At 40.2% G+C, this 132,509-nt stretch overlaps 2 protein-coding genes and 1 long non-coding RNA gene across 5 annotated transcripts; 1 reads left to right on the plus strand and 2 right to left on the minus strand.

The window, feature by feature from the left end:
* Positions 1–62,697: 62,697 nt before the first annotated feature.
* barx2 (BARX homeobox 2) lies at positions 62,698–74,594 on the minus strand. Its single transcript, XM_079679361.1, has 4 exons — positions 74,216–74,594; positions 68,788–69,097; positions 64,656–64,740; positions 62,698–64,296 (listed from the first exon to the last, which is right to left on the minus strand). Exons 1-4 carry the CDS (start codon positions 74,400–74,402, stop codon positions 64,015–64,017), a joined length of 864 nt encoding a protein of 287 aa, XP_079535487.1. The 5' UTR covers positions 74,403–74,594; the 3' UTR covers positions 62,698–64,014.
* A 3,229-nt stretch (positions 74,595–77,823) lies between these two features.
* rbm7 (RNA binding motif protein 7) lies at positions 77,824–87,352 on the minus strand. Of its 3 annotated transcripts, none has more exons than XM_079675751.1 (6): positions 87,125–87,352; positions 86,518–86,680; positions 85,667–85,742; positions 85,333–85,491; positions 79,325–79,418; positions 77,824–78,765 (listed from the first exon to the last, which is right to left on the minus strand). In XM_079675751.1, the coding sequence occupies exons 1-6, from the start codon at positions 87,215–87,217 to the stop codon at positions 78,409–78,411; spliced, it is 942 nt and encodes a 313-aa protein (XP_079531877.1). In that variant the 5' UTR covers positions 87,218–87,352; the 3' UTR covers positions 77,824–78,408. The 3 variants fall into 3 exon arrangements, with proteins under 3 accessions (XP_079531877.1, XP_079531876.1, XP_079531878.1); XM_079675750.1 differs by having other exon boundaries at positions 85,333–85,545; XM_079675752.1 differs by lacking the exon at positions 85,333–85,491.
* Positions 87,282–121,298, plus strand: LOC307035904. The gene is made up of 4 exons (XR_013807234.1): positions 87,282–87,397; positions 88,510–88,588; positions 116,428–116,588; positions 120,595–121,298. It is a non-coding gene; the product is annotated as an uncharacterized lncRNA (long non-coding RNA).
* The last annotated feature ends 11,211 nt before the right edge of the window (positions 121,299–132,509 follow it).

Here is a 132,509-nt window from a genome sequence, read left to right on the forward strand (position 1 = left end):
ATCAGAAAACAGTGTCAGTTGGACTGGGAGGGTACTTCAATGTGTTCCACAGTGATGGAGGGTTTCATTCAGGATGAACCGAAAAAACCGTTTGAGTTCTGACTAATGTTCAAATGTGTGTTGTACAAGGATGTCCAATGTTACAGAGAGCAGAGTGCAATATACAACTATTTCTAAATGAATCAAAGAACGAGTTGTTGGCAGTATTCACATTGAGTCTTTGTAGCAGTATCCTTTGAAGAGCTCTTCAAAACCCTTCAATATTTAAAAACATTTTATCTTTTCATTTGACATAAATCCCATTGAGATTAAAACATGTATTTTATGACAAAAACTGTTATTTTAAACCCAATAAAACTGAAGATAGCTTTTGTATGCCTGGCCCTGAGCAGAAAAAAGGCTATTTTTGCAAATGTACTAACTTTCTAAATATCAAATTCACAAACTACAGCAAGTAGATGTTTGGCATGAAAGTATTGAAGCTTATAATAAAGTTGATTTTTCTCTCATTACAGATTTCAAGCCTAATTTGTCTTGCTTTTACACCAACCTCAAGTTTACCTCCAAGGATGAGCTGACTTTGATTAATGAGCCATTCTTCATGGTGCTGCCTTGAGGATATTGAGTATTATAAAACTGAAAATAAACATGTTCTCTCATTCCTCAAGTTTTACCCTCTGTCTGAAACCATAGCTCAGTCGGCTCTGATTGGTTAACTGGCCGGCTCTGTTGTGATTGGTCAACTGCTTAGAGACGTAGATCATGTACATTGAGTTTGAGCGCTAAGCTACAGAAGTGCGGGTGCAACAAAGTGATGTCATTTTGTCACGGACGTAAACAAAGGAGTCCAATGGAGGCTTTTCATGCAGGGATGTTAACCTTTGCAGACCATTTACTTGCACAAAACCTCACACTACAGGAAAGAGGAAAATAAAAAAGCATAATAGGCCCCTCTAAGCACAATGATTAGATGTGCTTCCGTACATTACCACCGCCGACTATATACATCCATCTACTTGGAGAATGTAGGGGAGCAGCAGTTTTTAATTGTGTTGGTGTCCAGAAGTTGGTGTGAAATTGTTTTGAAACAGTTTGTCATCCAACACATTAGACAATAGTTCAAGGGCAGTGAATGGCACGATGTGTCCAGCTAATACTCGCCTAATAAGGGCTACAGAGACTTGTTAGTCAGACACGAGGCCTTAGGGGTGGTTCATCTGAGGGTCCAATGCTTATGGACCATGCCAACGCTTCTCAGTTAGAGGCACAATCGAGTCTGACTCATGGTACTAGAATGAATTGGTTGTCAGAGCTAATGCCATAGTGGGATTTCTGTTGCGTTATTACATTATTATTATTATTATGTTGCCAATAAGTATACAAAAACTATACTACGATGATTTTTCTCTTTTCACTGGAAATCATTAAATACACGGAAGACTTTAGAGGAGTAAACTAAGGATAGCCACCTCCTACTTGATTGAAGAAGTCTCCATGGAGACCAATTTGAGCATGCTCCCTCTCCTCTTCTTGTCACTGGCAGGCATCAAATTAATTAAAGCAGGCTTCTCCGTGGTGCATATTCTCTAATAAGTAGCTCATTGCCCCTCTGACATTTGAGAATGTGGGTGTGCATTGCTCCCCGTGTGAGGGGGTGTGTATGTTACGTATCTTTTCATAAATAGCCACCGAGTGGGTTTTCATTTTTCTCAGTTGCCAGGATCAAAAGGAGCAGAAACAAGGTTCATTATAAACTTTAAGGGTAATGGAGCAGAGTCGACATCCATTCATCATTACAGTGCAAAAAGACCACACCAGAAAATAACAAACTGTGCCTCTGCATGTGTGGAGCTACAAAATGAATAGCAGCATGAAAATATTAAAAAGAATGACATGTAAATCTGAATATAAGAGTGTACTTAGAATAATGAGATGTTCTTTTAGAGGTATTTTCACTTAAATGTACTGGATTTCCTGATTTATTTGGATCATTCACAGAAACTGAACTACAAGCATTAAGTCAGTCTCACCGCAGCTCTTAACAGCTTTGGTGTTCAACAGCAGAGGAACAAAATATATATTTTTCAGACACTTTAACCTTAATGGATCAAACGCAGCACGCCAATTCACAGCCCTTTGTCTCACCTACACAATAAAGCACAGATACACATGAATGGGTTCAGCAAGGCCTTTGGTTCCTGTACAGTAGTCACACACACGCATCATTAGCAGTAAGTCAGATACTGGTGGGAGCTGACAGTGAAGTGGAGCTTGTTGTCTTCACTTAGCTCCATCAGCAGAAAGACAAGAAAACATCCCGACACCGTCTGCAGGGTCCAGTTCTCAGATCACCATAGCTCCCCTAGAGAAATAGACAGCCAATGTCAAACAGGACTAAATTGTTCTTTCCTTGACAAGAACTCGGAATTCCCACTGTTTTCTTTTCATAAACAACAAGTGAGACCCAGAACAAAGAGTATACTGTTTTTGTGGTTGTTTTCCAAAGATGAAAGACATTTTAATGACTTGAACTAATTCATTATTTACACAGTGAATGTGGCAGAACAGAATATCAAGAAAGAAAATAGGAACATGATGGATTTTCTTTTAAAAAGAGCAGCAAACCTACCCAAAAAACATAAATCAAAGAAAAGTAAATGCAAGGGTAGAACAGAACTGTAATAGCTCACTAATCTTAATCTCTAAATCTTAAAATATGAAGCTTTTAAAATCAGAATCAGAATCAGAGAGAAATGTATTGCCAAGTAGGTTTACAAATGTGATTTGCTTTGATGTATAATGGTGCATAAATTAACACAGTCAGAGGAATTAAGAAGCAAATATAGAATTATTATAATTTGACTATTTTAAAATAAGAATAATTGTTGTTTGCGATGTTTAATTACTCTCAAAAAAAGATGTCTAGTTTATCAGAGTTTAAAGATTAGAGCCGTACAGGTGGCAGAAATGTTTAATATACAGAGCAATGTGCACGTTTCACAGTATTAAAGTAAACAAGCTTTGCTAACGCGATATGAGCAGTGTTGTGAAAACCTTATTTTCTTGCACATCTTCACAATTACACAGGTGATCCATTAAGGAGGCTGTTGTTGAATTACAAGCTGTTTTTAACATTATTCAGACTCAGCTCTCTGAACTAAAGCTTCTTTTAAATGTTGATAAAACCAAGGTAATGCTCTTTTCAAAAGCTAAAAAGACACCAGAGCCTGTTGTAGATATTGTAACTATGCAAGGAATAAAAATTGAAGTGGTTACCTGTTACAAATACCTTGGTACCTGGCTTGATGATTGTCTCACTTTTAAACGTCATGTCAATAACCTGCTAAAAAAAACTGAGGGTTAGGCTAGGTTTCTTCTACAGGAACAAGTCCTGGTTCTCGCTTGAGGCCAGGAAAAGGTTAGTCACTGTGACCTTTTTACCTGTGCTGGACTATGGTGATCTGATGTATATGAATGCACCTGCCAATTGCCTGGTCAAGTTAGATGCTGCGTATCACAGTGCACTGAGATTTGTGACAAACTGTAAAGCATTAACCCATCACTGTACCCTGTATGCAAGGGCTGGTTTACCTTCGCTAACTGTATGGAGGCTCAGTCACTCGTACATTTTTGTACACAAAGCCATGTTAGGGAAACTTCCATCCTACATCGGCTCCCTGATCTCACGGCGAATTGTAAGTGGCTACTGCCTGAGATCGCATGCTGTGGTTTTATTAAATGTGCCAACTGCTAGGACTGTCTTAGTGGAGATAGCATTTAAATGCGCAGCTTCTCTGTCTTGGAATAGTCTGCAATTGAAATGGAAACTGAGCAATCTGGTGCCACTAAATGTTTTTAAAGCTCTGTTGGATGCTACTCAATCGGAAGCTGTTGGTACCTGCTCATGTGGATAGTTATGTAAATTGTAATCCCTGTAATGATGCTGTAAGATGTCCTTTTTGTTGTTCTGTTTATGTTTTTATGTTTCATGTGGAATCTACTTGAGCAGGCCTCCCTTGAAAAAGAGATCAATGATATCAATGGGATACACCTGGATAAATAAAGGTTTGAAATGAAATGAATAGTGAAATCAGGATTTGTGTTAAAAACAAATAGTTGTCCATGAGCAGAACATACTAACTTTCTAAATATCAATTCACAAATCATTCAGCCAGCAAGTGGGATTCATGATATAAAAAGATATAACGTTCATTTGGAGTTTAGAATATCTTCCCACTTACACATTTTATACCACAAAGGCAAGGCAAGTTTATTTATATAGCACCTTTCAACACAAGGCAATTCAAGGTGCTTTACAAAAATGAAAGACATTAAGACAAAAGCATTTAAAAACAGTCATTAAAAAGAAAAGATAATAAAATAAACAGTAAAAGAAAAACTACATGAATAAAAAGTACATGAATAAAAAGTACATGAATAAGGATTAAGAACCTTACAGTGCAGTTTAAGATATGAATAGTTCACACAGAAGTTCCATTTTACTGATGCCTCCGAACATGAGCTGTGTACGCTTGTATGGCACATACGTCCCAATCAGCATGAGAAAACCAGCCAGGACAAAGTCCCCAGACACTGATTCCCTGGGGTTACTAGCCCCAAATGTTCATCAATCAAAAACGAAACAAAACCGCTCAGTTTGAATTAAAAGCAGCGGCAAAAAGAAAAGTCTTGAGCCTGGATTTAAAAGTAGTCAGAGTTGCAGCGGACCTGCAGGTTTCTGTGAGTTTGTTCCAGATTTGAAATCTATTCTTTGACACAAAGGAAGCCAGTGTAAAGACTTCAGAGCAGGAGTGATGTGATCCACTTTCTTAGTGTTAGTGAGGACTCGAGCAACGGCTTTCTGAATCAGCTGAAGCTTTCTAATAGATTTTTTAGTGAGACCCGTGAAGACACCATTACAGTAGTCCAGTCTACTGAAGATAAAAGCATGGACAAGTTTTTCCAAATCCTTCTGTGACGTTAGTCTTTTAATCCTAGATATGTTCTTTAGGTGATAGTAAGCTGATTTAGTAATTGTTTTAATGTGACTGTTGAAACTCAGGGTCAGAGTCCATGACTACACCTAGATTTCTGGCTCTATCACTTGTTTTGAACATTGCAGACTGAAGCTCAGCTCTAACTTTTATACGTTTTGCCTTGGCTCCAAAAACCATTACCTCAGTTTTGTCTTTGTTTAATTGGAGAAAGTTCTGACACATCCAGTCATTGATTTGTTCAATGCACTTACTCAGTGTTTGAATTGGAGAATAGTCTCCTGGTGAAATGGTTATGTACATTTGGGTGTCATCCGCATAGCTATGGTAACTTAGCACAAAGTGCTTTTGTTTTTGTGTCTTTGCAGATTTGAAGTCTAATGTGCCTAACCTGTCAACATATGTGCTATGTTTGAAAGACTTAATAAACAACAACATTTAAAATATATTCATAAATCAGGATTTGTTTTTGGATGTGTATCAAATACTTGCACACCCAGGTTTTGGCCTATAATATAATTGAGTCCCTTAAAAAAAAAAGATCTAATCATCTTTGCATGCTCTTGTCGACACCCTCTCCCTTCTGTGTCTCAGTTACACAAAGGTGACGCCGATCACCTTAAGCTGTCAAAATATCAGGTACAGCCATCTGATGTGGTTGATGGCTCATCCCTGTGCTCTTGCTCTTGCTCACCCCCCCCCCCCCCCCCCAGTGTTGGCCCCCCAGGACTCCCAGAGACTTTACAGTTCACTGGTCAGGCCTTGTGCACTGACTCGTGTCCTCTGCCATGCTGACACAAACTAGAGGCACAGATGTCACAAGATGTCACATGGTGCTGCATTTCAGAGACGGTGAGTCAAGGCAGCAGGAAACGTCTGTACTGCACCGGACAGAAACAAAAAAGAGTTTTAGGAGAAATGGCTGAGAAAAGGTACAAATATATTAGATAGGATGCACTTGTACAGAGACTATAGGGAGGGACGAATCACCCCTTTGCTTAGAGAGGATTTCCTGACTTACTCTGTGTGCCAGACATGACAAATGGATCACTGACCACTGCCGTAACCCTTGGCAACTGCCATGAAGCGAGACCAACAGATAGAAGAAAAGGTGCAAATAATACCAAAGATTCACCTTGTTGCCGGAGGAACCAGAAAAGCCCAACAATGAGGGTAAAAAAAACCTCAGGATGGATGAAAGGTGCCGGAGAATCAGGTTTTATATATATGTTTCTCCCAGGGAATATACGGATCCCGCCATGGGTTTATTTATGTGACATTTACCAAATCCTGTGGGGGCTGATGTGACGCTAAGTGAGGAGCCAACACTAAAACAGGGCAGTGTCCTGGGAATTTTACAATGGAGCTCGAGGAGACATCTTTGAATTATTAATAATGTGTCTAATTATATAATTATTATTTATCATTTATGTTTGAGTTACATATACTGCACATGTAGTCCATCATAAGACAGAGTCAAAACATGTATTTGATCCCACCCACGTCCTCCACTGAAATGCTGGACAGGGTCAAACACTTTCTTTACGGGGTCAACAAAGTATTTTGTATCGCATTGTATGCCCAGCTCCACGTCCATGAAGACCTGAATACAATACATAATACAATTCCTTTTCTGCATGGAAGGATAAGTATGGTGAAACGAATCACAAGTAAGAATATGTTTTAAATAGTTTTTTGGACAACAAAGAATCTCTAAGGGACAAAATAATAGGTTACAACAAAATTTGACTATACATATAGAAAAGTAAAAGTTTAGGATGAAATAAATCATAAAGTTTATCTTACTGACTTGCTCCTGATTAAAAGTAGATATAAATGAATCGTTCTAAATACTATATGCATAATGGCATAAATGGCATATGAGCTTCAATATGGATGTAGGTTCAAAACGGAGTACATAAAAACACACAAAACTTGGCAAAATCATTTTGATAATAAGTTTCATTTTGTGATGTGTGGACATTCGTGAGGGGTATTTTTGAATAGCTTCATTTATTCCTGTTTTGAGAGTTTTATAGAGTAGAATCAATGAAATTAAATTGTATTAGCAATTCAGGAAAACATTGTTTGAAAACAGTAGGAGCAGGAGGGTAGCAAGTAACGGTTATGTCAATTTGAACATGGACAGTGAGCCTTGTTTATTCTCCAAAATCAAATTCTGCCTGGGATATAAACTCATTTTATTTGAGCTAATGAGCAAATAACTTTACTTGGTAAAACAAAAATCCTCATGAATAAGGCGGGGGGTGAAACAGCACCGCACTCTCATCAACAGAAAATGGAAGATAGCCAGAAAGAAATCCTACAAGGTCTGAAAGAACTCATTAGGAAAACCCAGAATCGATCGCGGGATTGTGAGATGTAAGAAAGAATGAGCGCTGGACCAGGTCAGTTCATCGTCTTCCTTTAGATCTCCGCTATAAGATAGTTTTGCCTTCTGGACCCTTCACCGTCTCCCCACCTTTTAAAGCCCATCCTCTGCCTTCCTCCACCTCTGCCCATCCATCCGCGGGACAAACCCGCTCCGTGGTTCAAATCCACGTCTCTTGTTACAGTATCTGAGCACAGGATGGAGAAGCATCCATGTGCAGAGGACGTTTTTATCCTCATTTACTCCTGCCAATTCCAACTGCCTTGAGACATTTTTAATAATAAAACAACTGCGCCTTCAAATTGAAAACACAAAGTACATTGTATGGTGTACTGTATAGCTTAAAATGAATTGATTCAGTAAGAAAGAAAATAACTGTGTGCAGACAAACACTACTTTTTCATTTTTTATGTACCTGGAAATCGCTTACCTCCACAGCTGCTGAGGTTTTATATTTACCAGTTACCTCAGCCTCAGGCTACACGCCATCTCAACTTAGACAGCTCATCAGGCTGACTGGCAAGTGTTGGGAGGTGAACTTTAACAACCGAAGCAGAGTGGGGCAGGACTGTTCTTCCTGCCTCAAGGTGAGAAGTTGTGTACAGCTGCTTTTTAAAAGTATCCTTCAATAAACCTGAAGTTTAAAGGCATGAGCAACTCACAAAGTGTTCGCCCCCCCCCCCCCCCCCCCCCCCCCCTCACACCAACAAACAACGGTCTTGTTTAGCATTACACGACAAAAAGTGTGCTATTAAATCGATGAGATGGATTAGCTTTCTCATTTTTCCCTGCTGGGGGTCAGATTGCTTCAAGTTTCATCATGTCTTTGCGTTCACCTTGACTGAGTCCCTTATGGGATTCAGGAAGAAAAAAAATGCCTGTGTTCTGCAGTTAATCATCTGCATAAGTGCACGACTTGTCCATCATTCATGCACCTGTTTGTCAGCCTTTTCTTTGTTTCTTTCTGTTTGTATCAGTTGTGTTTACTGCTCCGGTGCCTGCTCAGAAAATGCTGTCCTCTTGACAAAAATAGACTGCATCTGTTTGGCATGAAGGAGAGCAGGTAAGAAAAGGGAGAAGAGATAAAAGGATATGAGATAGACGAAAGAGAAGGGAAAGGGCAGGAGATGAGAGGGCAATCTGAGTGAAAGGAAGATGAAGACGGTACGTGCACGTTGCTGCTTCTGTCACTGCTAATTACCTTGCATGCCTCATTAAGCACAAGCTTCTCCAGTATCGAGAGGCTGTTGGTGTTGGGACTCAGGAGTGGAAACCACTCCAGCTCTGGCTCTCAGTTGAGTCATGAGCAAGACGTAAGAGCCTCCTTGACACCGTGTTATTCCTAGGGTCATGGCCAATCAGCCGGGGGCCCATCCTAGCTCCTCTGTCTGTGCACTTTGCTTAAGAAGTAACTCCAGTCCATTAAGCTCGTCCTGCGCTTCAGGTGCGGTGCTAAAAGCTTGCCTTGGTGACCCACGCCGGCCATTAAGCTGTAGACTATGCTAACTCCTATGGATATTTACTGCCGAGGCACAGCATTAAACTTATATGGTGTCATATACAAATGCTGTATTATCAGCTCCTGTTCAGATAATACATATAAAGGAAGCCGTACTGCCTGAGCATGAGAGGTGGGAGTATAGAGATGCTGATCTCAGAGCATAGAATATGATGCAATGTATCTTTCTCAACACACAGAACAGGAATAATAATGCAGATGTCAAAAAAGTCTACCTACCCATAAACACTTTGCTGTACTGAAACCCTGACTTGTGTTTCAACAGTTTGCTCATTACAGTTTCAAGCTGCCTGCAAGACATTTTCTGAAATCACATGTTTCTTAATGACGTTATTAATACCAGAGCATTTACAACAGGCTCAACCAGCTTACTGTGTGTTGCAGCATTAGCTTTGTATTGAAGACTGCAAGAGAACTGATGCTGACAGTAACTTATTAGTAGATGTTAAGTGTCATTTGCCCATCATATGCTTTGTCATTCTGGAACAGATTAAAACATATCAATACAAAAATCAGCATTGCACATCTATATGTTATGTTCTTTTTTGAACATTTAGAGTTATAACTTATCCACTGCTGCTACCTATAATGTCAGAGTATGCAAAGACTGCTGTAGTTGTCGTAAAGACTAATGTGAAATAATAATGTGTCTGTTCGGTGTGTAGTTAGTACAGTATTTCTGGAATGTTATTCAACCTTGTATTTGGTTTAACCCTTCTATTGTCTTCATTTCCCCCCCTTACTTTGGTGTCCGCGGTAAAAATGTTACGGGTCCTGTTTTAACTGCTATTATTACATTAACACAAAGACCGTTAATCATCACCAAATTGTATTTAACACCCTTTCAAACCGTACACATTGTATCAGACTACTGGTGAAAAATTGCAGTAAATATACAAAGAATAGACACTGAACATGTATTGCCTGTGCCAGGTGTGATCCATGTGGGGGGATGGGCACATAAGAGCGGGAAAAGTGTCAAATTGTTGTGTGTGTGTGTGTTTGTTTGTGTGTGCCAGGTGTGATTCGCATGCGGGGATTGGGCACATAAGAGGGGGACACACATTTAGAGTGTGTGTGTGTGTGTGTGTGTGTGTGTGTGTGTGTGTGTGTGTGTGTGTGTATGTGTGTGTGTGTGTGTGTGTGTGTGTGTGTGTGTGTGTGTGTGTGTGTGTGTGTGTGTGTGTGTGTGTGTGTGTGTGTGTGTGTGTGTGTGTGTGTGTGTGTGTGTGTGTGTGTGTGTTTTTTATCTGATCCGGATGGTTACTAATTCCTTTTCTTTATGGCGGTCATTTTTGACCGGGAACACCATGGATGTTACAAAGTTGACTAAATCATCCAAAATGCAATGAAAGTGGTGATCAGTAATTGTATTGTTCCAATATCTACTGTGAAGGATATCATAAAGCCTTAATGCAATCGAATGTAAAACAAAAAAGTTACGATTGATGATATTAGTAAATCGGTCAGATTTGACCAGAAGACAACAGGAGGTTAAGCCAATTCAAGTTGAAGGCATCACAAAGACAAACAGCAAAGAGTCTCATGCAGAGCCGGCCCGACCCATTAAGCGACATAAGCGGCCGCTTAGGGCCCCGCAGCCACTAGGGGCCCCCTAGCAAAAAAAAAAAAAGAAAAAATAATAATAATAATAATCTCAGTACACCGTCGCCGTGATAAGTATGTTTAATTAATTGTGTTAATATGCCTAGATTGCCTACTCTCAAAGTCATGTATTATATTATTGAGTCAATCATAAAATACATCCACCATGCTTTACCTGAACCTCATCATGAAACTAGAGAGGACGGCAGAATTGTAATTTCCCGTGTTCAGTGAATGCAACAGAGGCAAGACACTAGACCAACCAGAGAGTTGAATGGAAATAAATATCTGTCTTATTGGCTGACAGGTACCTATCCTGTGAGGTATGACAATGTTTAAACTGCCAGTCGGACTCAAAGATGGACATAAGAACACATTTTCTTTAAAAAGACGACAATTCTCAAGTGGTGCCTCACACAACAACCCCTTGAGCCAGGTAAATGGTATGTAAATGTCAGTAAACTTCCAAGATATGCGAACATGTAAGCAAAGCATAAATTACAGCTACGTTGAAGTTACTTTGAATCACGGGGGTAAGCTAAACCGTTAGCAAGTAGCTATAGCTAGCCAGATATATTAAATAAACACTTAGTCATACAATCTAAATGTAATGTTTTTTAGCGTTACCTGGTGATTTCAAAGAAAGCTCTCTGGAAAATGTTGACTTACTGTTCGATGAAGCTCGAAGCTACCTTACAGTACACAGTTGATACTGAGTTCTGCCAGTTAAAGTGTTTCATAGTTAGCTTAGCTAAGCATCAACCTAGCACTGAAATGATGTTATGTGACAGTATCTCTGAGAAAAGGTCAGCTGAAATGGTGGCATGCCACTGCTTTACGTGTCGACAGCATGTTTGAACGTATTTGCAGTAGTAAATGTGGCTGTTTGGCCACTGACGTTGCCATAACAACACCTGAATTTAAATGTGCAACCTCTTTTTCTGACAGATTTTTACATGAAATTATAATTCTTCTGAATGATATTCCTATTGACATCTAGTTTCTATGTGAACATTATGAGATGGAAAGCCAGAGAGAATAAATGAAAAACAGTTGTGAAATACTATATGACAAAACAAGAATACAGTTTAAAAGGGGAGTGATTTGTAAAATATAAGAAAAATAAAATCTGTTTACAGTTCTGTTTCATATGGATGTTGAGAGATGAATCCATAGATCTCTTAATTTTGCTCTCAAAGTGCACCAGATTGATGCTTTTAACTTCATTATTTAAAAAAAAATCTTCCCGGTGGAGCATGCCCCCAGACCCCCCTAGCGGAGATGAGGACCCCCCCTAGAGGATGTTAAAGTCCACGGTGTTTACATGCTTATTTATACAATATGTGTGCTCATGCTAACATGATAAGACAAAATGTGGTTCCGTGTTGTGTGTAGTGAGAACGCGCTAGAGTGAGGGGGGCCCCCAAGCCAAAGCTCGCTTAGGGCCCCCAAAAGTCTAGGGCCGGCCCTGGTCTCATGTTGTGGCTGAAGTAATGGGGTTTTATTAAAAAAATCCTTAAAGAAACCTGATTTATTCACCGGCCTCCAAAACAAAAAAGGGAAGAATAATCAGATAAGGTGAAAAGATGCAGAGCAAAAAATGAATAAAGAACACATTATCAAGAAAACAAAATGTCCAAAGACATGTGATCTTAAAAAAAAACAATAACAAAAACATTACAAGTTAAAGTTACCTACTCTGCAACAAACCCATAAATGCTCATCTTTTACATAAGCATGTTCAATGTATAACGTTTCTAAGAAAAGAAAATACACTTTTTAAGCTGATAACCCTCTTTGCGTACACATCAAGCAGATCCGATCATTTTCAATCCCACGTGATTTTGAAAGCACGTGAGAACGCACGATTTAACTGAGGAAAATGGAAAAATTAGGCGCCACTTCCATGCTAACCTGACTTTCAGACCGGTGTGAATCTGACGCACACTTCTGAACATGTAAGTGAATATAACGCTGGGGTAAATGTGCCTAAATTGTAATAACATGGACAAGTGTGAAACGGGGAAGGAAAGGAGTGATAATAGCGAGGTTTGTTAGGAGCAGAACATGTTTGGTGTGTGTGTGTGTGTGTGTGTGTGTGTGTGTGTGTGTGTGTGTGTGTGTGTGTGTGTGTGCGCGCGTGCGTGTGTGCTCGCGTGTAAAACATCCGCTAACTTTGCCTTTTTGTTCCCCATGCTTTTGTCATTATTGTTCCGCCTGCAGTGTCACTTTGCAAGCAAACACTTAGTGAACACACATATTATAGTCCTGACTCCTGCCTAACTATCTGATGTCTGCAGTATGTTTTGTTTATCTGCTTGCTGGCACATTTAGAAACACTGTTGCGTTGGAGCTCTTCTATCAGCAGTATCTTATTTTCCAGCTTGGAAGCTCTGCTACTGTAGGTCAGCTGCACTAAATGAGCAAAATCTCTTGAAATTGGATATCAGCCATTTTTTTACTCAAGTTAGGGCAGGTTCAAATCTTGACTTTGATGATTCAATTCAGTGCTCAAGTAGCCAGCTAAATCTTCAAGTGCGTTTAGTTCATTGAAAAGTGGCTTCTCTCATACTTGGGTGAGGGTTAGTTTTTGTTTGTATTTGTTATTTTTAACAACTTGTTGAAATCCTTATCTCTGTGGTAAAATCAAATATGTGTGAACATTATAAGCTGTTTGAACATTATAAGTATTTCAGTTTCCATTGTGTTCCGGTTATTTTAGTTTGGTGTATTTGGCAATTGGGATTACTTCACCACATGCTGTCAAAACTGACATTAAAAGTGACCAATGACATGTGATGATGTGAAACAACATAATATTCCTTTTTGGCCAATAATACCCTGCTGTTGATATGCCCACACGCTGTGCTCTTACCTCTTCCTTCTCTTAAGTGGTACTCTAACTTTTGTGCTTGAAAAGTTTCATTACTGTAGCAATTTCCTCCCAAGTGGAAAGAGTATTTTAAAAAGTGAAGGATGAATTGTCAAATGATGGGAAAGTTGCATATTGGTAGGAGAGGAAGAAAGACATTTGGGTTTCTGTACACTTTCCTCACAGAGCAGTCATTTGAGGTTAGAGACTTCTCTTGACTGATCCAACAATTATTATGCAGCGAATCACTAATGGACTCTAGTTGATCCTGTTTGAAACTCGGCGTCAGAGCCCCCTAAACCTGAGGCCGAGCTCAGTCTTAGGCTATAGTCGAGTTATCTAGAAATCGTGTCCTTTGTCTTTTCCTATACACTAAAACCAAGAAAAGATGTGAAGGAGATTTCATCAAGACTCAGGATAAGACAAATGGGGTACAAAGAAAAACCGACTGCACTTGCACAGGTGGATATATTTAGGATGCCCGAGTGGAAGTTATTTGATGTGTGACTGATGTGGGGAAACTAAAAATGTTCATAAATGTTTCTTTTTGTGGGTTTTATATACTCAGTTAAACCTTGAGATGTTGACTTTATTTGATGATTTTACGACAGTACTCCAATTACCATGCCTTTTGGTTTAACATATTGTTGAAAGTAAGAAACATAAAAGCACTTTGGCAAGATTTGGCATGAGATGTTAAATGTTTTATAACAATGTACCTTTGGGATGTGAGTTTGTCAGTCACGTTTTGTTGTTTCAGTGAGTGGCCGAATGGTGCGTCACTTTAAATGTTACGGACGCAAGGAAGTGTTGGACGGCATTATATCCTTTCTTTTGGTAAAGAACGGTCGATTGTATCCTATAACAATGGAAGCATTGAAGCTCCCTTCCTATCATTTCATTGTAAACGGCTCTTATCATGGCTGCCACTTAAGTTCTTCTGGGTAATTTCACTCTGTAAGAAATCTTCCTAAGCAAAAAAGACTATTTGACTGCAACCCAAGTCTTCTCTGGGTCCATAGGAATGCAAGAAAATGACAGGGAAAGAGTTCAAGGAATTACAAAGCAAAGTTTGGACCCATTTTTGAATTGCTATCAAAGTTCTAAGTTGTTTTAACAAATCAAAACAATTCTTGGCAAGAGATTAAATTCTTTGGACATTTTTTACTTATACTTTGGCATTTGAATTGATTGCATCATATCAAAATTGCAAAATGCCACACATTTCGACATACAGTAATACAAAACAACCTCCAACTATAGGGTCTCAAAAACTTCCAACACATCTCAACAAAAACAAAATATAAAAAAAAGCCACAATTAGTTTGTGAAGGCCGGTGGCTGTGAAAGGCATTACATGAAACAGATTTTTATATTTTAGTGCTACAGCCTTGGCATTTTTATTACATGGCCCAGAGCTTTTGTGTCTCCACACAAACCTCCTTGATAACACGTTGGGAAATTAAACATCACGGCACACTTTCCAATCTGCAGCCACTCATAAAACTTTCCCCAAATTCTGCCGCCATAATATCAAAGGTCTTGTCGTACATGTCCATTATATCCGTCCATCATTTATTTTTAATCATTGTGTAAAATAAATGTACAGTCAATCGAAGTTGATATCCACTTAGGTAAGGTGATTATATTACTTATTATTTTTAGGTGAAACACATATTTGGTGTAAGGGTAAGTTTAAAAAAAAAAACTTGGTTGGTTTGAGCTTCAAGGCAAGTGTATTTATACAGCACCTTTCAACACAAGGCAATTCAAAGTGCTTTCAGTTGAAGAGTTGCAATTTCCTGCACTTTCTCAATCTTTCTCAACTCCTATTGACACGTGGGGTTCAGAAACTCAACATTCAATAGCTGTGGTTTCTCTTTCTGAAAAGTGTGTCTCTGAAAACTCATACAGTATGTTGGCCTATTTTAGGGTATTAGTTCATCCAGAGTGCAACCAACTTCATGTTCAGTTTAATATAGACATTTCCAGAATCTGGAGACGCCACATGATGACTGACTATCTTGAAATATCTCTCTTATCTTTATTTTACAAACATATTTACCTTGGGCAAACCTTTGGTACAGCCCAAACAAAACGATCAGCTTTTTAAGTCCAACTGCCGTTTGGGTCAACTTGCACTCAGCCCTTTGTGTGTCTGTCTGCAAACAAAAGTACTGTCGTTCTTGCTGACATGTCAAAATTGAAAATATAGACTTTCAGAGAACAGCAAATTCCACCCAGTCTTCATGAACCTCTGCTGTCCATGTTTCCTACTTTCCACCTTTGATAATAAAGGAATAGGCTGTCAGTTGTCACAGCAGCCTAAAATAATACCAGCATCTTTTATCAACACTTAATATATAAAGAACTATCCCAGAGAAGAAGTGGAAACATGTCTCAGTGAGATTAAAACTAAACACATGAAGACAGTCCTTCTTTAAATATAATTAAGAGAAAAATGTAGCATTTTAACATTTAACCCAAACTTTCACCCTAAAATCTATCTTCCCTTAGGCTAGGAAAATTAAAACTTTTTATCAGTTAAACGCTTCATCTGCAGGCTTGTCAGCGCTCGCTCATGAATGTCATTCTCCTGTATAGCACTCTCATCGTCAAATGATACAAAGAGAACCCTCCTAAAGGGTAAGCGTTAGCGACAGAGAATAGAGAGGGGGAGGAAGCACTTTGAAGCGTGATTGCTAACTGACTCCCTGCAAATAAACTATAATGTAACAATTTCTACAAGTGCAACTGAGAAAGAGTCTCATACTCAGAGGAGCCTGGCCTGAGAGGAGTTTGTTGCAAACTAAACAAAGCTGTGCATTATTTCCACCGTGACATTTGAAGAGAATCTGGTACCAGAGCACAGCTTAGTTTGACAAATATGTCGGGAGCATCATCAGTGTGTGAAGTCAGCGTCTTTTCTCTCTTGTGATGTGATCATTGATAGTGGACTGTCTTCACGGTTGCTGCTTTAAAAGCCCTTTAGGCTGAATATCATTTGAATCCGCCGTCTGATTAGTATGACCTTGGGAACTGTCTCCATTCCACACAGGGTAACTGACTGCGGCAGAAGATTGGTAATAAGTTTCGTCAACACTCCTCGGAGCGAGTCTAGAATATGTTAATTAACTCATTGATTGAGGTGGGCGGTTCATTTTAAAAGCAGAAGTTGAGGTCTCTGGTGTGGGAAGACAAATGGAGAAAAAAAAACACTGTTGTGCATATCAATGGCTACATCAGTGGATTCGGCAATCCATATTCCTCCACACCAAGGACACATTTTGGTTTCTCATCGGGGCCGTTCATGCAAAATAGACCAAGCAAGAGTGTTTTTGCCTCCAATACTTTTGCATTAATTACTGAATATTATGGTGCTTCCAAGTGGGGGGATTACAACAGGGATTTTTGCTTTTGAACTCATTTAAAAAAAAACTGGGTTAAACTTTTAGCATTAGCGCCATTGCCTGCTTAAGCAAACACAAGGACTACTTTGGAAGCCTTCATCGTGAAGTTTTAAACATATCTGCCACATTTTGGTCAAAAAGCCTTGGCATTCACTCTGATTGTCACAGGAATGTCACGAGTGTACGAGGCATGCCGTTGTCTTTTGTGTCAACAGGATGCGTCTTCTTTTTTTTTTTCATCCATCACCACAGACGCTCCATCCTTGGATTGGCACACCATGTGGGAGATGGGCTTCTACGTGAAGCAGGTAATTGAAAAGTGAAGAAAACAAATCTTTTCAATCAGATTCTGAAGGCTCTGTCCTCTCGCTGTGCAAGCAAATGTAGCAATTGCAAAACAAAGCACGTCACATTTTGCATCAGATAACAGCGCTAATGTTTAGGGAAAATCACCAAAGACAGTCTTTGTGTGATTGTCACAAGGAGTCTTCGGCTTGTTTGTTCCTTCATATAAAAAAAAAAGGAAATATGCATACCCGAGCAAATCAACTCCAGCCTTCATACAATAGATTCCTTTTTCATGTTCACTCAGGTCTTCTTATTGTCATTTATTATTATATAAAAGAGCACGCGATGTGTCTCAAATTGCTCAAGGTCACCTTAACTCTTTTTGCATACAATCACACGCTGTGATTTCATCAGCTTTTCATCCACACTCCTTTAATGTTATCTCGATGATACCTCTATTTATTTATTTATTAGATTCTGTTCAGCCGGGACGCATTTGCTCTGAGGGAGAATCTTTCTCTTTTTTTGAAAATTAATTAAGCTTAAAAGATTCCATTTTGAGTGGTTTCTTAAATGCTAAATATGTCTTTGGGGACTACTACTATATTATTCTGGCCTGATCAATATCCAGCTGTCAGCACTGTCAGAATATGAGACACAATCAGAATGGCAATAAGATTGCATCAAAGTGTGCACTAGCCGAACATGAGTTTAATTGCACATGTATGTTCAGTAAACTGTAGAGGGAGAACAAACGGTGATTCAAAATCCAAATAATGAAACTACGGTGAGATATTGCCAATCAGGCAAATCATTCAGAACTGAAGACAAATTGTCAAATAAAGAGACAAGGCAATCTAAATGCAGCAAATGTGCCATCATTTCATTTCAATTAGCATTAGCGCTACACTCTGAGACAAATCATGTTCTACTTTTTGCCGTAATGTTCCGTTATAAATGTGACATTACTGCTAATTACTTTTGTAGCTTCAAACTAAATATTTACACATTTGTTCGTAATATTTGCTTTCACACTAATGAGCTTAAAGCTGGCGACATGGCGCTGCTCTGCTTTGATGCACACAGTTAACAGGATGGTCATGTAGATGAAAGGAACGGGAAGACAGTACATGGTAAAAATACACACAGGCTTTTGTGTTCTCTTTGACCATCTGGGGAGAAGCTGGCTGACAGCGGAGCTCTGCAGTGCAGCACTAGCTCCATCTGTTGGAGAGGAAGAGGAAAGCCTCTTCCTCAGAGTCATTGTGATGAATGATGGAGGAGCGGTGTTCTGTTATATGGTTAGGAGTAAAACTCAGCAGGATCTAAAGCTGTTGCATCTTACCATCATCCCGGCTGCTTTCAATGTAGCCTATCCAAACAAGGGAGCTAAATGACAAGTATGAAAATAGGTATAATTTAACAATATACATTTGATTTGTTGACCCTTAGATGCATAAGTGGGTCTTTTTTGACCCGGTGAGGTGGTTTTCTTGAAGTATCTTTGTAATTAAAAATTTGTATCATTTCATATTCCAGCTATTCCTCAAAAAACATGTTTTGGATATCATGCCATTCAATTTTTTAATTTAAATGTTATACATTTTAAGAAATTGTAGTTCTTGTATTACTACCCCAAGCTTCCATAAGTGGGTCAAAAATGAGCCGCATGCATTTCTATGGAATTTACACTGAACAAAAATATAAATGCAACACTTTTGTTTTTGCTCCCATTTTTCATGAGATGAACTCAAAGATCTAAAACATTTTCTATTTACACGAAATAACCATTTCTCTCAAATATTGTTCACAAATCTGAAAAGATCTGTGATAGTGAGAACTTCTCCTTTGCCGAGATAATCCATCCCACCTCACAGGTGTGGCATATCAAGATGCTGATTAGACAGCATGATTATTGCACAGGTGTGCCTTAGGCTGGCCGCAATAAAAGGCCACTCTGAAACGTGCATTTTTGCTTTATTGGGGGGGTCCGAAAACCAGTCAGTATCTGGTGTGAGGGTTAGGGTTAGGGTTAGGGTTAGGGTTAGGGTAATGTTGTGAATCGAGTGGCCCATGGTGGTGGTGGGGTTATGGTATGGGCAGGCGTATGGTATGGACGACGAACACAGGCCACTCGATTCACAACATTACCCTAACCCTAACCCTACCCTAACCAGCGTTTGCAACCCCAACCCCCCTGCCCTCACCCTTCCCATTCCCACACTGGGAGCGTGGACCTCCCGGAACCCCACATCCCCCCTCACACACACCCTTCTGACCCGGACCCCCACTCAACAGACCCCCCCAGACTCATCCCCCTGGTTTCTACCTTTTCACACACTACCTCCAGGCTACATCACACCCTCAAACGCAACTTCCGGACATTACAATCACAACACCCACACTTCACCCACCACAGGATCATTCTAGCACATAGAAAAAACAATAGCCTTCACAACATACTGATACGCTCTACATTTTCCACACACATAGTCGCACCCCACAGCCAACACTACGCCCCCAGAAAATTCATACACAACCAGTATAGCCATACTGGCTTCCCCACCCTCGGCTCCTTTTCCCTGGATACCACCAACGTTGTCTACATCATTACCTGCACCACCTGCCATAAACACTATGTTGGAGAAACCGGCCATTCCATCCTCACCCGATTCAAACAACACCTGTATAACATCAGAGAGGATCGTCTCACAACACCACTGGTCCATCACTTTCAGTCCCATCCCGCTATCAGCATCATCATCTCAGGTCTGGAGTCCAATGACCACTGGAGTATTGGGCAGAGGAAGAGGGCGGAGAAACTGTGGATACAGAAACTGGGCACCACCACCCCAAGGGGATTAAATGACAACTAACAACACCTAAGCATTCATATACCACACAAACCACACATTACAACACCCATCCACAGATCAATAGGCCAGTGCACACAAATTATAACCATGAAGCACAAACCCCAACCATAACTCAAAACCTAACCCTAACCCTAACCCTCACACCAGATACTGACTGGTTTTCGGACCCCCCCAGACCCCCCCAATAAAGCAAAGATGCACGTTTCAGAGTGGCCTTTTATTGTGGCCAGGCTAAGGCACACCTGTGCAATAATCATGCTGTCTAATCAGCATCTTGATATGCCACACCTGTGAGGTGGGATGGATTATCTCGGCAAAGGAGAAGTGCTCACTATCACAGATTTTTTTCAGATTTGTGAACAATATTTGAGAGAAATTGTTATTTTGTGTATATAGAACATGTTTTAGATCTTTGAGTTCATCTCATGAAAAATGGGAGCAAAAAAAAAAGTGTTGCATTTATGTTTTTGTTCAGTGTAGTTTTTTTTCAAAATGTAAGAACATTTTCTAAAATTATAAATAGTGAAAAGTTAAATATAAAATATTTCTAGTTTGAACCAAAATATAAGTGATTTTTCTTAACCAAAATGAAAGAAATGGCATAAAAACCCATATTATTCTAATACGGGTCCTTTTTGACCCACTTATGGAAGTGTGTAGGGTCCAGTCACTCGGGCATCTAAGGGTTAATATTTTAATTTATATCAGTGTCCCATGCTTTCCCTTAATTTTGTAATACATTTTAAGATAGTTCCAACGTGAGTAGGGCCATGAATACACTCATTTCCAAGCAGCAGAGATGAATGCAAGGCCTTAAATGGACCCCGTTTCATATCTCCTAAGTGTTTCACTATGTCATGATTCAGTACCTGTCAGCTTTAGTGCGGAGAGGCAATGAGGGGAAATCCATGCTGCGTGCATTTGATCTTCTCTTTATCTCAGCTTCCAGGGAGATGATCAAGGTCAGTCTTTTTATTATGCTACAGCTGCAGAGAAGCCTTCTCTACTGCACAGAGATATAATAGGTAGGGCAAGTGTTCCCATGCGCTTTCTAAAGCTGATTTCATTTTGCAGTTCCCATGACCCCCAATGTGTGCCGGAGCTCATTTGAACATGCACTGCGTGGAAAGGCTAATTATCACAACAAGATGCTGAATAATGTCTGTCTTTGGGGATCAGAAGTCAAGCTGCTGACTGTCACATGTATGATGGCGGTGTGTAGACTGCATGCATAGCAACAATGAAGAATACACACTTAATCTACTGGTTGCATGTATGGGAGAGAAACTCCCTTTGGAGGGAACACAGGGATCGTAGCCTTTACAGACCATTTACAAACACCTACAGAATATAACACAACATGGGCAAGGGAAAACCCCCAAAAGCACAATCCATTATATTGGTTATTTTGGATGAGTTGGGATGAAGGGGAATTCATGAGAATGGTAGAGTTTAATAATATGCCCAGTTAATTGCATAATTTTGCAATTATATTCTATGTTATTCATTACATAAGCAGTGTATTGGAACAAGTATATAGACTCTATGCATTACATTAATGCGCACAGTGTACAACATTATTTTGTATTACAGCTGATTTTTATTCCATATTTTATTCCTCTACTTCATTTCATTGCAATGTAAATACTGTTATATTTTACTCTATATTTTTTATTATTTGTAATATTAAATATAATTCTTGTTTTTATGCACCACGACACCAAGTCAAATTCCTCGTATGTGTAAACCTACGTGGTAATAAACCTGTGTCTGATTCTGATTCTTTTGTAACTGAGATAGGAACATTGGAGTTTCGACTCTTTCCCATAAATAACGCATGTGCAACCCTTAAAATGCTAATAACGGTTCAGGTCACGATTAACACATTTAGAGTTCAATTATTTTCTGTCCATGGAGTAGTTTCTTCAGAGCATCATGTTGCTGTTACTGTAAATAATTAGCTGGCTGTTAAGGATTCCCAATAGTTCCACCCACTGCTACTGGCCTAAAAAAACGAAATGACTAAGCGTAGATAACCGGCTCGGATCCAGTTCTGCTTGTCTTGATCTGACTGCACATTGTTTAGCTTCTCCTCCATGGTGCTGATTCTGTTGAGCAGAAAACCACAGAAAGCAGATGTGCTGTATCTGTTGCCAGAGAGATGGGAGGATTCCTAAGAGAAGGGCTGCTTTTGGACGATTAGCTTTTTACGGAGTACAGCTCAAAAAGGATATAATAATAATATGTTTTGATGTGCGTAGGGACCATGCTGGTTCATATTTACTCAACTCAAAATGGACAGTGAAAAATGAAATCCTGTGTGTGGTTTATATGTTTCCAGTAATAGTTTCATTATGCCTTTATTGGGAATACAAAATGCGCCCCATGGCTTAACTGGAACAGTCTTTATTAAACTATATTAAATACTATAAATAAAGATGATTGAAGGAGCTGTCTTCAGATAATTAACTAACATTTTAGTAACACCTATTTCCTTGCTTATCTGACTGGAATAAACGAGGGAACTAGAGCATTATAGAGCTGTAATACTGCATTAGTGGTCTCTGTGATACCTGTCTTTTGATGATTACAGCCTAGTTCCAGGGGATTACAAACACACTTGTTTATTTTACTAGCACACAATGTGCAAATGAACATCCCTCCTCGAAAATAGATAAATAACAGAATTAGCCCGTAGGGAGGTGTGCATTTCTAATTAAACGGCACAGGTGTAAAAACACGGCTGCACATCTGTTTACACAAATTACCAATGTTCACTCAAATGAAACCAGATAATGTTGTGTACCCGGCACTGTCTCTTTTACTCGTGATTATTCCAGGGAGACGAGCTAAATTTATTTCCAGGCAACACTGCAATTCACAGCGATAATGCGTAAACAGATGTGTAAACACAGATTTACATGTTTTCTCCAGGCAGGAGAACATGCAGCCATTGTTTGAAGATGTGATGATCAAATAAGTAATTAGTGTTGTGTTGCATTTGTTTAAATGGAAAGGTAAGGTAGGTTCATTTTTATAAAAAAGCAGTTTTTCATGCTGTATATCTGAGTGTCTGGTAATTTTGGTACAAAACAAAAAATCCGTGGCATGACTTATTTTCTTGCCCCGGCTGTTTTCATCATTAATTACAGAGAGGAATTTAAAATAGGAATCTGTGCAAACATTTCCTTCTTGCATATGTAAATGAAGCCAGGGAACACATTTGCATGTTGTCTGCAAATGAAGCTACCCTGCAAAGTGCTAACAGTGCTTTAATGTTAGCTGAGGCCATAACAATCCACCTACTTTACATTTTCATTGCTTCTTAAGCCTTTGTGCTTTGGATTAGAATAAATTGTTTTTTCAACAGGTCATTAACAGGCTATTTGGTTGCATATAAAAGAGGCCACTGTCTTCCTCAGAGCTTTTTATTTGACCGTACACAACAATAGGCTCTGGTTAGATTATCGTCTGACTTTAGGCGGACAAATATGCTGCCATGCTGCAGGGCTTGTGGTTTTAGAGGATTGTGCACTGAAAACCACAAGACAGCTGGTGTTTCAAAATGTTTTTTTTTCTAATATCTGTGAACAGCTGAGAGTAGCAAGGGACTATTTGTTCTCTTCAATGGCCGCTAGATGACAGAGCCACTTTGTGGGCCGTGCGCAGCCTAATTAGTCCTTGTCGTCCTCTCCAGAAGGGACTGGGCTCCATTGGAGTGAAGATACATGACTGAAAAGAGAGACACTAAAAGTCTCTAATGTGTAAGATGATGGCTGTTCTGTGGACAGGTGAATCTTAATTAGGCACAGAAATAAACAGAAAGTCTGATTTCAGTTTCCCAGTGCTCTACAGACTCAGCTCTTCAACAGGAGTGAAACAATATGCAGCCAGTAGATGGCATTACTGAATCACTCCTAGCTTACAATCACAGAAACGTGTCCAAGTGTTTGTTTCATGTCACGTTGACATCTCTGTTCAAGATGGTTCAACCTTGTAGGCTGGCTGTATAAAAGGAAAGGAAAGGATGATTCACAAATTCATAAAACACAAACTTACCTCTAAAGACAAATGACTAATGAAAATCAAAGCCTGTCTGGTGTGTAAATTAAAGCTGTGCACATTTAAAGCAGCAACCTTTTTGCAGCAAAATTCCTTCAACACTATGTTGCTATTGTGATACGTGTTGATACTCACTCTATGATAACATTGCGCTGACAAAGGGAATTCTTCATACTGATCACTGTTTAAGAAGGTCCATTCAAAACCTCCTTTATATATTCTATTCAGTAAGTTAATAAGTCATGTTAATTCCTAAAAGTGTCTGTGTTTCTTTCATAAAGCCACCACAAATAGTTAGTTATCTCTAGATTAAGCTTTAAGTGTGTCACTGCTGTACCATATTGCCACATTAAAACATAATGTAGTAACCACAAGATCATATAACTGTATTTCTATTTCTCTGTATAACTAAAACAAAATTTATTCTATATATGACAAAATCATTAAACTTGGTCTGGCTTGTTTAACATTTGAAAAAGACTCCCAATTTGAACAGTTCCTATCCAAGCGTTGTTGAAGTTTAACCACGGTCCTTTTTGATTTTTTTAAAAGTTTTACAGACAAAAAGAAAAAAGGGATTATGGTTTGTTGATTTCATAATTTTGGTTTGGCAGTTTGAAGAACGTTCTGTGCTTTAGCTGATTCCAGACTAGGAAACAGCACGGCCTGACCGAGAGTTGGCACAGCGGGCATGAGGAGCCACAGTCCCCGTAGCATTTGGCAACGCTATCACGCCCAGCCCCCCCACCCCCCCCCCCCCCCTATTCATCAGAGACAAAGTTGCCGACGCCACTGTGTCGCATTCTGGGGATAGCTGCACATAGGGACGCTGTGATGTGCCACCTGGCCCCTGGCCCCGCTGGTCAGGAACTCTCCCTGACCTCTCCATTAAAACTTGTTTGCCATTGAGATCCACGTCAGGGACAGTCTCTGAGGACCACTTGCGTGCATTCTCCCCGTGATGAAGACAGACTAGAGGGAGATTGCCGACACCTATTGGTGAAGCTACGCCTGCCTCTTCCTCTCTATAGGCCCGCGGAGCCGCCTGGCCCCGAGAACGGCACAGTTGCACATCAAAGTTTGTCCATTTGGTCGGCAGCCAACAGACCACTCTGTGCCTCCTCGCCCCGTTACTAATGGCTGTAAGCTCTGAAACAGCAGGGTGTCTGATAGATGAAAGACCAGAAATATTTAAAAGGAATAATTGTTTAACCTCATAAAGAATTACTTGATTTGTACTTAACAGAATGCTGTTTCTTCTCAATATCATTTTTAAATTGGACGCTTATAGCTAAAAGTTTAATTTTAAAAGCGACATTTAGCTCAAGTAGAAAGACCAACAAATCATATGTAATAAAATGAAATGGATGGGAATTTTTCTCATCCATAAAACATTACAATGGTATTGTCATGCCCGCCGCGTGACTTCACGGGAGTAAAAAGATTCGCATTACGCCATAGCTACATGCTTCGGATGACGCACTATTCTTGGGTGACTGTCCCTGAGAAGTTATAATAAATTCTCCTTTATCTCTGCCCCCCCCCACTTCTCATCGGATTCCTATTGTTGCATAGAGTTGTAAGTGTTAAACAGGTGTCTAGTTTGTTTTCCACATTCGGTCACCTAACCTAGACCCCTTCTAGTCCCAGACACAGCATTTACACTCACAATAACATGTGCTATTAGACCTCACATGTAGTCTACACCATGTTTGTCTGAGTGGTCCTCAGCAAAATGATAATATTTGTCCAGAGAGCTGAGAGTGGATGCTAGAAGGCCCCTGACACTTGGTCCAACTGGCTGGAAAGACACTGTCTCCACCTGTTGCAGGTCAGAGGCTAATGCCTTAAGGTCAGAGGTTGTTTCCACAAGGCTGGTTTGGAAGTCTTGCTTTCTCTGGCTGTAACAGTTCCCACCCTGGGTGCTGAATGTTTAAATCAACAGTTAGGAGCAATCACTGAGATGTACTGAGCTGGATAGTTGATGGGCAGCTGCATAGTGTCTTCAGACTCATTATGCATGCAGCACATATTGTCAGATTTCTGCATTTAGTGGTTTTTCGAAGGAATATTTTCGTATAGTAACTTTAGGTTAATGTTTCTCAAGAGTCGTAAATGTAATCTGAGACTTAAATGTCACCATTAAAAAACAAAGCCTATAGTAAGGGCTGGTTTCAGGCTTCCCCAAAACATCCTCTTGGGTCCTATAAGCGAATTTTCTTTTATAGTTTTTGATTTATTTTACTCTATTTGTATTTGAGTTTCTATCTTGTAATTTTATTATGTATTTCTTACATTGTCAATCATATTTTTTGATTTGTAAAGCCCACTGATACAAATGTGTTTTGTGATATATGTGGCTATACAGTATAAATAAAATTAGATTACATTTGAATACTACATGCTAAATTGGGGGCGGCAGTGGCTCAGAGGGACTTGGGAATCAAAGGGTCACCGGTTTAAGTCCCAATCGGACCAAAATACAGAGTGCGGACTCGCAGTTGTAGAAATGCCATAACGCCTCCACTAATGCATGTGTATAAATCCTGTTTGTGCATGTTAGTATTTTCGTCCGTGTGTAGTGTAGTGCAAATAGCACTGGATTAAAAAATTAAATTTCCCCTCAGGGATTAATAAAGTCTTAATGTTCAAATAGTTATTTCAAGATACAACAGTTATTTCAAGATATATTGTTATAAAAGTTAAATGTTGACACCACCCGGTCCACCGTATAATCTCCTGGCTTTAGTAGCTGTGTCATTTGTGGGCAAGACAATGGAAGTTGGCAGCAACACATGAATGGACAACATTAGAGCAAAAACAACTGTTGTGTTGATACCGGGCACCCGGAGTACTGGGCTATGTCGAACAGGGCAATGTAATGAGCAGATAACTAGGCCATCATATAACACGTCCCCAAATACCATTGACTTGTAAGGCTCGTTTTTAATGGTACGAGGGATCTATGCCACTTTTAGCCACGTTTAACCCCGACAGGGATTGTACACCCAAGAGGATTCGGAGGAATGGTCAGCGGCTAATTAGCTTGAAAAACAATAGCTCCCTGATCACCATTCCTTTGTGCTCCCCTGCATTGTGCGGCGGATCTGATTACAAACTTGTGATAAACAAGGAGCTAAATTAGATGTGCAGTTGCTGCCATTGTCCCAGATTTCTGATACCCCCTTCGTCCTTTGAACGCGGTATGTAAGAGCCAAAGCGGACAAGCCTGAAAGACTCACTGGTCCCTGATGGAGTATAAACGTATGGTAACTGACAGAGAGCGAGAGCTGATACAGTTGCTTTGGTCGCTGCGGTCACCTTCCTCTGGCAGGGCCAAAGGTAATTAAGACCCTGAATGCAGTCCAAGTAGTGGGCTGCTTAAGACAGAATATTAATGTAGCTTTGATGGATGGAGTCAAAAGTGATTTCTTGCAGCAGAGCGTGGGTTGAGAGCCAGCTGGTGTTGGGTCAGAGATCTGGACGGTGGGCAGATGCTTACAGGCCCTCTTAGCCTCTGCTGATGGAGCACAATTGATTAATGCCCCCCAATTAGGAAAACATTAAAAGCCACGTTTCCATAGCACAATTCAGTGTCACATAATGCATGTGGGGCATTTTGTGTATTCCCAGGCCAATTCAAGAAGGGGCAGCTCAGTTTGCATGGAATCCATGCTTGGCAAATTTCCACCACATTAACTGCCTGGCATGTGGAGTGTTGATTCTTAATGGTTCAGCTTTTAGAAACAGCAATGCACTGGGTATTTAGATATAAAGACATACATGTCAACAACATAGATTAATGGTATTCTTTTTTTAATCGCTATGGAAAATGTTTGTTTAAGGCGTGTAGCAGATAATCTGATCCTAAACAAGCAGCTGTTGGTGTGTCGTGTGTCTGTGTGACTTTAATCCAGTTTTCTCTCTAGCATTTTTTACAAGTCAATTAAAAACTCCTAATTTCAATGACAGCAAACCTTGAAGCACATTATTATGATGTTTTTGGCAACTCGTAAAAAACTAAAGTAATAACAACATTAGCATAGCATGTCTCTTCCTCTTTTCACATTTAATGTTGAAATATTCATAAGACCGCAGGCTTGTCAGGCCCGGGCTTGAGTCTGCTTAAAGTTTTATAGCTTCTAAAACATTTTAAAACAAAAGCAGCCGGATTAGTCATCGCTCTTTTTTACGATACATTCCTCATGACTGTATCAGTGCTGGTGAACAGCTAGCTTTGTTTCAAATGCAGCTTAAAGGATCCTTTTACTTAACAAGCACTTATTTTCTAGCTCCTGATTTTCTACCCGGCCTGCAGCCTACATTACTGATTCCCGTACGTGACCCGCAGCCTCCCAATGGACGCGCAGGGAGCCAGGGAATGTGTCCTTGTTACTCACCAAGCAAAGTCTGTTATGGTCTTGTAACAGGAAGCCCTGAGCTGAGACATCTACTAGCCTGCCGGTTAGAAATCGCCAGACTTTCTCAAGGGAAACGGCAGCAAGAGAAAAAGGGTTGAATCGACAGGAAGTTAATATACCATGTTAACAGTTCCATCACAGTGCTCTCACCGTCTGACCACACACGGAGATGATTTCTTAATCTTTTGTTTTATATATATTGTATTGCAACAATAATTCATGTTTTTTCAATATGTTTTTATTGCGGAACAGATACAATCATACAGTGTTGCAACTGAAACAGCTTATTTCCTTCCAATTAAATGTGTTGTCTCATGAGAACTGAACTTACCCTCACCTAACCCATCGCCTCCCACTCTTCCCTTGAAACACCATAAAGATACAAGTTTAGACCAAATGACTTTCATTGCCTTTAGGAAAAGAGTAAAAAATGTATATTAAAAGATATTAAAAAAATAATAATATTAAGAAACAGTGAATAATAGTGAATACAAATACTGTATAAATAAATAATATTAAACTACTACTCAAGTGGTAGTGTTTGAAGACATTTTAAATTTAGATTAATTTCATCTTCAGGTTCATATTAGTATTTTGTGTCTCTACTGGGACACGTCTCAATGCTTTAATGTTCAGAAAGCTCTTTATTTTTTATCATACTGCCTGTGCTGCAGCGCCTCTTTTCACCCTCTGTCTGAAACCAGAGCCCAGTCTGCTCTGATTGGTTAGCTGGCCGGCTCTTTTGTGATTGGTCAACCACTTAGAGATGTCCCGCCCCTTAGCCTATCACGTACAATGCGATGGGGCGCTATGCAATAGAAGCGAAAGTGTTGCTTAGTGATGTCATTAGAGATGTCCCGATCTGATCACGTGATCGGGGATCGGAGCCGATCAAGTGATTTTAAAAAGATCGGAATCGGGAGAAAAATATCGGGGATCGGGATTTTTTTTTTTAAATACTTTTTTTTTATTTTTTATTCAATGTTACAAAACAAAAATGACCATGTTCAAGTCTTAAAGTCATCCTGAGGCTTTAATTTTGGTTTCAAATTACACAACATCATGTATTAGTTGCTTCTTTGGGGCTTGTCTTCATAGACCTGGTTGCTTATTTCTCTCAAATCTGGCAACAGAGTGGGTGCAGTGTCTAATTGTAGCACTAAGCTAACGAGTACTGAAAAGCTTTATTTTTGTTTTTGATCCAATGCTGCACAACTGAACTGATCCAATGCTGCTGTGAAAAAAAGAAGCTATGTCCATGTTGGATAGAATATCCAATTTAAATAAAAAAATAACCTTGAGGGACAACTTGAATGCTTTTTTTCCTCTTAATGCATTGCATAAAGATCGGATTGGGAAAAATCGGTATCGGCAAATTGTCAAAATCAAATGATCGGAATCGGATCGGGAGCAAAAAAAGGTGATCGGGACGTCCCTAGATGTCATTATGCTACAGAAGAAAATAAAGGAGCCCAATGGAGGCGTTTCAGACGGGGAAGGTGAGTGTGTGGGAGAGAAACCCCCTCTGGAGGGAACTTGTATGGTAGCCTTTGTAGACCATTTACATATAAACCGACAAGATGACTACAGACTACATGAAAGGGAAGATCCCGAAAAAACAAATCGGGCCCATTTTTAAAGAAATAATGTAGGTCCTTAAGCCAGTTGATTAAAGGAGAGTGGGGGATCAGGGGGTTTCCATTCTACTAAGATTAAGCAGTGATAAAAAAATATATGCATACGCCCCTGTATAAGTAAATAGATCCTCTGCAACCCCAACTGTGTAATACGGGCGCAGGGCTTCAAATCCCTTCCTAGGACTTTGATAAGGCTCCAAAAACAAAAGTGACCTGCCGACTCATTGATAGCAGCAGTGTGAAAGTACTTGTGTTTACTTTCACTGACGCTTATATAACACTTTGTAATGGAGGAGCAGTTATACATTAATTCTTACTGGGGATATTCCTATAATATGGGAGAGTGCTCACCCCTGTTTGAGCCCCATATGTGTCTCAAGACGAGACAGGGTCAAGGCCAGGGACAACTGCAAGGCGCTTGTTAAGTGTCGAGGCTCGTGCCGCTGGGACCCCTGAGCCATTCCTGGCATCCCGTTCCAGAAGGCCCCCTGCAGCACGCCTGGGGGGTCCTGTCCCATGCTGTCCCTCTCATCACCGTCGTATTATGTCTAGCCCTTCTCCACACTCCCAGCTCGGGAGGCTCTTGATTGTATAGAAACCAAAAATAAACAAATCAACATAACAAAAGTGGAAAGGTGGACAAAGAGAGCGGGCTGCGCTGGGACTGACGGCTCCTCCATCTGTTTGGAGCCGTCAGCCTTTAAGCTGGGGAAGGATTCCACTCGCCAACGTACAGCCACACACCCTGTCAGATCAACTCTGACTGAGCATGTTGTGTTTTTACTAAATAACTCACATAGTGGGGGTGCATGTTATCACAGTGTTACCATCTTTAGCAATCTTTTTAGGTATGCCAACAGTTAAAATAAAAACAAACATTAAATGAAGGACATGGGGTTTTTCCTGTCTGTTTTCATTTGACATTATATATCAGGATGTTCCAGAGTTGTATTACTTGGCTCAAATAGTATGCCCTGGTTGTGTAGGCATGGTGAAAACAGGATACAACATATTAGTCATATAAATCTACTATGGGTTTCTTCACACAAATAAAAACAAATACTGAATATCCGATAGCATCTAGTGATAAATAGGCTTATGGATATGAAAGGCTTGGTTGTAAATGTGTCATCTCTCTATTTGTTTCATTGAAGTCTACTTCCTTCATCTTTGCAAACAAACAAATTCTAGCCCACAAAATGATTCTTAATGTTTTCATGTCATCATGGGAAGTGTTAACGTGAAGCAATATTATGGCTGTAGCTATGGAAATGGATCAACATTTTGACGTGATCTTGATGAATTAGTTTTAGCGCAGGGTGCAATAAATAATTCAACATTGGATCCAGTTTTAATCCCCCACATTTTGCATATTCTTAAACAAGGAGACATATTGGCATTTTAAGGTTCTTCTTTGGTCCAAGTATCTTTTGAAATATACCAGGAGGTCAAAGGTGGTCAGGATTAAGAGTTAAGCTGTAAGGGTCGTGCTTTATTGTGGTTTAAGCACCAGCATTCACAGAATACAATTTGCCTTTATAATCTCCTGATGATGGATGACTTGACATTCAATATTCCATTAAAAAAAGCTTTGTCGAACACCACTCAGCTCTACGGGTCCACGGAGCATAAAGTCTTTCTGTCAATCATGAAATAGTAATGGCATGATATTAAAGTTTGTGAATGAAGCGATGTTAAAATATGTTTTTATATTCTATCATCAAACTTGACTCAATACGCAACTGTGTAATTAGCAATGTGTTTTCCTACTGCCTGTTTATCTGATGGGAAGCTGTCACGGAAGATTTACTGCCTTTATAATGGAGCCATAAACTCATCGTTGGCTTCAGAGAATGTCAGTTTGCAAAACAACCAGCCATCTGTACGGCGATCTAAAGCCTCTATAAAACCAATGAGTTATTGTGAGGATTGATTACTATGTAGAGGAAGATTTCAGGTCAAACTCCTGCTTCAGCTGGATGCCGTATGGAGTGTGGAATCTTTAATGAAGGGTTATCATTCTCCATGTTGGTTACCGAAGCAGCACACCTGGTAAAGACCCCTCCTACTTATTTTTTGCAGGCCTGCCATTATTCAACACCTGTGTTGTTCTTGTTTTGGAGTGACTCAAGAGCATTACATCATTAATAGGGCTTGAGGGATTAATGAGAAAAGGAAAGGAGGGCACCCTGGCTGTTGGCACATTAACGTCCGTAGATTTTTAGAAATACCGGAGAATGAGAGCATTGTCCTTCTGATTATTGTTATCAGTGCAGATCAACTTTTGTAATAACGGATTCGGACAAGTGTTTTTGTACAATGTTGTTTACAATCTATATATATCAAATAGATCCAGCTGTTGAACCCTGGAGTTGTTGAGCGATGAGGATATGGGCCGTATAATGTTGTCCTTTAGTTATCGTGACTTTCTTCATTGAAAAAAGCTTTTTATTGGTGGTTACCAACCTAACCAATAATCAACGAGCTTTAGAGGTGAGAAGATGTCTGATGGAAGGCATCAACCAAGGCAATTTGTCTCATTGAGTGAGGGAGCAGGTCTGTCTTTTTAAGCACCGTTTGAGGCTACAAAGTTCATCCATAAATTCCTCTTTTGTCACACCAGGACTAACAAGAAAATAACACCTGCTCGACATTCAGCAAAGGCAGGAGGGTCAATTGTCAAGTGTCCTCTACGGGTGAACAGTAAAAAATACGAACTCTTAGCATCAAATATATATATATATATATATGTATACTGAAAATATTAAATGTTGCCTGAATTGTTTTTCTAAATTGGTTTTGACCTGGTAAAACATGCAGAAACATAAAGAACTGCAAAAACTTCCTTAAAAAAGTTCTAGACCTGGATGTTTTTTTTCTTTTAAAAATTGCCGGGATTTTGAGGATTTTTCTTTTTAAATATATCAATATTTTATTCCAAAAAATAAATGCCCGATGAACAAGTGGAATGAGCTCACTCTGACATTCCTGTCTAATATTAATTAATAGCAGGGTTGAAGTTTGAATAGAAGACTACCTCAGATGACAGTGTTTTGCCTGGGCACGCATTGACATATAAATCATATTCAGCGGATTTAGCTGTGACTTTAATTCCCATTAAATCCATATTTCACTGATTTATTAGCAGTAAGCTTGTTAAGACTCCAGCATTGTCACTAGCCCCTGCAGCTGCATGGATGCCTTACAGGTGACTTACGATACCAAGCGGTCCGAGAAAAAAGGGGTCCTTAATGAAACCACTAATGCCTCAGCTCGAGCGTCACCGCAGCAGAAACAATGGCTCCCGCACATCCCTCTCAGCCCACTGACTGATGGGTAACTGGAGTCGCCTTGAGAGGAGGCCCGTGCAGCGTTATCAGGGGTGGGAAGGGGGTGTGAACAGCGGCAGAGATGCCTCCGAGGTCAAGCCTTTAATAATGATTACAAACTGGAGCTGGCTGCTGGAGCGACAGGCTGCAGCTGTGGGCCGCCGGCCTTTGAAGTGCCCCCCGCCTGTTGCAGGGTCCCAGGCCCCCTCGCATGAGGAGACGCTGGAACTATGTGGCTGCCTGTGGGAAAGAATGTCGTGCGACGCCAGAGTGACGGAGCGCAGGATGGCTGAAGGGTGGACGCCTCGGCTGGTGCTGCTGACGGGACTGTGGGTCCAACGCCGGGGACGCTGGGGATGGCACAGTGGGACGAGGGAGAGGGAACAGTGGGACGAGGGAGAGGGAACAGTGGGACGAGGGACAGGGAACAGTGGGACCAGGTAGAGGGAACAGTGGGACCAGGGAGAGGGAACAGTGGGACGAGGGACAGGGAACAGTGGGACCAGGTAGAGGGAACAGTGGGACGAGGGAGAGGGAACAGTGGGACCAGGTGGAGGGAACAGTGGGACGAGGGAGAGGGAACAGTGGGACCAGGGAGAGGGAACAAGACTGTGTGCATGTGCTGCCGGGGCCAAATCTGTGTTCTTTGGTTACACACACTCACAGGGTGGGGGGCTCCATGAAGTCAGTGCCAACACACAGACGTCGGACTGTGACAGACACTCTGGCTGCACCATAGTCATATACGTTTTACTGAATGTTTAAGTCAAATGTTGAGTATAGAAAATGTATTCTTACATCAGCTGTTATTTCTCATGAAAATCAAAGCGTTCCCTTGTCTCAAACCTTTATTAACAATAAATCAGTTGATCATTTGTAAATGATACTGTTTGTAATTGATATTGAGCAATATTCTTGGATAATGGGCAAGGCTAAACTGCGTAATTATAACTATCGCCCACTCAACAACTTGACTGTTGAAGCAATTATTGTCAAGATGAGACTACTGACTCAGAATAGCATGATACAAATCATAACGACATAAGTATTGCTTACGTGAACTTCTAACCAATACTGTGTTATTTCTATAGGCACCTGTATACAACACACAACATGTGCTTCTCTGGTGTCATTTATAGTATTCTACACCTTTTTTAACCTCTTCTGCGAGATGTTTCTTACATGAAGTTCGTACAAAAGATTTATGGCCGATCCACTTAATCACTACCTGCCAATTGATGAATTATAATGCGCACATAGTTTCTATCCATCTCAGGGCAACATATCAAGTTCTTACTTAGCTTGCAAAATGAGCACTGACAAGAAGACTACTATGATTTGCTGTACTGATGATGCTGGTGGGGAAATATGCAATTATTTAATTGTTCTCAGCGTGCACACTGTTACACCTTCAGGATATGTTGGCATAAAGCAGAACTACACACTGTATAGACACGAGTTTACAAGGAGCGTAATAGTTTATACTTCACTTTGAATGCAACAGTTTGGCACAAAAAACAACCTAGAGGGCAACTTTACTGTTGTAATTATAATTAAGCTAGCATTTTATTAGATTAAAATAGACTTTTAATGTTTTTATGAAATTCTAATTCAAGGGTGCAAGCATATAAACATTGGTTATAAATACATAATTTACTATTTGTTTTTTTTCTTAACAGTTTATACAAAACAACAACGGTAACAAAATGGTCAAATGTTGGCTTTGCATTGAGGCAAATATGATCTAAAAAGAATAGTATATAAACACAGACCAAATAATATATTTTAATCTGTTTTTTTTGTTGTTCTTATTATAGTTGTTCCATTGTCTTTAACAGCCACATTTCCGTGTAAGGGCTTTAATGATTAAGAGACATGACATCGTTAAAGATACATACAGATATAATAATAATTGTTCTCCTAAAACAAAATGTATGAACTGAAGAGGAGCAGCGCGGAGCGAGGCACAGCCATGACATCATCATCCATTCTTTAACCATGATGCATTGTGTTGTATAGACTCTCTGGCAATGACTGTCCATAAGTTTTATTTGGCATTTTATAGCCGTTAGATCACAGCAGCTCAGTGCCATTCTCAAAGGTGGCCGCTCGCTGATAGTCCACAGAGACCACGGCTGCGAGAGGGAGCCAAGAGATGGAGGGTCGGGGGAACATTGGCAACATTGTTGGGGAAAAGGGAGAGTGTGAAAGGGAGGGATGAGAGAGTGAGAAGAAAAAGAGACCACCACCACGGTTTCAGCTCGGTCCCTCTGATGCCGAGCCGGCCTTTCATCTTCTTCACGAGGATTTCCATCCTATTTCCGCTCAGCAGATGCGTAATTGGTAAATGACAGTGAAGCAAAATGGCTTAAAACCCTCTCTTCTCTGTAATGGAAAAAAAGACTTTAAAATGAAAGCGGAGGTCTGATGCCTCCTCTCATGTTATGCTGGTTTTATTTTGAGGATGTTTTGAGGTCATTGAGGATTTTAAAATAAAGTATGTAAAAGATGTATCTATAATTATCCACTTGTGACGGCTGGTAAAAAGGCTCCTTAACTACTTTAGTCTGATAAGCTGAAATTCAATAACTGTTTTATTGAGAAAGGAAACAGTAATTAGAACAAAAAAAAAGTCTAACCCAAACTGAAATCTTTCTCCTTAACAACCCGTCCAGTTTTTATTTTTTCAACATGATTGCCACGGCTTAGTCTCTGAGATCATACTTTAACTTTAGCTCTGTCCAACTAAAATATGAGTGCAAGCAAGGGACATTTTTGACTGTCTCTGTTGTTGTTGGAGAGAACAGAAATGTGTCTGAGATTTGCATGTAAAACTGACCAATTGGCCCAACGGAGGGAAGTTGTAAAGCCTCACCATCGCCAGGAAAAAAATTGAAATTCATTGACTGAATACTGAGGCCAAGCAAACAGTTCAAATGTAAAAACAAAAATGTGTAAGTCCTTTTTAAATGTTCTTCCTGCTCCATATATTATTCTCAAATAATCTAAGACTCAGTACTGTATCGTTTAAATATCCAACTGTGATCTATTGAAGCCCATAACTTTCATCATAAATGGAAAGTAAACATACTTCAATGCAGATTAAAGGTCTAACTTAATGCTATTACGGCAAAAGACATGTCCCCCTATTCAGATATTTTTTAACTACCGGCACACCGCCTCCAAACCCAACTTTTTACGACCTGCTTCATAAATGAAACCATTCTCCTCAAATGTGCCCGTGTCCTCTCCTGTGACCAATAATAGCCCTCAGTCTGATTGAGTGTGCCATACTGTAATTTGGATATTAGAGTGGGTTAGCTTCATATGTATTGGCAGACCCTCTGGTCTCTGTGCTCAACTCAACCGCAGGACTTAAGGATAATGTTTCCCACTACCACCATTAATATCAATGGCTTTAAATACTGCCGAGACTCAGACCAACAAGTAATATCGGGCCTACCTGGCACCTCGGTCTGTTGACATTAAATCTCATTTCTTATTCAATCTTGGATGCCGTCATTTTTAAATGTTTCCTTGGTAACATTGACTGTTTGGTAACACACTGACTGGGACGGTCATTGAGTCAGAAGCAGAGTGACTTTATGGAGAAGGTATTTGCTGTTTTGAAAGGTGCGTGATCAAAACAATCACTTATTGTCAAATGCATCAATACTCTCTGCATTATACACACAACTCGGATTTAATAAAAAAATCTAGATCTGCAGTCCAGTATTCACACAATTAAACATGTCAAAGCAAGATATGCATGCAGAAAATACAACTACAGATGTATAGTTGTTATATTTGTCCTGTAAAGGTTCATTGTCTTTTTCCAGGTATACATTGTCAAACACAAATGACTTTTCTTAAATTCTAATAAGATTGCTTATTGACTTTGTCGTCAAAACTCAACCCCGACAAAAGAAAATGCAGAAGCCAATACGAATTTATCGTGACTAACCTGCAGCATTAGTCGTACCATTTCCGGATTCTATTAACACATTTTCCGAAAATCATTATTTATTTCCGTGTGTTGAATTCAGATAAACATTTGTTTTGTAGGGATATGAAACGTGCGTCACGCAGTAAAGTAACAGAGAAAGAAAGGTAAAGTTCCTTCTGAGATTCCTGGCACCCTGCAATCAGACAGCGTGTTCTCGGTTGTTGTATAAACAGTTCCTTTTCAGCTGTGTGACTCATTTAATGTGTACTGTTGTAATTCAGGCTCGCTGTAAGTACACCTTGTTTTAAACCGACACTGACCGTCTTTCATGACAGAGCCGGATGCATTATCTAATCATTGTCAACTCCAGAAATTAAATTACAAGGACGGTGGATGTGTTTTCCAAGTGTAATTCCCAAATTAAATCAAATGTAAAAGCATCTCAATAGACTACCTTTGCATGCACCTGCAAGAAATGCTGAAGGTCATAGATAATAAACACTTGCATGTCTCACACATACCTTAAACCTGTGGATTGATGTATTGCATAGATGATGGATTGATGGGATAAATTGATGGCTGGCTAGTTGAATGATTTATTGGAAAAACAAGTAACCTCATTTTTGAAATGTTTCTGTTTTGTTATGGTTTAATAAGGATTCACTGGCACACCCAAAGCAATGGACCTTTGTGGTAATAGAGGGTTAGGGTATGGACTTTTGACCTACGGTACTTGTGTGTTGATTTCTGACATTGATTTGTATTTTGTCATCAGGCTAACGTATGCATGACTGACAAAGCCAATGGATGTTGAACACAACCGCTGTGTGCACAGATTCAATCTCCAACTGTTGGGACACTCAACAACAGTCAAAACAAGGATAAAGGGCTTGTGGAGGCCCACCACCTCCTCAGATTTGTCTCGAGGCCCCGTCCCCGTCCCCCCACTTTGAGGGCTAAATGAATCCAGCGATTGTTAAGTTTCACCTGCTGCAATGTCACCCCAAAAAATACAAAGCTTCTTTCCAACTCCTGAAGCTCGCTGAACTACTTAACCCACTATTACATCATTCCAACTGGATGTGCGCCAGACAAAAATGGGCGGACTGCCAACTTACTTTCTGTCGCTCCGTCCTTCTTGCTTTTACTTTTTTTTAACTGCACACAGAGGCAAACGTTTCTTACACTTTCTCTTACCACTTTTATGTTGGACACTGGGTTTGCCCCCCTGTTGTTGACAGTTTGTCAGTCCTCCTTGCAAGGTTGACAGGTTATCTTTTATTTATTCCAGCGCTCACCTCATGTGTGCCACTAGAGAGACAGATGGACGTGTGTAACACCAGATTCTCTGCTGAATGGTGAATTGTATGTCTCTCTAAGTAGGCCTCGCAGGAGAATGCACGCTGAAAGATGTCCTCCTCCTTATCAGTCAATGGACGTAAGTCTATCAGCGGCTTAGGCCTAGAGGAAGGGCTCTGTTTTTTAACTGTTATGAATAGGTGCTTTTCTTGCTTCCTTTTCCTCACACTCTTTGCCCCGAGGCAGATACTGTAGATGTCTTAGCTTTAACTCCACAGAACTCTTAAAAGAGAACTGATACAAATAAACCTGTGGTGCTTGAAGCTCGTAAACTTTCCTGTTTCCTTGAAATGTGTATGTTCCATACTAAAGTTTTATTGTTTGTCAAACACAGTTTCTTTGGAAAATCTTAGTAAACACAACAATGTGCCACAGAATATTGTTGTGTTGTCAAGGTTGAGTGTGTTTTTGTTTTTGCATTATTTAAATACACGTTTTGTTTCCAAATCCCATTTTCGCTTGTAACTCTCCTTCAAAAACATTGAAAAAGTAAATGTTATTAAATATAAGTAAAATGAATGGTTGATTGTGTATTCTAAGTCTATTCATTAGCAAAAGTATCTTTCAAAACTACATTTACTTTGCATTTTCAAATGACCCTATTTATATTGTGTCTACATAATTAGCTTTATGCTGATGTGCTTTGTCCAGAATATATAATAGTAATCTGCAAAGTAACTGTTAAGATAAAAAAAAGTACTATTTATTCCTCTTTGGTATGGTTTGAGTTCAATTACCAATTCAGTAAACCTTGAAATTGTACTTTAGTGTAGTATTTGACTTAAGGTAAAATTCAGAGAGGCCAGCAAGCATGGAACAAACTACTGACGTGAGGTTTAGACCCCGGGCGTTTACACAAGGACGATCAGGGTTGTATCCGCATAGTTTCTCTTGCGTATAGCCCTTTCGTTTACACGAGGCTGTAACAAAACGATACAAACTGACCCCGCAAACGATAACAGGTCCCAAGGTGGATAGATCTGCAAAAGGAACGCTCTGGGGGGTCAAACGGCTCCGTGTGAATGCCTCTATAAGATCATTTTCTGATAACGATGAAATAGCCCCGCCTCCCTCTCCCCACGTCTCCTGCTCAGAGATCAGCTGCTGGGCTGTCAGAAGAGGGGGAGGAAAAGAGAGGCTCCGTTTATTATTCTTATATTATTATATAGATTCTTTATCAATTTGTTTTAAAGCTCAATAAATAACAAAGAAGACCTCTGACCGGCACTTTCCACATTTTGCCCGGAAGATTTAAACTTTAACGGACATGTTGACCGACGACATTTTTTTTTAACGGAAAATCTGCCGCATACCTTTTGGAAATAGCATTCGGTGCGTAAACGCAAACATTCCCGTGTAAATGGGGTCTTAACAAGGACTTTCTATTATAATGAAACTTAATTATAAAGAAATATGTCATTATGTTCTGAGCAAAGAAGAAAGTCCTCAATTCAACTTGTTACCTTTTAACTTATCCATGATGATTTTCACCTAATACCCATTAAGACTTAATGACAGAGACAAACAACTGTTTTTCCTCCGTCTGCATCATTATTTGCCATTATCATGATCCCATGATGAATCTACATGGTGATGAATGTACCTGTTGATGGAGGTTAAGTCTTTTCTCTGCTCTGTTTGCTCAGTGTTATGTCCAGGCATCAATCTGTCTACCATGGATTTATTAAGCATAAGCATTATCCCTTAATACTGTCTACTCTGCTGTCAGAAACTTCTAGTTAATCTCAACTATGCACATAAGGGCAAGGCAAATATTTTTCATTGTTGGGCAGGACTCTGAATTCTTTTCTTCATATTTGTAAATCCTCTTAACTTGTCAGGAGGGACCTCGGATGATGCTTCCAGGTGAAAAAGAGTTGAAATCTAATCCATGGTTCTTTTTTGTTATGATAATTGCTCCTTAGCAACAACTCCTAAACAACTCCGTCAGTTTTTACAGCATATAATACATGAGTGACAAGTATTGATCGGTTGGGATCTAATCCTGTGAAATGTAATGGAAGAAATGGCAGCAAAGTGACAGGGGAAAATAAAATTGAGCAGTGGAAAAAAACAGCATACCCATCTTGTAAAATAGAAACAACCTTTAATTCACCTGGCGGGGAAAAGAGCAGAGCATGTCCAGTCCTGAGGATCAATGCCAGCGCAGTGATCTCACCTGTTTGATTGAAAACCGTTTATGCTTCATGATAGCCTTGAGGCATCTCATCTAAAATCAAGACAGTTTGCTTGTAACTCATTGATAATCTTCATAGGCATCTGATGAATATATATCAGTGAGTGGCGACTGTTAAATAAGGACATGCAATGAGAGAAAAAAAAAGCTGTTGAAGTTCTCTTAATCTGAGATTTTGCATGTATTGTGAAGCAAAGCTCTACATATTATGACAAGTAAGGCCTGGCTCTTTCTCCAGAGAGGATGATTTCCAAACCGCTCACACCCAGCCTCGGCCGGGCCTTATGTGTTGACAGCCATGCCAACATGTCAATGTCAAACTGTGTTCTTTGTCAACCAGTTGTCTAATTGTTAACTAATTTATGGACCCAGAACGCCCCGCAGGCAAACTGCAAAAGCAGGCTGTTTGCAGGGTGTAGTGACGAGGGATTTTATGCATGACAGTTCACGTACAGCACGTATCTCCCAAACAAGGCATGATTGATGGAGATCACGTTACACCCAGACAGGTGTCTCCATCCCCATGAATCCTTACATTAATTTAGCCGTTTCTCCATGGTTTATCATGCTCAAAGAATTTGTCCCAGGTCGTCAGACACATGTCTTCTTATGTAGAAACATGGAGGGCATACCTGGAGGTAAAAACATGTGGACCACCAAGCACCACAGGATGTGTCTTATTAACTGCAGCACAGTTATTAGTGAGGTGTTAGGTATTAAATTAGCATTGTGCCACGAGAAGCTTTAATTCTCCGAGGTTTATACGACTACTTTTTGCGCTGCATTTTTTATGTTTTGAGCAAAACTACTTCATGCCTTTGGATGATTAAAGCCAATACAGCATGCCATGTTTAAAAAGGTTCTTTAAAAGTCATGTTATGTTGCATTCTTGCCCTTTCAGTGGCTAAAGGATGCATGCAGGCCTCTGTTATTTGTGGGAAAGCACACGAAATAAGATAAGAACACATTAAAATCACTTTACACGGAACAACAGGTGTTAAATCTGAAGTGTTTTATACATGATAAACTGGGATTTTTACCTCAGGCAAAAGGAAAGTTAAAAGAAGTATCTAGAAAAAAAACTGGCAATTAAAAAATAAAAACTATCAGATTCTGACCGATCCATTAGTTTAAAAAAGTAAAAAAGTTTATCTCATACAATAGTACAAAGAAGACTTTTCCACAAACTGGATCCATTTATTTAGAACTACTTCAAATATGGTCATTTTAATATTTCAGTACATTTTTAAAAAGAGTACACTTAGTAAACAGTTAATAACTTAATCTTTTATCATGTTGTTGTGGATAGTGATGATTGAAATGTAATATGAAACATGCAAAAACAAAGACACACTTATTTTTCTGTGCTCAGTTGAGCTAATGCATCTGCAGACGTCACTGTAAGGGCCTTGAGAATCCAAACGAGCAGCGGAGGAGGGAGAGTTCCAGTTGAAGGATACACCTGGGCCTTTAGGAGAGACTTGTCAACGATTCACTAGTAGAGCCATGAGATCTCCCGGGACGCTCTCTCTGCTGAACGGCTTTATTAGTGCCTCTGCAGTCATTCCGGCTTCTCTTAAATGGAGCAACACTTAGAAGTGCGATGAAGTAACGCGGGGCCCATTAGCTCACTCCGCAGCACGGCACCGCGCCGCTGGTGCCGAGTGATGCTGCCAGCAGCTGGGCTGACAACATCCAGCCCGCATGAAGCTAGAAGCTATAAGGTGACCAAGAAAAGCAACCGCTGTCTTTCTATGCATGCGCTTTAACCTAAACGGGAAAACGAAACATCTGGCTTTTAGGAATAAGTTAAAGTGTCGATATCTAGGCCTTGTGTTTGCATGCCAGCATTGATGAAATCTATTTCGACCCTGCCTATAAATAGCATGTGGTGTTTGTGTGGATATTTTCACGACTGGATTCAAGCTTTCCTTTGAAATCCGAGACTTTACTCCACTTGACTTGTTTGTCAGACACTGCCAAAGATTTCAGGTCAACAGGGTCAGTGTACTTTGTGAAACTGATTCATAAAAGTAATCTGCTCGAGGAGAACTAGTGAAAAGGAGGTGTGTGTGTGCGGTCATTAATGTATGCCTGTCAGAGGGAGATGATCCAGAGGTGCTGAAAAACAGGTCACTAAGCCTGGCTGAGGACTTCGTCGTCTTTTTGTGCACAATCTACAGATTAACATGTCAAGAAGATAAACACATTATGAGATGCTGCTGTCCCTGTGGGTATGAATTAAGCATGTGACAGGGGTGTGTTTAAGTGTGTTTAAGTGTGCCCTGTTCCTTTGAGGAATGTCCCCAGTCTGCCTGGTCGAGCGAACAGCATCGAAACCGGAGAGCAAGTATCACTTCAGCTCCAGCGGTGAAACTGACAAGGCCACGGTTTAAGAGCAGATAGCTACATCTTGCATTTTTACTCTTCCCTTTTAACTTGTCTGTCATCCTCCGGAGCAATTTAGGCGGAAAGAAAATTGCAGGCTGCGAGCCGAGAGTTGACGCATCGCGCAGAGTTCATGTGCGCTGCTGCGTGGCTGTAATTTGAAAAGCATATCCTCGGCTTCGAGAGGTCAAACGAAACAGTTAACCCCCCACGTGCCGAAAGTGAAACGCTTCTTGTTTTTAACAAGTTTGAGCAGGGTGACAGAGCAGTGATTAAAATGCACGGTTACAACGTGATCATTTAAAGTAAAGATTAATAGAGGAGATCTGCAAGAGATGCTGATTATAGGTGACTGGGGGAAATTAATTTATCAGTTTATACCCAGAACTATGTTCTAAATAGAAGCATGGAAAAATCATTTTTGCATGTAATTAGGAAATTAATGAAAGGCAATTTAAAATGTTGCACAGGAAATGTTGCCCAGGGTTTTCACGGATGATTGAAATAACTTATCTGCCATTTCTGCCTGTTTCAGAAAAAAAGTGGCAGATGGATGGATAACAAGAAAGAGAGGAGAGAGAGCGATGAGGCAAAGGTAAACGATTAGTCGCTGGTATTTCACGCGGGATGATACTTGGCTTGGCCTCTCTTGTGAAACTGGCTCTATGTGCTTCAGTGACTGGGCCCTTGTCCCTTCAGGCTGATTTACACCCAACCACATCTTGTCTGCGCTCTGTTTGTTTGCCTGTTCCTTAGCAACCGCAGCTTGTTTTCTTAATGTACTGTTACCTGTCCTGTTTGTCTTCTGAAAAGCAAGTGACCTCATCTTATTTATTGCACAATAGCATTGTTGTAGCCTATTTGGGGACGGTTCGACACGGTACATGCTCTTCCCGAAAGAAGAACAAGCATCCATCTGTCTTCAGTCAAAGTAACACTTGTAGACAGTTAAACACACCGAGCCTGAGTACTGTACACATATTACAAATGCTTGTGTTACGGCAGCGGTTTGGGGTAATTGCAGTATTTCAGTTAACAAATGGCTTGTAATTTGGTATTTTTATAACAGTGAAGTAACTCAATCGTGTCCTTTTTTATGAAAACAGAGTAAAAAAGTGCAGCGCTGCTCTGACTGACAAGCTGTTGGGTTCGCTGATTCCACCGCAATGCTTTAATGCTAAACCATTACATGCTTGCTCAATCAATCTTGGCATGACTAAAGGCTGTCCTTGTCCGTGTAAATACATCTGCGGGGATTTTGCAAGAGTTAGGTGCGGTCATTGTTGGGTTGAATAACCTGCATTGTGGACATGGGAAGGTAATGGGGTGTGCGTTTGGCCCCTTTCATCCTTTAATGCTGTTATTGTATTTTAGAATTTACCTCAATCTATCATTCCTGTAATGTTCTGTCTCTGCACGATTCACGATGGTGTGAGTCCACTGGGTTGTATTTGGTTTTACACAGAATTATGTCAACTGCATAAAAATGTTCCAACTGTGTCATAATATGTTATAAGATCGAGGTAATTCAAGCAAACTTCTCGTGTTTTATTTCCTCGAGATGCACACATAAACAGGGCTTTGCATGTTCCACCTGCGAGTCGGCAGCACTTTTAAGAGCGGTTGTTAATTGTGAACGCTCTCTCCCGCCTCCCTTCCATTACCACAGCGTTAGCAGTCATTTGCGCAGTTACCCATGTAAATAACTCCCGTTTTTATAACTATCTTGACACCGTTTTCTTTTAAAATTGCCTATTTTTTTTACAGTCTGCTTTTTAAAGATAATTGCATTTTAGTGAATTACTGCACACACGACTGGTTGTAAAGGGCTTTGCAGGGACAATAAAGAACCTCCTGGGCCATACACACGTTCACAGAGACATCTTCTGCCAGGGTATGAAGTCATGTTATAAAACTCAAAACACATTTCACATATGGGGCTTTAAAGTGAAATTGCTCCTTAGGTGAAAAAATAAGAAAGGTTAGGAAAACAGAGTTTAATCTTATAAATTCTCTTTAATGTTGTGTTATATATAAATATCCCAAATTGGGCCTGGACTGTCCCCTTCCAGGCGGCTGTGGAGCAACAGGTGCAGCCCACTGTCTCCTCTGATGGATATAATAGCTGCTCTCTGGCTGGGATTCTCAGAAGCAGCGTAATCCAGTTCTAATCTCCCTGTAATTCAGGGAGGATTGGGTTCTTCAGATGAGCAAGTGGAAACCTTTGTTGGTGTGTGAGAGCTGAATACGTCTATATTGACCCCACATGAAAACCAGGCACGGGGTTTGTTTTTTTCATCTGTTTTAGTCTACAAGCAAAGCCGTATTCAGGGCTTTGGTTGTAAAAACAACTGCTGTTTGTAGTGTTGCTACTGTCAGACGCCCTGTTTCACATTGTTCGCCAATACAAATGAAGCATTATGGTAATAGTCAGAAAAAAGGCAGTTTTTCTAATGTTACGATTAAGTGTGTGAGTCATGTGTATTAACAGCACTATGAAACTAAAATATTATTATCTTCAAACCATGAAATGTTTTGTAATTGCTTTAGTTTGGTTTAATATTCTTAATACATTGTTTTAAAAATAAGATGTCTCCTTTTTTAGAGGCAAAGCGTTTAATTCATTAATTCCTAAGTGTAGTGTCTTTTCAGCACTAATTGTTTATTTGTTTATTTAAATGACTACTTTCAAATATGAGATTTAACACTTAAATATGTCATGGCCTGGTTTTACTTTCGAAATTCATAAGATTTGGGTTTTAAATACACTTTTAAAAAATATGGCTACTAGTTGTGCGATTTCTACCGAGAGTTAATCCACTTTAATGTCCCAAGTATAGAATATAGCGTTGGTAGTCAGTATCACAAAAGTCGTCATGGGCCAGATGATAAGCAAACCTCTCAACTTGAACTGAAAATTCCCTCATTTGTCTACAAAACAATATTTGTAATGTCTCCTGACAACACTGATCAACTTATTTCCATGTACAGTCATTTTTCCAGATATCCCTTATGGATTTACTTTGTAGGTGTTTCTGATGTTGAATTTATTAATTTCCCAGACTGTAATGTCAATCTCAACTGCAATAAATGAGTTGGGTTTGTGTCTATCTCCCCCAAACACTTACAAAAATGATTTCCTGGAGTTTCCTACCATGGAATAAAATGCTTTATGGATGAAAATGTTAACCCAGAAATGTCACAGTTGCAATAACTGTGTCTTGCATTTCATTTATCTCCAGAGATCCAATAAAACATAATACATCATAGAAAAAAAACGCTGGTGGGGACGAGAATTTGAGTCATTCGTATTAATAGTTAAGAAGAAGTTACTTTCAATGTTTAACAGTATTAGTTATTTGTATCCTATAACTGCAAATTGTGTTGGTTTTGCATTAAAATGTATCACCCAGTGCAACAGCAGATTGTTCTGGGTGAACATATTAGTATATTTATAGGTATGAAGGAAAGGATTAGATAAAAACTGATTTCATTTTTCATTTAATTGTTATTAACAATTATTATTATTTGGCAGGGACAATGCACAGTAATGAACACTTAAAGGTCCCATGTCATGGCCATTTCTACTGATCATAATTCCATTGTTGAGGTCTACTAGGATAGATTTATATTGCGCAATTTTCCAAACTCACATTGGTTTCTCATACAGCATCTCTATGAGCCCACTGTGCTCTGATTGGTCAGCTCGCCCACTCTGTTCTGATGAGTCCAGCACCGTTACAGCGGAACATCAGTGTTTATGTGTTACAATGGCGTTTGTTAGCAACCAGAAAATGACACCAGTAATGACAAACAGATGAGAATGCTACGTGGGGTCTGGGTGCCGTGTTGGCGGGACGTTGCACGGCTCGCTGCTGCGATGAGCGGACAGTGTGAGCTGGGTTCATTTCCTGCTTGCTGCGTGGGGTCTGCGAGACAGCGAGACATCGCGAATGGACGCGGGAAGCGGGGGGTGCTGAGGGGGCTGCAGCACCCCCACCTGCGAGGCTCCACTAGCCACAGTTTTGCTGCGAGAGAGTGTGTGTTTGTGTGAGAAGCTCGACGGATTGGTCAATTTGGACCAATGGGTCCATTTGGGTATGGGCACGTCACTCTACCCAGGAAGAAAACAATGGAAAAAGGCAGCAGCATAGACAGGTCTTTTCTGTGATAGAGTTTTACTCGCTACAGGGTGTACTTTGAGGGTTTGTGACTCTGCAGACCGTTTACATGCAGAAAAATCTTCATAACACACAAGGGGACGGGTAATAACCGGAAAAGCATGACATGGGATCTTTAAAACATTAAAATGTGTCAAGCGTAACAGTGCCAGATTTAGCTTTGAGCTCATTTCCATCCGCAGTCCCTCACATAAAACATTTAAGAAGTTTACATTTTACAAACATAGCAAAAACTAAATACATGATATGCAAAAAGTGCAAAAGAGCAAGAGCAGCATACACAAGTATGACATGGTAATACAATATAGCAGCAACGACATATAAAGTGCAAGAGAAGATACAAGAGCTACCATAGCTACTTCAACTGAATCTGCATGATATCAATTATATTTATAATATATCATCAAAATAATATTTTTTGGGTGATTTATCTTTATAGTTTTCCACTCCCTTTTTGTATGATTTTTTGTAAAGTATTCTAGACGTTGGAAAAGGCGTTGTTTTTTTAAACTTTTTTTGCATCAACTTTGACAAGGTCGTCATTTTGAACTTCCTTCTCGTCAAAAAAGAGACAATTAATACTCATCCAAGTGTTTGACTTCCTGAGTGTGTGTCAATAAATAGTTACAAATGAGTGGTGACTGAACAGGATGCTCTCTGCTGACATGTGTCACGGTGTCATCAGTTCAACTCTCTGGGAGCTCTAAGCTCACCCAGCAGGTTGCTGTCAACACCGACCCAACCGACGCAAACAAACACACACATACAGCAAAATACACACACCTATGCATACACACATACACAGAGATCAGCAAGGATTACTGTCAGGGAGGTTAGTACATCATGACTGACTGAGCAATCCACCTACATGTGCCAACAATTTCCTTTCACCTGGGGACAAAGGAGAGGGGAGGGGGAAGATGATGGGGAAGATACCAATTGTTTATTTATACGCTACATCTTTTCCGAGGGTGATAGCAAATGAAAAAAAGATTTTATTTCCTTCTGTAATGTACTTTAGAGATGATAGATTTATTGTCCCAATAAAAAAGAACAAGGATCCTTGTCTAATAGCTATTGAGAAACTGAAGACCTTATGAGATGGAAATCTACAATGATGCAGCTCGTTGTTTCCATTGTCTTGATGTGGGAGGTCTCCAAACTCACTTTGAGGTTTTAATCCAATTAAGAAAAGAATAATTTATGTGTGCACATGTGCCAGAGGAGTCTGCGAGACCTTTGTTCTCAATAACTCAGGCCTAATGCTCTTTTTACAAATGAGTAGCGGCCTTTAGATCCTCACTGATTGAACTGCTGGAAAAAACACTTAACAGACCCAACATAGTACTTTTATTTAATCTGTGAATCAACAGCACTTGAGAGTAAAAAAGATACAAATGCAAATAAGACTGCGTGCAGGACTGTGTAAGCAAAACAAATCCTAAATGACTTGATGGAGTTCAGACGTATCAAGATCTGGATACTGTGAAGACATTTTGAGCGGAAAGAACTCTGTCATGGATGACAGTTAATGGAAAACACACAAGTATCAGGTGTTGTTTTGCTGTATCTCTTGGCTGCTGCTCTGTTTGGGTAACCCTGAACACGGACAAAAACATGCAATGAGGTGTGCACATGCTCCACAAAGCCATAACAACCCTTGTGAGGAATGCATGAATGAGTATTTACATTCTGGAGGTGTGATTGTGCATGCTTGTTTGTGTATAAGCGTGTTAAACAGTCAGTGTTGCATGTTTGCAGTGCATGCCTCACATCCTCATGTATACTGAATACATGCATGTGTTTGTGAGTGCACCCGGTGTCCTCCAGGCCAATGCTAACATGCACAAGCGCCCTGCCCTGGTATTAAAGCGGAGTAAATCATTTATGTCTCACAGATTGTGTCAGTCAACGCGGAACACTGTCTTCCTTTGTGCTTGGCCGAGCCAACAGATACTACCAGATGTGTTTTGAGCCTGTGTAGATAGCAACCATTAGTTTTTTATCTGAGGTCTTCCCTGAACAATAGTCTCCATTGTGTCTTGTTGTCTGACTCACCCAGCTAAAATGATGGCTATTGACAGCATTTCATTCAGCATATTTTTCATTTCAACTGAAAATTAAACACAATTAAACACTTTCATACACAACTACACGTATAAGATATTCAACAGTAACTTGGGGAAGGAAGAAGCCTTCCTCAAGTCGCCTCATGTCTGTAAACTCTATTTACATGTCAATTCAAACTAATTAATGAAATCGTATTCAACCTATAAAACCTGAACTAATATCACTGCAAACCAAATCAGCTCAACATAGTAAATAATAGGGGTGGGCGGATCAATCCCAAAATATCGATACTTCCGATATCACGTTACGTTTCAAAATATCGATACTAGAGCCAATAGGATCGATACTTTTATACTTTTTTTTCTCCGTCTCCTCTACTCGTCAATTTCTTCAAAAAACTATGTGCAGACGAACACAAGTATAATGCTCTTTTCTTCTCTCCACTGCTGTCCTCCTCTCCTCGAGGCTCGCGCACGCGCAGCGCGCTCCCTGCCTGAACGCCGATTATCAAACTGACTGACAGCGGCCAGCGACTCGTGAGTGCAACACACACACGCGCATGATGGCTGAGAGAAAGAGGAGCGTTGTGTGGAGCAATTTCACAACTGGTAATTAAAACTTAGCGAACTGTGATGTGTGCAAGAAGACAGTTCGCTACTCTGGCCACTTTGTATTGTTATTTTTCATGTTTGCACTTTAAATTTGCAAAAGTCAAACGTTTATTTGTCTATAAAAACTGTCCTGTCTTTATTCATGAAAATGAATTCAGATTTAGTCTATTTATGATGATGTCAGCTCAAAAATCATGTCATGCAGCTCTCCCCTATATGAAAGTACATAAGACGCTTTTCATTATAAAAAGGTATCGATATCGGTATCGGCGATACTGGCCCTGAAATACTTGGTATCGGATCGAATCCAGATTTTGTGGTATCGCCCACCCCTAGTAAATAACAGTTATTTATGGCTGTATTAATATTGTGAAGTCAGCATTAGTGGATTCCCCTAATGTATTTTAAGTGTCTCGGCATTCAAAACAGAAATGAGCAGCAGTGCTTCATCTTATATTTTACCAAAGAACAGACGGGGACGAGTGGCTGTGATCGCCAGAATCCTCAGTGCTGACAGCTCCAGATTGATTTAACAGCAGGGAGTGGAGAGAGAAGGGATTCAAATACCAGGGTCGGTCAGGAAGAAAGTGGAGCTGAAATGTAGGAAAAGAAAGAGAAGCTGTAAGGTTGAAAAAAACTAAAAGACAAAGGTCCATTTGTCCTATCTTCAATATCCAAGCTGCAAAAAGACCACATCTGATATTCTGATGTGTTCATTTAGCCTAAACAAAGGAAATACTTAGAATTTAAAAGCAGGGATCCCATCCTTCAACAGTCGTAAAAGCATTTTCTTTCCGACTCGCTGAAATCCAACCCTCTCAATGTTGAGGAAGGGTCACAGCCCCGTTACGACAACTTGGTCCGACACGCTGACCTTTGACCCCGGCACCCCGCTGCTCCGACTGCTGGATGACGAGTAAATCTAAGAAAACACTCTCCTCTACACCTTTCTGTTGTTTTTCTATATCATTCCCCGGCGCACCGTGAAATCAGTTTGCCCCGCAGCCGAGAGTCCCAAAGGCCTCTCGATGAATCCGTGTGTGTGTGTGTGTGTGTGTGGTCACGTAGTTGTGAATTACGTTTGAAGGCCCAGAAGGGTCATCGGTCTCTTCCGTCCTCTTTCTTCCCTCTCCGATGTCCCAGAATGCCACAGCACATGAGAAGACTGAGGATTAGAGAAAGTGTCCTCTCGGATAACTCGTCCATCTGTCCCCGGGATCGAGTTATAAGGAGTTGTGATATTGGGCCGATTCATTTCAATCAACAGCAGATCCAATTCAAATAAGCCCCTCAACTGTGAGGAAAATCCCCCCAGAGGCTCTGTTACCGTGTTCCTTTGGCGGAGGAGAAATAGCACAGTGACATTTTTTTCTGTCTCTTTCATTCGTTGATGAACAAGCTTGGCTGTTCCTTTGCTTCATCAATCCCCAACCTAATCGTGGGGCCATTTTCTTCTTCTTCTCTTCTTCCCTTTCTTTTCGCCTCCAGTTTGGTCGCTAATCAGGAAGCACCCAATCCCTATTTATCATGGAAATTGAATCATTACCACCCACACCACAGGAAAGAAAAACATCATCATTGCCTAATGCATTTTGGGACTGCATTTATAGTGATTGCCATTATGGTTTTTAACAGATGCTTAATGATAATGCTTTGATCTTCTTCAAACGAGTTGGCTCGTGACGTGACCTTTACAGGTTTCCATGTTAGAGCTATCCCGCAGAGTATGACTGATTATTTCCTCCTGACTTATATTCACAGTGTCATAATCCTCCCTTCTCCATTCATGTTTTTCCTTTTTTTATTTTGATATACTTCCCTTTGTCTCTTGTTTCAGATACTTCCTGTGTGTGATTGTTTTCACCTGTCCTTCATTAGCCCTGCTGTCACATGTCTCTCATTATCGCCCTCCTTTCATTGTGTCATTCATCTGAGTGTTCCCTTTATCTGTTGCCATTGCATCCTATCTGTTTCAGTGAGCATTCAATATAGAGTTGAATCCAAGTCACAAGAAACGGTGTTGCTATTTCACATCTCTGCAAAATCATAGAAGAAGGAAATGTCAGCATTTTTAACAATTGGTTATGTTTAGGCACCAACAATGGTGAATAAGGATTATGTTTTAAGGTTGAACAGTTATGGTTAGGGCAGGGGTCGGCAACCCGCGGCCCTCTGCTCTGGCTCCCTTGAGTTTAGACAAAAATAAGAAGGAAATAAAATAAAAGTATTTGTAGGACTATTTATATTTTGTTGCATGGTTGAAAATGTTTTGTATCTTTTATTTTGAGGTGATACTGTGACACATAAATAAAAAACAAAACGGTTTTAATTAGGTCAACTAAAATATGTGTCACATCCTGCTACGGTCCCGCGCGAGCGCCTTTTCCTGCGGGTGAATAACCTGACCCCCGGCTCGATGAGCGAACTATGGATAACTCAAAGAAAAGTACCGGAGGAACACAGGATTTAATTCTGCATGGACAGAATTATATGCTTTCACAGCAACTGATGCTGGTTTACCGGTATGTTTGATATGTAGAGAGAAGTTGTCAACGGTGCTGCAGCCTTTACGTGTCGAGGAACAACACGGGAGAGGAAGACAGCTGATAATCTTCAGTCATAATTCAATGGGGTATGTAATTTATTTCAGAAAACACTTTTTGTTATATTCCATGGAATGCTCTTAACGTCCCGATAGCAATGAATATATTAAATGCTTTGACAATAAATACATACAAAAAATGTATCTCTGGAAGCCGTGGCGCTGTAAAAAGCACGACCAATCATTTTATCCGGCCCGGCTAAAGTAACTGGATGGCCTACCTGCCTGTCAGCCTTCCATCTCTGTTCCATCTGTGCACAAACTTATCTCGTGCCCTCATTGGTCATGTGCGCGTTCGTGTGTGTTGGAGGAGGGACTCTAAGAAAGTCTGAAGGAAGAGGCAGATTTTTTCCGGTTGTGTATTTTCAAATTCTAGCGCACTCGAGCTGGTTTCTCCATTCTTACCTACCCTACCTTTAACTCGTTTTAGGGTGCAGCTATATGTTTTATTTATTTCAAAGTGGGTCCATTTTAATAATGTTTGTTTTCCTTCAAATGTGCAGAGGACTCCCCAAGTGCTGTGTTTAATTTATTTTAAAGTAGGCCTGTGTATTATTTGTATTTCTCCTTATAGGAGTTCTTTGTTTCTTATTAGAGGTTAATAGTTTTATATAATGTAATAAATAGCCTAATACATGGAAAAAAAACTGTAGTTTTTGTCTGATATAACAATAAATACAACTTTATTAGCTATCAAGCTATGAAATATGTTTTGCGGCTCCAGACAAAACATTTTTTGGGAAAAAGGAGCAAAATGGCTCTTTTGGTCAAAAAGGTTGCAGACCCCTGGGTTAGGGTTAGGGCTAGGGGTTAGGGGTTAGGGGTTAGGTTTAGGGTTAGGGGTTAGGGTTAGGGGTTAGGTTTAGGGTTAGGGTTAGGGTTAGGGTTAGGATTAGGGGTTAGGGTTAGTTCAGTTATTCAGTGGCATCAGGTGACATGGATCGCATTACATAACGTTGGCAAACTCTTTCGTTTCACATGGCACAGGAACAGCAGCGTCATGGGTGAAAGCCCTCAGCTTGTTTGATGTTTAATATGATCTCATCTTGAAATTCATCAAGGCCTATAAATGTGAATGTAACTCAAATGGTTTGTCATTTATGTGAAATAGGGCTTTAGGCTGATATCAACTATAAACTCTATTGACCCAACATTACCATCACGTTAATACATTACTCACTACAGATGACTTTTGGCTAAAGCTTGTTGTTCTGGTACAGCAGCACCATGGGTCACTACATGTCATTATAAAGAAGACAGATGCTCAAGCGACATTTCTCAGGAATATGTCAGCCTCTTTACAATTGGATGATCTATGTGAAAGATGAGGAAGGAAAGATGATTGTTGATTATTTCCATCGTAAGACAAAAGGGTTGGACTCAATGACAGAAGCCTTTTGTTGCTAAAGTGCAGCACTACGTGTTCTTCTAATATCGTAAAATTCTAATTGCAGGTTTCAAGAATCTTGGCAAGCTCATCATCCTGCCAATTAAGTGACTGTTGTTGACCAAGTATAAAAGCATTTATGAATGATGATTCACTCTTTAGTGCAGCGGCTGTGACTGGAGGCAAAGTGAAGTAGGGCATCTTCAGAAATCGCAAAGTCCTCTGAACACAGGTTATACTAAATATTTCACACATCTCACAGAAGCAAACTCTATATTAACTCTTCTTAAATGGTATTTTCATAGCATAAATTACTATTTTCAGATGCCAACTAAACACTGATGAGCTAATTCAAACAATTGTATCCAGAATGTTTGGTGTTTTATTGCGTAGAATACTGTAAATATAGATTTATATGTCCACAAGTGCAATGAGGACACTTTTTTTTATCATTCCCAATATGCAACAGTTTCAGACCCAATGACTTCCTCTTAGTCTCTCCCTCTGAAATTCCCCTCCATTGTTGCACACACAGAGGAGCAATCTGATTCGTGTTTATAGCATTGATGCTTTGCTTACTGATTGGTTACAGGGACTTTTTACATTCTGGGTACTGTTGATTGATGATTGATGGTTTTAAATGCATCAAATCATTTGTTTTACAAACAACACACAGGCTTTCAGTTTGGAATGATGCGTCTTGTGTAGATGACCTTGGTTAGTCGTTTGAAAAAATGTCTAATGAAGTGCAAAGCAGAAAATATATTCATAGTAGATTATACTGGTCCGTTGATAAGTATAAGACTTAGTTGTTTTAATTATCACGTACCAGAAGTACCAGGACTTTGTTTCTTGAAAGAAAACCTGCAGAAATTAAATGAACATGAAGTGCTTGAAATCACAAGTTAATACTACACTGCTGAGCTGAAAGAATAAAGAGTGTTAATGCAAAGCAAGATCAGAAAAAATCAAATGATAACAGTATTGCCTCAGGATGTGTTATGCATTGTCAAAGAATGTATTTCTTTCACTGGCCTTTCCTTTTGACACCTGCTCATACTGTGATAAAGTGCGTCTGTCTTGTTGTCAGTTAACACACACACACACACACACACACACACACACCATGCCCTCATGTTTCATCACCTTTAAGTGCTTATGAAATGAAATATATTCACTGATGGCTCTGAGCCTTTTCCTTTTGCTTTACCAGTCAGCAATGTTGTTTGTGCAGTCAGTCCTCGGGGCAAAGAGAGCTCACCTTGTCAGGGCCGAGGACGAATATACACCCCCCCGCTGCAAACCCCTCCTCATTTTCCTCCCTTATTTTTTGTACTTCTCCACCATCTCTTATAATTTGAGTGTGTGTTTGTGAATGACTAAGTGTGTATGTGTTTCTGCCTGTGCATACACCCTGAGTGCATGGCACGGCGCCAGATGCAGGCAGATAACATCTTGAAGGAAATATTACAGTACCACATACTCAATTCAAATTACTCAAATGTTTATAGCAACCAGCGCCACAACAGGTGGAGAGGGATGAACCTTTGGCAGGCTGGCGGACTTGCTTTTCATGGAGCTGTGGTTTCTGATGCCTTATGACAGCAAGTCGAGAGGAACTGACTCACTTGAGCATGTCCCACATAAAGGAGGTTTTGTCTGCAGCAGCGAAAGGACTCAAAGTGTAGCGCAAACCTGCTGAATGCATGCTCTTATATTGCCCGAGTGTAATTTGTAAAACAACGGCCATTATGAGTTCATCTACTATATATTTTGTGGTACTGGCTTGCATTTAACTTTAAAACTACACCCTGTAAAACAAATTGGAGGTTAAAATTATTATTATTGCATTTCCTTCTCACTTGCCTCTTGTCAGGCATACTGAATTGCCCTTTGAATTACTTTTATTATGGGACTAGCTGTGAGTAATTTCACTGAAGTTGCCCACAAAAACGAGTAATGTCAACCTCCGTCTGTGCGATGTGTAATTCACACTTGTAATTTACGACAATCATAAGTAATATGTGGTATATTTTTCTTTGGATAAGCTTCACATGAGTCACACATGCATCTGCCTCACGTGTAGCAGCTTGTACGTGACTTGGCTACGAGCACAGCTGTTTCAGCACATCTCATTCTCATGACAGCAGCATAATTATCTTGATTGAAAAACGGCTAATAACTATATTTAAGATGTTAAGATACTTTTAAAAGAATAGTGAGTTCATTTCATTCATAAAAAAACACATATTGGGATCAGTAGGAGCTTTTTGCGAAGCAGGCCAGTTTTCCGGGCTCCACCCCCTCCATCGGTTGAATCCACCCTGGAGCTGACGGCTGACCCCTGGCTGCTCCCTGACATCAGCCAGAGCGCAGAGCCCCTTCACAGGATCCCTGGCATGCTCTGCTGTCAAAGCAGTTGACAGAGGAGAGGCTAAACATGTTGAGAAAATAGAAACTCCTCGCAGCATGCCAATCATCAAAACCCACTCACTGTTTATTTTTCTCCTTTTTTTTCCCCAAGTGGAAATATTTGAAGAGGGCACAGATCGCTCACCTGAGCTCATTACCTGCCTGCTGGTCCAACACAACACTATTTAAGTGACATTAAGTCTTCACACACACACACACACACACACACACACACACACACACACACACACACACACACACACACACACACACACACACACACACACACACACACACACACACACACACACACACACACACACACACACACACACGCTTGTCTTTGTAAGTCCACTCGTAGAGAAAAATGAAAGTCGACTGTCAGCACAGGAATGAGGCCTGGCATGGATTTGTGTCAAAAAATAAGTCTCTTTCAAATAAATGTTGACAAGGAGGAAGTTTTCTTTGCTCTCTCAAAGAAGAGAAGACATGAGTTGGTAACATGTGTCTGGATGTGAATACAGAACTAAGAAAATCTCTTAGAGAAGGCAGAGAGAAGAGAAGACCAACAGACACACACACACACACACACAACCGCAAACGTTTCCTTGGTTCACTTCGTTTTATTTCAGTTAGGCGCAGATCTATGAAATGAGCTTTCAACAAATACGTAATTGCTCAGTCATTCTGCCACTTGGTTGATCCCACATTACACAGCCGGCACTAGTGTAGATTTTCCCGACTCCCTTTGACATTTACTTGGCTTTTATTGCGGCTTCCTTTATAAACCCGGGCCTCGGTATAAAATGTGGATTACAAGCCTATTGAGCTCAGTTTTTCGTGTACCCTGAATGTAGGGCATTAGGAGCTGCTCTTTGCCATTAGGGAAACCATGAGTGAAAGCCTAGAGGAGAAAGAGAAGGTTGTGTAAAGAAAGCGACACGACGGGAAGGTGAATTAAAATGTATATGTGCAAAGAAGTATCCCTCTATGAGTGTGTGAATGCTTTGTTTTGCACTTTGTTTTGCACTGTAAAATATAAAACAAGCTTAAGTTCCATATTTAGTTATGGTATAATAAGTATGGTGGTTACAACATGCAACTTTCTGCCTCATGTCGGTTTGGGAGAAAGCTTTTCTAGATATATGTACAGTTGAAAACCTTCTCCCCTGTGTGCCACACATTTGTTACTGTAAAGCAAAGTAAAGAAAGAAAAGGCCACATCAGGTCATGGTAAAAAGAAAATCAGAACAGCAGGCTTTGCAGGATTTTGTATGGATTCCCTTGTACTCAGCTGTCCCTGAGAATGAGTTAGGATCACAGCGAGAAACTCAGAGAGTACCCACCACCCACATGGCCCTCGTCTCGCTTTGGATTTTTACAAAACTTCTAGTTTTAGTTGTTGCTGTTTCTAAAGTCTTTGTCATAAATAGAGTATTTTCTGGAAGCACAGTACCACTGGAAGGTTTTATATGGGTTTGGGTCCGTGGTTCTCAGGTTAACTTCCTGCAATGGTTTGCACTAATAATCGTCTAATAAGAAACACATTTTAAACATGTGCATATTTCATATTGTCTGCTTGTTGTCGTACTTTTAAGCATCTTTACATATCATTTATGTATTCCTGATATCATGTGAACAACAACAACAGAGCAAATAGATTGGATGATCAGATGACCATTTCTGTTTCAACATTTGGACTACCACCAAACGGTTTAGGGTTAGGGTTACATTTCAACGTTTAATGCAACAGATTTTTTTTCAATTCCACATCCTTACATGAAGGGAACAGTGCTTCCTGCATTGGCAGTCGTTGACATTATGTCATTAAAGAAATGTCGATTAGTTCAATGCTATTCCTAGGGCTGGTTTGAAAGCTCTGAATTATTGGACAATAATTGGACAGCTCATATTAATGTGATTTAAAACGGAAATAACTGTAGACACACAATGATATTGGTCACCAAAAATGTAAAGTGAAATCAAGAAACAAAATCTTTCAAACCTGACCGTTATCTTTTACATTCACACATGTTTAGGCTGTTAGCAGTGTAGGGAGTAAGCCCATTCCTGACAGGGATCTTCGTGGAGGTCTCTGGGGTTTGGGGGAGTCTGAAGTGATTTGGACATACTGTAGCAGCACGCCGTAGCTTCTGGGTAAAACTCATCTGACAGGTCTATTACCGCCCACCTCCTCAGCAGACGGATAAACACCCCAGAGCTAGTGATCATGACTTCCATAACAAGCCCTTCGATATCCCTGCAGCAAAACAGCATGCAGACACACACAGACACACGCACAAACACACACACACACACACACACACACAGAAACACACACACACACACACACACACACCAATGCTTACTGGTTGATGTATGGGCTTGAGAGCCTGGAGGTGGGAGGCAGTGTCTTCTTCTCCCAGACATGTTGACCAGAGCATGAGCTACCGACAGACGACAGAGAGGCGGGCAGCACTGTAATTAACGCACTAAATACATTAGGCTAAAAGATCCCCCAGTGCATCAACAGGGGCATGCTCAGTCTCTACGTTTTTGGGTTGTTACGCAACATTGTGTTATTACATTTCTGCTCTTAGGTAATACATTTTTGAAAATAGGTACAGTAAAGCAATCCATTGATTTCCATTAATAACTAACCCTTCACCTTCATTTACTTAAAATCTGTGGTAGTGACCTCTAGTGGGCAATGGATGATGTTGGATGTTTACATGTAGGTAGTTTTATTTAGGAAATCTTGGGACATAGATTTCCCAATGAAACCCTAACTGTCTGTATTTTAAGGCCTTTTTCCTAACTTGTTCTAAGTCAATTAAAGAATCTGATTCCCTTACATGTAAAGAATATCAATTTGCTTTTCTTAGCTGATGATGCAAATAATAAAACCGTCTGCAAGTAAAGCAGAACTGCCAAAGGCGTCCGGAAACACGTCTTCAGAATCAGGTCAACACAGTGAGTTTGGAAATGAATTTCTATACGATTCTAACAATCCTGTCAACGAGCTATCAAGGTGAGAGGGATACGCCTATTTAAGTCTATAGTCATGTTCTTACAGAAAACAGCTCTGTATGAAAATATGCCGCCCCCTGATTCATTTGAATGGGATCGCTCAATTAGTCAATGTGTAGGGTCGAGCAAAAAAAACAAAAACAGGGCTGTTTGCCATAAAAAGCTGAACCTAGCCCAATGTTTGCTGTAACACTGCAGCGTCATCCATTAATGTACTGCAGAGGCCAATCAAGTGAGTGCCAGCAGTCATTTATGATCATCGTATTTCTACTATTTGTCTTGGGATGGATGGATTTCCCTCTTGCCAAGGGCTTTGCAGAGTTGTAAAATTATATCACATTTGAAGAAAAAACGTTCTGCCGTGTTTTTGGTGTCTCTTTAGATTTCAAACTCTCTGATCTGTTACTCAAACCAGCCTTTGCATTTCACAGTCACAAGGTGAAATAACAAAGTTTGATCATGTTTTTTTGTTTTGTTGTTCACAGACGGCACTTTACAGAACACAATCTTGAACTCAAAGTCTTGTCCAGTTTTCATTATTCAACAGTAGTAAAAAACTAAATCAGACTGAATCAAGTAATGTGTAGGATACCAGATGTGGATTGAACTGTTTGTCTAGAAAACAAGTGCCGGAAAACAGTTTGTTATTCACAAGGGTTTCACTTTGATGACAACATCCATATGCAATGTATGCAACCATCAACAGCTCACACTTTCAGACTGAAATAATGGTCGATTAAAATCCATTTGGCGTTCCTCTGCACTTTGCGTCCACTCTATTTTCAATTCATAAAAATGAATCTGAACACATGCAATGTTGCTCATAGGAGTTTGAAACTAGAGTCTTAAAAGAGTGATATCACGAAGGTTAATGTAAATATGATTTGTATTTGTTACTAGCATTCCACCAGAAGGATTTATTTACTTAAATCTTGCTCAACAGATTCATAGAAACAGCCACGTGTTTCACACATGCTCCTTTGAGAGGAAGTGATCCTCCTCCTATTTCCGATGATTACTGCTCTCTTCAACTGCTAATGCAAGACAATGGTGAGCATTGTGCACGTCGTAGAAAGCATCCGCCTTTATTGACTTTGGTAATCCCTGCTGCTGCTCCTGCACTCAACATTTAGAGATAACTTCCTCTGTCATGACACACATGAGGGTGACACACCGTGAGCTACACCCACTCCTCCCCTCACATCAGCCCTCTGCTAACTACCTGAGTGAACGCTAAGCTGACAGTTGAAGGTGTGCAATGGATGTCTTAGTGGTAGGAGGGAGTGTGGGGGGGGGTCGCTAGACTTGACAGCACTCCACTCCTGTGACCTGCGCCTGAACCAGGACCTGTGAGAAAAAAACTGGTTCTCCAATTAGGCCGCCAGTTTCTCACCTCGCCACACAACAATTAGCCTGCAGCTCAGCGGCCTGTGGAGACATGCAAAGTGCGGTTTATCACAGACCTGCCTGCCAGAGCCTGTGTGTCCACAAAGGATATTTAATAAGAAAATGTGTGTTCTCATTCCCTGCAATTAAGGCCGATACACTTACCATGCTCCAGTGGCTTTCTAAAAAAAATATATATTATATTTAATTAACCAGGTGGCGAGGAGGTGAGTCACGGCTCATTCTGCAAAAGCAAAGGGCAAGGCCAGTTCTGAACAATCAAAGTGTTATGTATTCCAATAAATAGCTACTGTACTGTATGTCAACAGTTGTTAACATGAATTATCAAAGGCGTAATACAAGTTCCTTTAAACTGGCAGTTGAATGTTGTTCTTCAATAGTAAAAGCAAACTGACAATGCAAGGGTTATGACTAATATTACAAAATGAAAGTTATTAATTGTTTATGGCAAACCATGCACACACCTTGCACGTTATACCTATGCTTCTAATGTTTTTATTAGTCATTCAATTAAATATAAAGGTCCCTTGCGTAATATTAAACTGCTATGGTCATTGTGGATTGTTCTAGACAAGTTCACTAAATCAAAACCACATTCAAACTGTTTGTGTTTGCATTTGTTGTAATCACACTCAACAATTGTGCCAAAATGGCAACTATGCTTTTAAATAGGCTCCAACAGGAAGCAGAAGGTGCTGCATAAATCAATTTGTATTGCAAAGGAAAACACAACACAAGATAAGTCACTTTTTTTGTTCGATTTCTTGCCACACTTCTTCTTGGAAGTGTGGCAGCTTCTTCTGTTGAATGCATCGCACACACATGAAGCATACTTACAATGTTGACACAGGGCGTGCACACACGCACACACACTTCACTCAATGCAAACCTGTGCTGTTTGCTTTACAAACCATCCATGTCCGGTATCAGGCATTCAAAATACTCTTCAGGCGGGCTCTGGGTCACAGGGAGCCCGCAGGTTCAATGCAGACCAACCTGTTTGCTCTGCAGATAAAGATGATAAATGTCAAAACACAAAGTGCTTAAAATGCTTTGTTCTCTTGATCGTGATTTATGGCAAACTCTGACTACAGATAATACATCTTCAAAAGCTTCCTCAGTAATGGATCTGCCCGAAGTTCAACCTACAGTAACTGTTTGTTTTACACACACATATACACACACATATACACATACCATGTATACATCACTTCAGGGGACATTACATTGACCTACATGCATTTCCTGGAGACTTATCCTAACCTTAACCATAACCAACACATGCCTAACCCTAACCCTAAACATAACCAAGTCTTCACTCTAAAATTAATGATTCCCCTCATGGGGACCTCCATTTTGTGCCCATAAGGGAGGCGAGTCCCCACACGTGGCTGTGTACACAAATGTAGGTCCCCACAAGGACGGTAGACCACACACACACACTAACACACACACACACACACAATTATGTTGTATGTGTGCACCATGACATCAAGTCACATTCCTAGTATGTGCGATCCTATCTGGCAATAGACCTGTTTCTGATTCTGATTCTGATTAGCATGACGTGACAGCACTTTTGACCTGTAGGGAACTTTAGTTATTTGTGGAACTGTTCTCATTCGAGACGCACCCAAAAATATGATGTTTTTTTATCTCTGAGCAATCATAACTAATTTGCATCAAATAAAAACAAGTGGAATTTATATGATTGTTTTTTATTAAGTGTATTTAAATACATAAACACACACTTGTATATAGTAAAAATGATTTTAGACAAACCTAAAAAAAAACTGCAAGCAAGCTTACCAAACAAGCATTATTTACATCAGAAAAATACTGCACTTTTTCATATTAAACAATAACAAATAAAAATAAATCTGTATAATTCAAAAAGTGAAAGGCTTTAATTACAATTCTTTGGAGGGAAGAGAGTACAGGTGTACAAGAGAAGTCATTGACAGGCAGTTAGAGACAGTGTTATTTAATGCAAGTCTAACATAATGATTTGGGTACTCGGCCTGCAGGCTAAAAAAGGTCTTAGAGATTTTAAATGTTCAGCATATGCTGTGCGTCTCGCACAGGTTATGATTTATTCTACCTGAAAATCTCTGACAGCTTAAGAGTGTTTGTGGCCTCGTGACAACTCCCATGAAACTTCAGAGAAAGAAAGCTCAGGGACGGCAGTAACATACATACAAACTATTTTAATCCAATTCAAAACAGCAGTTAAAAATACTGTTTTACATTTATTTCCAAAAGACCATATATTTTAAACTTTATACACATTTCTACAGTATGATACAGTGTATGGCTTGGCAGACATTGTTCAGATTTGAAAAATAAAAAAGGCAAGCTTTACTGACCAAATAAACACCTTAAAGCTGTGCAGAAGAACTCCAATGTAAACATGGAAGTGTTCTTCAAAACATCACAACTCTGTCTCAAAAAACGGCACTTGTAATCGAAAACCACTGTAAAAAATATATACTTGCATTTTATAGTTATTTTACCCACATTTTAAATGCTTTCCTCTGAGACCGACAAGGCACCGTAGCCGTTTAATGTTATAGCTTTTGGCAGTGAAGTCATTTATAATACATGGATATACAGAGACACTACAGTAAGGCAAATCTTGATATTTTGGCACATGCACTATGTGAGGCAGCTTGGAGGCGGTGTGTTTGATCACTGTAATGCACAATAAGGTAATGTGGTGATACCTGTTTTGCTTTGACACTTGCTTTGATCTGACAGATTTACGCTCCTTGTACCAGGCACCTGTTCAAATAAAAATGTTAAGACCAAAAACATTACCAGTGCAATCAGTATCTATGCGTTTCATCTCTTTGTACCTTATCTAAAACACAAAAAAAGGCCGCATTAGGTAAAGATTGGACTCCAGCAATATGTTTCCAGTCAAATCCCTAAAGCAAAGAAACACCACACGGGCTTTTTACAGTGATCCTGAGGCACTATTTGTTTTCAGGTTGGCTTCAGTCTTTGGTTTTGTCCTGGCTTAGCTAGCTGCGTGGCTCTCTGGCTGCATCAGGAGGGGCAGCTCCCGCTCGGACCCCCCTATCGCCGGGTTGTGAGTTTCTGAACTGAGGTCTTGAGGTTCGCTCTGAGTCGCCTCTCCTCCGTGACCCAGCACTGACTCCTTTGTCCCCCACCTCATCTTATCCTCCTGCTCCACCTTTACTCTTCGCTCTTCAGCCTCGATTTCCTCCGTGGTTGGAATGGAGTTCTTCTTGGGTCTTCCCTTGGGCTTAGTCGGGGCCTCGTGACCTCCTTTGAGCACCTAGAATAACACAGAGACAATCTTAGTGGACTGGTGACAAATGGCGGCAGCAGTTGCTATTCTAGTAATTAGGAGAAGACGTATTGCTTCTCGCTGCCCCTTGAGCACTCATATATCTTTAACGATTTCAGCTCTTTTTTGTTCTCCGAGTTGTTGACCTCACAGAAGTGTTTGCTCTCCCTGCAGCCATCATCGGTCACACATCACACCACACCCTCCCTTCCTGTCATACCGTTTGCTACTCTTACATGTATAGTTCAAACCAGGTTTACATGGATTGGTAAGTCAGCAGTTAAATTAATGCGTTTTGATTAAAAAAAAAACATACTTTTAAAGATGACAATGTGTATGTCTCTTACCATTTTCTTCCACTTCATACGCCTGTTCTGGTACCATGTCTTCACCTGGAGCTGTGTGAGGCCAAGTGACTGGGCCAGGTCTAACCTACAAATCAAAAAACAAAACAAAATGCACGTTAGATGGACGTTTCATGTACTTCTTTAACTTGAACAGGCTATGTACTGTTAAACCGTGACACATGCTTTAAAAATCAGCAAACAACCAGGTAGACTGTCTCTGCCTTGTTTCTCCCACTAACAGGAGAATAAAGAAAATATAACTAATTGTGTTTTTTACCTTCTAGTCAGTATACTGTATAACGCAGTTTCATGCCTAGAGGTTGCCAGGATTTCAGACTTCAGTACAGTATAAGTCCTATTCTTATACTCAGTCTTTGAATCTCACATCAAAGCTGATCTGCTAGTAGCTGCAGTTTGACACCTGCAGCACAGGAAGCACTGTTTCAAACATCTGTACAGAAGTCAGTAATCCAATCACAGCGCATGTAGTCGGACGATTGGGGCAGTCTGGAGGAAACTCTGAATGCATCCACCACATGTGTTGATCCATGACTAATAGGGCTATTGGATGTGTGTGATGTGATACTTCAGGAAGGGACAGATAAAGTGGACACGGCCTCAATTTGTAAAGGAAATGAAGGTTTATCTGGGTTTCTTAAAAATGAGATTTCCTATTCGCTGCTCTTCGTAGTCGGATGAAGGGGTTCACACCCCCACCACAAACCCCCAGTGAAAGTAGCTGGCTTTCATTTAATGGTGAAAGCGGAAGCCGAGACGGAGAAAAAGGCGTGAACAGAATCTAAAAAGCAGAGCAGATACAAACCCCTTAAATTCAAGGGATCATCTACAAACCCTTATACCTAACATAAAGGGCTGTGTATGGTTCTCATGTGCGTGTGGGTCTGTGCTTCGAAAAACACCAGACATAAAGGCAATCAAGCTGTCTATCACACTTTACTAGCATGCGTGCCCCAGTCTGTAGCCGTTCAACAACTGGAGGCAAGGAAAAGTAATTTCAGAAAAGAAAACAAACCTCTTATTTATGGTCATTAGTTTTGAATGGAGAGAAACCACACACTCAAAGCAACAGAAACATTATCGAAGTCCCTGAAGGCAATTTTGTTACACATTTCAAAAAGGGAATCTTTGGTGTAACCGAAAAGTTTTTCCACATTGATGATGATGACAGTGGGGATCATTAAGGTACTAATTATTGTAATTGAACGCTGCTTAAAATCGTTATTCATCTATGATATAAATAAGTCTTTTCAGGGATATTTTTGGTTTTGGTTCCTCTTGCCCCCGCATGTCGTCTCAGTTTTAAAACCGCACAGTTTACGAGCCAAGAGTAGGTTGAGAAAATTAAAGTTATCTCTGGATCATAACAAACCCAAGTGGGGAGCACGCCACACCTTTGATGTGGGGCTTTAAAGGGGGATTTTCTATATTGATGTTTTTCCTGCAACGGGGTATTTAATTAATTCTCTACACAGTTTCAGAATCTAATATTTTGACAGGACATATTATTTTGGCACAGCGATTCGTAAGGTTGCTTGGGTTTGATCACTGAGTAGTGCTCAGCCTCGGGGCTTCTGCTTTAAGATGAGGCATGGCATCTTTCCAACGGCTCCAGGCAAGCCAAGATGTGATATATTTAATAATGCATCGTGGGAGTTTTTCTGCACGGACTGGATGTAAACGCCATGACAAATAAATCTGGTTTATTTCAAATATGCACATTTGTTTTCAGATACATTGCCAACAGGATACATTGTGTACGATGTTTGTGTAGCTATTTGCCTTTCTAAATGCATGCAGACACTTTACATGAAGTTGTTTCTGTTTTTAATCCCAGCTGATTTACTCTCAATAAAAAAATGGATGAGTAATGGGGGGAGTGTGCAGACTTCCAATTTCTACTCGATGCAAAGGCTCAATGGCAGTTTCAAATTCCTACTGCGCATGTGAATGAACGTTTTTATAACATATATGGCTCAATATTATTCTGAGTTATATTGGAAAAAAAGCCTGTAGGCAAAATATAAAAGTGAGCCGTTCAATAAAATAAAGTCCAACCTCATGTCAGGTCCACAAGTTGAACAGAAAAATGGAACTTAAGACATGGATATTAACATGTAGATTACTTCATATTATGGTAGAAATGTTCTTTTTATACACCTGCACATGTGTGAAATGATTGGCAGTAAATCACTGTAGTACATGTGTGTGTGCTTGTTTTGGCCTCCGTCCCTGCTCTCTTGAATAAGGCAGTGTTTCTTTGTTGGGCCCTTTTTTGCTTTTGGAGAGCTCAGGGTTAAAACGTTCCTCTTGTCTCAACTAGAATGATGAGGTAATGCTCTGGCTTTGACAAAATTCACATTACATTAGCGTTCCCCACAGGATAAATCAAAAATTATGATGTTGGGTTAACCACAGCTTGATAATTGCAGTTGCGGCTTTACAAATGTGCGTTTGCTGTGCTTTCATAATGTGCTCTATGCCAGGTATGCGGGTTATCAAAATGTCACAGTTGAGTGACGCCTACAAGCTGTAAGCGTTTCTTACATCTGGTTGAAATGAAAAAACTGTGGTAGTTACCTTTCACACATGGCTTTGTTAAATGTCATGGAACTAATTTCATTTCATTTCATTTAATCGTTTATTTGAACCGGGACAGTGCACATTGATGAACACTTTAAAACAAAATAATGCTTACAAGCGTAAATGAGCCGGATTTTAGCTTTGAGCTAATTTCCATCCGTAGTCCCGTCACATACAGCATATAAGAACATGACATTTATATACATAGCAAAAATAAATACATGATATGCAGAAAGAGCATGAGCAGCATAGCATTTACCACATGGCAGTACAATGTATGCTACGACATATAAAGTGCAAGAGGAGATACCCCTGTGTTAAAGTGCATTTAGCGGTGGTTGCTCGTCTGTTTGTTTCTCAACCATTCTTTGAGTTGTCCTTTAAAACTGTTCAAAGTGGGACAATCCCGTATCTCAGTTGGGAGGCTATTCCACAATGAGCTGCCTTTAACGGAGAGGACATTTTGTCCAAAGGTGGTCCGTCTGTGGTGGACTTCACAGTCTCCTCTGGTTTCTGACCTAGTGCAGCGTCCAGTGGTTTTTTTTGTGGATGAATTCCCCTAAGGGGGGGGGCAGTCCATATAAACATTTATTAAAAAAAACATACTTTTAAAAGACTTAAAATTGTCAAAACTCAAGAAATTGTGTTTTTCAAGGATGGTACAGTGGTGGTATGAATGTGTCTTTCTGTCGAACACCTTGATAGCTCTCTTGTACAGCTGTTCTATGTATTCACAGAACCCGTAATAGTTGTCAATGAGGTTAGCATTAGTGTGTGTGTGTGTGTGTGTGTGTGTGTGTGTGTGTGTGTGTGTGTGTGTGTGTGTGTGTGTGTGTGTGTGTGTGTGTGTGTGTGTGTGTGTGTGTGTGTGTGTGTGTGTGTGTGTGTGTGTGTGTGTGTGTGTGTGTGTGTGTGTGTGTGTGTGTGTGTGTGTGTGTGTGTGTGTGGGTGTGTGTGTGTGTGGGTGGGTGGGTGGGTGGGCGAGTGGGTGGGGGCTGAGTTGGAAGAGTTTGTCCGATCTTAGTAAAAGTAGCCAAAATACTTGGTCACAAGTAAAGTCCTGTATCCAAAATATTAGGAAAGTTTCAGAACCAAAATCTTAAAGTATCAAAAGTTAAAGTACTCTTTTTGCAGTATGGCCCATTTGAGAATTATATGAAAGAAAATATTGCTAAATGTTAATAAAGCTGTTTTTTTTTACTATAATATTGATATATACTTTTAGGTTAAGCTACCCAGCAGTATTTAAACTTCTGGGTAGCTTAACCTAAACGTATATCACTTTTTAGTTGATTTAAATCTGCAAAGTAGCTAGTAACTGATGCTATATAATAAGAAAAAAAGTACATTTGCCTACAAAAGGGAAATGGACAATAGTTTAAAATAGCATAAAATACTCAAGAGAAGTACCTCCAATTTGAACATAGTACTAGAAAAACATGTCACTCCTGTTTTGAGGTGTTTGTGTATTTCCCTGCATTTGTACTTCCTTATCCACCTATCCCATCCCATGTGTTGTTTCTGCACTGACCTGTCAGGCGTGGACAGGTACTTCTGCTTCTGGAACTTCTTCTCCAGCCCCATCAGCTGCAGCTCTGTGAAGATGGTGCGGCTGCGGCGTGGCTTCTTCAGGCGCGGCGAGCTGTGCTCCGTGTCCGACTCGCTGCTGATGCTGAGGGGCGTCTGGCTGGGGGAGACCTCGGACCCTCGAGGGGGCTGCGAGGAGAGCAGGTGTGAGGGGACCCCGCCCGGGGAGGACGGCTGAGCGAGGTGGAGGGGCAGGTTGTGGGGCTGCCGCGTGATCACCGAGAGGAGAGGGTAGGCACGTAGTGAGGTGGACCCTGGGGAGCAGACAGAAGCAGATAAATACTGAGTAAAAATAGGACATGACTCGAGATCCTTTTGCGTCAATGTTGGTTTTTAGTGTACCGTTATCGACCGGCTGTAATTGCTTAGACAGCTTCATTTCTAATTGCTCTATGTTTGCAGTGAAAAGTGTTTTGCTTTTGACCTCCTTCATGTAGAGGGCCGTGATCTCAATGACGCAGACTGTGTTTTACACCGCTCCCCTGAACCTTCCAAATGAATGATTCTTTTTCAGAGGTTGTTAAATGATAACTGGTTTCCCAGCATGCACGCACTGAGCCTGACAGCATGATGTACACAGAGAGAACCCTGCAGACACAGAACGAGCTGTAATAAAAATCCCCCCAAAACTAAATCAAACAGTTCAGCTAATAAACGTTTCTCGCTCACTCTTGCACATGTATGCAGCCGATTCAAACACATGTTATCATGGCGGACAGAGGCAGCAAGACGCCAGAATCAATAAAAAGTTACATTTGTCTGGAGCCTAGATGGGAGGGTGGGTCAACCAAAGTGAATAGGAGATCTGTCAGAAAAACCCCCCACGGCTTCAAATATAAAATCACCCATCACAAAATGTAAAGGTTCACTGAGTACAAAGTGTAATGCATGTGCTGATAAGGAGCACAGGGATTATCCTGGGAGTAGAGATAAAAGATTTGAGGGAGATAAAAGGTATCAAAGGAACAGAGAAAATACAAGTTGTGTTTTGTTGGTGGTCTGCCTCCATCTCTTTATCAATACCAAAACACACGCATACACACACATCAATACAAAGGAGACATAAAGTCAGATATTAACTTTAATTGTTGTTAATTGTTTTCTGTCTTTTTACCATTAAGGCCGGTGAAATTACAGTAATGACAAGGACAATGAGTAGAAGAAAATGAAGAAGAAGATGGACACGTAGAAGAACAATAAGCTACCAGAAGTTGAATCATGTCTATTTTTAAAATATTACAGTTGAACCCTAATGCAGTATTTAACACAGATACACTTTGCAACGATTTATATTATGCCCCGACAATTAGAAATAAATCAAGCATGAGGAGCATAAGCACCGCATTCAAGTGCATCTGCAGGTATAGACACAGTTGCTCTACACTCACGTACACACACACACACACACACACACACACACACACACACACACACACACACACACACACACACACACACACACACACACACACACACACACCAGACACTGCCTTGGGCTCATCATGACATCATGTTAAGGTGCTGAGGTCATTACTAATCCTCCAGCGTGAGACTGCTGCTATTGCAACAAGTCTAGACAAGAAGACCACTTTTCTCCCGCTGTATACTCTCCATTTATTCCTTTCCATGTTATATCGCTCTCTCCTTAAATCAGGTGTGTAAATGTTCCATATCGTCGAATCGTTGAGTTGCTCTACAGGGGGACTGTCACATGAAGATGAGAAGGGGAAGTGTCATTCTGAATGGGAGAATCATCTCGGTTTGTCTTCATGAGTGTCAGGAAATCCCTTGTCAACAGAGAGCTTGAGGTTGTCTCCGGACAGTCCCTCAGAGGGAAAGAGAAGGAAAGAGAAAGAAAGAAGAGATAGAGAGCGAAGAGGGAAATGTCAGTCTTCGTGGTGACTTTCCACTGACTCTCTGACACGTCGTTGACAAGCGTCAGTGTCCTGTCAATAGTCTACAAATAAACGGTTTGAGTAGCTGCAAGAGAGCAACTCGGCCCCATGCAGAAGCCCACTGATACTCTTGATAATCACAGATGGAATGTAAGGACCGGCACAAGTGCTTATGGTGACCGTTAGAGAAGACATACCGGCTAAGAATAGATCAAAAAGAGGCGTTGGTTTTTGTACCAATAATTGGTGCCATTCATCAAGTAGTTACTGCGACATTTGTCTTCATTAACCAACCATATTTCCTGCATCAGCATGCTCCTTATAAAAACATCTACACGTTTGTTGTCAATGGGACGCTGAAAGGGATGATTTATTGCTAAGCTATGGTGAGTGTAGTGAACGTTTGCCCTGTTTGGGGTGTAAACTGAGTGGTGACAGAAAGGAAGATAGGAAGCTTCTCAATTAATTGTATTTATTTTGATCGCAAATTCAAACTCTTCCTAGGTGGGTAGAGAAACAGACCACACATCTAAATAAGATGTGTGGTCTGTTTCTCTACCTAGGAAGAATTAGTGAGATAAATAAGTTATTTATCTCACTATTTTCAATGCTTTAATCGGAACTATTCACCTCAAGGACACGACAGATTTAAGTGAAGTAATGCCAATTCTTAACGAATGGTAGAAGGAAAGTGAAAGAAACATCCTGTTGAGTTTTATTTTACGAGGGACACTCCTGCTGAAACTCTACACCGTGCATTACATTAAACATTTGCATTAATTGTTTAATCTGAAACCTGATCCAGGTTATTTTGGATCTGATTGTTGTTGAGATAACAAAAAAATCTAATGGCAGTGGTTGGGTGGGTTTTCAATCTTTTTTTTTTTTGTGCCAAAAATGAAAGATGTGCACGTATTTTGCTTTTGTGTGTGTGCCTACTTGCCCGTGTGTGTTGACATGGGTGTAATCAACCGTCTCAACTGGCTTTATGCTTAATGGGAGACTTTATTGTGCGCAGAGGATTAGGATTTAAGAAGGGATGAAAACCTTTTGCTCTCTTGGATTTCTCCTAAGCCTTCAGCCTGTACCTAACTCCTGCACACTTTTTCACTTTTCTCCTTTTTGTTTTTTTTTCATCATGCTGTCAGGTGAGATTACGCCACAGTTGATCTTAATCTCTCTCACCTCTTCCAGAAAGCACCACTAAAAGCCCTGCCCTGGGTCCTGCTGAAAGATGGGCCTCCAAATGAAATATTGTAAACTGCCATTACGTCGTTCAGCAGGTCAGAGCTCATTGTCTCTGAACCTGCTGTAACTGACGGGGAAGTAACTCCACCAGCGTCTCCTACTTTAACTATTAAGAATTAAAGTACAAATAGGCTGTGATACAAAGTTAAGTATCACACGAGAAATACTCAAGTCAGTCTATCTGTCAATCTATCATTGGAGATCTAGATAATGACCGTCTTAAAGAGAGGGAAATGAGAGAAAGCACTCACAAGATGGAAGAAATAGTAGGTGGTGATTATCATTCAAATGAATCACCTTTAAGATATTTTATTCTGTAAACTGCCATTACGTCGTTCACCGTTCAGCACCAGGTCAGGGTTCATTGTCTCTGACCCTGCTGTAACTGACGTGGAAGTAGCTTTACAAGCATCTGCCCCTTTCACTGTTAAGAATGATATTCAAAATATGCTGCGATACAGATGTACGTGTCACAGGAGAAACCACAGGAAGACAATTATGTTGGTATGTTTGAATGTCATACCAGAGGTAAAGAAAACAAAACCAACAATTCATTCCTTCTTCAGGTAGCTTAATAGGCTTCACTGTCTTTCAGCAGCCTCCACTGGCAGCAGAGGGTTATAACATCCCAACTTTCCCCGTGCAGGATCCACGCAGGAGCCTCTTTGTGGCCCAGGAACTGCAAGCCAGTCAGCTTCTATATCCAGCACTAAAAGCCATTGATGTTAGGGAATATACTGTGTCTCACACCCCAGCAGCTACAAATAAGTGGTGGGCACAGTGTTCTAATATGCAGGGCGGGTTACTCTATCCATCGCAACAGAGGGGTGCCAAAGCCCAGTCATAGTGCCCTCTCCCATACACCCATCCATATCTGTTGGATGAGGGAATCGCTTCCCCTATTTTTATCCACCCGCCGCTGTCATCATCAAATTGCAGTGGCTATTATTTCAGACTTTGGAGCAATTATCCTAATGGTTACTGGAGTGTGCAGTAGCAGTTCAGTTGTTTGGATTCATCTGGAGGTAGAATTAAGTATCGCACCAGACGTTTTGTTTTGACATGTAACATGTGCTGTGTGATCCCAGCTATGTCCTACTATTTTGGTTACTTTCAACCAGTACAAGACAAAGCTAAAGGGCAGAAAATGTCATTCTATCTGTCAATCAGAGATCTAGATAAGGACCATCTAAATGAGAGGGAAATGAGAGAAAGCACTTCACAAGCTGGAAGAAATGGGAGGAGAGTGATAGTGGTTCAAGTGAATCTTCTAATTTAATTTTTACTTTTTTATTCCATATTTATTTTTAAATCAAGATAAATACGGGTATAATATTTTATTGGGTAACCATATGGACACCTTTTTTGTTCTCAACTTTACTTTGCTTAAGGTCACATTTCTATCAAAGCAACATTACAATATCTCATTTGTAAATGTCCAAGAGCAGCAAAATGCATTATTTAAGTCCACTAGTTTAAGAGAAATAATTCATTGAAATTAAAACAAATAAACTGCAGTTTAAAGAAAACTACCCCGGGCTTCTAGTTTGTTTTTCATCCCAGTGCCACTTAAATTACATTTTGGTGTAACAACAATGCCTTATCAGTTCAGTCATTCATCAGTTCAACAAAAGCCCTGAAGCATCACTGACATCCACTCTCTCTTCTGTGTCTTTGATTTTCAACACTTTCAGCACAGTGATTTATAATGTGAAGTACACAATGAGAAGGTGCTGAGACTTTTGGGAGGAAGCATGCATAAATTAATGTTAAACTAACTCTTTAAAAGAGAACATCTGAGACAAATTAATAAACTTCAGTGATGATAAATTATAGATGCTTTGAACTTGTCACAACAATACTATATTCCTTATTTCTATATGTAAAGTTGCATGCACAGTACATGTTTGTTTTTTTAACTAATTGAAACTTGATAATACGAAACACATATTGTCATTCCACCAGCAATACACTTCAAAACAATGTACATGTCAACTGTCCCCCATATAATGTAAACGTTATGCACCTTATATTCAAATCTGTTCTCATTCATGCACCAATTGTATCATCTTTTTTCAAATTTCAATAACATAGTAATAATTAATCTGTTCTCATGCGTAAAAGAGTCAGAATGTCTAAACCAACACTTGTTTTTCTTCAAATTCCATATGAGCTATTTTGTTCTTATTTCTTAAATTCTAAATTAGTCACAAACAAGAGTCCTCTTACCTGAGCATGAATGGAGAGGCTTCGGCCGTACAATGAGCGACGGGCACACGGAGTAGAGAGAAAGCTTCTCGAAATAATCACAAGTCTCCTTGGAGAGGATCTCGTCGATCATGAAGGTCTTGTAGCGCCGCCTGGCCGCCTTCAGCTGGCCGGGGGAGGAGAGCCTCAGCTCCGCTTGACAGTGCATGATGTGTCGCTGTTCGCTGCACTATAGCTTCTCTTCAGTAATATCTAAAGCTCTGCAGGTTTAACCGTGTGCGATTATTGTAGCTCATGCGATTAAATAACTCATTGTTTGTCTTCCCAAATGCAGTTTATCTCTCTCCGAAGTGTCCTGGGGAAGATAGTCTTCAACTTGAGCTCACACACACACACTGTTATCAACTGACTGCGATCTGCGCTCACACCCACTGCTATATAAACCATCCCTGTATTCATCTCTACCGCTCTAACAAACCTCTCTCTCGCTCTCTCTCTCTCGCTCTCTCTCTCGCGCTCTTACACATACATTCATGAACTGTAGCTACACACATATGGCCACATCGCAAACACTCCTCCTACCACAAAAAACTGATCTTCTCTTTCTCTCTGATTTATTTTACATATAAGTTGAAGCCTGCAATTTCTTAATTCGACTCCAAAAAGCTATGTTTTTCGTCAGATGCAGATCATAGTTTCAACAATTTACAAATCTGTTCAAGTCTATGTTACACCTAGAATAATAATCACCGTTTCCGATTAAGGTTAACTAAAATCGGACAGCTTTTATTTAAAAACGCTTTGTATGGATCAGGCTATCTGTCTGTATTATTGGCTGTATTATTAGTTTAGATATAAATTACAACGTGTCCCATTTATTTTCTTATTAACTTGACTAACTCAGATTAGGCCTATACTCTAAGTTTTATTAGTACAATACAATATATATTCGTTATTTTGAGTTTGGATTTACAGAGAAAGAAACACTTGAAGTGCCGTACCACAGACAAATAATAGTTCAATTATCTTTTCTTTCTTCATGTTCTTCTTTATTCTTAAACCCTGAACAAATAAATGGGTTTTGTTGTTTTTCGAGTCAGTCAATCAGTTTACATGCGTGACTAACAATTTTAGATTCAACCGTGCATTTTTTTTAATGTAATTATCTAAATGACATCATGATTGTTAATATTAGCCTACATATAGGCTACAAATAATTATTATTATAAAATTTGACGCAACATTTGAAATATATTGTTGTTAGAGTATACTTCTTAGCCTACAAGAAAAACATTAGAGGCTGCTTCTAAAGGAGAACATAGTTAGTAAAACTTCGGTTAAAGGCCAGGTCAGCTGTGCCCTTTTCTCTAATGAGTTGCCAAGAATAATGACGCAATATTTGATTTATTAATCAACAAATGTGCGCACGGTATAAAGCATGCCGAGTATACAACTAACTGTCCTACTAACAATACATTAACAAAACACGTCTGTGACTCGTTTTTAAATTCATGATGTTTCCCCAAATATTTTTTATTTGAGAGAATATCTATTTTTAAATAGTGTCAGTCAGATCAAACAGGCTGATGATCCTGACATTAATGTAATAAATACTACACATAGGCTACCGGCACTTTAAATTAAATGTTGAAAGAAACATTTGTGCCAATAACATCGTTTTATATGCATGTAAATCTCCCTTTAATTGTGGCACACACATCGTTTATGTGCTATTTTACGCCTGTCTTTAAGAACACGTTTATATATTGCACATTGCTTCAGATACTTGCTTGAATATATGAGATCATAAAATGAGTTTCTTTTTATCTAACATAAATATAAAACGATTAATCCCTGTGAGGAAACCCAAGTGCATGAAGCTTTTTCAAATAATGTCGGAGTCTGAAAGGAGGCGAACCGATTATCATCTAAAGAATTGGGAATAAATGGAACCCTGGTGCCTCGGAAGCCGCGGTACTCAAAGAGGATTATTGAGCAGGAAATATGGAGCTCTGTTTGGGAGAGCTCGGCCTCTTCAGGGGGTTTGATGGCTTCATCAAAGAGGGGGGGATGAGAACAACTGCTGTGGAGAACATTATATATTTTAGGGTGGAGGAAAGCCACTCCAAAAAAAAAAAACGGAGCTAAAGACATTACATCGCTTTTAACTAGAATTTCGAAAACTTTTCTATAACTTTTTTTGTTCTTTATTTGGAGAACAACTTTCATATGGTTGTTTTTTTTACTAAATACAACCTTTGTTTGTTTTTAGTTTTACTGCATAAGATGTTCTCACAACTTTCACACATTCGTTTTTCTCAAATAATCCTCTCTTTTGAATACGCCGTTCATATGTTTGAAATACGAAGTATGTTTTGTATTAATTGTAGTGCATGTATTGCTTTCAGAAAACCTTAACCTGACAGTATCCGTTTTTTTCACACATTTTAAAGAGATCAAGACTGCATGAAAACACAAAGACTATGAGCAGCTAAATTAGGCCCAGGCTTTTCCTCGGGCTACTGTGGCACCGATGAACCCAACAACCTGAGTCTGTGCCAAGATCCGGGACTCGCGGCTGCTGTCACTTCGCGGTGCGGGGCTGCTGCAGAGGGAGGGGAGGGTCTCTGGATGTTTGGAAGTGGATCATTTGAGCAGACACGCTTCTATATAAGTCCACACAGCAGCGGCTACTGAGCGGCCTCTCTAATCCGCCCGCTGCAGGGCTGGAGACGCCAGGCAGATCAACCAATTAAAAGAGCTGTGCCGCAGCCAGGAGCGTAATAAGGGCTACTGACACCGAGCAGAGGATACTCTCCATTAGAGCCGTTTGGGAGCATCAGGATGCAATCTGACACGAGAAAGATTACAAGCAAGACCAGTTCCGAAGGTGCAAATGCAAACTCACTTTTGGACACTGGGAGATTTATTGGCGGGTATATTGTCTATAGCGCGCACTAGAAGTGGCATAAGCACTTTCGGAAGGGTAGATTATAACCTCAACACCGACATTAACGGATTTGATCATCACATTGTTGCAGGCAAGTCCGACTCCGAACAGAGACACTGCGGTATATGTTGTGAAAAGCTCATCGGAACATGAGATGTGAAGGATCAAAGTGCTGCTAATTCTGGGATGGGACATTTCTTTCACATCAGTAAATTGAGAAAAAAAAAACTAAGTGGTGTTAAGCCTCTTCCGTTAAAAGAGAACATGATATCAAGTGTTCACCTTTGGTGAACAATAAATAAACCTTAACATAATTGCATGCTGTAAAGTGACCAGGCTGAGTTTCAAATCCATGTAAAGACTTGAAAGCATCCTAAATAGAAAGGTCAGATGTAGGAGCTGATCATGCGGCTCAGTTATATTTAACATCTTAATTGATTCAATAAAAGGATGTGTGTGGCGCCACCTGTAGATTACTTTTTAAACTCACAGCACAAGCATATTAGTTACACGTGGGCCATTTTTAGGTGCAGATGAGGCTGTGTGTGCATGCATTACAACATGTAGCATCAACATACAATAGCTCACTTAGTCAAATACAAAGGGATGCAAATAGCATTCATGATTTACAGCCAAGACCCAGGCGTGTGTTGTGGCCAGATGAAAGACACTGCAACAATCAAATGAAAGGAGCTTTATAGTAATGGACATTTTTAAAACAGTTCGTCTTACAGACTCAGAATAAAAAAATTAAATAAAGCTCTTTTGTTTTTTATAAAGAGCATGGTCAACAGATCCAACATTAAAAAAGGATGGTGCCCTATTATTGTAAAACTGGTGCTGGTGGAATCTTTAGCTGTCGTATTTTACAAAATACCTGAAGAATTGCAGCACCATCTGAATGGTTTTTGCATAACATAAACTGTCCAATATTGCAAATCTTTTTCTATAAATACATGTGTATTTTTTTCATCTCGATCATCTAAAATGACGAGTCGTGTCCAATAACTTTAACTTGCTCTCCATCAATACAGCTCAAAATATTTTCTGTGAGGACAAACTCACATGAAAGTGTAGAAGTTTAAAAACACCTTAAAAAGTAAACAAAAATGTCTCTAAGGCAAAGTTATCAAATCTTCAGAGTGGTGGAATCATGTACAAACAACCTGAGTATACATGTGAATGTCAACAAAAGCCATGATCTCTTTTTTTTTGGAAGTTGTCCATAAATGTGTAAAGTCTCTACAGAAGTCCTTTACATGTCTCAGTACCGTCGCCATCTATTATCTTGGTTGCCACGGTTTGCGCCCTTATCGTCATGGTGTCTTTTGCCACCTCTGCTGTCACCGTAACGATTACCGCTCCTGTCTTGTTGCTGATAGCTGTCCCGGCCTTGTTGCTGGTGACGACCGGTAGTTGGTTCCTCTCCGTAGCGCTGGTTTCTGCCACCGCTGCCCTGCATCTGGGCCGGGTGGCGGTAGGGGGCGTTGTCATGGTGACGGGAGCCGCCGCCCCCTCCCGCATTCCCCCCCGCCGGCGGCTGCCTTTGCACAGGCTTGGAGAAACCGCCATTTAACTGCTCAATCTGCTGCATCTGGATCTGCCACATCATGTTGTTCATCTACGAAGGAATAGAAAGGGTATCGATAACATGAGCCTTGTTTCCTATAATTGTATATGTTCTAGATTAGGGTTTAAATGCCCAATATTTAGCATGTACCATCATTTTCACTTCTTCCAAAAATGTAATAAAATTAATGTATGTATTGAAAAAAAGTAGTTGAAATAAATAATCTGCCCCTTTCATAATATTGTAAAAATATATACTTTTTTCGTCATTACTTAATCATTTGTAATTCAGAACTGAAAGAAAGAAACCCCTACACTAAAAAAAACGTTGATAGAACAATGACAGACGGCAACAAATCACATAATATAAAACACTGTTTGTGTTCAGCAAGTATGTGCATGACTGTGTGAGCAGGCGGAAAACGTATCTGTGATAACATGACGTGTTTCATACGGTTCTAGAGGCCTAAAAAGGTTGTTTTCCAGTCCTGTCAGATCATACAACGTAAACATGTCTTCTTTTTTTGCAAAGAGCAGGCCTCTGCATGTCAGTCACATAAGAAGAAGATCCTGTGAGGTGTTGTGTGAAAATAAAAGAATAAAACGGTTACCATGACATGCTTCTGCAGACTGTCAGGAGATGAAAGGGACCTGTTCATCTGGGGTGGAGGAGTGTATGGTGGAGAGCTGAAGTGGACCGGGGTCCTGCAGGAGGGAAGCAAAACACTGTTAAATATTTTAAAGTATTCAGAGTGTTCAGAGTGGCAGGTGCACGCTAAACATAATGACTAACCATTTGGGATAAAAATCTGTATGACTTTTTGATTATTTGACTCAATGTCTAATTCATGCTTTGGGCTTATTTCACTTCTTTGGCATTCATGGAAAAGTAACGCATTTTAAAGTCTGCTAGGATTGCTTTACAAATAATCAGTTTTAAGTCAAGTTCACATGTAAATACAGTTGGATGTACAAAAGAGGGCTGAAAATGAATGTGGAGAATGAAGAGCAACCGTTCACAGTGAAGGCAGCATGAGCATTAATGACTACTATGAATACAGTAGCCCATACTGTAGTGGTTTAATATTTCTTCAGTTAATCTGACCACACAGTGATTATAAAGATCCATTGTTAAGAACATAATGTGAACTCGAGCAGAAAACTATTTCTTAGGATTGTTTTTGATAATGTAAACTCAGACTTCAAGCAAAGAGTACCGCGCCAAACAACAAAAGTTAACAAATGATTGATCCATATACATCGAGCCAAGGAAGTCAGATATTACAAACATTGCAAATTAGGTCATATAACGTTTTGTTGGATGAAGCCTGCTGTTTGAAGTTATGAAGAATTGTTTTTCAGTGGTTAGAGATGTGCCAAGATCCATCAGCATGGTGAGGAAGCCAAGTCTAACTCGTCTGATTCCAAAGAGCTGCATCCACCTGTAGCTGGTGTTGCAACGAGGGGATTGTTCACCACCTTCACCTCAATATGCCCCGTGTAGACGTCTCTGCTTGCCCTCACTCACGACTCCTTGTTATCTTTGTAAGCATTAATGCCACTTATGGTTTAAATCCATGTTGGTTTGGTATATTGCCACGCCACATGAATGCATAGATACATCTTTATCTTGACATGTTTTTGCAGACAGTTCTGTTATTCTACGCCTACATCAGAGTGCATTATAATTGATTTAGCTTATATAGCGAAATGTTAGACATCAATAAAATATTTTCCATTAAAAGTTATATTTACACAAATGTACATGAATTGAACCGGGAATATGTTTTACGAACCCTTGAACGCAAAACTTGTAAACTAAAACTAATCTTTAAACATTACACTGGTCTAATGGTGCCTAATGTAACACCAGGGCAATCACTCAGGTTTTCCAGTATATTCTGTTAGCAGGCAGTGCTGCATGATGAAATCTGGCATAAAAAATGGAAAGGATTGCACAGTCTTCTACAAAAGTAAATACAGACCGGTCCAATCCCATTTCATGCCACCTTTTTGGCCAGAGCTCCAGTTTTTGTGCTGCCAAGAGCATGAGAACTTGCACGTCTGCACACACACGCTGCAAAGGCTCGGTGCCCTCTGGTTTTTAGCCTGGTCTTGGGCACTACCAGCAGCAGTTGGTCAGTCCACCTTAATGCTCTGGCTGGGGTGTAGCGATGGAGGAGTTCTGCTATATATGCCGGAGCCAGCCCATTTAGAGCTTTAAAAACTAATAAAAAAGGAGTTTAAAATCAATTCGGAACCGGAATCAGAATTGGGGTTCTGTGGTGACAATTTTTGTGGCCAGTGAGAAGACGCGCAGCTGGGTTCTGCACTAGCAGCAGGCGTCCAATTGACGCCTGGTCCATACCCACGTATAGAGCGTTGCGATAATCCAGCCTTGTGGTAACAAAGGCGTTAATAACCCTTTCTAGGTCTAGAATAAAAAAACGACCTGGTCTAGGCCAATAGTCGAATTTTAAAAAAAAGCAGGGGTTGACTATGGTGCTGACCTGCTTATCAAATTTAAAAGCGCTATTGCAGGTCACTCCAAGGTTCATGACAGAGGGGAGGATGTTTTTATTGAGGGAGCCCAGAATATCAACCAGAGAGGCTGGAGTCCAAAAAAGATGACCTCGGTCTTGTTCTCGTTGAGGTTAAGGACATTTTGGCTAAGCCAGGATTTGATCTCTGTCAAGCAGTCCATCAATAGCTGTAATGAGTTGACATTAGAATTGAGAGGCAGATATATCGGTACATCTTCGGCATAGCAATGGAAGGAGATGTTGTGTTTTGTGAGAATTGAACCTAGGGGCAGTATGTACAGTAGAAAAAGGATGGGGCCCAGAATAGAGCCTTGGGGAACCCCACAGGTAAGAGGGGCTTTGGCAGAGGAGAAGGCACCTAGCTGCACTGAGAAGCTACGGTCTGTCAGGTAGGACCTGAACCATGCAAGGGCAGAGCCTGTGATGCCTGCGGACTGTTCGAGCCGCGAAAACAGGAGGCTATGGTCTAGTGATGGCAAAATGAAGCATCGCACCACTTGGACAATTGTGTCGGCATTAGGTTCATTTCTCGAAGCTTTAGTTACAGCGACCTCTCCTGGCGAAGTGCAAGGCTGCCACACACACACACACACACACACACACACACACACACACACACACACACACACAATTGGGTTATTGAGAAGAGACTAGAGAGTGTTGGACATGTTTTTGGGTGGAGAGGGCCTTTTATCAGTTATTAAAGTAGAAAGCAATGATTAAAAGTTTAACTATTCCGGGCTTTGAACCAGCTGCGCGGAGGACATCGCCGCATCCTGGCCGCCGGCTCAATCCATTGGGCTATCTATTCCTGAAACTATTGAAGTGTTTTTATGTTACCAATTGTCTTTTTGTTCACAACTTCTCCACATTTTGAAGTGTTTCCCCGAGTCAGAACGACCTATATTTCTTCCTGGCTTGCTCTATAATGATCCAATTCAAAAGCAATACCAACAACAACAACTCAACAACAACGCAAACTACGACAACAACCCACACATTGCGCATTGTTTAGAGCGGTTATAAAGTGTTGAAGCGCTCAAATTTGAAACTGTTTCAACCTGTCACCTGTCAGAATAGAGACGAGGCGGTGCATTGAATCGCGTGATTGGACCACGAACCAGTCAAGTGATTCATTCAGGAAATGAAGCAGTTGCTGGTTCAGACGTCACATGTCACATGATTTGAAGCAAGCTTCGAAGCACTGCTTCTATGGAATAGGAAGTCCAGGGTTGAAGCTCCGTTCGAAGCTTCAGTGTCAAACTGCCATCACTACTATGGTCCACAGTGTCAAAGGCAGCTGTCAGGTCTAACAGCACCAGGACAGCTGGGCTACCTGAGTCGGCGGCTAGGAGCAGATCATTAAAAACTCTTAAAAAGGGTTGTTTCAGTACTGTGCATGGGTTTGAAGCCAGACTGAAACTTTTCATGGATTCCATGCGTGGTTAAAAAAGGCGGCAGCTGGGCATAGACTACTCGCTCCAGGACTTTAGATAAAAAAAGGTAGTTGGAAGATGGGCCTAAAATTTGCGAGAATGGAGGGGTCGAAATGTTTCTTTTTAAGTGGACTGTTTTTTTTGTATTGCTCTTTAACCCAGCTCTGTACCAGAATAAACTCCAATGACTCCACAGATCACATCCACTCTTGTATTCATCCATGTATTGTCATAACGCTATCTCAAAATATGCTTTATCTCTGATCTAATTTTTCCATCTTTTCGACTGTCATTTCCAGCGATAGCATGATGGCTGCATGAGTACAAACTAGGGCTGCTCGATTATTGCAAAAATCATAATCTCGATTATCCATAATTGATATCACGATTATTAAAAACGATTATTCATTTACTTTGAAAACATCCATTTATTGAAAAAAAATATGTTGAACAGTATGTTTTGAACAGTTGATTACCCTGAACTTTAAGTATAATTCAACTGAAAAACCAATACAAAAAATAATTTAAAAAATATAAATAAATAATGGTTTAATTTAGATTGTTGTTTTCATAATCGTTGCAAGCCAAAATCGTAATTGCGATTAAAATACGATTATTTGAGCAGCCCTAGTTCAAACCTCTGCTTCCTGCGTGTGATACCAGCAGCTTTCATGTGTTTAAAGACCTCTTTTCTTTTCCTTTTCCCTTCGCTTTGTCAATGCTCCTTTTAAACTTGTGGCTCATTGATGTGGGTGCAAGCCGGTGAGCACAGCGCATGAATGACCTGCACAAGAGTGGCGCCTCACTGAATACTTAATACCACCGACAATGATACAGAGAAACCTCAGCAGCACGTTAACAGTGGTGTGGATGCATGTGTGTACGCTTCCAAAGACGGATGGTAGACTATCAGTCTGCTGATGGTCCCTCAAGAGTGCTCAAGAGATATTTTGCTCCCAATGCAATGTTTTGTGCATGGTGTTTTCTAACTGTAGATATGGAGTTGTACGTAATCTCTATTATTTGTGTAAACAATCTGTCGTGGCTTCCTTCCTTGTCTTTCCATCAAGCCACTAGATGCCTTAAACAGACAGTTCTAACTCCAGTGTTTCCTATACAAAATAATAATAATTAATATATTTTTTGTTTTGTTTTTTGTTCTAATGGATAGTGAGGTGGGCTGATTATCGGAAGGTTGCGAGTTCAAATCCTGCCTGGAACATCACTACTAGTGTGCCCTTGAGTAAGGCACTTAGCCCTCGGTTACTCCAGGGAGAATGTCCCTGTAATTGGTCATTGTAAATCGCTTTGGAATAAGGCGTCTGCTAAATGCCTAAATTGTAAGTTATATTTTTGGGAGAATAAATCCCACAGATCCTCAACTCCGGTGTGTTTCACTCATTAACAACGCAACACAGAGCAACAAGAACGTAGGGGGGGGGGGGGGGGGGGGTGCGGTGCAGTGCCCCCACAAAAAGAATCAAATTCTGTGGGAAACACTGCAGTGGCTGCACCACGGGCATCTTGTAAGGCAACTGGGACACATCCTGAGCTAAGAGGTGTTTATAAGCAGGGGTGCACATAACCCTGATTCTCAAAGGAGCACCTGGAGATGTTGCCTGGTGCGCATCCTTAAAATGACGGGGAAAAAAAAATTGTTACTGTACGCATAAAGCAGACCCTTCACACGATAGCTAGGGGTAGAGCGAGGGATCGCAGATGCAGTCATGCTCGCGGACAGATTAAAAAAATTCAATCTAAATGGCTCTCGAATTATACTTTGGCGGCCGTTAATATACATGGGCGGCCCGCCCAAGTAAAGTCTATGTGTTGGAAACCCTGCTATCTTACCAGTTCTTATGCAACTCGCAAATATCTCTCTTCTCTCATTTCTCTCTCTCTATGTTGGTGCGCAAACGCGCTTTTTCAAATGATCCGGTGCTTCTTTTTTGGCGGGGGGTGCGCATGCGCACTTGCGTACCAGTTATGTGCAGCCCTGTTTATAAGTAATAAAATACTTGCTCCAACTGATTCGAAAACATCTTTGAGAAGGCGAGAGGGAATGCTGTCTGAGGTGCAATTTGTCGGCCGCAGGTGCTTGACTACATCCGAGAGAGAAGAGAGGGATACAGGCTCTAAGTGGTCGAGGACAGCAGGGCACAGAAAAGGAGCAGGATCTGGGGTAGCACTAGTGTGGGCTAGCCTAAGCGCAGACACTTTTTCGATAAGAAACTTTCAACAGAGTAGGGCTGCTCAATTAATCATATTTTAAATCGCAATTACGATTATGGCTTGCAACGATTGCGAAAATAACATCGAAATAAAACAAATATTTTTTTATTATTACTTTTCTTTCTTTTTTCAAATACATTTTTTTGTATTATTGGATTTTCAGTTGATTTATACTTAAAGATCAGGGTAATCAACTGTTAAAAACATACTGTTAAAAAAAAGATTCTCCAATAAATTGATGTTTTCAAAGTAAACGGATAATCGTTTTTAATAATCGTGATATCAATTATTGACCCAAATAATCGAGATTATGATTTTTGCCATAATCGAGCAGCCCTACGTAGTCGATGGCACAATTGAAGAAACATCACAGGGATTAATGATAGAGTCAAGGACATTAAAAACAACCTGCGGTTTATGGCTGTTTTGGAGATTAACAGAGAAAGGTGCTCTGTTTTGGCTGCATTGACTGCCGTCTGGTAGTCGGCGAGGCAAGCACGAAGGATTTCTAGGGAGACATGGAGCTTATCCTTTTTCCATTTTCTCTCCGCACGCCTGCAAGCGCACCTGAGAGCACGAGTAGAGTCATTGAGCCACGGCTCTGAGAGAACTTTGGTGCGTCTAAGCGTAAAAGGAGCAACAGAATCCAATATTAGTGTACATGTCGAGTCAAACATGGAGATCAGCTCATCCGCACTAAGAGCACAGTTTTCACAAACACGGTACGATGAGACATTCTTACCTCTGTCCGTGCGGATTTGGGGTATTTGCCGGACTTGTATTCTGTGAGTTCCCTGGACTGTTGCTATGACTGCTCCCTGTGATGGGGTAACAAAATAAAAGCACTGTTGATTAGTGATGGATAAATTAATGTGCTTTGTTAATTACCAACAGTGACACATATCATTGTATGAGAAAATGACTAAATGATAACTATTGAATTTGTTTGTGCCAATTTGTGTTGCTGATCATCATATGACCACACACAGCAAGAATATGAGCAATATTATCTGACTTGAAATAGCCGAGATTAAACCTTATTTATTCAACATGTGAGAATGTTATGTTGGTTTTTAGACCTTCTTTTTACATGGCATAAGAAATGTTGAATAAAATATAGGCTTGAAAGGATACAGGGAACTCAAAGAGTGTATTTGGCATGGATCCAGCAGATATTCATGCTTTAAATAATGTTTTTAGTTTGTTTATCAATGGGTGCCATTTTCTATACATAAGGAGTTCGGTATAGACACAGGTGCAACAATCAGTGTTATTGAGATGCAGCCATGTTATATTTGAGATTGCATTTTATCAAATGATATCCAACATATTCCTTAAACCAGTTTTTTCTAAAAAAATATCCTGAAAGCACCTGTTAGTATTTTTAAATGACCTCCTGTTTTTTTTTTTTAACGTTATAATATATTTAAGATAACCTGGCTAAGCTAAGATGGCACGAATGTACTTTAATAGACGAGGGGGACAAACTGTGGCTAAGATTACTAAACACGTGTCTAGAAGTGCAGCTCCGTTAAAAGGAATATGTTCTAAGTACTGACTGACAAGTTGTCAAAAGAGATCAAAATAACTCACCTGATCTGAACTGCACGTGAAGGGTTCTCCCGTGCACCGATGTCCCGTCCAGGAGCTGCATGGCATATGGCACAGACACTTCATGTTTGTAGACGGCAAAACCAAATGTTTTCTGTTTCCCATCCGCATCTTTTGGAATCTTAGTTTTGGTCAGAGGTCCTGCCTGCAAAAACAAGCAAATACTGTTAATGACGTACATAAACAACAAGTAGCTAAAGCAAACGCTAGCTGCCGTTAGCAAACAAAGTCAGTCTCTCTTAAAATTGCACGCAGCGTGTGCATAAAAACATTCGGGTAACATCATATAACCGAAAATGAGCGTATTTCTTCATGAATTAACATGGTTGGGAGTTTTTATATGTGAAACGCTTTCGGTTTGTTAGCATTATTGACATTTGCTCGTTAGCTACGTCTAGTTTTAGCGACAACGGCACCTGTACAAACATTACAAAATATAGATTGCACGCAGCGTGTGCATACAAAACATTAGCGTAACAATATATAGGCGTATTACTTCATAACTTCCCACTTTTGTATAATTTCATCCCTGAAATGCTTGCATTTGTTAGCATTAGTTAGCTTTGTCTAGTTGTATCCACAACAGTACCTGTATAAACAGCTCGAACAAAAGCTCCTCCGTCACTCTTGAATCTAAATTTCTAATGAAGAGCGTCCGGTCCGCTTCGTCCTCAATCCCCATTGTATATTTGAACAGATACTGGCCTCGCAAGCAACTTAAATGATAACGTGTAGCGTTATTTAAAAAAAAAGCGCTCCGCTAAATACAACCGGAAGGCCTGTGTTGTCGTAAAGGGATATGCTGTCACACCGGAGCTTCTGTCGCAATCAACAGTGGCGTCTTTACGACACAGAAAATACGGTACTTATGTTTGATAATAAATTAGCTTTGAACAAAACCTTTTTTCTTTGAACTCCAAAAGTGTATGCATGACAACATGTTTCTACAATATGTTTACGTTATATTACGTTGGCTATAGGCATTTTTAATTTAACCTGGGAGCTTTATATGTAGCCTAGCCCAAATAAGCCTAAACAACACATAGCCTAACTGGAGGGTTGCTAAAGTGGAAACATTAGTTTTCACTTCACCTTTACAACTTCATGTTTACTGGCGATATATGATTTGTATAATTAGGCTTGTAAGGATGCAAATGTTCATTGAATTGTTGATTAATGGTATAAGTGTTTTGTAGATTAATCAATTGATTGTTAAGTCTACCTAAACTCCCTCCCAGTTTACTTTTTTTTAATTAAACTGCTTGTTAGTCTGGTGGTTTAGAAACTTTGGATTTACAGCCAAAAAAAAAGCAAATCTATAGCAAATAAAAAAGCAGGAAATCCTCTAATTTGACAAACTGGATTCAGATAGAGTCTGTAATAATGTTCTGATAGATAAAAGATTAACGATTATAAATATTATCTTCCTGGTTTAGTAATTGATTAATCAATCGTTTGGGTTCTACAGGCAACATGACTGCTTTCTCATTTCGATTCTGTTTTGTTTTTTCTTTCGACAAAGAGAAGCATTACAATTGGTTGTTGAATAGTGTACAACATCATCTGATTAAGATGAGAATTTAAAAAAACAGCAGAGTTTTTGATAATAATAATAACAGGTGATAATAATAACTATCGGGATGTCTTCGCTCTGATTATATCTCTCTGAGTATGCTGGGACATTTTTACTTACTATAATACTAGGGCCCTGAAACTGAAACAGCTAAATGGAATTCATTGTGTTATTTACACCTGCACTCTTCCTATTGTGGCATGTCTAAATCATAGACTCACTTATACTCAAATGATTGCTGGCCTACAAAGACAAGTACACAGACTGAGTGAGTGCGTGTATTTCTTTTTTTAAACGTCCCAAAACACAACCTATAACTTATGATTGAAGTTTCTTAAGACAAAATGTTACTGTCATTAATTAACCTTCTGTTGTTTTTGTTTTTTTATCCCATTATACAGAAGGACTCAGTCATTGAAACAGTCCGGGGAATATGCTGAATTCAAGTCCTGCAAATACCTCAAATCACCATGGCCACAGGTAAGAACTTCTCATAGACAGTTTCTCCAGCGATGCCAAAAACAAGATACCATCAGTAGCATTAAAGTAGCTACTGGCTCTTCTCTGTCTGAACTTGGCTGGAGCTTTTGTGTCCCTCTATGCTTTGCACTGACATCTAATAATAATAATAATACATTTAATTTCAAAGCGCTTTTCCAGGTGCTCAAAGACGCTTTACAGTGGTTTGATAAAACACAATAAAATAGAAAAAAATGAAAAATAAAAATAAATAAATATTAAAACAGCAACACAACATAATTCACAAATTAAAAGCCAGTCTGAAGATGTGTGTTTTGGTCAGTGTTTTGAAAGTGGGGGGGGGTCGGTGCAGTCTCTGATGTGTTGTGGAAGGGAGTTCAAGAGGGTGGGGGCAGCGATGGAGAGGGCTCTGTCCCCCCAGGTTCGGAGCTTGGTTCGTGTGACATCTGCCTTTCGATGCAATGTTCCACCTTCTTACTTTGCTAATATAAAGTAATTCTGTTCTTCTTATCTCTTCTCTTCTGTGGCTTAATCAGTTTCTCACTGTTGCACAGAGATAAGGTTTCCTTTTTTTCTTACCCTGTGGCCCTCTGATTGGGTCAGCAACTCAAGCGCCTGGAACCAAGTGCCTCTGTGGTTTCAACATCATTGAGTGTGGAGGTCAGGCGAGCGGCGTGAAAGGCTTGACTTCCACACTAATCAGATGGGCCGGGGTGTCTGTCCTCCATATTAATTAGATCCATTTAAACTAATGATTTTCTCCTTCATGCCTGGAAACAGATCCTCACAGAATTGGGCTTGTTACAGCTCTAGGAAGAGAAATGGGCATGGTACATCAGCGACAATCTGAAAACAGCCTTTCTTTCACTTTTCTTGCTGTTTAATTTATGAAAGACCAGAGGGGACTGCATGCTAACCTTGTAATCTGTATGATATATTTATTCCATGCAATGTGCGCTTTCCATCACTTATATTTCTCACGTGGCAATAAACACTGCAATTTAACACCAAAATCTTGGCTGTCAACATGTCATGGGGGACCTTTGCTGCCGTGCATAGTTGTTAACACTTGACGTATTGGGTGTATTGGCACTTTCCCACAAAATGCTTATGATTTAAAACACTGCAATGTTGCAATGGAAGCAGTAAAAGAAGCCTAAACCATAAAACCACACCTGTGCAGTATACTATTTGATGACTAAAGCCCTTGAATCTATTTTAGGTCCCTACATTGCCATTACCCATACATCTCCCTGATGTGTTCCCTCCCTTTTTATAACCATTGGAAGGAATTCAGCAGTGCACTATGAAAGTGTTGTTCCACAGAACAAAGTGTACAGTGTGGAAACAAGAGAGAGGAGTAAGTGAATTGAAAGAGAAACAGGCAGACCTGCTGAATGTGTAAAACCCCTCATTACTGCCCACAGAACCTTACTGGATGTACTTTTGTTTTGCTAATAAATACATTTACTTTTGATTTCTGTACTGAACTAAATAAAAAAAATCAATTAAATGTCTTCATACGACTCCATTGAGTACTCGTTATTCTTCATACTAAGAGTGAAGTGGCTGAAAAGTACCAGTGGATGGCAGCATAGATCCAACTGTTAGGATAGTTTGCTTTCATCTTATGGGGATGTCAGAATGGTGCTATGCACTGATGAAGAACAAATACATGCTGAATTTAAAGAGTTTTATTAGTTTTTTTCTTTTACAAGTGGGGATAGGAAGTTTTATAAGAATATTCTCTATTTATTTTTCTCTTTTGGCCTGTTGCCCACTTTAAGATGTTTCCTCTCATTAAAAGATAGAGGCTTGTTAGGAATGTGGTATTGTTGTCCATGGAGTATTTTTTAGTGAGCATGGATCCTGAATGAAAGTCAGTTGTCCTCCCGGATTTACCATTTGCATTTTACAGTACATGTATATTGGACATTTTCAAGAATATACACATTTTTGGATGCCCTGCAGGATACAGTTTGCCTCCAATGCATCATACGTCACTTACTTACATTATCGTTCGTTGAATACTAGATATTTTACAAAGCACATTGGCATTCAGCTGCTCCAGTTAAATGTACTTCAGATGCTCAATTTATTACCCGACATTCACTTTATGATCCAAGACATTGACAAGCAGAGCTCTTGTCATGCCTTTTGATCTTTTCTCTGTGAAATAAGTATTGCTCAAGCAGAAAAACCATTGTGCTAATTTATAGCATTACAAAAGCCCTGTCAGAGCTAAAAATAAAACAGCGCTATGCACTTTAGCTCGGGAACACATCAGATCTTACACTCATTAACATGAGTGCATCGGTTTCCCTTATAATGACTGGGTTTTTGGATGCCTGCACACAAGTCTTGGCCGCATTGTTTTAATTAATAGAGGAGGGAAAAAGCATGACAAAATGGGAGCAATGCTCAAGGGCAAGATGGTTCCCAGATAGCAAGCATTCAGGGCTGGACCCCAGAAATAGGACACCACCAGCCACCCATGCTCTGGTCCCATCAGGGTGAAATATTACGGCCGTTTAGCTTCTGTAATGAGGCTTACACACACACACACACACACACACACACACACACACACACACACACACACACACACACACACACACACACACACACACACACACACACACACACACACACACACACACACACACACACACATACACACACACACTGTGCTGACTTTCAATTATGACCTCTGGCCTGGAGGGTTTGCTGGGGACTGTGAAGAGATGGACTGGTGGCTAGACACATCCTCCTGCAGCTACAACCACCCCTGCTTTAGGCTCCAACCTATGCACAACGCATCTTCCGCTGCCCTTCCCTCTTGTTCATTAATATTCATAATTCATGTGGAATGAAGTGATTCAGGATCATTAAACGCACATGAATATTTGTCGGATGAAAGTTTAATTAAGCCATTCCTCTTTGACAGCGTGATGTCCCAGAGCGGCTTCCCATTCACTGCATCCAGTGCACAATTTAGTGGCCTGTACCTTTTTTTTATATAAGTGCTACTCAGCGCTTATCCTGCAACAACCTCCAGCTTTATTTTACACCTCTTGCGCTGCGGGACAGACTCAATTGATGGGGATGGCTGTTTTAGTGGTTCCTATGGTTCCAGTGGCAATATGTGGATCAATCATACTTAATTCAAAAGAGCAGGAGAACCACTTTTGTGGTGGATGTCATTTATTATTCAGGACTGCGGACTATAGGATCGCCTTTTAGATTGTTGAGTAAGTGGGATGTACATACCGCATACAATGTGTCTCTAACAATGTGCTGTATGCTGAGTATAAAATACAATATGCATAAGGTCTGTCATTTCTATAATCTTGTTATAAGCACAGCTTTGAGTGTATTTTAGTCTGAGAAAATCAACATGGCACACATTAAGCCACACACACACACACACACACACACACACACACACACACACACACACACACACACACACACACACACACACACACACACACACACACACACACACACACACACACACACAGTGGACTTAAAGAGGCCCTATTAAGCCTTTTGGAGGTTGTCCCTTCCCTGTAGGGTGCTATATAGTTTCTGTGCATGTGAATGGTCTGCAAAGGCTTAAGCCCCTGTCACACTGTCCCGAAATTGACACCCGATGGACACACGAATATGGAATTGTGAATTTCGCACAAAGATGGCCCCGAACCACACACGAAGGCAACATTTACATTACATTTAAGACATACAACTGCAACGAAAGTAACACAAACAATTATGTTAAAGTATTATGATACTGTACTGATATTTTCCGACTTTGTTCTTTACTTTCTCAGTCTTTATATGTAGAAGATATTAAGTTTTGTTGTTTCCATAGCAACAACAACTTCCTCGCCTTCAAAATAATATATTATATCCTTTTTAGTTTCACAGAACACAAATTGGGTTATTTACATAATATGTTTACGTGATTTTGTTGTGCAATAAAACAACCAGATGGACACACGATAAAGGAAATGTTCAAATTCGGCTCTGATCGTAGCAACATCGGGCCAATCTTTGTGATGCCAAAGATGTTGCCACCGCTCCCAAAGTTGCTGCCGGAGCCTGAGAAACTCCACCGGCGGTCATACAATGGCTTAAGATGCCCTCACGAATGGCCCGATGTTGTTACGATCAGAGCCGAATTTGAACATTTCCTTAATCGTGTGTCCATCGGGTGTCAATTTCGGGACAGTGTGACAGGGGCTTTAACCCCCAAGGCTTTCTCCAGAGGGAGTTTCTCTCCTACCCACTCCCTCCCGCCTGAGTCTATTGGACTCCTTTGTTTACTTCCTGAACATAGTGACGTCACTATGCAACACTGGCGCTTCTATTGGCTAGATTTCCATGACATTTTACATAGGCTAAGGGCGGGACATCTCTAAGTGGTTGACCAATCACAACGAAGCCGGACCGCTAACCAATCAGAGCAGACTGGGCTCTGGTTTCAGACAGAGGGTGAAAAGAGGTGCTGCAGCACAGGCAGTATGAAAACAATAAAGACCTTTTTGAACATTAAAGGATGTAAACATGTCACAGTAGAGACACTACATACAAATATCAACCTGAAAATTAGCAGATTAGGGCCCCTTCAGCATTACTGATTTTCTTCCTGGCAGAATAAATTCAAATCAATCAATTTCTAAAGGTTTGCCTCATTTTTTAAGTGTGGGACTCTAGGGAAATGTTCTGTCCTCACTTTATACGGAACATCTAATGAAGTGACTCTCTCTCTCTCACACACACAGACAAGACCTCATCACTGGCAGCTTGCCACCCCGATTCAACACCCTCTTAAAACAAATGGATGCAGAAATCTTCTGAGGGGTGTCCGAGCCGCTTCGTTTCTTCACAGTTTCTCTCCCCCGTTTCAGCATGCTTGTTATCTCAATGTCGCCGCTGCATGTTGCTGCCGCCCTGACATGCTGTGACTTCATTTTCATAACTGCTTCTCCCTCCCTCTTGCGTTTTGTTTCCCTCTCTTAAACACAAGCGCACACACACACACACACACACACACACACACACACACACACACACACACACACACACACACACACACACACACACACACACACACACACACACACACACACATTAAGTGAAAGATCCATCCTCTTGCTACAGTGCTGCAGTGCTGAGTAGTATCAGAAAGAGAGAGAGAGAAGAGTGTCTGGCATCAGTCCCATTCCACAAAACGGACTGCGGCAGGGCATCCAAAAGCCTTTTTACTTTTACATTGCTTCACTTAAACAGCCTCCTCTTATTCCCCAGTTCGCCCTATAGAGGGAGACTAACATTACCTAACAGTATATGATTAAGAGCATGGAAGTAGCATCTGCTGCAAGGAAATAAAATATTTTGCATTTCCTCTACAGCGCTCCTCCCATTACCTCCGGCCCGTTAACCGTTCCAGAAAGTCAAGTGTCAGCACATTTCAGATGGCCATGCTCACCCCTAATGCCCGCCTGTTGAGGAGCAGAATCATGCCCTTTGCCAAAGGTGCCATATGGAGGGTGTTTTATAGCTGAGGAGAGGAGGGGAAATGTCTGTCCTAGAGGAATAATTAAGAAATGGTTCCCCACAGTATAGAGCTCATCGCATCACAAATCTCATTCAGCACTCTGTGGATATTCCATCTCCAAAACCGCTCCTCTCTCTGGAGCCGCCGTGGCTTTTTAAAACCTCAAACACCTCCAGAGAAGATAATGAGCTCTGTCAAAAAGAGGCCGCTTCTCCTTTTTTCCACTTCCAAAAGTAAGCTTTTTGCATTTCCCCCCCCCCCACTTCGTTATAATCAACAGTGGAGTGTCCCATTTTCCTGCTGCTGAGCAAAACATGCCCTCAGAGACAGTCAATATTGCAGCTTATAACCTATAACTTTGAGCTCAACCCCCGAAGCAGAAAGTTTCCCCCTTTGAAGATTCTCCTCACTATGTTAATCAGCTGATCAGAGGATGTTATGCCAACTCCTTGTGATGCAAATATTTGCGTTACATGCAAAACCTCCAGATTTCGACCATGTCTCTAATTTGCACTTGGGTTCAGTCTAGCACTCTGAATGCCATCAATTACTTTATTGCACCGAGGGAATGTCACTTATTGGATAAAGAACCCCGCAATCAGTCAGACCAACATCTGTAATGCCAGCATATTAAAGACATTACCAAGGAACAATGGGTTTATATTTTTAGTTTTAGAGTCGATAAGACATAAATAAGAATGCCATTGAGAAAAGATAACACAGCTGTTCTCAAATAGATCGTTACTATCGATCAAACGCCACTTGAAAAGCTGAATATTCATAATTCCAATGAAATGCTGGTATAATCAGCCGTTTAATGTTTATTGTGGTTTTAAAAAGAACTCGTATAAACCATGCATGACTGGCGCACAGTTAACGGGTTGTTAAAATACCCTAGGCTTTGTCTAAAATTGCCAACAACTATGAAGTCAATGATGCAAATGAAGTCAAATGCATTTAGCCTTGCCAGTTCATTTAGAGAGTTTATGAGGGAATAATAAGGTCAAAATCTTCTCAATGTGATGCTCATTGTATAAATGAATCCTCGACTGTCTTTCTGGGGATACTTGAATCTTATATTGGCATACAACTGCAGAGCTAACCTTCACATTCAGAGTACGTTCTCCGGAGACCTCAGAGTTGTTGTTTTTCCTCCTCACCCTCACCCCCAGCTCTTTATCTTCACTGTCAGGGTAAAGCACATTACTTCAAACCCATGCAGGAGCTGCTGGAGGCTCGACTGTGTTCCTTTACCGCAAAAATATTAGAAAGGAAAGTTCAAGAGCAGTTTGACAGATCTGGCTAGATAGGACCATGTCAAATCCATTGAAGGCTGTTCCAGGGGTTTGGATCTGTCATTGTCACAACTAATATAGTGTGGTCCCTCCATCCTTGGCTTCTGGGTTTCTCTGTACAAGCGTTCAGCATTTGCCTTGACATTCAACTAATTTATTTATGATGTCGAGAGAGTTGTAGGCATGCCATGAAACTACCACAAAAGGACTTCAGAATAAGATGCTGTGAGGAATGTACTAAACAGTTCTTCCACACTGGTACGACTACTTTTATAATTTTAAACAGGTAGATTATAAGCGATCAGCAACATAACATGCATAAGTTAACAACTCACTCACTCTCAACCAAATCCTGCCTGAAAACCCACCTTTTTAAACTGGAGTATTCAATATCATAATTCCTCTAAACTGATTGTTGTTTTTAAGTCTTTGTTTTTTTAAGTCTCGAATTACTGTTTGACCTTCTTTGTTGCTTTGTTTTTAATTATGCTCTGTAAGGTGTCCTTGAGAGCTTTGAAAGGCGCCAAATAAAATGCATTATTATTTATTTATTATTATATATCAAGGCCAATATACAATATTCTACAGACAAAATAATACATCCCTGTTTGGTGCCGAAGATCCCTGCAAAAGTCACAATTATGATTATTCTCCATAAAACAGTTAATCTTATCACAATTGCAATATCAGTCAAAATAATGGCAATTAGATTCATTTTTTTTAATATATCGTTTTCTCTCATACTGTATGGTAACAAACTAGATGCCCATATACAAATGTAAATGCAAACGGTCTTTATAAATGAACACTAATTTACTTGTTCCACTCTTTTCCCCTATCAATATTGTACATTACAGTGTTTTAAACATCATGCTATGCAGTTACTGTGTTGTACTAACATTCTAGACAAATAGGCTTTTAGATCTTTCCTTATTATTGTTATGTGAATTGTTTTAATGTATTCAGATTTCAAAGGGTGGGAAGTAACTAAGTAAATTAAGTTTGAGGTAGTTGTACTTTACGTGAGTATTCCCATTTTATGCTACTTTATGCTGAGGTAGATTGTGTACTTTTACTCCACTCCATTTATGTTTTACCTTTAGTTACTTTGCAGATGTTTTTGAATGATGTGAAATATAATCAACACCTAAATAAGACTTTAGTTACCCAGCCGAATGCAAAGTAATTAAATCTAGCTACACCTTTACCAGCTTTGACAGACCTTTAATGCATTAATAATTATAATCAAAACACATGATACTGTATATATTATTCTGAAATGGACCCATCTGTATAATGAGTACTTTTACTTTTGGCACTTTTTATTTTGATGCTAATACTTTTGTACTTGAGTAGCCTTTCGAATGCAGGACTTTTACTTGTAACAGAGTATTCCTACACTCTGGTACTTCTACTTTACATAAGTACAAGGTCTGAGTACTTCTCCCACCTCTGGATTTCGTGTCCTTGCCGCTCCATCCTCTCGCCTCTTGCTCTGAGACCTGCAGGAGAGGACCATGACACTGAGGCAGGGGGTAGATTATAATTTCTGCTCATTAATCTTTCAAAACATTGTTACTGGATGTTTGGATTTCAAGATTGAGATGAAGCAACTCTTTGTGTGTAAAGTATTTGATTAATCTTTTTGAAAAGTAGATTTACTATATTGTATAATTTAAACATTCTCAATGCCCTTAGCTAACAACTGTCTGTCCCATCAAAACCAGGTAATACAAATAAGTCATCTGTAGCATGTCAAGATGTAACCTAGCTGCTAAAGATAACACTTTTAGGGGGACGATATTAAAAAGTAAACTGTTTTCTGAGTTAATAGTCTGTAGACTAGAATGAATGGATATTTCAGATTAACATTTAACCAATGCTATTCAATAATTTTACCTCATGAATAAGCATTATGTTTTTTTTTAATAACACCTTAGTCGCTTTCACACCAAGTACTTTGCCGTATTTAGTTCCCAGTACTTAGTTCATCGGAACTAAAGAGCAGATCGTGTTCACACCGGAATAAGTCAAGCCCCCAGGAAGTGCGCCGGACTCTGAGAAAATATTCGTTGTGGCCAAACGGTGGTACTACACTTCCATATCAGTCGCTGGGCCCGGAAAAACTTTTCCCATTGACTAACATTGGGAAAGAGATGTCTGTAAATCGTTTTAAACTAAATAAACTACCCAGTAAGAACATTTGTATAGCCCTGATTAAAAACATTCGGTCCTTAAGTTTAAAATGTGCGGGACTCCCAGCAGCTTCTACTGAAGCCTTCCGAGTAAATCGCCAGAACGCCGACACCTCCTCATCTCCACCGCTCCCATGTTTTCTTTTGTGTTGCCATAAGTTAGTCTCTCTCCATTGGTGTGCTGGGCTAATGCTAATATTGCTAATGCCAGCAAATACAATGGCGGCCTCACAAAACTTTTAAGAGTTTTACGGGGCGTGATTTGCAATTCGCCCAGCCAATCAGAAATGGGAACCTTTTTCTCCCAGGAAAGTACCTGCTCTCTAGCAGGGACTAAAAAGGGGTGAAAAGGTTTGCGCAAAAAAAGTTATATTTTATTTATTTTGGTGAGAACGCAAAATCCCAGAAACTATCGGAACTATTCCTGAGAAAAGTACTCTGGTGGGAAAGCGCCAATTATATACAGGTGTTTTTTAAATACAATTAATAATCCCTCTAGTTTGCATTGTCAGTTGTTCACACAGGTCATATGTAAGCTGGCAGTAAAGTTAATGTTACATAACCTACAGTGATTGTTAAAAGTAATTATCTTTAGGACCGTTAGAGTCGAGGTAGTAAACTGATTTTCAGTCAGTCACACATTCTCCAGTACAATGGGGGATTTTAAAAACTGTGACAGAGATAGGACACTCCTGTGGCATGCCCTTCTGCTTTCAGTTTTTCCTACACTGATGCATGCAGCAACAATGCATCAGTTGGCTGCCCCACTAGATTAAAGGAAAGAACCAGGGATTGTCCAAAAATAGCACTTGTATGAACACTGCCACCAGCCTGGGGACATCATATTCCATCAATCTTTCAAGCATTTATTGACGGGATGTCCACATAAATTTGTCTGACGGGCGTTGGAGCACTATGAAATATTCATTTTATATTTTCTATCCAGTTTTCCCCGATGAGGGGACAAGTCCTGTCCCTCTGGCAATAGAAAGGAGTGCTTCATACATTAACTAGCAGATAATGTTGATGGAATACTGGACTGTAGATAATATATTGATGGCACTGGTTTATATCATGTGTGTGCAGGGTAGAGTGGGAACTGATGACAAGAAAGTCACATTTTAATACGAGCAACAGGGTGACCTGGTTAAAAGATAGACTGAATTATACAGTTAATCTCTACGATGAAACGTGCATTCATACTGCTGAACAATTCTCTAGTTAGACACAACAAGCTCCATCATGGAGGGGCGTCAGCTGACATCTGTTGACACATCAACTGTCTATTTCCCTGCTTGTAAGCGATGATATGAACCTGTTGTCACACCTCAGGGACTTCTGAAGCCTCCTATCTCATTAGAAATACAGTTTTATAATCTGACTTGTGTCAAAAAACGTTATGGCCAATGGTTGTATTTCAAAATTGGTGTTAATATAAACGGGGATTTAAGTCAGGCTTTTTTTGTCTGGAAGTCAGTGGAGTTTTGGGTTAGATTCCCGAAATAAGGACCTACAAGCTTATCCAATTTTCACATTTGTGTCGTACAACATAAAATAGGTCAGTAAATACCCCACTGGTGAACATATGAAGGTTAAACGTGTCTTAAAACGGCAAAGAAGTGACTTAATGAGACTACTAAACATCGTAAAGGCCCAGATACACAGGCCCGAAATCGGCAGTAAATGGGAGTCGGGCCGAACATGAGCATGGGCACGCCCTATTCGGAGTGGTGTGCGCCGCACCGTTGGGTCTTTTCTGCCGACCTGACGCCTTTCGTTGCCGATTCAACATGTTGAATCGGTGTCGGGAACACCACCGGAAGTCGGACAAAGGGATAACACTGATTGGCTGTTCAGCTAGCGAATCAGTGCATGAGAAGCGGTAACGGAAGTGAGGGAGGTAAACAAATGATTTAAAATGGAAGATGGAACACACATGGACGGCTATTTCACCTCATCGGTTTATAGAGCTCCTGTTCGTTCATGTTTTCAATGGACGAGAGTGAAAATGGAAAGAAAAACGCTATTTGTTGTTTGTTTATATCACAGTCTGTTCTTCTTCTCTGTCTTCCGGTTGTTCCGGTTGTTGCCTCTTTTGAATGATGAATACACACTACCGCCGCCTGCTGGTAAGGAGAGTTATTGCCACTCACGCATACGCAGTTCATACGAGCTCGGCTCGGATTTGCGGTGTGTTCCAGTGCGCGAAGTCGGCAAATACGCAGGAGAGTCCGGCGACGCAACAGCCGGTGTCGGCGTCGGCGACTTCTCAGGTGACTGGCCGGTGTATCTGGGCCTTTTGGCCGAACACGAGTCCGCCTTTAGCTTAACGATGTTGACGTGAAGCCATAAAACCAACATTTGGTTTGTTTGTTTGTTTACAACCTTAGCTTTTTACTTCTGGCGATTCCATTTGCGCTTCAACTATGATGAAGGTGGTGTTAATATGTGGACTTTATGATGTTGAAAAAGAACGTGTAAACTTGTGTTTGCCACAGAGGGTTCTTTTTGCTGCAATATTCCAAAATATGATGGAAAATCCCAAAATCATGGAGGGACCCCTTTGGGATACTAACTTACGTCATCACTGCACCACTCAACAACTGGCACTCGTAAGGGTGTGTAAAAAGAAAAATACATTTGCCTATTCTCGCTTTGTTTTCTTTAAAGTAACATCGATGTAACTGCTCTTGGATGAGGCACCAAGGTTACTCTGTGGTGTGGTGCTTCCTATTTAAAATATGTCGGAAAGTAAATAAATTATGCACATCAATCCGTGCGGCGAGTATAAGAAAAATGCTGTTGAGTGTAATTATAGCTTCAGATATGGATGGGAATCGGAGGGGTGATGGAGTTGGTGTTCCATAAATCATATTGTATAGCCTTGCATGTGGCTGTAACATCAACACATGCCTTCAATTTATGGTAGTGCATTGCATTTTTGCAACCAGGCGATTGCGAGCACAGCACCGTGCTGGAGAATATGTAAAAAGGAGATTTATTGTTTCCTTTATTGTGTTTTACAAAGAGTCCGGACAAAGTCATAAACCGCGGCGAAAATGTATATCAACAAACTGACAGGCTGTGAAGAAGAAAAACAGCAATGACTGGAATAGGTTGAAATTGAAATTCAACATATTCAGAGATAACATGAGGGGAGTGAAGAGATCTTAATGATAGAGGGCTGATCCAAAACCAATTCCTTATTCATCTCCGGGGTCAGGAAAGTGTCAGGCGTGATCGAGGCGACTACAGCGCAGTTCAAGAATGACAACAGAGGAATAAGGAGTCCTTCCAATGATATATGACTTTATTAATGGGCGACTCAGGAGAGGGGGAAAGGTTGGGAGCATTACGACTCTGATAGCACACTTTCCCCCACGATCCCAACCTCTGCTCTGCTCCCAATGTTTTAATTCCATTGTGATGCAGGGACCAGATAAGCGCGCTGTTTGCTGGGTCAAAGACCACAAACACTGAGATCAACATTGCTAATCTACTATATACAGCAGCCGAGTGACTGACATGACAGCAAGAGGAGATGAGAATTGTATAACAGAGTGGAATAATTCTTGACTACTAATTGAAATCGACCAAAATATCATTAATATGGAGAATTCTAGTCATAATTAGCAACGTGTTTCTGTTTGTGTACCTTCTCAAATTGCTCTACTTGGTAGATAAACAGTGTTTTCCTCATCATGAATATTCTTTGTTAATATTCATCTATGGTAAATAAAAAAGCTGCATCTTTAACTTTTCCACCCCGCACAGCCTTGCACACGGGGAGGTCTTTTCACTATCTTATTTTGATAATTTCCATCTGGCTAATGAGTGCTTATTTTTACCGTGCCCGGAGGCGCACTTGTTTGTATTGTTGTATTTCATCACTTGGTTAAATGTTAATTGAGCTTTTCATATCATTTGTGCTGAGTTAATGTCTCACTCAAAGGATTTCTCCCAAATTAGCTGTAAGGGTCTCTGCAGGTGTTGCAATTCCTCTCTCAGTGCTAGGTTCTGTGCATAATTGTTTGTTGTTAAACCATGTTTCTTCGCTTAATGAGCCGTCTGTTGGGCTTGGAACAGTAAACGATTTTGAACTGCAGACCATCATGCGATTGCCACCGCTTATGCTGTCCAAGCACATGATGATTTTCATGCCATAATGTAATCATTGCAATAGAGGATCTCTGCAACATCAGTGGTTTTTCAACTGCTCTCTGCTGCCTACATGCATCTTTATCCCCCGTTACATCTTTGCTGTTTAGCATAATCAATGGTTTACAATTTTTGAAAACCCCTCTGTCTCATGGCACTGTAATTACTCCAAAGTATTTCACCTATACAGCAATAATAGAATATGCTAATCACAGAAAGAGTGAGATGTGCGACCACACAGCTAATAAGGTTTATACATTTAGAATAATAACAGCATTTGACAGTTGTTCCTCACCAATCCATACTATATACAATACTGTGTGAGAGGTTGTGGATGGAGATGCTTTCTAAATGCTTAAGGGTGTGCTTTCCACAAATTGATTCCAAGATATTATTGTTCAATGCAGATAGCACATGTCCATTTAGTTCAACCAACATGCGTGTTGTATGTAACTCTAATTGAATGGGATACACACATGCAATGGCTTGGGTCTCCAAAAGGAGCCCCAAATGGACTACATGTTTCATTCTAATGAGAATTTTTGCTTTAGGGGCAGCAATAAATTAGTCAAAAGACTCACGCACTTAAGTAAGCACGTGCATCAGCAAGTTTGTATCCATGCTCTGCAGCACTGGATTTATGAAGGCTTTTGTTTACTTGGACACCAATCAGGGCAGTAAGGTATACGGGCTCCCCAGAGTGCAGGCAGAAGCTTAAAACCACTCCCTATAGGGGAAACATTCAGATATGAAGAAGAGTTATTGAATGGTTTAATGGCAAATATCGAATCTGCATTTGGAAAGGACTTGAAGGTGGTATCTTGTTTCTTAATTAGAGAGGGGATTGACATACTTAACATTTGGACGTTTGCTGGGGCTTTATAGGGTTTTTAACAAATTCATAAGTTATACAAGATCTTGGTTGTGCAGATTATTAGCTGGATCCATTGTTAGTTTGGTCTTCTCGTGAGTGAGTTAGTTAATAATTAAGACGGTCACAGTATTAGATTTTCACTCCATAGTGGCCAAAGGATTTCATGTTTGATATCTCATTATCTAAAGGAAATTAGAAAAAACATTTACAGTAATAATGTTATCACCCACATCTAGGGATGCATACCGGTATCCGATATTACCGAAATACCGATTACTGGTGGCTACGGTATACCGTACCGAAATCAGATCCAGTTTCGATACTTTTAAAAAAATGCAAAAGAAATTTAATTTTAAAAGTGAGCCGTAATATCCTTAAACTCAGGCCCAAACCGTCGAATTACGATGTCAATTTTGACGCGAAACTCCACAAACGAGTCACTGTGGAATGTGGGCTGCATCATATTGTTGACATCCGCCAGCCAATTAGATCGCGCGCCTTGCACCGGCTTCAGTTTATGTATTTTTCATTGTTTTTTCAATACTAGAAAGGTAAAAGTCCCACAAATGAACTGTGATTTGTTTTCTCTCACCAGTGAAGGCAAATGTTGATTTTAAAGATGAGATTTGTTTGTTTGTGCAATGCCGAGATCTCATGACCTTTATTCTATTATTTATTTGTTCTCTAGTCGAATCCTAGGTTTAACATTAATTATAACGGTGGTATAACGGTCTGTTTGCATTGACAAGATGTGCTATTCACGCGGCACACCTGATGGCGGGTTTTATAAAAGATATTCCATAATCGGTTTTCTTCATATTTTTAATGTATTTTTCATTGTTTGTTCAGTACTAGTCCAAGAAGTCCCACAATTGAATTTAATATTCATTTGACATATTAAGTATATCGTAAAGCGCTTCATGGGAGTAATTATGGGATGATACATTTTCAAAGTATCACGATATGTATCGGTTGAGTATCGTTCAGCGGTATCGGTATCGGTATCGTAAAAAAGTCAACGATATTTATCCCGACATCCAACTTTGTTGATTTGTTCTTGATCTTTGCCTCTTTTTCTTTGCCTAATGAATTGCTCTGTGTGTGGGGTGTTGGAGGAAGAAGATGGAATGGATGGGAATTATTTAAGAGGCATTGGATTATTGACACTATATTATCATATGTGTATTATTAACATCAAATCAATATTTCAGCTTTTAAGTATCACAGTTATCATCAACACCCCTATTAATAAAAACATAGAATACCCTTTAAGTTGTACCATTTACGGGATTTGATATTAGGTTTGGGGAATAATTACCCATATGAGATTTGTGTAACTACACTGAAAAAACTGAAACGTTGACTTTAATTAAATGTATTATGTCCACAGATTTCACATAACTGTGTTAGGTTAGTTGAAAGCAATAATATTACATTTAAATAAAGAATAATGTTATTGCTTTCAACTAACCTAATGCAGTTATCTGTTGACATTATACATTTAATTAAAGCCACTGTTACAGTTTGTTCAGTGTATATGCACTTCATATTTAGAGAGGCAACTGACCCTGTTACTTGGCACCGTTACAGCGACTGGCCATATTATGGAAGCCTGGGCAAAGAATGATAGACAGCAGGAAACTAAAGTAAAGAGATGTAGAGATCGACAGGAGCAGTGACAGGCAGGCCGGGAGTGTGTGAGGACTGAGCAGTGTGTGAGGACTGAGCAGTGTGTGAGGACTGAGGAGTGTGTGAGGACTGAGGAGTCTGTGAGGACTGAGCAGTGTGTGTGAGGACTGAGCAGTGTGTGTGAGGACTGAGGAGTGTGTGTGAGGAGTTGCTCTGAGCCTTGCCTAAGTCACGCTCCGGGCTGTGAGCATGTGACCGAGGCAGTGCAGGTACTGCAGTTGCAGCAGTTGGTAATTGCCACTGTATCAGCAACATGCCGTCTGCGTCTCCATTTCATTAGCTTTGCATCCGCTTCCAATATATGTTGGGGGAAGCATTATTACCTCCTCCCCCTCCCTTTCTTCTTTACTTCATTATAAAATCTCTGAAAATAGTTAACAAGCTGTGGCTTAAGAAAAGGCGGGGGTAGTTCTATAAATATATATTTCATCAAGTTTCATTGAACTGTAATAATGTATATCATATTGCACACATACTGTACATTCCAGAGTATGTGGTTTCATTGTAATCAAGTAGCATATTTTTTAGTAGTTTTCTAGCACTGAATAGGTTAAAAGCCTTTTGCAGATATGCTATAAAGCTGCCCTGTCCCTCTCCTCTTCTCCCTTATGTATTGTCTACACACTAATGTGCAGGCAGCCTCCTTTACATTTTACAGTAAGACATGGTGGGAAGTTTTGTTTTAACAAGACCTCCCAGAAGACCTTCCTCTGGGGTAGGGAGTACAGCTACCTGAAATTCGAGCAGGTTGGATAGCCAGAAGCAAAATCCCAGAGCTAGCAGCAGCAGCAGAGGAAAGGTTGCAAACTACTAACGCATGAATAAAAACATAAATGCAAAATGCAGATGAACATGCTCACTCACGCACATATAAAACCACTAAAACAAGTTCTTGTTGGATCTAAATTTAGAAGTTCAAGGGCGCAGAAAAAAGGGCATTGAGCTGCTGCACAGCCACACGGGAACATTAGGTGGTTACTCAAACTTGAGTCATACTCAATTCTAAAAAAAAGAGAGTTCAGACTTTACTTGAAATGTGTGTTTTAGTGACGTCAGACTTGATCCAGACTCATTGAAGATGATGTATAAGCTATACAATCCAACCATAGATTGCTATGGCACTCTGAACATTTCATTGAAGGCACCATCAGCTCAGCATGTTGTGAATGTGAGGTCAACTCTATATATCAACACACAGAAAATCTATATACAGCATGGGTTAGCTTTTAGACATTCAGTAACTTTAAACCCCCACAAGCAGAGGGCAGAAATGATGAACATGAATATGTAAATAGAACAATAATGGTATTCTTTCACAGAGTATCGCAAATGTTTTTTTGGAAGTGCAATCATCACATTCACACTTGAAAATTGGCTTCCGATCTCAGCACCGACTCGACAAATCAAGTGCTAAATGAAACCCTCTGAAATTACACAAACATGCCAAAACAGTGACGGCAACTCTCGATGAGAATGTCAATCAAGATAATTGAGAACCCTCACAGTATGCTGGAATCTGTAAGTGAGGACTATATGACATCCTCTCGAGCTGTGAGAGAGAGTTTGAATATTTAAGTGAGAGAGAGGAGTGCTGGGGTGAAGTGGAGGAGTAAGTTTCCCCCCTCATCATTTCTCTCTACCTGGCATAAATCATCCTCATCCAATTATGATAGAGTCTGCAGCCAGATTACGTGCTTTTACCATGGAGCAGGAGGAAGATCATTCTTACAGACGTCTCCTACAGTGAATAAGAGTGAGATTTAATTTGGGCTTCAACGGAGCATGTCCTTTTAATTAATGGGGCTCGGCTGAGTTGGAGATGGTGCAGCTATTTAAAATGTTAAATGGTTTTTCGGATTTTCTTTTCTCGCTCAAAAGATCCCCCTTCTCACCAGCACTACACACACACATAACCCACTCTCTGGATAGGTTGGTGCAGGCATGAGTCCTGAATTAATGCTAAATGAATTAGCACTTTACAGCTAAAGAGATGATCATGATGATGATTTTATGATGTAGATTTGTACATAGATATATATATAAACACTAGATAACTCACCCGCGCTGCTGGCCAATGGAGACCGACGTTGCAACATGGCGGCCATGTTGCCACAGGCAGCTCGCTCATTCATAGCATTATGTCTATGGTGCACTATTGAAATAACCGTAGATTGCTCAATTTTCAACCAATTTTCAAACGGTTTGGTTTGTTATAAACATCAAAGAAGTAATTATGATACTGCATACTTATAATTATAATCATGAACTTTTTTTTGTCGACATGTCTTGTTGTCTCCTGTATCATAGCCATGCTAATAAAGTCTATAATAAACCAAACCGTTTGTAAATCAGTCAAGATTTCAGCGAGTTAAGAGTATTTTTGTGCAGATCACTCACCTTACAACAGCTGTAGCAGTAGTTGTTGACTGTGGCAAGATGGCCGCCGGTGAGCTATGCTGGCGACTCCCCCTTGAGCCATCTAGTGTTTATATATATCTATGGTTTTGTAGCCCAACATAACATATGTCAGTGAAAACCCACTCCTTATGTCCGAAGCTTCTCTGTGTATATAAAAACAGTGTGCTAACGAGTTAGTTAGTTACACTTAACCTCATTCAACATTAGTCTTTAGCTTAGCGATGTAGCGACTTAGCTGTTGTAACCATGAGCTATTTACTTCTGGTGAACTCATAAAAGTGGTGTTGATGCTTGGAGTGTATCCCGCTGCATAGAACATATCATAAATGTGTGTTTGCCAAAGAGGTTATTTCCTGCAGTATTCTGAAAAAATCCCATTGCTTGTTGTTGAGGGACCCCTTGCAGCCTATAAAAATAAGTCATCACTGCACCACTCCATGCTGTCAGAGTTACTCTGGTGGCATCTGTGATTAATTGTGCCTGTGCTGAAAGAAGGGCTTCGTTCTGGTAAGAAGCGTGTGTGTGAGGCTGGGATTGAAGTAGCTACAGAGAAGTGATTGATTGATTGATTGAAGCCTTGTGTCATCTGCAATCTGGTATTACCCCAGTGTTTATACAGACTTGTATTTGTGTTGCTCAGGGAGGTTTGGAAGCCAAATCCCAACAGGAATTAGCATCCACACTTACCTGGCATCTGGTGAATGTGTCCTGAAGGAAGGAGGGACCCTTAGGGCAGTGTCAGAGAGAGAGTTAAAGAAATGGGTGGGAAAGTTTGATGTAGGAGAATATGAGAGAAAAAAAAGAATAACAACACGTTCAATTAACAGCTTTAGAACCCTGACATATTTAAAGGTCACTACATGTCTTTGTCAGTGTGATGTGCCGTGTCCTGTTAGAAGAGCACATGGACGGAGCTTTGGACACACGTGTTTGCTGCGATTCCCCGTGGAAATACTGAAAGCCTTTTGAATCATCAGGGTGACAAATCAGGAGACATGATTATTTTCCATTTGTGCATCAGGACAACCTTGCAACCCTGTCTCCTACAGAAGAACATGCTCAAACTAAACTGTATTCTCAAATATGTTTCAGTGAGACAAAATAAAACTACTTGGTTAATTCAAGGCAACACTCTTCTTGTTGAGGTTAATCAAACGGGGCCTAATAGAAGTATGTACGTAGAGATTCAGACGTAAATTAAAATGAATGAACCATGACTTCCTGTTTTACACAGGCCATCAACAGTGATCTCCTGGGTGAAGGTCAATTACCTAATTAACCAATTATTTCTACCACGCCAATTTGTGTTTTTAACAGGGTGTTATGCTCCAGAGTGTTTCTTGACTTCCTTCCTGAGTCTTATCATCACTGATAGAATGCCAGACAACCAGGGAAGACTCAAGATTGAACAATTATTAACCTTTAGAGATGCAGTAATGAATTGTGGTTTGCTATTTCACTGTTACCAGCCTTTATGATGGGCAAAGCTAACCAGCTGATGGCTCTAGTTTTCTATTTATCTTACAGACGAAAGTGGTTTTAATATAAACCTCTAATTTTCAAAAAGTGAAAAGCCTAATTTTGAAAATGTGGAGGATTGGCTTTAGGTACGAATATATTACCAACATATCATTTTAAAAACGTGTGCTCTCCACATGTAAAAAAATAAGATGCTTCCAGTTGTTCAAAATGAGATCAGTAAAAAATAAGAAAAAAGTTAATGTCTTCAAAAACAAAGATATACAATGAAAGGAGTTCATCTGGGAATATTTTTTGAGAGGGAAATTCAACTTAATATTTTACTTAATTTTTAAAACAATATTTACAAACACAATGAATATTGAATATTAAACTGAGGTATCAAAACTAAGGTGTTGAATGTGTTAGTTTGGGACTTTTTGCGTATATATGATATACATGTATTTTCTGTTTTCTTACTCGGCTTGGACTGGAAGCTGTAGGGTCGCCGGTTCAAGTCCCCGACCAGACCTAAAATATGGAGTGTGGACTGCTACTTGGAGAGGTCCCAGTGCACCTCCTGCCCTGCCATGGTTCCCCTTGAGCAAGGCACCAGGCACCCCCCTTCCCCCCCCCCCACTCCCACTCCCATTGCTCCCCGGGCGCTGTACAATAGCTGCCCACTGCTCCTAGTACTAGACTCCTGGTACTAGGATGGGTTAAATGCAGAGGCCAAATGTCACTGTGTTTGCTGTGTGCTCTGCATGTGTGACCATTAAAGAGGGTTTCATCCCTCCCTATTCTTCTTAGGATTTCAGCCTTCACCTTTTTGGCAGTATACATTTACTTTGGTTTGTAATGTTTTCATGATTAATGACTTACTCTTCTTTATTCTTTATATCTGTATTTCAGTTATAAGTTTAAGATAACCAGGGAAAAAACGATTTAGTTGACCTTGAATGTTACCTTGTGTTATAAAGGCTCCACACAACCACATATCTTTCCCTTTCCCGGGTTCCATCATAGAATTGTAACAAATAAAATGTTCGATCACACAGCATTATTTGGACATCACAACAAATGGCAGAGGGGATGAAGAAGAATCCTGGCCGCTCTGCAGATAGTTTACCCTCGTGAGCCATGATAACCCCGACCCTCCCTTCCCAGCATGCACCGTCACCCTCACACCGCTTCCCACCTCCTTCCCCCGCAACCCACTGATCCCTAGGGCTACCATTTGTGAATTCATCTCTGCCCTCACAGCCCTGCTCAGCTGTCACATCGCATCTTGCACGCGCAGATAGTCAACTATAACAGTGTTCGGGCTTTTCATTCTCCATACACCCAGTTTCCACCTCCCATCATGCAATGTGACCCACACTTTCTGTACTATTACCCATAGCTTTTACCCCTCACTCTGCCCACTCACCCACCCGCCACAGCTGTGGTTGGGTGGTAAGAGCTCTTCCCCCTTGGATTTGCTTTCTTCTTCTTCTTCCTCCTCTATTTCTCTGTGAAACCTCTTAGATGTTTCCTTCAGGGAGATCTGAGAAGAAGTCGGTCTTATACTCTGTATTAGAAGCTGTGTTTGATTCACACTGCTTTCAGTGCTGCATCTTTAAAAGAGGCTCCAAGAAATATTGAATAAATCTTCTTAAAATTGCAAATCGCAGAGGTTAACTTCAAACTGTGAAGCTGTAACACCATGGCAACAACAGAGTTAGCTTGGTTAATATAAGACACACGCAAAGTTGTGATGGAAAAGTGTCAGAAGTTGAAATCTAAAGGCCTAGAGTTTTATTTTAACATATTTTGAAGTGTTATTATTTCTGCATTTTAAAGTGGGTACTGCCTTCCCTTTATGTTTAAGAAGCTAATAACTTACATCTGATTGATTTATAAGTGACGAGTGGTGCTATGCTTTACTACACTATGTTTCTGTGCATAGGCTCTAGTGAAATACTTTTTTTTACTATTTCAGATATTCGTAATGAAGAAGTTTGACAACAGAAATAAAAACACTAGCAGACATGGAGCGAGTTAAAAAGCCTACTTCACTTTTGAAGGACTTGTCGTAGTTCTTAAGACTCATGTATATAAATGTTGACTGAACTCACACTTCCAATCTCCATGCTCGAACGCAACTATTTGTTCGGGTCAAGGAATAAAGAACTTTAGACCACATACAGATGTAGTGAATTCCCATTGAATGCATAATGAGTTTGAGAGAGTTGTCAGAACACAGGCAGGGTCTCATCACAGTGTGGGACCGTCATTATCAAACATGGTTGGTATTTGATATTGACTTGCTGCTTGAGTTGTGGAATCTAACATAGCTTTGTTTAATAAGTGTATCTCAGAGTTATTTGTCTACTGCTACCTCCAATACAGTTTCACCAGGGAGGACATGACTAAAATGATTCCTGTTATTGCCGGTGCATTATTTGAAAATGTTCATATTAGTGGTTTTGGATGGAAATCCATAGAACCTGGCTTCTATTAAATATGCTTATATACCTGTAAAAGGAATCTCCAACATTGGGACATGTAGGCTAATAATAACAATAAAGTTTGAAGCAAAGCATACTTTCTCTTCTGCACCACTTCATATTCTGTAGAATTTAGTCATAAAATGGGATAGGTGAGAGAACATCAAAAGCATCTATTCATAAACCTTGGGGATCTGTGTTTTTTTAATGGATGGTAGAATTGAGGACAGGATACAGAAGAATGGGCTCAGCTAGAGGAAAGGAAGTGTCTGGTGAGAGCTGGTCAGACGCGCTGTAGAGAGTGCAGTGAAGGGACAGGAGGCCTGGTGGGATCCGCCGGAGTGGAAGAGAGACTAGTTTGACAGAAAACAGAGAAAGGAAGAGAAAGGAAGATGAAACTAAATAAGAAATGTCTGTTTAGTGTTCTGCAGAGCAGGACAAAAGACATGGGGAGGAAATATAGTTCTTGTTGTATAACATTCAATCTCACTCTCCAGGTTTAATACAAAACATGGACCGGTTTAGGCCAACATGATTATTATTATTATTATTTAATAAACAATGGTACAATCCTAAAATGAACGTCAGAATTATCTATTATTGCCATGTGTGAGATTATAAAGCAGGTATTATTATTTTTTGACGGAACTCTATTTTTCTTCTGGATTACGCTTTGACATATCACAAATATGTTTTTTCCATAACAGTTTACAGAGGTCTCGCTGCCGAAGTGGAGGAAATTAAATGTCCATATTTATTTACATTTTCATCAGTAACAGTAAAAAAAGGTGACAAACACAGTTCTTTTTAAGGCAGATCATAATGGTTTACTACACAAACCACCATTCTGTTGCCAAAAACAACCAAATATAAGTGGTTTTGTAAAGAAAATTGTTGTTTTTTTGTTTAAATTTACATTGTTGAAGTGAATGTGGAGCTAAAGCGATGTCCAGACATTAACCAGTTCAAGAGGAAATACAGAGAAATAATTTTCTCGAGGTACAGGGATGGGGAAGGTGTTTGACTATGTGTACGGATGTGTAAATGTGTGAGTATGTAGGTGTGTTTATGTATACGCATATATGTATGTATGTGTGTATGTACATATGTGTATATGTACTGTATATATGTCAATCAACAGGTAAAGCAGATTCATAATAATAATAATAATAATAATAACAATAATAATGATAATTATTGCAGATTATAGATTATAAATAAATCATTTAGGGACAAGCTGGTGAGATTAAATCAATTATACTTCTTCTCACTCCTTTTCGAACACTATATGTGGGACTGTTTATGTTGATAATGCTGTTGTTGTTGTTGTTGTTGTTGTTGTTGTTGTTGTTGTTGTTGTTGTAAATGTCATTTTTTGTTTTTGATTTCTCTTACTTGACTATGCACTGTAAAAAAAATGTGTTTTGTAATTATTTATTTTACTTAAAATGTATCAATCAGTCAATCAATCAATCATGTGTTTTAACAACACGCTGTAACTCAAAAGAAAATAACTCTAATAGAATTCTAGTAATACTAAACTTTTGTACTCTTTCAAATAATAAATGAGCAGTGAATATTGAACTAAGGATGTCAATCACTTCCAACAAAGTAGTTAATACTTTAAGTGGAACACCAAACTGCCCCGGCAGAAAACACAGGTGTTCTTTTATTCCAAATGAAGAATAATTTTTCTCAGTAAATCCCCCATTACAGTACCAGGGAGACAATGCAGGAGCTCAGTAGGATTGAAGGACATCAAACACTTGCTTTAGAGTCTGTCAAATCCATAATAGCTCCATGTGCATCTGTGCCAACAACTCCTCCAATGACTGCATGAAAGGCTGGTTGAAGAGAGCACAGGGAAATTATGAAGTTAAAGTTATGAGCAAAGTAGTTGAATAATCGTGGCATTGAACTGAATACATACTTTCATCAGTAGGGCAAAACATTGCAGTTATTTAAAAGAAATAAACATTTTGCTGTGACGGTTACAAGTGTTACAAGGTTACAAGACCTCAAGCCCTAAACTGTTGCTACTAAGTATAACATGTTTGAAGAGAACATACCCATTTACAGGTTCATATATGTACTTAGTGCCTCTACTGTGACATGTTTACATGCTTTAATGTTCAAAAAGGTCTTGATTGAAAATACGTGTTCACCCTCTGTCTGAAACCAGAGCCCAGTCTCCTCTGATTGGTTAACTGGCCGGCTCTGTTGTGATTGGGCAACCGCTTAGAGATGTCTCACTCCTTAGCCGATCACGTACGATGTGTTGGAGCGCTAGCCAATAAGAGCGTGAGTGTTACACAGTGATGTCACTATGTTCCAGAAGAAAACAAATGACTATAATGGAGGTTTTAGGCAGGGGGGGAGTGTGTGTGAGAGAAACTCCCTCTGTGGGGTTCTTTCAGATTTAAGCCTGTTCAGACTGTTTACATGCACAAACACCTATATAACACACTATAGGAAATGTGAAACAACAACATTAATATAAAAGGTCCTCTTTAAAGGTGGGCAATAAAAAAAGTTTGAAAGTTACATAACTGCCTTGTTTTGCATTTGGAGTGAAATGAGTAATGCAATTGTTGAGTTCGGAAAAAAATCTAAATCTGATTTGGAATTCTATGAATAGAGACCCATAACACAAGGACAGACGAATACATTAACGTGAGAACCGGAATAACACGTTTGACACAAGCCTGGAATATCCTTCATAACCCAGAAAGATGTGGTTCAGACGAATGCATTATTCCTGCGATAAAAGTCACGCAAAGCTCTGTTTGAAAAGTTGTCGTTGTGAATAACTGCCAGGACGTGTTGAACCACTGAACCGCCGCCTGTGTTGTGTCCTCTCGTGCTGATATTCATTTCTGCTGACAGTCCTTTCCCAAAACCCCTTTATCACCCATTCTCCTGGACATATGTTGTGTAGCATGTCAAAGGAAGGTCTCTCTCCCTCAATCACGGGAATTCAGCCTTCCAGACGCAGACAACTTTTCAGGTGTCAGGAAAGTATGTTGCTGACGCTTCAATCGGCCGCCCCATTTAGTGCGACGATAAGGAAAAAGTTAAGCATGAGAGAGAGAAAGAGCAAAACAATAACACGGCGACTTGAGTGAGTGACTGGCTCGACTTGTTATTGAACTGCGCAAAGCTGACAAATAAAAAAGCGGATGAAAACACAGTATGTCAGTTCTTCAATTTCACGCAAGACTGCCTTCCATCATTGCAGTGTATCCCTATAATAAAGAGCCTTTGCGTATACTGAATAGTGATTACTTCTCCTCCATCAGTGTGCCACGCAGCTGCTGATCTAGCTACTCGAAGGATTCTTCAAACACAGCGGGCGCCTCTCACCTGACCTCAATCCAGTCGTATGAGCACACCTTTTAGATTGGGCGTCTGAAGGCAATTGTTTTCTGTGCCGAAGCGTGCAAGCCTGACTTTGGGCACAGGTCACAGGCGACATATTAAAAGACGGAGCTGGTGTCTTTCTTTTTCACCTCTGTAGTTGTCTGTGCTTTCTCGGATCGACTGGGACACCTGTCACATGAGCATCCCCCCTGGGGTACTGAGCCCCTGAGAGGAAAACAGAAGCATGAAAGACAAAGCAAGAGGAATAGGGCCGACAAGGACAGCTGTCAAACCCCCAGGCAGGTTCCCCAACGTGCTCTGAGAACTGTGGATGTGATCGATACCTGGCTGACGTTGTAGACAAATACACACATACTGTACACACACCCATACTACTCCCTGATTACCCTAACTCACTTATTTACGTGTCCACTTATGGCAGAAAGAAGAATGTCCTGCATCAGCATTGTGCTGCTGGGTCGTGTTTGCCATTAAGCTTTTGATTGCATTATGGGACATAAGCATGATTTATGCAAGTGGGGAAAATGGTGATGCTGCAGAGGGAGGACAGTGCCTCTAAACAGATCACTCAACCCATTTGTAGGTGGATTGTTTTGATCATTGTATAACAGACTTGTATACTGTTTAAATGCACAAACCAAACTATATATTTGTACGAATGATCTTGGAATGATGTCATCACCAGCAGTAAGAAGCTTTTGTTTGGCACCAAATTCTGCTTTTTGTTTGTTTGTTAGTCTTTTTTCTTTTAAATGTACGTTAGTTAATTAACTCAAATTTCAGACCAGCTCCGCATCTGCTTTTTTTCTTTGCACTTTCTCGCACTCATTACTATAAGCTTATACACACGAGATGGCTAAATCGAGGAGGCGTTACCGTTTGCTACAAACCCTGGTCAAATAAAGTTGTCTCAACTTTTTTATAAATGCGGTGGATTCATCCATCTGTGGTAAGTCTGAGCTGTTCATTTGTTGTGGTGTTTTCGTTGTCCATGATTCTTAGAACCGGCAAAGTTAGGTCAAATCTTTTGCAGATACATACGTGTAGTAGTTGTGGGTCAACTGTATATTAAAGGATCTGCTAAGTAATTCATTAATGTTTCATTCCACAAAGATGCCTAAACATGTTTGTTGGACTTGCTAAGTGGCCACCTCTGATACGCCTACACATGTACAAAGCAATGTGAAAAACATACTATTCCAAAGATGATTTAAAGTGGACCTATCATGCTATATTTTAATAATATATTGTAGGGCCATACCTATATAAGGTATATTTATACTTTTTATTTTTCAAAATACCAAACAGATCATGCATTTTAGCCATTCCTCATTTCGCTCAATTGAACACTGTCTTTGCATGGGCTGATTCTGTGAGAACAGCACCATCTACAGGCCTGGCATATGTACTACAGCGTCTCCAGCGCTTTCCAACGGCAATGTCCATGGCTGTCTCCTCCTGATTGGTGGAGTTGGCCCAATAGCCGTAGCGCCACTTCTGTGACGTCATAGAAGTGTTCAAATCTGGATCAGTCTGTATCAGATCCGTTGCAGCCCCTTTTTAAGAGATTTGGCTATGGAGGAAAATAGAGAGGGTTGTGTTTTCTGACACTTGGTGAGTTCCCTGGAACACCGGGGACACATATTCATTTATAAAGGACGTACAAAAGTGCATTTTGCATGATAGGTCACCTTTAATGTGGTTATGTTGTGTTATTTTAAAGCAACATGGACTCTTACATGACACAAAATGACCTCAGGATAGCATTACACAATCCGCCATAAAAATGCCCCCACAATAACCCCCTTGTTTAATCATTAACTCATAGCCTGATCAACTGAGTACGGAGTAATTTACTATTATAATATGGCGTTTGCCCTTTGCATTATGCCTGGATGCTGAGTCAGAGCATTATTCTACATACTGCCTAAGTGTGCTCCTCAGGGCAGGGTCAGTGAATGATGACTTGGTTCTGCTTTTCTTGCCAACTGCATTTCTGTTTCTTAGACCTAACTTGGGGATTGCTCCCATATCACTTCTGATTAAATCAGATATAAGCCTTATGCTCGGTTGCTCTTTCTTTCTCATGATAGCTCTGTCACATCCACTTGCCATTTAATTCAGAGCTCCATCTCTTTCATGTAGATCCTGGTTTTGTTCTAACAGCTTCAGTTAAACATTAGGCACATTGTCATCGTGTTTTGGAGGGATTTGGTCACATCTGCGGTCGTGTTCATGATGCGACAGGATACATTTTCTGTCTATGCCACTCATTCCCCCCCTTCTCCTTTCCCTGTCTTTCTCTTTCTCGTTCTCCAGTTGGAGGGAAATGACAAGCCGATGTTCTGCAGCCAACCTGACACGCTCTATTGGACGGACTTTGGTGTAATGAGTGACAACTGCATGCTAGGCAGTCCCAGCAAATCAACAGTGAAGACAGAGAGAGCGGATCCGCGGGCCTAATGGAAACCACTGGTGCTGTAAGTGCCCGTCTAATGGGCCGGACACACAAACACACACACCAAAAAACTCAGGACGTCAAAGGGGATCATATCCAAGAATATTGTCCGGTCTTTGCTAAAAAATAAAACTAAGATTTCTGTAGACCGCTATGTAAGAGTCAGAGAAAAAGATGGACCTTCAAAACAGGAGAATATGCCTGTGCCACGGCTTAAGGGACATGTTGTGCCGATTAATAATTCATGGTCGGACAATCAGACAAAGACAGTCAGTTACCAGATTGTTTTAATCGCAGTGTGGAAACACAGCATAGTCAATGCTGCAGGGGAGGGCAACTCCGCACTTCTTTGCACTTCGATTATTTTCTGTACTTCCCCCTTTTTTTCTAGATGGACCATCTGACCACACCATTTCTTCACTTCCCTTAGGCAGAGCTGGTGGTAGACAGGGTCATTAGTAACCGTCTGGACATGTTCCCCAAACTGCACCCACTATGGGAAAACCACCCAATATTAAGCCATGCACCTATCATATTTTATTTCTTGCAAGTCGATGATTGCTGGCACCTCTGTTGACAGGTGTAGTCTTTAAGTCCCCAAATACCCAGTCCTGAGAATAACCTTAAAAAAAAGTATCCTGGATCTCCAACACCCGTTCCATCATCCCTCAGAGGCTGCTGAGGGATGGATGGAGAGAGACAGGGATCCTATGAGAGAGCTTCTTGTCTCCTTTAATACACATGAGACCAGCAGGAAATAGTGCTTTGTGAGAAGTAATCAGCCATAAAGAATCTGACCTGATCACACCCCTCTTTGTTGCGGTCACTTGCAGAGGGCAACATCAGATTATCTTATTTGGAAATCAGTTTATTTGGCCCTTATCAGGTTATTGAGCTGATGGTCAGTTATGTAAAACACATGCAGAATACAACCCTCTTTTTCTGCACTTAAATGCGGTAACAGCCCTTTTTGATTACCGAGTCCATTAGATTCCAGTTGGTAAGGGCCTATAAAGTGGCACTTAATAAATGATGCTCTATAATGGTGGCAGTTCACAAGTACATTCAACCCGTAAGTAATGCTGTCATTTTCTCACCTGTGTGCAGGGTTCAAGTTATAAACTGAGTCTTTAAAACTAACGTGCACACACGCACACACACACACACACACACACACACACACACACAGCAGCAGCAGCCCTCTACTTTCTACAAACTAAGTTAAATAGGAAAAGGTTCAACTACGCACACCACATAACAAATCATCTCGGCTCGCGCAGCACACTCACAGGCATCTATTGCGCAACAATGTATTGCGCACCTTGGAAGTGAAGTGCAGGCATATTGTCATTTAAGAGAATGCCTAGTTATTTTGGAAAACACGTTTTTCTTTTAGCCTATTTTCCTCGTTAACGTAAAAAATACTCATTACATTGACACATGCATTATTTGTGATTAAAATAATGGTTGTTGGTAATGTATTAGCGACCCCCACAGATGATTTCACTGCGTCCGTGGGAGCTCAGACCCCATTGGCTCCCACATAACTCGAACCCTGCCTGTGTGGGTGCTAAAAGGTCCCTATTTGCCCTAAATGAGTAGTGAAAATGGGTTGCTACTGGGATTGTGGTCTTTGACTAGCTTTTGGCTGAGCTAAATGCAGATTGTTTGTGGTGGGAAATCGCTGATCTTCTACTTATCCCTGCTGATACTCTTAGAAGCAAGAGTCCTATCAGAGAGGCATGTACTGTATCATAACAGCGCGCAATCTACAGTATGTGCCCAACAGCATAACGTGAGTTTCAACTCCAATTATGAGGTTCACTTTACTCTTGCCCTGCTTGGGGTTTCGCTTGTTTCTCACCATAAGGTAACCGGCTCAATTACAGGCATAGTGGAAAACACATTAACCGTATTTCAACACTGTTGCCTCAAAAAGAGAAGGGTGGAAAGTAAAAACGAAATGGTAAGTGCTGTTTTCGTGTTAGACCTAAGCAATGTACTCTTTCCCTCCCCACGGGTCAGCATGACTCATATTGATGATTTCCTGGCGCATGTTTAAAAAAAAAATGAAGAATTCTCTCTCTACCTGGGCAGGAACTCAAAGCTTGCCCCTGCTGATCGATGCTAGCTCCCTCTGTGGGCACTTTGCCAACATTTGCATTTATTTATGCGGGCGCTCGCTCACCCAACCTGCCCTGTGATATCCTGCCAGTATCAGCAATCTCATCTGCTGCCTCACGACTCGCTGCAAACTCCTATTCTCACCTTAAGCACCCTAACAATCACATGACTTGAATAATGCATGAGCTCCTCACCATACACAAATACATACACATATATTATAATGAACAGGATAGTGTGATGCATGTTGGGCTGAAATCAAGTTGTAGACAAGTATGGTTTCTAATATTCACGTAAAAGAATCAGTGTTAGAAAAAGGGTGAAGTTACGGCAACTGCTAGGAGCGGAAATGGCTTTGAATGATAAGGAACATTTAATGCATCATTATCCCCGTATTATAGTGTGTTATTCTCATAAAAGTGCAATTTTGTGAATGTGAATGGGATTTCTTAACATCCCATCCCACATCATGTCTTGATGGGCAACAGGTTTGACTGTCCCATTAATTCCAACATTTTTGGTGCATTTCTGCCAGCTATGGTTGTATTCAATCAATATTAACGAAGTAAACAAAAGAACAAACAAGCTAATGGGAAGTTTACACCTATGAGTACATAGGTCCTACTGTTGTTCTATTAAGGTGTTGACTTGGAGTACTTATGTTATCCTTGGATCCTTTGTGTGTTATGTATACTGCCCGGACTGCAATGGATCATTTTCGATGCGTTTGTCATAAAACATGATATTACTTTTTGTGAGTGACAACACACACGTTTTTTTCTCCATTGGGATTAAAAGACATTAATATTTTTTGCGATGAGGGATGATTTTCATAACAAGACGAATGTTAGATTGAAAACAAAATATTCCTTTTTTCTTACCGCTCTTCGTCCTTAGTGTGAGATGAGTGTTGTGTACACACCACCATAGCCTTGAACAGTTGGCGCGGTTCCACGGTAAATGTGTAGTTTGGCTCGCAACATCAAGTAAACAGAAAAATGACTGGAGGTATGAGGGAATGCTAAATCCCTGTTAATCGACTGTGGAAGAATGTAGACAGGGTTAATGTCAAGGTTGCAAAGATTAATATAAAAATGTGATTTGCTACAGTTTGCTGATTATCTGATGAAAAGCATAATTACTAGTGTCAGCCACTGAAAAAGGTCAAATTGACTTGATAAATGGTGTTAACCCATTAGTTACTTGCAATCTGACAAATAAAACTGATTGATCAGCTGACAAAATGTTATTATTGTTAATATAGAATCAAACAAATTGCATTTCATCCCATTATCCTCACACCCCATTAAGCAAATCTGGTCTTGTTTATTCTTTATTCCAGCAATTGAAGAAGTGCTGAAACTCACCAGGCTCACTCAGACTGAACTGCCCATATGACACAATGTAACATATAATCAAGACTAAACGTTGGAGTTTACACTAAGGAGAACCAGGACTTTCTGTATGTGTAAACAGAACATTTCTGGCTCTCCGGTTTCAGGCTTTAAGTTTTGGTTCCTGTCACATAACCTGCCATGTTAACGGAGCCCAGTGTCACATCGTGTGAAGGAACGCTGTGGCGTGCAACGCTCTGTCTTTTCTCAGCCTCTTTGTTATTTCTTTGCTGTGCTGTGCGTGTTAAAGACAGAGACAAAGTCATACTTAGTTGCCCTCATGTTTTGGAAGTAGTCCCTTTCCTGGATTCAAATAACTACAAGGCATGACTTTATTTTTTATGAAACAGTATCATGAGAGATGCCATGCCTGCCGGGTCTCCTTGTTCTCTGTAATTGCTTTCACTGCCATCGGCCAGACAGGCTCTTATTTTCCACGCAGGACGTTGTTCGTCATTCTCTCAAGTGAGGCGCTGACCAAAATAAAAGGCCTACCTTTGTTCTCCACAGGCCCATCTCTGAGGATGCCTCACAAGCAGATGTCCAGGGATTAGGCTCCCCCGTCCCAGTGGAAACACACAGGCTCTGTTTACTTTGCTTCCTTGTAAATATCAAGTATTTTTAGAAAGAATCTGTGCTGTACTGCAGAGTGAGTGGACTGCACAGAACAGGCATCAACACACTGGAAATGTTCCATTGTGACAGCAGGAGATGCTTCATCCCACTATGCCTCGACTACAATGTGGCATGGCTTCATCTGCCTCTCAATACTGTAGATGTTGCTGTCAGTCCCATCTGTGATTGAGCTCTCCGTATGCTGCTCTGTGACTCGTCCTGGTCATGTCAGCTATTCGTGTAGCGGGTGGAAACAGAATAATTCCAGTGCTGGGGTTACATGATTATCCATTACTATGAGCTCAATTGAATTCAAAGCAGTCTCTGGTTATTTCCATCACAACAACTTGCCCTGTTAAAGAGAGAAGAATAATACTAGCTAGAAACACAGTGCTGAGTCTGCAGGTAATTCTGCTGGTGTATAGAAGTAATAATAGTAATAGTAGTGTAAGAAATATTTTTTAATTACTAGCTAATGTTCTGATTCTGATGTTAGCAAGCTAGGCTAACTTGTAAAATACAAAGAGATAAATAATAACAAAATGTAAATCAATGACAATTAATAGTCCTCAAAGACAGTGAAACTTAGGAAAATATCCCCCCCGTGTGAATAGTTCATATTCATGTTTGATTTTAAACGTAAAAGAAAAATAATGTACATATACTTCCATGCAGAGTAAAATATTGTAATGATTTAATAAATATAACTCATTACAATATTTTACTACTTGATAACCTATCAATTACAATATAATATAAGATAAATCTGATTAAATTAAAATACATTTTTATTTAATTTAACTTCTAACGTTTACATGAACATTTTATGAAATTAGATTTGATCTTGTTCTGTCATGAAACCCAACTCTCCAGATAAATAAAGTATTCTGATTCTGATGTTCTATGTTTGGTAATGATATCATTCACCACATACCGTACAAAGATTTCTGTTGTTATTTCTGTGTAGGTCATGGGGTGTTTAATTATTTACATGGACTTTCATTGTGTTGCCTCCGCTTCTGCCTCTCTCGCTATCTGTCTTAAGAGCTGTTCTGCCTGTCAGTAACTCTATTCCCTCAATGACTCCCTGCCATCTGGCTTTCTGATGTATTGATACACATTAGCTCCGGGGAGATACACATTAAGTTGTAAGAGAAAATGTAGTTAACCCTCTCTCACACGAGAATCCATTTCCGCCAAGTTGCTTTGCAAACTATTTATGCTCTCTGCTTCATACACACCTATTAACCTATTGTTTCACTCAATTGAATTTGCAAATGAATCTGTTGTGAACCAAACCCAGAGATAAATTCTCCTCCGTGCGGGGTGATTGTCTGTCGTTGGAGTCGTATCAGTTTGAAGTTTGAGGCTTTGAAAGAGATAGTGTAAGTTTGTGTGATAACATGGGCTACATACACATACTCACTCTCACAAGGACTGCTGTAGAGACGTGCAGGCAGAGGCAGAGGTGACAGCATCTAAGACAAGGTGACCTGAAATCTATAAGCTGCACCTTAGCGTGCGCACAGCTGGGAAATACAACAGCGTGCCGACTGAAAACATGCCCACCAGGGCTTTGATTAAACGATTCATCTGTATGCTGATGATATCTGTGTTTCAAGGCTATTGCTGAATGACACCTTTTATTATGTGGCTATGTTTCTAAAGGTGTCAAAAGTAATGTTAATAGACACATAAAAAAATGCGTTCTAGTGAAGCAAAGTGGCTTAAAGAAAATATTTGACATCTCGTAAAGCCTCGATGTAGTTTACGAGCCAGACTGGTAGATTAGAAACACTTGATTGACCCCATATTGGGAATGACAGTTTTTATCATTTCCACTTCCACTGAAAACAAATACCATCATTTCCCATAATATCTACCTATTGCTTTAAGAAAGGTTTAAGATTGTATTCCCCATTTGAAATATATGAAAATAATCTGACTTGTCCGCCCTTAACCAAGACGTTTTTAAAGTCAAACACTCTATTTGAATGATACCCTCTGAGCAGGCGAACAAATCCAGTATTTTACATATCAGAAAAACATGTACGTATTTTTGTGTGTAAAAAATTATACTTCAACAATTTGGCAATCCCTAAGATGTATCTTATTGAAACCCTATAAGCAAGATGGTTAAAAAACAATATTGTTAAACATGAGCTTGGATTTTGCTCAGAACTCTGAAAAACCATTAACAGACAAGAGTTTAAATCGTTGGTGAATAATAGGGATTAAAAGTGCTCTGATATTAAAATGCAGCCAAGGCTTTCAAGCCAAGCTCTTAACACTATCATTAAGACATATATTTACCTTCCTTAAATGTAATTAGAGTGCTCGTCCCATGGGACTGTAAGACGAGCCTGTTCCCTCTGATATGCAGCTAATTGAGACCACCTTGTCTTCTTTAAAGGTCACTTTGTGCTCATCCCCCCCCTTGCTTCTACAGCGCGGCCACAGATACAGAGAATCAGCCTTTCACATATTGGAAGTACTGTGTTGACAGAGGGATGAGAATGTATTCAATGATCCATAACACCTCTGGGTCACTTTCACTGGAGTGGTTGTCCTTGGTTTGTTTTTGAAGGAGGTTTTTTAAGAGGCGGCTCTTTTTCTTTGTCGGAGCTTATTCTCTTTTCCACACTGAAGCCAGCTCCACGCTCTTTCCCCCTCACTCACTTCGACCCCCCACTGTTAAGAGTAAAGGCTCTTTCCTCAAGTCGCTTGGAGCAGACTAATAACAATAACTGCATCTGCGGGATCCAATTTTTGGTTTGACACATAGGGTAATAAAAGGCAGCGACTAACTGCTGTGATTCATTGTGCACGACGCTGCAGTCATGTGACATAATGTTAGTTTGACCTCTGCGCAATGTGTCCATCGCTCCAACACATTGTACCTGATAGGCTAAGGGGCGGGACATATCTAAACGGTTGACCAATCACAACAGATCCGGCCAGCTAAACAATCAGAGCAGACTGGGCTCTGGAGGGTGAAAAGAGGTGCTGCAGTACAGGCAATATGAGAACATTAAAGTATGTAAACATGTCAGAGTAGAGGAGCAAGATACTAATATGAAAATAAAATATGGCCCTTTATAAAATATGTTTAGGCATAACATCTTAATATGTAAAATATTAAATACAATTCTAAATATTTGTGGTAGACAGGTGGACAGTAATTGTGAAATGAACCAACTGTTATTTAAACAGGAATGTAATGTTTGTGCACAAAGAATATATAAAGTTGAAGCGACAATGTAATTGTGTAAGTGTCAAGGTTATAACCAGAGATCAGAAGTCTTAAAGAATGCAAATGTATGATTCATATTCCATCTAATATAATTGATGGATAGATTATAAACCTTAATGTCTTATAAAGTGTGTCCCCAATGACATTGGCCAATGGGCACACTAATGTGTTCTGTAATTGTGTGCACTAAGTAAACAACACTCCAGCAGAGAAATTAGCCAGAGGAGTGCATAAACAAAATGTGTCCCTAAGCTTGTTAGCCCACCTCCCATCACAAACTAATTACAACAAAGTTTGACTTTTCCATAAAACTGCTGCAGCGTGTCCCTGGAAATACAAACACAAAAGGTCTCTGAGTGACACCTGCCAGCAGACAAGGCATCTCTCTGCATTCCCATTAAGGCACATTCTTCAGGGCAATGGACTCTCCTTCCTTTGTCCTTTTAAAATCAAAGGGTAACAAACAAAAAAAATCAATGCTGCTTATTGTGGCTCAGCGTCCACACATACAATAGCGTTGCTAGGGGAGGGGCTAGCGAGGATTTCTGGAGGAAATCAATACATAGTCAGTAATAGTACTAATAACAATGGCGCTAAACTCCACATACAAAATAATTTATACTGCAATGTTTTGTGAAAAGCATGACCTTTGGGTGTATTGATCGATATGCCTTTATCTCTACACGTCAATTGCATGTGCAGAATGATAAAAAGATGTAGCGGAGCGCGGCAGTCACTGCTACTTCTCCGCCTGTTTCGTTTTACTGCTGCAGTTATGGGAAAGGGATTTAATTTGGCTGTCCGATAGTCATTTAGAGGTTAGGAAACCTCTTTGTAAAAGCTGCAAAGGGAAAATGTCCCTCCCTAAGAAAGGAAAACGATGAAGGTAATCACCTCTTGGGTGAAGATAGATAAGAGGGGGAGAGATGAAGAGAGTCCTCCTTCGGGGTTTAGCCCAGTTGACCTCATGGCACTTTGAGATCAAGCGGCCAAAGTCAGAGCTTGATGTTAAAGTCAAGAAATGTAAATCATAAAGCTTTGTTTACAGCGTCGCTCAGAAACATGGCCTGGGCTACGTTATGCTGTTTGTATTGGAGTGCTACTCTTACCCCGTCAGCAGCGATACATGACATAAGAGTCCAGTATTAAGATAACTAACATCAAACTGTGTATTGGATAGGCCATTCACAACCGCTGCATTTTACTATTCCTGACTACTCCCATTAATCACGGGAGATATCATATTTACTTCAACCAATAATAAGTATAAACTCAGGGTTAAACAAATGTAGGCAGGATTTAGGTATAATATCCAAATTCTAAATTGGCTTTGAGACGCTGTTAACGAAATAGGGCGATCTGATTGGACTAAAGCCCTGGCAAACTTGTCTGAAATGGATTAATACATGACTGCCTTCTTGCATGGTTAGTCTGTGTCTTTGAACTTTAATTAAATGGAAACAATACCAAACTAAAACAAATTGTTGCTGTCCATGTTCTTATGTAAATTTAAGAGAACATTTTTTGTTCTGGGGCCATTTTAGGAAATCTCACATTCACTTTGTCAGCATCAATTTATCACACTCTGCTCTCTTCAGCTGAGCAAGCTTTGCTTTTTAGTCTCAGCTTTTAGCTCTAACATTATTCTGCTAACTTTAGCATGCCTCCAAGCATAGAGGTACCATGTTAACAGGAATAGTGCCACAAAATAGAAATAGTTTTGCAAGTGAGACCAATTGCTACCTCAGAAAATCACCATCTTTACATATTTTTAAGACTGTAATGAATACAACTTTAAAGATATGTTCTGTAATGGATGTTAAAATACACCAATATGATTATTTATTCCTCTATTTTCTATCCTGTGTTGTCATAATTTACTACTTCTGACAGCCTTTGTCTGATGTTGCGTCCTTGTGGGTTGAAACAGGTGCTTGAAATAATAGTAGTACAATGTTGGGCGGTTACCTTCTTTCCATCCACAAGACCTAAATTCTCCAGAGCCCAAGGACATCAGCTGCCCTGTTAAAATCTCCGTCTGTCCAGTCCCATCTGTGTAGACACCAGGCTTCGCTTTGTGCTCACAGGTGAACTTCAGCAGCGATCAAGGTGAGCAACCACCTGCACTGCTATAGGACATTTGGGCTCCATAAATGTTCAAGCAAAAATCAAAGTATGTTTCCCGAGTGAGAAGGAAATTACAGTAGTAGCCTATGTCTCCTGAGTAACGGTACGTCCACACGGTTCCGTCGCGTTGAAGCTTGCCGGTGGGCGTGTCTGGCGCGCGACCAACAACCAATCACATGAATCTACCGCCCCGGTCACATAAGCACGTGGTTTGATTAGCTAGCGCTTGTACCGGCATATGATTTTATTTGCTGGCGCTTCCGTCGACGCTTGAAAAGTTGAACTTTTCGAAAAAATTTCGCGAACAACGGAGGCAAAGCGATGAGACGGAACCACAATGCAGTTCGGCAAAGCTTGACGTCACCCCATTCAAAGTGAATGGGAAGCGTCTCCGTTGAAGCACTCGACGGAACCGTCAACCGTGTGGACGTTACGTGACAATGAAATACCAGACTTCCTTGAAATGTAATGTTTCAGAGGTGTTATGATGAATGTCAACGATGGCTGATCATCCTTTAAAGTTGGAGGGTTCATTGACTGCTACCAATTCTATTTTCTTGCAATTAAAAGCTGTGGAAAATAACTTGAGCATTCACGAGCATTCACAAACAAGTGAAAGGTGGTGCTTTAAATAACCAATTGAAAGTTATTCTGGCTCCAAAATCATGGATTAAGGTTTATTTTGATATCAGAAAAGCAAAAAGCTTGCACATCTTCCATCATAGACTAGAAACCCATCTGTTTTGACTGCAGCCCGGGGGAAAAACTAGGTTCTGTACATAGCAATTAGAAAAGCTTGGCTTATTTAAAACCATTGCAGTAGCACTTGCAATGCTTTGGCTTATTGAAAGCAAATGTACTTTTTTAATTGTCATGGTTGAATGCACTTATTGTAAGGTTATTTGGATAAAAGTGGAAGCTAAATGAAATTTAATATCATATTTTCGCATTATTTGTGTATGACAGGAAACTTGAACATTACAAGGGGGCGTTAGTAATCGGTACTGGGAATGTGCTGATAAGACAAAGTGCTAAAGGACCTTTTTCCTTTTTCTAATGTCAGCAACGTGCCAACATGAGGCCAGTTCATCAAATATTCCTCCCAAAGTCATAGTTCCACTGACTAAGCATTATGACCTTTTTAATTCCACTCCCTTATCCGCCCATGATGCTGTATCATTCAGCAATTTTTTTCTGTTCAGTAGACACGGCCGAAACAGACATGACAGAGCTGGAAGAAATCATCTCAAACGTATCTATACATTATTAGGGGCATTCACACCGCAGTACTTTTCCCACAAAGGTTCATGAAAACTTAGTTCAGGAGAACTCTTTAGTTCTCCTCAACTAAGTACAGATCGCGTTCACACCAGAATAAGTTCCTGGGGAAGGATTAGGCAAATGAAGCCGCTGATGTCACTTCTTCCGCTTTGGGTTTACTGGCTGGCCGCAAACAACTTCACGGCGTATACTGCCACCCGAAGTCCCCGGCCGGAAGTCCCCGGAGTTGGGGACTGGCTTCAGTAGAAGCTGCTGGGACTCCCAGCAGCTTCTACTGAAGCCTTCTGAGTAAATCTCCAGAACGCCGACACCTCCTCATCTCCACCGCTCCCATGTTTTCTTTTGTGTTGCCATAAGTTAGTCTCTCTGCGTTTGTGCGCTGGGCTAATTCTAATGCTAATAATGCTAGTGCGAGGATAATAAAATGGCGGCTTCACAAAACTTTTTGTAAGTTTTACGGGGCGTGGTTTGCAATCCGCCCAGCCATAGGACATAGGAACCTTTTTCTCCCACGAAAGTACCTGCTCTCTAGCAGGGACGGAAAAGGGGGTGAAAAACGTTCTGATGAATTAATTTTAGTAACGGCTCTTTTTGGCGTGAACGCGACATTTCGGAACTATATCGGAACTAAAGCGGGAACAGTACAGCGGTGTGAACGCGCCTATTGAAAACGTCTCAAACACAGCACAGTCTTACTCTTGAATTCCTGCCTAAGGTCCCATTAAACAATCACACGAAGCTGCTTAAGCAGTCAGACGCATACTAACTTGTCTTGTTCATTCATGTTCGATGGCGATCAGCGGAAAGGTTTTGTGGACTTCAATTGTCGAGGCAATCTAGATATCTCTGCACGTCTAAATGTCTTTTATTGCCCTAAGTGCTTTGGATCCTGAGATCAAAGAAGATTCATTTACGTCCAAGTAGATGACTTTATAAATTCTGAGCAAGAAAATATCCCTGTTTGCCCTCTATTCTGTTTTTAGCTTTTAGGCTTTCAAGTATGGATGGATATCAGTTCCTTCTGTTGACATTTCCACTCAGCACACTTTGAGCTGCAGTGAAAACAGAGTGAGTCTTAAAAAGTTCGGCTTGGATCAAAAGGTTCACATTGTCACAAAATAGTGGCGCCAACAACACTGATCGGAAGTAAAACAGCAATAATATTGCTCCAAACAAAGATTATTATTTGAATTAAATCAATGCAATTCCTCTATATCTTGGAATTGATCTAATAGCCTGTGAAATGTCCTCTGATGAGATGTAAAAGTTTGCCTCAGGGATTGTCGAACAAAGTTCAAAGTTGCTGTCATGGTGTAAAAATGAGCAACTCATCTACATAACATGCACTGTGGATTAAAAAGAGACTGGAACATGGCCTGCAGAGTTTTCACTCACACCATCAGTATTACGTATCCTATGAACTACTTTCCACAAGAGTTAACAAAGATTGTCCCTGAGGGGAAATTACTAAAATCACATTATCCTAGATTTTAACATCATAGCAAAGTGTGAGGTAAACTTGTCAGAGTTTGGGGGATGAAGACTTTAGCCGAAAGCGGCCCAAATTGTCTCCTGATAGAATGGGAAACATTTTTTGGCTCTCTCAAAACAGTGTAATATTTAAAATTGAAAAGATTAACATTGTTTTGTAAGTCAGAAAGTGAAAATACCTATAAAGCAATTTGTTCTTGGTTATTTAGTTCGCTTTGTAGTTAAATTATATGTTTAATACTCTGTTAATATTTTTGAGATTTGAAGTATTTTGTGCAAACACATTTTACAATTTATTTCTAGCCTGGAACAGATGGAAATGTGCCTTTTCTTTTCTTATAAATTTGTCATTTCTGCAAACGTTGAATTAACTGGATACAAACCATGTGATGCATACTTGACGTTTCTGTCTGATGCACAATTTAACACTCATCAAACGTTTTTACAAGAATGAGACCATCACAGTGCTTCAGACATTTCTGCATGTCCGCTCTCCAACAATCAGATAACTCGGTTTCCTTTTGACTCATGAAAGTGGAGTCTGTTTGTCAGGAAGTAAAGTTTTAAACCCCGCAGAGGACCAGACTGGAGCCCCATGGCAGCCCTGCAAAAGGGAGCTTTATTTTTAGCAGTCGAACAACATGAAGGAGAAAAATAGGCCAATACTACCTGGCAAGATGTGTAGGAATGATGACATCGGCTCAGTGGAGTGGAAAGTGAGCATGGGGAGGGTGGTGCCGTTTGAGGAGCACTGTCTGGGGAGAGAGGGGGTGAGATGTGAGGTTAGGAGAGAAAATAGACAGCGGAGCAGTGACAGAGGTCCCAGAGCAAAGGACTCAGAAAGTTCCTCTGATGACCCGTAGAAATCCCAGTATGCTCTGGAAAAGAGAAAGAATGGAGTGTGTGCTTATCTTTCAAGTGCACACATACATAGACGTCATTTTCACTGGGGTCACTGGGTATTGTCCCCACCACTTTTTGAAATAACTGATTTTGTGCATATCACTTTTTCAAAATTGAATTTAAAATAAATTGCCCTGAAAAAAAAGCCTTCACCAAGAAATGTTGGCTAATAAACTAAAACACTTTCAGAAATGTTTAGTTTCTCAAAAGGAAACATTAAATGAATCGTCAATACAGAATAAATGCCTTAAATAACACAAAAAACAACTTACTTATAAAAAAACAATGAGAATGTATGTACACAAACTTATAACAATCCTTCAATCTTTTTGTAATAATGTACCCTGACCTCAAACGGATTTCCCCCCATCACATTGCTTTAAAGGTCCCATGTCATGGCCATTTCCACTGATCATAATTCCATTGTTGAGGTGGTCTACTAGAATAGATTTATATTGTGCAATTTTCCAAAATCACTTTGGTTTCTCATAAATCATCTCTGTAAACTACGTGTATTCACTGAATTTCACTCTCTGCCTTTAGCGGCTCGTTGTAGCTCCAATAGCTCCAGCCCCCACCCTCCCTGTGAGCACAGTGTGCTCTGATTGGTCGGGATATTGTGAATCGCGCTGAGCTCCGTGGAAGTGTGGTTTCCTTGTTTAGCGACAGTGAAACACAGCCAAACTCACCCTGAGCACACACAAAGTCACAGCCGAAGTAAAAACAATAAGTGTGGCTTGATATTGAGTAAGAAAAAGGTTGATAAACGCTGTGAGAATGGGTCTGCAGAGAGAATTTCGCCGCGATCCCCCTGCAGCCAGGGAGGAGAGATCAGCAGAGCTGCCTCTGTGTTAGAGTTTTACTCGCTACAGGGTGTACTTTAAGGGTTTTGACTCTGCAGACCGTTTACATGCATAAAAACCTTCATAACACACAAGGGGACGGGTAATAACCAGAAAAGCATGACATGGGACCTTTAAATTGAACATGTTGAACACCATTTAAAAATCTTCTGACCACTTTCCAACACAGAGTGATGCCCCTTGCATACACATTATTGGTGTATCCCCCCCATCCAAAGTTGTATTCTGGAAAAGCCATACATCTTTAGATATCCGACTTAGAGTAAGAGCTTTGATAATGAGAACAACTAGAGCTTTATCATTCCAGATTATGTCAGCATATTTTAGGTCTGCTATCATGTTCGAATTTGCAATCTGAATATGACCTTTCACATGCGAGTAATCCCACACAGGATACATATCAACGTTACATTAGAATATTAATATAATACAAGTTAACACAATACAATGTGATTTCACGTTATCATAATATATATATATTTTTAAACTTAACTCTGAAACTTAACGGAAACTGTAGACTGACCACTTTTGGACAAAATGTCCTCTCCATTAAAGGCAGCTCTTTCTGGAATAGCCTCCCAACTGAGATATGGGATTGTCCCACTCTCAATAGCTTCAAAGGTCAACTCAAAGAATAGTTGAGAAACAAACAGACGTGCAATCACCGCTAAATGCACTTTAATAAAGGGGTATCTCCTTTTGCACTTTATGCATCTTTTGTATCATCTCTTGCACTTTATAGAGCTGCTACATTGTACTGCCATGTGGTAAATGCTATGCTGCTCATGCTCTTTCTGCAGATCATGTATTTATTTTTGCCATGTATATAAATGTCATGTTCTTAAATGTTGTATGTGACGGACTACGGATGGAAATTAGCTCAAAGCTCAAATCCGGCATATTTACATTTGAAACATTATTTGATTAAACTGTTCATCAATGTGCATTGTCCCGGTTCAAATAAACGATTCAATTAAATGAAAATGTTGGTTTTAATTTAGCTATCTATATGTCTCAATTATTTAGTCATCCGTTATTTATTATCTCACTGCGGGATTATACACACTTTACAACATCAGGAGGATACGTCCCCAGCTGACCCAGAAAGCGACGCAGGTTCTGGTCCAGGCTCTCGTCATCTCACGCCTAGACTACTGCAACTCCCTCCTGGCTGGTCTACCTGCATGTACCATCCGACCTCTGCAGCTCATCCAGAATGCAGCGGCTCGTCTGGTCTTCAACCTTCCTAAATTCTCCCACACCACACCGCTCCTCCGCTCCCTTCACTGGCTTCCGGTAACTGCTAGAATCCACTTCAAAACATTGGTACTTGCGTACCATGCTGCGAATGGATCTGGCCCTTCCTACATCCAGGACATGGTTAAACCGTACACCCCAGCGCGTGCACTTCGCTCTGCATCAGCCAAACAGCTCGCTGCACCCGCACTGCGAGGGGGACCCAAGTTCCCATCAGCAAAAACACGTGGGTTTGCTATCCTGGCTCCAAAATAGTGGAATGAGCTCCCCATTGACATCAGGACAGCAGAAAGCTTACACATCTTCCAGCGCAGACTGAAAACTCATCTCTTTCGACTCCACTTCGAGCAATAGAATTACTAACAAAGCACTTATATACTAACAAAGGACTGGCTTATCTAAAGCCAGTTGAGTAGCACTTGAAATGTTTTGGCTCTATGAAACCTGATGTACTTCTATGATTCTGTTTTCTTCAAGTTTGTATCTTTTTGGTCGAATGCACTTATTGTAAGTCAGCTAAATGTAATGTAATGTAATTATAAAATATAACTGCATTAAATAGCCATTCATCTTGATATGGATCAAATTGATAAAGTATTTTTAAACCATTTTCTATCATTTATCTCTCTTCCTCT

This window comes from Notothenia rossii (genome assembly GCF_949606895.1).
Source record: "Notothenia rossii genome assembly, chromosome: 4".
NCBI lineage: Eukaryota > Metazoa > Chordata > Actinopteri > Perciformes > Nototheniidae > Notothenia > Notothenia rossii.

Bases quoted from the DNA above. Each gene is read 5' to 3' on its own strand.
- rbm7 (XM_079675750.1), bottom strand. From the start codon at position 87,217: ATGGGGATTGAGGACGAAGCGGACCGGACGCTCTTCATTAGAAATTTA. The intron at 86,681-87,124 runs GTACTGTTGTGG...TTGTTTTTGCAG, and splicing joins TGTTCGAGCTGTTTATACAG to GCAGGACCTCTGACCAAAAC. The intron at 79,419-85,332 runs GTTGTTTTTAAT...TCCCTCCTGCAG, and splicing joins AAAACAGCCATAAACCGCAG to GACCCCGGTCCACTTCAGCT.
- barx2 (XM_079679361.1), bottom strand. From the start codon at position 74,402: ATGCACTGTCAAGCGGAGCTGAGGCTCTCCTCCCCCGGCCAGCTGAAG. The intron at 64,741-68,787 runs GTCAGTGCAGAA...TTTGATTTGTAG, and splicing joins TACCTGTCCACGCCTGACAG to GTTAGACCTGGCCCAGTCAC. The intron at 64,297-64,655 runs GTAAGAGACATA...GTGTTATTCTAG, and splicing joins GTATGAAGTGGAAGAAAATG to GTGCTCAAAGGAGGTCACGA.